The sequence below is a fragment of the Ranitomeya variabilis genome, chromosome 2, assembly GCF_051348905.1.
Source record: "Ranitomeya variabilis isolate aRanVar5 chromosome 2, aRanVar5.hap1, whole genome shotgun sequence".
NCBI classification, from domain to species: Eukaryota; Metazoa; Chordata; class Amphibia; order Anura; family Dendrobatidae; genus Ranitomeya; species Ranitomeya variabilis.
Window position 1 is genome coordinate 336279623 of NC_135233.1, and position 144179 is coordinate 336423801.

The 144179-nt window shown below is 43.2% G+C and overlaps 1 protein-coding gene across 5 annotated transcripts; it reads left to right on the top strand.

The window, feature by feature from the left end:
• The first annotated feature begins 9781 nt into the window (after nt 1-9781).
• Nucleotides 9782-98061, top strand: KLHL13 (kelch like family member 13). Of its 5 annotated transcripts, none has more exons than XM_077285370.1 (8): nt 9782-9977; nt 10058-10139; nt 50769-50910; nt 57554-57686; nt 66285-66481; nt 72477-73272; nt 89434-89547; nt 92993-98061. In XM_077285370.1, the coding sequence occupies exons 2-8, from the start codon at nt 10084-10086 to the stop codon at nt 93478-93480; spliced, it is 1926 nt and encodes a 641-aa protein (XP_077141485.1). In that variant the 5' UTR covers nt 9782-9977; nt 10058-10083; the 3' UTR covers nt 93481-98061. The 5 variants fall into 5 exon arrangements, with proteins under 5 accessions (XP_077141485.1, XP_077141484.1, XP_077141483.1 ...); XM_077285369.1 differs by having other exon boundaries at nt 10061-10139; XM_077285368.1 differs by lacking the exon at nt 9782-9977 and adding an exon at nt 29817-29929 and having other exon boundaries at nt 10123-10139.
• Nucleotides 98062-144179: the final 46118 nt, after the last annotated feature.

Consider the following 144179-nt stretch of genomic DNA (forward strand, 5'->3'; position numbering starts at 1 on the left):
TTGGCCAGCTGTACTGTTATGGACCTGGTGGTTAGGTGCACCTGGAATGACCTGATGGTTAAACTAGAAGACAGGACAAGCTCTGGGAAGTGGGAACTCTGCTGACCGCAAATCCTAATACCTAACACACACTAGAAATAGCTGTGGAGCGTACCTAACTCTCCCTAGACGCCTCTTCACAGCCTAAGAGCTAACTACCCCTGAAGATAGGAAAATAAGCCTTACCTTGCCTCAGAGAAATTCCCCCAAAGGTAAAGGCAGCCCCCCACATATATTAACTGTGAGTTAAGAGGAAAGTCACAAACACAGGGATGAAACAGGTTTCAGCAAAGGAGGCCAGACTTACTAGATAGACTGAAGATAGGAAAGGGATCTATGCGGTCAGCACAAAAAACTACAAAAAGCCACGCAGAGTGTGCAAAAAGACCCCTGCACCGACTCACGGTGCGGAGGTGCCACTCTGCAACCCAGAGCTTCCAGCTAGCAAGGCAATATCATGTTAGCAAGCTGGACTAGAACTTAGCAAGCACTAAGAAACATATTCAGTACACAATGAACAGCAAATGAACTAGCAGGGACTTAGCTTTTGCTGGAGTAGACAGGTCATCAGAAAGATCCAAGAGAGATCTGAACCAGTACTAATACATTGACAGCTGGTATGGAGTAACGATCTGAGTGGAGTTAAATAGAGAAGCCAGCCTAGCCGCAAACGAGGGCAGCTGAGGAAGCAACCTCAGAACCAGCATTTCCACTCACAGCCACCAGAGGGAGTCCACGGACAGAAATCGCCGAAGTACCATTCATGACCACAGGAGGGAGCTCGAGAACGGAATTCACAACAACACTGTATACTATGTACAGAGCTCGAGTGTATACTGGCACTTATGATATTAATAGAGTGGGTTTTTATTAATGATCAGTATTGTAGTATTCGGTCACTATGTGGTGGTAATATGTGGTCTGGTCACGGTGTGGTGGTAATTGCTTCTTGTATGTGGTGGTAACATGTGGTCTGGTCATGGTGTGACAGTATTTGTTCCTTGTATGTAGTATTATTATTTTAAAAAATGTGTGAGACACATTCCCTTAAGGAAAGTCTCAAGGGGGCCCAAACATTTTGCCAGTATGTTGCCCTGAAATTCCTAGTGGCAGCCCTGGTTGTAACCATCGATACCTAAGCTACTGCCATGCCCTACACATGGGGCAAGCAACATAGCGAATCAGAAGAACTATGCTACATTTCTAATTGGAGGTATGCTAATATTATTATTGTTACATCTACTATATTTTGGGACAGGATCTTGAAGATGGGAATACCGCTTTACAGCACCTGTAGGGGCAGGGCCGTATTTAGAGTTTGTGCTGCCCTAGGCACTTTTAGTGCTGCCTCCCCCTTTGGTAAGTATTAGTCTTAGGCGAACTGAAGACCGCGCACACGAGGTAGATTTAAGGTGGTTTATTGAAGCCTACGCGTTTCAAGAGCTATCTTGCTCTCTTCTTCAGGGCATATAGTACAAAACACAAATATGGGGTATATTTATACAAAAAGGAAGGGGAGGGGCCCCAAGGCCCTTGTACTATGATACATAAACACCTAATAAAACACATATTTAATAACATATAAAAACATTATTCTTTATTATTTATAACCTAGGAACATTAATTAATATAAATAAAAAATAAATTTAAAATATAAAATTTAAAAATGTAAATAGGCCCTGAAAAAAAAAAAAAAATAAGTAACCTACTGTGGGTGTTCGAACCAGGGAACTCTGTATAGAATTATATTGTTTAAGCTATTCTAGTCCTTGCGCCACAGAATACTGGTAAGTTCCTTATCAATTTCTCTTGTGGAGATGAAAAAATCTAAAATGTTCTTATGGGCAAAAAAGCAAAATATTGCAAAAAGAACAATATATGCCGTTATAAATTACTTAAAAAAATTACATGGTGTTATATTTATTATAAATTATATATAGTTATAAAAATATTAAAATTGTTACAACATGAGTGGTACTAGAACCATCCCATGGGACACAAAGAAAAATTGTTATTTGGAGTGAGGCTTAATGATAGGAACCACACTTCAATTAGAGAATTGATTTAGTCACAATAGGTCTGATATTACATTTAGCCCTTCAGGCTCCAGAGAATTCAAGGTATATATCCAAAAAACCTCTTTCTTATTAAGTGACTGTGTGCGATTAGGGACATGTGCAGGAACGTGATCAATGGGGTGAACATGAAATAGTGAAGGATTGCTGTTATGTGAAATGCTGAAGTGTTTGGAAAGACCATGTTTGAGATAACCTATTTTAATGTTGTGTCGATGAGAATTCATACGGAGGTGCAGTGGTTGTGTTGTCCTACCAACATTCCAGCACCGTCTCCTGTCTAGAAAACGTCTGATCCTGCAGACAGTCGGATCCAAAATTTCTATACCACCAGACACTATTATTACCCAGGATTACTCAGAGGAAGATACCAATCTTATGAAGAAATTGTTTCACAACTTGGAGGAGAACATTAAAGAAGAAATACATCAAAGTCTGGATGCAAGGTTTCTTGATATTTATATAGATGAACATTTATGTCCACGGGGATTACGTATAGACCTCAGATGTCCGTTCCCCACGGACAAAGATTTAAATAATGAATGGAGCACAATATTATCTGATTGTATGCATAGAATTTTAGGCTGCCTATATAAAAAAAGAACCTTCCTTGCTGAACAAGCAACCATGAGGGTGCAGAAAATCAGCAATGAACTATTAAGGTTTAATAATCATCCTTTATATAGAAATATTAATTCTAGTATCTCTACGAATGTAACCAAAATTGAACATGATGCTATTATCAGGAAGTCTAAAAAACTGACCAGAGACCGAATTGATTTTGGTCTCATTTTGAGTGAACCTACTCATAGTGAGGGTGAAAGTATGGAGGTTACGCCTGCCGTATTAACCCCTTCATTGGTTAATAATCATACACGCACCTTTGTTAATAGTAACAAATATTCTCAAAGGGGAACCCATTCAGGGAATGCAAAAAATTATAGTAGGAATAATAATAATAATAAAAATCTGGGAAGCAGTAATGATCACACTGTAGATCTAAACAAAATTATTGACAGTAATATTGAAAAATTTGAGAAATCTGCTGAGAACAAAATTTCTAAACCCTTACCTGAATCAGCTGAATTAGTGTTAAAAAACAGAAGGGAGTCAGCTTCCTTCACATTACCGCTTTTTGACCCAGAGATAAAAACTGCTGATGCTAATGATGTATGTAAAAATGATATTGATGAGAATCTATTAAATCTGTCCATTCACGAAGTTTCAATATCAGAAGAACCTTTGATTTATTTAGACGATGTAACCATTAACATTGGTAATAATAATAATAATGTTAGTACAAATCTAATACATAAGACATCTGACACCACCCCAGCTGCAACTGCCCCTATCAAGTGTACACCTGTCATCATTGACAATTCAGGAGCAGGATGTTCAGCAGCTGTCCCTTTTCTTCCAAGGGTTGATAACTCAATTCCTTCTACCTCCATTTCCTCCCTTGATATAAATAGTACTACCATTTCTAAAACTATCCCTCATTTTTTTCACAAGGCTCAATTAAAAAGAAAAGTAAATATAGAGGGTCAAGAGGAAAAGGGAAGGAAAAAAGGCAAAAACGATCCTCAATAACACCTAACAATGTCTTTAACCTCTCCTCTTTGGCACTGACCACAAACGATTTAACTCTTTTATCTAGAGGTCTCTCATACTGCCCTAATTCAGGTAGTAAGAATCTTGAAGTATTTCTTGATGTGCACAGCTTTGTGAGAAAACTCACTCTAAAGAGACATTATGAAAATAAAAAACATGTCCATAATACTAGTGACTATGAAGGACTTTCTAATACACCTGAAACCACAGGGTTACATTTGGATGTTAAAAGAAAAAGCAAATTTTACCCGATAGACAGCAAGGGTCCTCATTTGGAAACATTCTCCAATCTATTACTAAAAAAAATTAATAATATTGAAAAAAATTCCAAGGCAAAACCGCAAAAAAGTGGGAATTTAACACCAGGTGAGAAAGCTTCTCTTTCAAAACTTAAAAATAACATGGAGATAGTCATCAAAACTGCAGATAAGGGTGGTGGTATAGTGGTGCAGAACCGAGGTGACTATATCAAAGAAGCCTATAACATTTTGTCTGACCATGAGTTCTATTCCAAAATAATCAATGAACCTTTTTCTGAAATGCAAAAAGTTTACAATTCCATGATTAAGGAAGCCTTTGACAGTGGGGTCTTAAATGAGAATGAGTACAAGTATCTTACTATAATAAATCCAAGTGTACCATTTATGTATCATATTCCCAAAATTCACAAGAGTCTTAAAAATCCCCCTGGTCGCCCCATTATCTCGGGTATTGGTTCCCTAACTTCAAATCTATCCAGTTATATAGATAGCATCATGCAGTTACATGTTACCCAATTGAGGAGCTACATTAAGGATTCTGCACATGCAATTAAACTCATTAGAAATATAAAATGGAAAGATAGTTATATATTTGTTACAGTTGATGTGTGCTCCCTATATACAAATATCAAACATGAAATTGGACTTGCAAGTATGAAATCATTTATGGATACAGATCCGAGATTATTGGATAAACAAAAACAGTTTTTAATGTCAGGAATGGAGTTCATTTTAAAAAATAATTATTTTACTTTTTTGGGTGAACTGTACCACCAGACACGTGGTGCAGCGATGGGATCTCGGGTAGCGCCTACATATGCTAATTTATTTATGGGTCACTTTGAGAATTCTTTTATCTATAATAGTGGTTTTATTGATTGCATTGTTTTTTATGGACGTTATATTGATGATCTTGTTTTTATTTGGGACACAACTTTTAAACCTCCAGAATATTTAATGTCAGAGCTCAATAACAACCCCTGGGGTCTTGAGTTTACTTCTGTTTTTAACAAAACTGCCATTGACTATCTAGATGTGACATTTTTCATTGTGGATGGAAAGATTCATACAAAAAACGTTTTTAAAAAAGTAGATAGTAACAGCTATGTCCATTACAATAGCAACCATCTTGACAAATGGCTCTGTAACATTCCAAAAAGCCAGTTTATGCGTATTAGGAAAAATTGTTCTTCTGATAGTGATTTTAAGGACCAATCTGAGATTTTAAAAAATAAGTTTTTAGCACAAAAATACCCCAGAGAGTTGGTGAATAGAGCACTTGAGCATGTTTATAAAAATTTCAATCAAGATTTGTTACTAAAAAAAGAAAAAGCTGACCCTGCAGCCAGCCCAGAAGAATACACCTGCAGTTTTGTAACCACATTCAGCACAGACCACAAATTCATTAAAAAATCCATCAATGAGTTGTGGCACATAGTAAGGGCTGTCCCACACGTCCAGATAATTCCGGTACCGGAATAAATCGGTACCGGAGTTATCCGTGTCCGTGTGCCTGGGAACTCACGGAGGCCATACCTGCGGCACACGTGTGCCGCCCGTATGGCAAGTGGGTACCACACGGAGCGTGTGGTACCCACTCTGCATGGTGCTGAAGCTGCGATTCATATCCTCTCTGCAGTAACGTTTGCTGCAGAGAAAATATGAAGAATAGTGTTAAAAATAAAGATTTAGGTGTCCGCCGCCCCCCCACCCCCTGTGCGCCCCCCCGCTGGTCAGAAAATACTTACCCGGGTCCCCCGTCGGCTGTCGCTCCTTCTTGGTCTTGCCGCGGCTTCTCCTGCATGCGGTCACGTGGGCCCGATCATTTACAGTCATGAATATGTGGCTCCACCTCCCATAGGGGCGGAGCCGACTATTCATGATTGTAATTGATCGGCCCCACGTGACCGCATACAGTAGGAGGCGCGGCCAGACCAGGAAGGAGCGACAGCCGACGGGGGACCCGGATAAGTATTTTCTGACCAGCGGGGGGGCGCACAGGGGGTGGGGGGGCGGCGGACACCTAAATCTTTATTTTTAACACTATTCTTCATATTTTCTCTATAGCAAACGCTGCTACAGGGAAGATATGAATACCGGCTTCAGCACCATGTGGGGGGGACAGCGCTTACTGTAGCGCTGTCTCCGGCACGCCACACGGACCCCAGACGGAGAATGTCCGTGTGAGGTGCGTGTTTTACGCGGACCCATTGACTCTATTGGGTCCGTGTAAAACGTGCGCTCCCACGAACACTGACATGTCTCCGTGTTTGGCACACGGAGACACGGTCCGCACACGGTCCGCAAAAAATCAATGACATCTGAACAGATGCATTGATTTTTATGGGTCTACGTGTGTCAGTGTCTCCGGTACGTGAGGAAACTGTCACCTCACGTACCGGAGCCACTGACGTGTGAAACCGGCCTAAGAGAGGATAAGATACTAGGTAAGCTGGTGCCGCAACATCCTAAAATTATTTTTAGGAGAGCACCCAGCTTGAAAAATAAATTGGCACCTAGCAGACTCCCTGATATTTTAAAAAAATCACCTTCTTTACTAAAACCAGGTATATTCAAATGCTCTCACAAGAAATGTTTGTGCTGTGGTATCATAGCACATACCAGTACAGCATTTAAACACTCCTCTTTTCCTCACCCTTTTCCAATCAGTCACCATTTCACCTGCATCACCTCCTATGTTATTTATATTATTACTTGTCCATGCAACAAGATATATGTTGGTAGGACAACACAACCACTTCACCTCCGTATGAATTCTCACCGACACAACATTAAAATAGGTTATCTCAAACATGGTCTTTCCAAACACTTCAGCATCTCACATAATAGTAATCCTTCACTATTTCATGTTCACCCCATTGATCACGTTCCTGCACATGTCCCTAATCGCACACAGTCACTTAATAAGAAAGAGGTTTTTTGGATATATACCTTGAATTCTCTGGAGCCTGAAGGGCTAAATGTAATATCAGACCTATTGTGACTGAATAAATTCTCTAATTGAAGTGTGGTTCCTATCATTAAGCCTCACTCCAAATAACAATTTTTCTTTGTGTCCCATGGGATGGTTCTAGTACCACTCATGTTGTAACAATTTTAATATTTTTATAACTATATATAATTTATAATAAATATAACACCATGTAATTTTTTTAAGTAATTTATAACGGCATATATTGTTCTTTTTGCAATATTTTGCTTTTTTGCCCATAAGAACATTTTAGATTTTTTCATCTCCACAAGAGAAATTGATAAGGAACTTACCAGTATTCTGTGGCGCAAGGACTAGAATAGCTTAAACAATATAATTCTATACAGAGTTCCCTGGTTCGAACACCCACAGTAGGTTACTTATTTTATTTTTTTTTTTTTTCAGGGCCTATTTACATTTTTAAATTTTATATTTTAAATTTATTTTTTATTTATATTAATTAATGTTCCTAGGTTATAAATAATAAAGAATAATGTTTGTATATGTTATTAAATATGTGTTTTATTAGGTGTTTATGTATCATAGTACAAGGGCCTTGGGGCCCCTCCCCTTCCTTTTTGTATAAATATACCCCATATTTGTGTTTTGTACTATATGCCCTGAAGAAGAGAGCAAGATAGCTCTTGAAATGCGTAGGCTTCAATAAACCACCTTAAATCTACCTCGTGTGCGCGGTCTTCAGTTCGCCTAAGACTATTACCTCCAGCATCCCTTTGGATTCTTGTGGAGACCTGCTGCTACGATTATGCCTTCTTGGGAGTTGTGACCCAGGTTCACAACACCAATAGGTGAGCACATTCCCTACAAAGGACTGTATGTGTGTTTTTTAAACAGTGTGACACATTGGGGGCGCCTTGTCTTTTCTCCTTTGGTAAGTATGACACTATCGGCAGTGACTTTGGCAAAAATCGCTGATGTGAAAGTAGCCTTTTGCAGCAGATCAGGCAGTTTTTCCGCATCTGCCGCGTAACGGATCACTTATGGCAACACTGCGTTCGGCCTCATTCATTTCCTATGGGATTTGTGGACATTTGCAGCACTTGCCGCGATCCGGCAAATGCGGTATCACACCTCGCAACTTTTGAATAAGGGAAAGAGGGATAAAGTTTGCGTGCGCCGTGGCAAATTTTAGGCCACGCCTCTGACCACACCACACCCGTTTCACAACTAGTCACACCCATATCCACGCCCCAACCACACCCATTTAGTACTGCTGATCACACTGTTTCATAAACAATTATAAACAAAAAACAAATATATGGCCACACAGTGCTCCATACTGTATAACGACCCCACATGGTGCTCAATACTGTATAATGGCCACACATGATGATGCTCCATACTGTATAATGGCCCCACATGATGCTCCATACTGTATAATGGCCCCACATGATGCTCCATACTGTATAATGGCCACACATGATGCTCCATACTGTATAATGGCTCCACATGATGCTCAGTACTGTATAATGGCCACACATGATGCTCCATACAGTATAATGGCTCCACATGATGCTCAGTACTGTATAATGGCCACACATGATGCTCCATACAGTATAATGGCCCCACATGATGCTCCATACTGTATAATGGCCACACATGATGCTCCATACTGTATAATGGCCACACATGATGCTCCATACTGCATAATGGCCCCACATGATGCTCAATACTGTATAATGGCCACACATGATGCTCCATACTGTATAATGGCCACACATGATGCTCCATACTGCATAATGGTCCCCTCCCTCCCATCTTGTATGCATGGCTCATCTCCCCCCCTCCCATCTTGTATGCATGGGTCATCTCCCCCCTTCCATCTTGTATGCATGGCTTACACAGGACGAGCTGCCGGCGCTGAGACCATGCATCGCTGGAGTAGGGTGAGTATGACGTCTTCAAGGAGGCAGGCGGGCAGGCGGCCGGCCCGGGAGGTGACCCCGGACTTTAATTAAAAAAACAGAAAAAACTTTGCAAAGGTGCCGCCCCCCCAGCATCGTCCCGCCCTAGGCACGTGCCCTCAAGTGCCTAGTGGCAAATACGGCCGATTCAACCAATGATGGTAATTGTACAATGCACTATTACAGTGGATTGTACAGGCGAACACAGGATGAAGAAAAAAAAACAACTAAAAAACATAAAAAAGTTCACATCATCCTTTTTCTAGAATGTCACAAACTTCTAAAGAACAAGAAGCGATGACGCATCTGACATTGCTGTGTGGGACTGTCCAACTACACAGGATACTTATCCCATAGAATAAAAATTGTTAATAAGCGTTATTTTTAGTTTTGCCTCCCCAAAAAATGAAATAAAAAGTGCTGAGAAAGTTATACTGACCCCAAAATGATAACAATAAAAATGATAACTCCTACTGAAAGAAAAAATAAGTGAAAAACTCTATTAACCAAAAAAAAGCTCAGGGGAAAGGCCAGGGAAAGTGTATGGAAGAAGAGGGTCCCGGGAGCAGAGCCCCTCAGTGCACAGACACGCTGCAGTCTGCAGGGAGGCGCACCACGTGACGTCCACGCTCCCTCTCAGCGCTCTCCTCTTCTGCCGCCAGCAGATCCCAGGCTGCTAATTTTAGCTCACTTCTTACTTCCTATCAGCTGCTTCCAGCTTCGGCTCACTCGGGTCAGCCAATCACCAACTCAGCTTTCCCCGTAGCTCCGCCTCTTTCTAACCTCCCACCAATCAGCAGCCCGGCCCCCGGCCCTGATGGAGCTGCAGCTCAGTAGTAAGCCCCGCCCCCTCCCGCTGTCCCCGGACACTGAACCTGTTCGTTATTGTTGTTATTGCTGGAGCGGGGTGTGGTGACGTCACCGGGCCTGTTCTGCTCGGCGGCGCGCAGACACCAGTGCGGGAGCGCGCAGGAGCGTCCCGCCCCGGCCGGACAGTTTCTGCAGTGACGGCTGAATAACTTTTCTGAGGCAGTCTGTACCGAGCTGCGACCGGGAGGCGGCGGCGAGCTGTCCGGTATGAAGTTGTAGCGGAGAGGGGAGGTGACTGGGCCGTGGCTCGGGGCGGCTCGGCTCTGACAGTTTTGTTTCTGTTAGCAGAGCCAGTGTGCTGTCAGGAAGACATGGAGTACCCTGTGCCCCGGGGGGAGCTGCTGCCGGCGGCGGGGCTGCTGGACAGGTAAGGGGCAGCCGCTCAAGGACGGGACGGAGGCTGTGCGGTAGCGGGACTACAACTCCCAGCATGCTCCGCAGCGGGGGAGGACCGGCTGCTTTCTGTTCCTCCTCAGGACCTTGTGTCACTGTGAGGAGTCACCGGAGTACGTGGTGATCAATGGTGTCCTGTGTGGTACTACGTGCCGGTATGTGGCAGTGTGACCCCGATAGTGTAGGGCAATGCGTGCTGGTATATGGCAGTGTGACCCCGATAGTGTAGGGCAATGCGTGCTGGTATATGGGAGTGTGACCCCGATAATGTAGGGCAATGCGTGCTGGTATATGGCAGTGTGACCCCGATAGTGTAGGGCAATGCGTGCCGGCATATGGGAGTGTGACCCCGATAGTGTAGGGCAATGCGTGCTGGCATATGGGAGTGTGACCCCGATAATGTAGGGCAATGCGTGCCGGCATATGGCAGTGTGACCCCGATAATATAGGGCAATGCGTGCTGGTATATGGGAGTGTGACCCCGATAGTGTAGGGCAATGCGTGCCGGCATATGGGAGTGTGACCCCGATAATATAGGGCAATGCGTGCTGGTATATGGGAGTGTGACCCCGATAGTGTAGGGCAATGCGTGCCGGCATATGGGAGTGTGACCCCGATAATATAGGGCAATGCGTGCTGGTATATGGGAGTGTGACCCCGATAGTGTAGGGCAATGCGTGCTGGTATATGGGAGTGTGACCCCGATAGTGTAGGGCAATGCGTGCTGTCATATGGGAGTGTGACCCCGATAGTGTAGGGCAATGCGTGCTGGTATATGGGAGTGTGACCCCGATAGTGTAGGGCAATGCGTGCCGGCATATGGGAGTGTGACCCCGATAATATAGGGCAATGCGTGCTGGTATATGGGAGTGTGACCCCGATAGTGTAGGGCAATGCGTGCTGTCATATGGGAGTGTGACCCCGATAGTGTAGGGCAATGCGTGCTGGCATATGGGAGTGTGACCCCGATAGTGTAGGGCAATGCGTGCTGTCATATGGGAGTGTGACCCCGATAGTGTAGGGCAATGCGTGCTGGCATATGGGAGTGTGACCCCGATAGTGTAGGGCAATGCTTGCTGGCATATGGGAGTGTGACCCCGAGAATGTAGGGCAAATGCTTGCCGGCATATGGGAGTGTGACCCTGAGAATGTAGGGCAATGCGTGCCGGCATATGGGAGTGTGAGCGTGTGGCCCTGCGTGTCGCCGTGTGGCCCTGCGTGTCGCCGTGTGGCCCTGCGTGTCGCCGTGTGGCCCTGCGTGTCGCCGTATGGCGCTGCGTGACACCAGGTAATCCTGTATGATTGCATGTGTCACTGTGACACTATATGGCAGTATGTGCCAGCACATGACACTGTGTGACTCTACATGACACTGTGTGTGATATTAGGTAATCCTGTATGGCAGTATGTGACAATATTTGACACTATATGACAGCATGTTTCCCCGATACTATATGGCATTGTGTGACGTTTTACACTATATGGCAGTATGGGACAGTGTCCTATACTGCCATAGAGTATTATACAATGTGTTACTATTTGAGAGTATGTGATACTATATGGCTGTACGTGACACTGGGTTTATACTATATGGCAGTATGTCACACTTATAACACTGGAACACTATATAGTGTAATGTGATTCTGTAACATATGGCAGTATGTGACATTGTAATGCTATATGGCAGTGTGTGACACATCATAATACTGTATGGCGGCAGGTAATACTATGTGTTTGGACTCCTTGAGGTGCCCTTGATCATCAGTCTGATCTCCGATCATAATGCAACGGATTGGCCGTGTATCTCCCGACCCCAAGTGTGACTCTACGGCAGTATGCCACACTGTGTCGTACTCTACGGCGGTATGCCTCACTGTGTCGTACTCTACGGCGGTATGCCTCACTGTGTCGTACTCTACGGCGGTATGCCTCACTGTGTCGTACTCTACGGCGGTATGCCTCACTGTGTCGTGCTCTACGGCGGTATGCCTCACTGTGTCGTGCTCTACGGCGGTATGCCGCACTGTGTCGTGCTCTACGGCGGTATGCCGCACTGTGTCGTGCTCTACGGCGGTATGCCGCACTGTGTCGTGCTCTACGGCGGTATGCCGCACTGTGTCGTGCTCTACGGCGGTATGCCGCACTGTGTCGTGCTCTACGGCGGTATGCCGCACTGTGTCGTGCTCTACGGCGGTATGCCGCACTGTGTCGTGCTCTACGGCGGTATGCCGCACTGTGTCGTGCTCTACGGCGGTATGCCGCACTGTGTCGTGCTCTACGGCGGTATGCCGCACTGTGTCGTGCTCTACGGCGGTATGCCGCACTGTGTCGTGCTCTACGGCGGTATGCCGCACTGTGTCGTGCTCTACGGCGGTATGCCGCACTGTGTCGTGCTCTACGGCGGTATGCCGCACTGTGTCGTGCTCTACGGCGGTATGCCGCACTGTGTCGTGCTCTACGGCGGTATGCCGCACTGTGTCGTGCTCTACGGCGGTATGCCGCACTGTGTCGTGCTCTACGGCGGTATGCCGCACTGTGTCGTGCTCTACGGCGGTATGCCGCACTGTGTCGTGCTCTACGGCGGTAACAGTATGTGAGACCTGATGACACGAAGATACAGTCCATGTGTGATCTGACACTTGTGCACTTCATAGATGTCACTTATTATTTCAGTGGTCTTCTTATAGGGCGATCTAGAGAGTTATGGATAATATAATGGACATGATCATTTGATGTGTGTAGTCTGCCCGCCAACGTTGTGAGGTAGGCACCACAAGCACCCTAAAAGTCCATGCCCCCTAAGGTATGTTTGCGTGTGTAAAGCGCCTACAAATCACCTGCGTTAACTTTCAAACAACCGTAGGTTTTTCCAATGGAGTTTCCACCCAGAAACATCGGCATGTACCCACGAGCAGATCAGCAAAATTGCATACAGCTCATCTGGGTGTAATCTTGTGGATGTTTAAAGAGCAAATTCAGGAGCTCAGTCTTTGATTTCTTTCAGCAGTGTATGAGGCCTTAAGGTACCGTCACACTAAACGATATCGCTAGCGATCCGTGACGTTGCAGCGTCCTGGCTAGCGATATGGTTGTGTTTGACACGCAGCAGCGATCAGGATCCTGCTGTGATATCGCTGGTCGTTGATTAAAGTTCAGAACTTTATTTGGTCGTCAGATCGCCGTGTATCGTTGTGTTTGACAGCAAAAGCAACGATACCAGCAATGTTTTACAATGGTAACCAGGGTAAATATCGGGTTACTAAGCGCAGGGCCGCGCTTAGTAACCCGATGTTTACCCTGGTTACCAGTGTAAAATGTAAAAAAACAAACAGTACATACTCACCTTCGCGTCCCCCGCTGTCCGCTTCCTGCACTGACTGAGCGCCGGCCGTAAAGTGAAAGCACAGCACAGCGGTGACGTCACCGCTCTGCTGTTAGGGCCGGCACTCAGTCAGTGCAGGAAGCGGATGCCGGGGGACGCGAAGGTGAGTATGTACTGTTTGTTTTTTTACATTTTACACTGGTAACCAGGGTAAACATCGGGTTACTAAGCGCAGCCCTGCTCTTAGCAACCCGATGTTTACCCTGGTTACCCAGGGACCTCGGCATCGAATTCCACCCAAAGACACAAAATGCTGCAGATTTCTAAATCTGCATTGCCACAACTTGTACATATGATTTGTAAAATTCATATTCATAGCTAAATATTTAGAATTGAGAGTCCTCAGTGGTTGATACTTTTTGGGAATTAGATTCTCCTTTTTGCATGTAGATAGGAAAAAAATGTCGCTGTCCATTTGTGCACGTTTCTTCAGAAGTGGTTTTAGTTCCATAAAGATGCGGTACATTCTGGTATCCTCCATTTTGATACAGGAAAGAAATATATCTTGGTACCGTGTTAGCCAGTAGATAGAAAAATATTTAGGACTCTCAATTCTAAATATTTTTCTATCTACTGGCTAACACGGTACCAAGATATATTTCTTTCCTGTATATTCATAGCTGACACTCTATTTTCCTGCATAACAATATGAGTTAAAATTCTGCAGCTCCGTGTGCATTTATGTAAAGGGAGGGGGTTCACACAAACAGGCAGATTTTAATGTGGATTTAAGGCCCCCATACACTTTAGCTAAAAGTCGTCCGCACCTGCCAATGTGTATGGAGGCCTGGCGACTCTCTCCCCAGCACAGATGATTTTGGGAAAGAGAAGGATCCTTTTGTTTCAGTGGTGAGAAGTCTGGGAACATAAGAGCACTTGGCTGAGCAGAGCCTTCCTGTGTATGGGGGAGTCAGGAGAGGGGGTCATGGGGTCTTTAGGTCTGGAAAGATTACTTTATGTGGCTGCCTGTAGATGTTAAATAGTTGGTGGACCCTTGTTTAACTTTTGCTGGTAGGGACGAAGCCAAGGCAGACATTTCTAGACTCATTTTTTAAGTGAATCTGCCTGTGTACAGATAATGTTTTTTTTCTAGGTATAATTAGTTTTTGTTCCCATTATTGCCCGGTGTAAAAATAACAAAATTAACTGTACTCACCCACAGCAGTTCCGGCACTGCCTCTCCGCCTCTGCCCCTGGTCTTCGTTGACAGGCTGCAATGGTGATGCACGCTGCCGTCATGACATCACCCCTGCAGCCTGTCAACAAAGACCAGGGACAGTGCTGGTCATCTGGTGGGTGAGCACAGTTCATTTTGTTATTCTTACGCTCCTTGGGTTTCTGGCTGATATTTTTCATCTTTAGGGTAAGTGCACACTAGGGGTTTTTTTTTCCTGCAGCAATATCTGATCTCTTGGTAGGAAAGAAACTTCAGAAAAAGGCATGTGTTCCTTGTATTTTTGTCAGCGTTTTTTATGCGTTTTTCTGCGGCGGTTTTGGCATGCTAGATTTGTCTCTTGCATGATGATAAAGTTTAGTGTTGAAAGAAGTTCTATTCCATAGCATCAGGTTTGGCACAAATAATGCAGCAAAACCTGATACCTGTGTTTTTAGTGTGGTTTTTTCACCACCAATTCAAGTCTGGGTGAAAAACGCTGAAAGAAGTGACACGCTCTATGCCCAAAAAACCATACAAAGCACAAAATACTGATGACAAAACCAATATGTGTGCATGAGATTTCTGAAATCTCATAGGCTTTGCTGGTACTGTAAAATTCAGCTGAAAATTAGCATAAAAAGCATTAATAGTGTGAACTTAGTCTTACTGATACATTGTAGCACATCATCTGGACAGGACAGATGTGTGTAATTTACAGAAAAACAGTATGGGTACACTTGTATGTTGCTTGGACTGTTTGTTTATGGAAGTTCACAAGAATGCACTTCTGTAAAATATATAAGTAATATCATGCCTATTTTCCCCAGAAATGATTGTAGTGTTACTTTCTGCTAGACTTAAATATTGCGGAAAACTTCGTGCTTGTAATGAACATCTCTCTGAGGGTCAGGACTCTGCCATGAGATTGTGCTGGACCTGAATGGCGCTGTATGTCCACAGTCCAGTCCACTCTGACATATAACCTTGGTCTGGGCACGGCATGCCTCTAATTCCTTTTTTTCCTATTTATGAACTGCAAGAGACTTGTGAATATTGCTTCCTCTCTTCCCACAGAGGTGACAATTGTATTGTATGTGGCTGCTATGTGACAGGTGGGGACTACTTCACTTTTGGAGAACTTGGAGGAGCAGACTGTTGTTGGTTTAGTATTACGGATATATCGTCAGATCTGGAAGATTTCTATGGCTCAGGTTGTCGTGTACTTGCTGTTCACTGGGGAATAACGCCCAGGCGCTCATGTGGGTTCACACGTCTGTGCTGTTGAATAGTGACTCTATAAGGTGCTGGGATGTGGAGATTTTGTGCCCTACAATGAAACATGGTACAAATTCAACAGAAAAATTCTCTGAATTTGGAGGCATACGCGGGTACAGTTGAGCCTCTTACAGATGTCCACCACTCAAAAAAACCACGTATCGTATATGGTCTATTTTCTACAGGTGGAGTCAATAGACATCTTACGCCCCATAGTAGTACATGTCTGAGTCTTCTGATGGAACTATATCTGGAAATATTCCTGGCCTACAGCACTGACTAAAATAAATTTGGGCTCAAGACCTATCTGCACAGAGCCTTAAAGGGATTGTCCACTAATTAGTTTAAGAATTAGCCCATGATGGCCTAAGATGGGAAAAATATCTGGACCTTCCTGCTCCTCTGTATGACTATTGGTGTTCTCCATTGGTCTCCTGACTCTTCCTCTTCTGGTGTGCAGTATAGAGTGATGGGTACAGTCAGTTAGTGCTACTGATTGACTGCAGTGGGTCATGTTGCATCTGAAACTGAAGAAACCTTTCCTGGCTCTTTCTCCATGACTGCTGCAGGCAATCAGAGGCTATATCAGTCACGTGATGCCCCCTGATAAGAGGAAGCTAGGAGACCATTGGAAGACCCTGGAGCGGCTTAGTACAGTAGGCGACCTTGTGTATTTTTTTTATGATCGCTCTGCCACGGGCCCATTATTAAATGAAATAAAAGTGATTAAACACATCAATGCCCCCTTACAAGACTAGATGTTGGGGACCACCGGTTAGGATAGGGTTGGATTTGCGCTTCCTTTACAAATATCCATGATTGTTGGCTGCGGCTCTTAGTGTAGTGCACTTAGTCTTGCTGGGGCTGAAGCTTTAGGCTTTTCCGTTTTTGCAAAACCTTGTCCTTTGCAATACTTTTCTTGTTTGTAAGCCAGGCTAGCATTGTGGTTAAAGCTCTTAAGAAGTTGGCTGTTTCCTTTCTCGAGACATTAACTGAAATAGGAACTCTTTCATGTCATAGGTTCTGTGTCCTTCAAATGCTTCATATGCTGCTTTCTCATTCAAATCTGGAAAAAAGAAGACTGCTCCGTCCCGCGCGGCCGAGGGATCATAGTCTGAGTGCTGAATGACTTCATCATGAGAAAATGTCATTAGTCGAGTTCCAACTAGACCTTTGAAATATTATCACCACTTTCACATGATACTGTGCAGACAGCAGCTTTCTTTATGGTTATATTACATTTGTGACGTTCCATACGTCCCAGAAGACATGTAACTAACTCCTCTCCGCCTTTTGATATGCACAGACATGTTTGGAGACCCGCTGCAGGTTAGGTGCTTCATAATGAAGCGGTGGTCCGGAGCCTGAGCAGGTGGGACACACCTGACACTTTTTATATCGGCATGACCATGTGACAAGAAAGTGCAGACAGGGCGGAAAAAATAGCTGGACCTTTCCATGTTGGGTATGTGAAGTCAGAAAGTTATGATGGGTATAATGGGGTATTTCATTGAATGCAGCGTATCATCTGGTGAGCGAATATACTCGTTGCTCGGGTTTTCCAGAGCATGTTCGGGTGATCTCCGAGTATTTGTTAGTGCTCGGAGATTTAGTTTTCATCACGGCAGCTGAATGATTTACAGCTATTAGCCAGGCTGAGGACATGTGGGGGTTGCCTGGTTGCTAGGGAATCCCCACATGTAATCAAGCTGGCTAGTAGCTGTAAATCATCCAGCTGCGGCGAAAAAACGTAATCTCCGAGCACTAAAAAATACTCTGGAAATTTCGAGTAACAATTATATTCGCTCATCACGAATTGTTGGTTCTCAGCTGAAACGCCTTCGATTGCTCTGATCACGAGTACGGTCCTTATATACCATTATACTCAAGCAGTATTGCGTGTGCCCAACATTTGCTCCATTTATTTTCTACTGGTCTGCCGGACAAAGTCACATTCAGCTCCTCTGCTGTCCCTTAGCGAATGAATGGAAGAAGTAGTTGCCTGTGCACACGTCTGCTCTATTTTAACAGCAATAAAAGTGCTTCATTCTGGCTATCTGTGGGGTCCCTGTAGTCAGACCCCCCCCATGATCTCTTGTGAATAGGTGATATTTTTTTTCCAATTGGAACACCCCTTAAAGAAAAGAGAACATATCAGGTGCTGTATATCCATATACACCGATCATCTTACTTACTATTTTTCTCTACTGCGCTACTGAAATATGCTCTTTTTTTTTTTTTGGTTGGCTTCCCGAGTGCTTTTTTTGTTGTTGATGTTTTGTATTGTTTTTTTTTTTCTTTTTTTTAACTGTTGTTTTCTGGACTTTTTTTTCCATTCCATTAAACAATGAAGAAACCACTATCAAAAATTCCCAGGCGTCTTCTGAAATTTCCCATTGACTTCCATTATAAAGTGTAGAGCGTCTTTCCAGCAGATAACACCTGAAGAGTGGTCGGCTCCCGTCTATTAACCTCTTGGCATCGCTAGAAACCTGATGCGGCTAGCAGACCCTCAGAAGTCTGAACATATGAACAACAAGTGCTTTTCTCATAGAAATGCATATATTCATTATTTTGAGCATTTAGTTGGCGCTTTCTCAAGCAGTTTTCCGAATCCACCTGAAAACTACATTGCGTGCACAGCGTAGCGGTTTTGCCACTCTTTTTTTTTTTTCCTGGCAGTGTGTTTTAATGCAAGTACCACCAAAAGCACACAATTTTTTTTTCCCCTGACTGGATTGGATAACTGCAGTGTCTTTGAAATGTGCAGCATGTCAATTATTTGTGTTTTTTATCGCGACTTTGCTGAATAAAACTAACTTAATTAAACAAGTACCGTAGACAAATCACACAAGTAATCCGCACTAAATAAACGCAGCAAAAAAACACCCAAAACACTGAAAAAAAAAACGGGTGTTATGAATGCAGATCTTTTACTGCTAGTTTTGGCTGCTGAAAAAATGTAGCAAAAAGGCAATGTGTGAATATGGCTTAATACTGTTTTACTGTTTTGCATACTTTAGATTTGATGATTATTTACTGGAAATGTTACTTTTCTATGATGTGGTCCATTCTTGTCTTTAGAAATGATCTCCCGTATGTGTATATCTGGACTAATTCAGCTTTAATTGTGGATTAAATGTGTTTGTCACGGTCCCGTGGGGCCGGACTGTGACATGGTCAGCATACCCGTGTGTGTCCTTGTCACTTTACTTTCTCTTCCTGTTCTTCACACCATTAATAACCTCTCCGCTCATTTCCAGATCTCCTCTTTCATCACCGCAGCTGGCTCAGACCTCTGTTTCTGCCTGAGCCAAGTTTATCCTTCTGTTTTTTTTTGTTCCTCATAAAAGCACAGGAAAACTAAATATACTCAACGTCGCTTTAGTGCCTTTCTTGATTGTCAGATGAAAACATTAGATATTGAAGTTTTCCAAGTGCTACTTTTGGCCAGCTTTTGCCTATTGTTTGTAGGTGTGTTGTACTCTCCATTTATATTGCATAGTGCTGATGACTGCAATCTAGATGTTACCTGACTTGTTTATTTTGCTGGTGGCACATTTATGTTTTCAGGCTGTGTTTTGTGCAGTATCTGTCAGTGCTGACTGATTGTTTGTCCCTGCTGTATTAGATTATACACATAAGGATTTGCATCAGCAATTTATTGGTGACCTAAAGGGACGGCATAATTTATCCTCCACATTGCTTCTCATTTCAGTCCAATGGAAGCTCAAGAGTGACTGGTGTGAACAAAGGCTTACAGCTGAGCAACACTGCCTTGCTGACCTATGGCTAAAATATTAAAATATATTTCTACTGTAATAATTGGGGGGTACCCCTTAGATCCCAAGTGTTTACTGCATAGCGACACTCTGCCAGACGTCTGTGTGACCAGTCAGCCCTGGCTTCACTCTTCCCTCTTTGTGGACAGTTCTAGACATCTGGAGGAAATGAGCTTCTGCCTTCTTACTTCCTTCCTCCGGATATCAGTTACATTCATGAGAGAGGAGAGTGAAGCCAGCGCTGATTGACCTCAGGGATCACATGACAAAACAATGTCACGCAAGCCCCGAGAGCCAGTGCTGACACCACTGGAGCTACACTGGCACTAAAATTGAGTATAAGTATTACTAGTTTACTGGCGATTCAGAAGAGATTGTCCAATTGTGGACAACGCCTTTAATGTCATTCATAATGTGCACAAATGAGAAACAAACTGAACTCATTTTGAGGGGATAATAAAACTAACAAAGCTAAAATAATGTGGTTGCATAAGTGTGAACACCCTCTTATAATTGGGGGTATGTGATTGTGTTCAGAATTAGCCAATCACATTTAAACTCGTGTAACATAGTAGTCAATACATTGCTGCCATCATTTACAGCGATTGATTAACTCCATATAAAGTTTAGCTGCTGTAGTAGGATTTTTCTGACCTTTTCTTAGTACATTATACAGCAGTAGCCATGGTCTGTAAACGGCTTACAACACAGCAAAAGGATCTCATTGTTGAAAGTTATGTCGGGTGATGGGTTCAAAAATAATTCCAAGACATTAGATATACCATGGAACACTGTGATGTCATCAAGAAGTGGCTTAATTTTGACACAACAGTGACATCTCTGAAAAATTGATAAAAAGATAAGAGGCCTACAATAACGTTTAAAGAAGGTGCACGCTGTACTTGGTGTCTACTGCATGTGTCAACAATCTCCTGTATTTTGCAAGTGTCATGCATGTGGGGTAAGGTGACAAGATGAAAGCCTTTTCTGACAAATAAAGCCATTCAAGTCCGGATATCTTTTGCTGAAACCTACATCAAATCTGTCAAAAGCATGGGGGAAAACCTGTTATTGTCTACTATGGCCAAAATGTTCAGCCTCGATTTTAATGTCATCTGGTATGTTTGGCACAAAGCCAACACTGCACATTAGCAAAAAAAAATCACCATACCCACCGTGAAGCATGGTGAAGGCATCATTATGGTTTCGGGCTGTTTATCGGCAACTGAATCAGGTTTTAGTCAAGGAGGAGGGAATTATGAACAGTTCAAAATATCTAAAAATAGAAAAAGTGTAAATTTATCTCACCACTTATGTGTTAAAAAAAAAGAAAGTGAAAAGGCAGCACAAAAGTAGTTACAGGGTGCACAAGCTTCCCAGGCATGTACCAGTCCTAATATATCAAAAATTGGAAGCAGCACACCATAGTAGTCAATTCACGTGCAGTTTAATTGCCCATCTGGCGATGTTTTGGTCCCAAAGAAAAGGGGACTTTGGGACCGAAATGTCGCCAGATGGGCAATTAAACTGCACATGAATTGACTACTATGGTGTGCTGCTTCCAATTTTTGATACACTTCTGTGTTTGAGAAGTATTACAGAAGACTTCCAGGGTAGACAATCTGTGGTATGGTTGTGGTGCATGAAGTATGCACTGGTCTTGTTTTCAGGTAGAATAGCTCTCAATGGTCGAAAAAGGAGATGTTCTCCAGCACCAAGGGAAAGTAGTTAAAACTTGGCCTTTTAATCATGTAGCATAATAAAATTAGGAGCATGTGCACATATTAGAAAGCGAACCCATAATCCTTTCTTTCTTCAAGTAGAATAAGCCTTAATAATAGCCCCGCACTGTGCATAATACATAACACAGTGCGGGGCGGGGATTCAGTAACAGGGTGGCCGCACTGCCCGCACAGGCGCAGTCAGGCACCCTGCATCTGAGCTATGACGGCCAATGAACACTGCGCCTGCCCCAGGCAGGCACGCACGCACAGTGAAGGTGCCGGATTTAAGAAGAACAGCGCGCAGGGGGCGGCGACCATCGCCCCAGAAGAGATGAGTGACGGCAGTTGGGCGCTTCACAGAGGAGGCTTCAGACCTGCCTCCAGGTACAAAGACAGGTATTTAGGGAAAATTATAAAACGCTTTATTGAGGGAATAACAGAAGCAAAAACTAAAAGAGCCACCTTGTTAGACTGCAGCATTACTGCTGCACAAGGTGGCTCTTTTAGTTTATAACGGCTGGAGGGGGTGACAGTGGCCCTTTAAATCCAGTCATAAATCTGTGGGTTGACCTGAAGAGGGTGCTGTACACAGGTTGCCCTCACAATAGGACGGATTTGAGGTACTACTGCAAGAAAGAGTGAGAAAAGATTGCCATTTCTGGACGTGGCATTCTGATAGACCCCTACCCAAAAATAATCTTAATTGTCCAGATTATTGGTGACATTAAGGAGTCAGACGGCGGCATACCTCAGGCGAGTATTGCAGTGCAATGATCGTACTTGCCGTCAGCTCTCACGACCTGAGTGTGACAGTATATACCTCTATGTAGCTGTCACGCTCGGCTCGGGAGTATCGACGGCCAGTCTGAAGCATTGTGTTGCGATCCTCGTTATACAGCGGTCTCTTACCTGAAGGTGGGAAAAAAATTCAGACGTGACTTTTTTTTTAATCTGACAAAACCTTATGGCTGTTTTTTTGTTTTGTTTTTTTTAACAAGGGTGTGTAGACTTTATATCTGCTGTGTATATTAGCGGAGTTTCTTTGGATATTAGCAAGGCCAGTCAGAAACATTCCTGACAATGTCAGCCCATTGATTGACTATACAGCCACCTGTTGTTTCTATGTACTCGGCGGCATGAGCTCAGTAGACAAGAAGCCTGTGGGATTATGTGTAATATAAGGGTGACCGTAGTACAAGTGGAACCTATATTAGGGCAGGACCCGGGACCAAAGAGCGCTACTGTTCTGACCCAGATTCTGAATTGCAGGTTACAGCCTATAACTAAGGGTAACGTTTACATGCGATGACTTAATGTGTACTATTATTTTTTCTATTTTTACTTGGGATATAAAATTGTTTGCTTAGGAAGAAACTACTAAGTACAGTCATGTCAGAAATCTGCTTCCGTAGGTAGCTGATTTTACATCATTCCACAAAATAAGCCAAGGGGCTGCTAGACCTTTATACATAATCCTCGAGGTGCTGTTATCCGACAGCCTGTCCTGAATTGCCTAAAACATGTCTGTTGTCTTCCAGCTCCATTGAATAGAATAGGGTGAAGTTGCAATACCGTATACAACCTGTGGACAGGAGTGGTGCTGTTTTAGTACAAGTGCCAGCCATGCTTCTCCTATAATTCCCTTTAAGCTGCCAATTCCCTAGTCTGTCAGACCCCAGAGGAGCCTGTGCAATGTTTAGTCCTTTTGTTTTTCCCATTCCACATTTGGCTCAAATAATTAATCAAAAACTGCTTAGACATTTTTCCCCAAAATAATGCTGTGTGTGAAACTGCCCTTTTTGAAGTTTTGTGTATTCAGAAGATGAGAGCCACCTATATAGCGCATGTTCTTCCCTCCTGTTGACAGTTTCCTATGCTGGTTGTAGCGGACACAAAGCGGCGTAGCTCAGGATAATGGACTGACATCATCCTGGCTCATTTGTGTGTCTCCTAGTCATTTTATCCTGTGACCTGCACTCATGCTGGATCAAGGTATTTGAGCTTTGGTCTCCTCTAGGTGGCGCTTTAAGCTGAATGAAATAATACTACTCGCTGCACATCTCCTTCCTGCGATTAGCCAATGTATCACAGGGGTCTCTGGCAAGAAATGTGTGTGTTATCTGGTGCACAAGGGTGTGTTCACATTGATGTTTTTTTTTTAGACAGCCAACAATTGTGCATTTTTCATGCAGAAGACTCTTTAGGAAATCCTTCCTTTTTGTCTTAGGCTACTTTCACACTTGCGTTTTTCAGCTTCTGTCACAATCCGTCGATTTTTGAGAATGCAGGATCCTGCAAAAAAATTTGTAGGATCATGCATTTTCCCATATACCTGTATTAGCGACGGATGGCCATCCGTTTCATCCGTCGTGCACTGGATCCGTTGGAAAATAGCGGTCTGTCGTGCGGAGAAAACGTTCAGAGGAACGTTTTTTTCTGCACGTCGGAAAATCGGTCAGTGACGCATCTGCGCTGCCCGTCGTTGGCTATAATGGAAGCCTGTGGATGCAGGATCCGTCTCTGACCGTCACACACAGGAATCCAGCGACGGATCCTGTTTTTCCCCTCTGAGCATGCCCGGAAGGATTTTCACATCCGTGAAAAAGTCTCCCTCTCCCCCTCCCCCTCTCCCTCTCTCCCGGAATTTGTGGACGACGCATCCGTCATTACACTGGATGCGTCACACACATTTTTCCCTATTTTCGTGACGTCCGTCGATATGACATTTTGCTGCACAACGACGTACAGCTTAAAACGCAAGTGTGGAAGTAGCCTAACGCATGTTTTTAAACTTCAGTGATAAAACTGCTGTTGATATTTGTAGCAAAATTTCTGACAAAATGCCTAGAAAGACATGTTTTGAGCCTTCACATTGACTGTCTTGTATGGCACATTATAGAGCGTCTTCATAGCAGAAGCCTCCCGAATATTGGTTAGGTCGCTGATTTTAACTTGAAGCGCCAAAGCCTGAATAGATGCACAGCAAGTCGTCTTTTGAGTGTTGTTACCACTTTTTTAAGCAGCTTTTACAGCAGATCCATTTCAATCTTGCCTGAACGAAAACCTCATGTGACCATACCCTGAGCCTGATTATCAGCATTAGGGGCCGTGTACATGACCCCATAACTTGGATGAGTGCTTTCCATGGTTTTGATGAATGGTGCTCATCCCTATGTTGTTCTATTGGGCTGTGCACATGTCATTTTTTTTTTCCTCCAGACTCCATCTCTGCAAAAATTGGATCAAACTCTGATCAGAGTGCGATTAGCATAATCGGACCGATTTTCTCGGATGTAGAGAAAAAGGTCTTCTGCAGCTGCCCTTACCGCTGCTTACACTTCAGTTGCTTTGTCCATAAAATGTTTGTGCTCTTACCTTGACTATAACTTCTCTGTTTCTGTATGCGATGGACTGGCCTTTTGAGGATGAGAACCTTTAGCTAACTTTCCACTTGCCTTACAAATATGGGTACTTTACACTTCATCTATTGTTTTTGCAACATATACTAGAAGCGCATACAGTTCTGTCCCTATTATTCCATAGGCAGCTGTTCTTTAAAGAAAAAGGTAAAGATCGTGCTGCAGCTCCAAGCAGGTGATTTCTTACCCCATTGCTGGATTTACAGCTGTACTGCTCGGTGTGTAATGTCCTCCATGCTGCTGCTTCTGTCTATGTGTACCGTTTATGGGCGATACCATAGCAGCCAGTCTCCACTCACTAACTCAGAGACAAGTGAAAGTTAGAGCCTGCAGAGGAGAAAACTGGTGAAAAATGTAGGATACCAGTTATATGATGGTCAGAAATTGTGCTAATCCTCTTCTACACACATATTACTCTGAGTTACCTGAAACCAGATGTATATTGATGCACCACAATCCTAAAATTACCAACAAAATACACTCTATCACTAGAAATGAAAACCATTTGAGATTTGCTCCTGTTTGAAGAAAAACAAAATCTATCCACCACTTTTAGATCTTCGCTAAAGAAGCTGGCTGTATCTATGTGATAATTATGGACCACACGTTAAAGGGGTTTTCCACTGCTCGTATATTGAAGATCTATCTTTTGGACAAGTCATCGGTATCAGACTGGGTGTTGTCCGACACCAGGAAAATTGCAAAGGGGAACGGGATAGTTGATAAAGTGAGACAATAAGCCTATCTAAACATAGCACACTTAAAAAAGAGAAGGGTAGATATTAATGGCATCTTCCGGGATAGTGCATTCCAGAAAACTGGCGCAGCATGAGAGAAGTCTTGGAGATGGAAATGGGAGGTTCGAATTATGGAGGATGTCGGTTTTAGATCGCTTGCAGAATGGCGGGCATGGGTCGGGTGATAGACAGATGAGGGAGGAGATGGGTGTTGCAGAACTGTGTAGAGCTTTGAAGGTAAGATCGATAAGTATATATTGTACTCTGTAGCAGATGGGCAACTAGTGCAATGACTGGCACAAAGTTAAAGGCGTTGGTGTAGTGACTGGACAGAAATACGACCCTGGCTAGTGTATTCAAGACAGATTGGAGAGGAGAAAGATTGGTAAGAGGGAGATACCTATGGCATGGGTGTATCTACTAGCAGAACAGTGGATTAGACAGACAGTGGATTTTCCCCTTCACACACATCTCTTTGTGGGACACAGGCCCCCATATTATTCATATTATGGTTATTCCTATGTCTTTGGCCAACTTTAGGTTGCTCCATGAGCTTACACAACATGGGACCATTTGGCTGATATTTGACATTATGCAAGAAAGTTGTGTGTTGGGGGGGGGGGGGGTCCTATTTCATCCGAAAAAGCACATGTTAGTTATTGGACCGTCCCCTGTTTTAGTGTAGACTCGCCACTCATTACTGTCTACAAACATACAGCTCCAGCTAGGTGAAAGTCAACCATTTTTGTGATCTACTTGTGCTTTTTTTCATTGATTGTCAGATTTTCTTTAGGGCTTTGTGGTATAGATCCCAAGAGCCGATGTACCTAAAATGTGACGTCTGTGAGAGTTGACCACCATTGCTATACTTTGATGCTGCGGGGGCAAAATTGCCTCTGCAAGCAGAGTGATGGAGCGTGCCAGCAGCCTGGTATTTTGGAGCAGCCACACAGATATGCCACTGGGAAGCATCAGTGAGATGGGAGACAGAGGAGGGATGCAGAAGATACAGAAAGAGAATGACTCAAGGCTCCCCATAGGTCAGGTGGTTGGAGGTTGTTAGCTTAGCTACGTATTTATACCTCTCCCTGAAGTTATTGCAAATATCCTGCACAAAAATATGCAACTTTTTATCTGCACATTTTGAAAAAAATGTATTGACTTTTGGTTGAATAGAAGAACCTGTCAGATCAACTGTTTTCTACTTTGTGTCTGCATTGTGTTTGTACCTGGTGATGGATCCCTGTTTGGTTTGTGAATCTATCATGCTTCGCCCTCTCAGACATGGCACTAGTCCTATGCCAGTGTAGACTTTTTGCCCAGATTTAAAGGAAACCTGTCAGGAAATCCATTGTGCGTGAAGCACAAGTAGCATGAATCTAAAACTGGCTCTGTTGTTTCAGCTGTGTATATTTTACTCTCGCCGTGGCTTTTCAGACCAAACTTTAAAATTTGGTTGGGCACAATGTCCCCAATTCATCAAGATCTGCAACATTCATCAATTGGGCAAGGTGTGACTTCACGCCTCAGCTCCGCACATTTTAGCAGAACTTTGCGAAACTGACTTGAACAAGTTGCAAACTTTTAGTGTAATCTGAAGTTGCGACTAACGAAAGTGTTTAAAGCCAGGTGGCTGGCAAGAACACTTTGATGCATCGTTACCTATGTATCTTGGATGATTAATCTGAAGCATGTGTCTGGCAACTTCTCCATGACCAGCTCCTGAAGACTGACAGGTTTCTCCCAAAGTGTGTGTATAGAGGGAGATCTGTCAGTCTAGGGGAGTTGGGCACGGAGGAGCCGCCAGAGACCGGCATCTGACTGGTCATATGAGACATGGTCCTAAGCCGAATTGTCAAAAAGTGTTTACTCCGAAATGCTGCGTTTCCCAGTAAATGATACATATCTGTAGTGACACATCTCAATCACCATCTCCTCAGGTTGCCTTTACATTTGTGTCTGTGGCTTTCTGACCCTGATACTAAAAACTGCTGCAGAGGCTTCTTCTGAAACCTATGTAGGAGTGGGTGCCATCTTGGCAGGAGCGGGCTGTATCGGTATATTCTTTGCCTCTGATTTGGTACCACACAGGCACTTTTTCCATTATTTTCCCTACTGGGCTTCTAATATGTGGGTTTATGCGTTTGCTATTTGCATCTGACTTTGCATACCATTTACCATGCTTCCATGGTGCATTATTTGCTTGTCCTCTCCTTGCCTTTCGCGTTGTGTAACTCGTTTTTACATTTGCATTTTGACTCTTGTATTTTAATTTTTTTTTTGCTGTAAGTAAAGTTTTGTTATAATAATGTACACTTTTTTGATGGTTGGACATTTTTCTTGTGATTTGTAGTTACAATTGAGTTACTACACTATTACTGTTTCCGCGCTAATCCTAGTGTTACCAGATTTATTACATTGTAGAGGTTTATGGTACCTGCCTGGTCGATCAAGATTGTGCTCAAACCTCTCTCTTTTTTTAGTCTTTGTTTTTAACGACAGCCAGATTAGTTGAGACTTTGGATCTCTCAGGTGCCCTATTATTAATATTTTTCTGTATTTCTTTTTTTTGTACTGAGCATTGTTATTGCAGTAGTGTAATCTCCTGCAGTATTGTACACACGGCCCTATACTGCTTATTATACGATCTGTATTCTCTTTTTGTCTATTGTATACAGATGTGGAAGAACGTGGCGGCACATAGCAATGACAAGCCGATACAGAGTGGAGATAGATACTTTGTAGTATTTCCTTTAGTATAACCATAAGGCTAATGGCTTGTAGAGCCCCCCTGATATGGATACGGCCATGATAACATACACAGCCCCTTTTGTGATAAACACACCGTATTGGTGTTGCAGGGCACACAGTCAGCAGGGGGCTTTTGTAATGGATCCGGTGCTCTTTTGTCTGACGATTAGCTGGTGCACACCATCCCTTTCTGTCGAGTTGCCTGAATCGCTTCTTTATCTGCTGCCCCCATTTGAGATCTCGCCGCCATCAGTCAGCAGCCCCTGGAGGTCAGACAGAGCCGGGAGCTGCGGAGTGGCCCCCCAGATGGACACCTGCATGCCTGGCTTCCCTGTCACTACTTTAGGCAATTTGTGATCTGTACAGGGGGGAGGGCTGAGCATTGAATCAGATTGTTGATAACGTCCCCACAAGGACTGCTATTAAGAGCACGCTTCTCTACTGCAGAAGACAGAGCTATCCCTGATCCTACAGCATGTTAGCCGGCCAGGACGTTTCTCTTCCAGAATGTGGCCACAGACTAGGGAAATGAGCGCGCCCTCACAGCCGTGCACCATGCAGACACGTCCAGCCCTTCATCTTTGCCATTTTCCGTCCCAGTGAAGGATTAAAAGGACTGCTTGATGCATCTTTTTATTTTTTTGATGGTGTGATTTCTCTTCCCCGTCCATTATGGCAATCTCGCAATGTGTGACCAGAGCTTGCTCCACAGGAAGATAGGCTGCTGAATTTAGCCACTGATCACCCACTAGCCCTGGCCTAAGGCTATGCTGAGATTTCTATCCCATTTGTATTGTTGCAGCTCAAAGGACGAGTGTTCAGAGGATGACAAGTGTATTCTGAGTAGGTATGTTTTGTTTCATGCAAATCCCCCCCCCCCCCCCCCAATCCCTCTTCTTTCCCACCCTCCGTATTGGATAGATATCAAGCTTTTAGAGCCGTGGGTGCTTGATTAAAGTGCTGCAGTGTCCTTAGCCGAATTCCATTACAATCAAGTTTTTATTTGCGTTAGATCTTATTTTAGCGGCTTTATAATAAGGCTGCATTGTACTGCTGTGTGCAGTGCGGGGTTTACTTTTTTTTTTTTTTTCACTCCTCACTCTTCCTTTCTCCCATCTCCTTTACTAACCCACTGCAGTCAACGCTTCTCTAACGAGGTGGCACTATTGTTGAGGTAGAGCAATAGACTCATCGGATCGCTTTAGGGGACAGGAGGATTTAAAAGGCAATGCCTGGCGACCCTATTTTTACAGATTGGAAGCATCGGTCTGAGGGCATTGGCAGAGTCATTTGCTTGTGTGCAGAGCATCGTCATCATCAGCAGCAGCAGGAACAGCAGCAGCATCCTCTGCCATGTCAGTAGTGTGTTGGATGGAAGTCCTAGTCGGTAGTCTGTTATGGAAACGCTGTTTACTGTTATTGTAGTACCGTGGTGACAACATGCCATTGAAATGGAAAACCAGCTCTCCTGCTATCTGGAAATTCCCCGTTCCCGTGCTTAAAACATCCAGGTCATCGCTGCTTTCTCCAGCATACATGTAAGTGAGAGACACGAGGAAACCTCTAAGGTGGGCTTTTATTTAAGAGAATACCCTCTGGACAAAAATGCAGCAGCGGTATTCTGCATTTCAAAGAAAGGAAAAAAAAAATCCAAGGAGAGAAAAGTTCTTCCTGTCTGTAATCTATTATTCAGATCACCATAGTTAATTATTGAGATTACATATATCACTGCAAAAAAAAAATAAAAATCTTTGTCATTATTGGGTATTCTACATTGAACAAAGGTCCATCCTTAAGCTTAGTGATCTTTTGTAAGTTTCCCTGAACGACGACCATTGGTGTTTTCAGCCCTAAACCCACTGTGGTTTTATCTTTTTTTGTGTTTGGGGAGGGGGTGACCAAACCATACCTGCCATTGTCCAACCGATGATGTGTCCAGTTTGTGTGCCGTGCCAAATAAACCTTCATAAATCATGTGCACCCATGATTTATAAGACGTGACCAGGTTTGCTGCCTCCTATGCCTTTTCTCAGTCCTATGTAATGCAGAGCATGTGTATGTTTTGTACATGCAATTTAATATTGTTTCTGTTTTTTGTCTTTGCCTGTCGTGCCCTTTATGAATAGCTTTTTTTTTACGCCTGTATAAAGTATTACTTGTCTTTATTACCGTACTTAGTTTATTCAAATATCAAGTTCGATAGTGTGTGCTTTTCACTAATATTTTAGTAATGATTTTGGAATCTTGAACTTGTCATAATATATATTATTTATGTCTTGTGTAACTCTTTGGTCTGTGCTCAGTCTGTTGTCCCTTTCACTTCAAAAGTAAAATTATATAATGGGTGTAATGATCCATAAGGACACCCCACCATATCACAGCTGCGATTCCTGGTCTGGCTGCTGGTCTTGTGACCCCAGCGATCGCCATCACAGGTATATATTCGTTCTGGTCACGAGACCCACAGTCTGGCCACAACATACAGCCGTGATACGGATGGGCCAATACAGCAACTATATGGTTGAATATGACCCTAAATAAGGGTCCTTCTATCCAAAATCTTCACCCTTTTTAAAACTCTGCAAAAAAAAAAAAAAAAAACACCCTTAATATTCCGTGATGACTGCAGTTAACCTTAAGATTACGTGTTGGAGGTGGTTTAATAACTCTAGGGGGTAAGAAAAAAAATTACATTTGATTCCAGGCAATGGAAATCCTTGGAAAACATTAGTGACCCCCAGCTGTACAGCGTTGGGACTGTCAAACAGCTCCTCATATCTCCGCTTCCTTGACCCCTGTAAGTGTGATAGAAGGGGAGTGAAATATTAGGGTTAATGGCAGTCACACTTAAGTTATTAAACATTTTTGCTATTTGTTTCATAATGGTGATATACGGCGGTGTCACCTCCTTTTATACAGTGCTGTTCCCTCTATGACCTGTTCATGAAATCTCCTTAGTGTATATTATATACTTGCTACCTGTTTTTTTCTTTATTTTATTTTATACCCCCTCATCAAGACAAAGGAGGAAGCAAAATGCAGATGTTTAGTTTAGCAGGGGTTAAAAATGGAAGACTCCCAACAATGGAGCTCTTTTTTGTTAGACAATGTACAATGAGGGCTTTGTCACCTGTCTTCCGCCTAAGATTAACGCGTCCCACGTTTTATAGCAGATTGGCTTATTAACCCTTTCTCTGGCCTTAAGGACTCCCCTGATCCTTTGACTTGTGCGATGGACGTGAACTAGACCCTCCTGTACTATGGACTTCTCCAGACTATTTGCTCCGATGGGTTCAGAGACCTCCTCCTTTACCAGGAGACGACGACAGCTTACATGCTTTACCTCCCGAGTTTACGTAGGACTTAGTAATAGACTTGGACTCCGTATTATTGACAGGGCAGGATATCTGAGGCACGAGCACCTAATTTATTTTGCTGGTACATGTTTTAGGAAACATCTTAAGACCTCGTCACGTAGATGGAGCAGCCCGGTATCTCGTAGTATCTGTGCATAGCTCTTAAATGTATGAAAAAGCCGCATATTTGTGGTTGGGGACTACAAGAGTATTAGTCAAGACGAGGTGACTACGGCAAGGATGTCGTCAGTTTGTAGGGTGGGCGTTGTGGTCAGCCACTACTGGAATGACTGCAATACTTAAAATGTATCTCTGATCGGACTCATCCTAAATGTACATGGTGTAAAATAAGAGGGACAGTTTTGCGAGTCCACAACCCATGGATACATTTTTGTGTAGAGCTTTCCTGATTCATTCTTCATCTGTTCTTCTAATGTTGCTAATGGGTTTTAGTGCTTTTTTTTTTTTATTCTTCACTTTTATTTTACAGGTAATTGAATGTTTTTTATCGAGCACCCCTGTGTGTGCGTCTAAGTATCTTGTGTGGCCATGACCTGGTTTTGGTGATGAGATTCAGCTTGGGGCCATGAACATTATTTTTTTTTTTTGTTTCTTGTCCTTATGACCCATTTTTCTTTTGGTCTTGGTGTGTGTAGATCTTCATAGTGTTATAGATAAGACTACGCGATCTGATGCTGGATGTCTCCGTGTCCTATGTATGTGATGAGTCTTTATGACTAGCAAGTGTTGTCTGATACTTGATGTATCCTATATCCAGCAGTCTTCTCAGTGTGAAGTCGGCCATGGGCATTTTCTAGTTAATACACCTTGTGAAAGGTCCTGACAGGTAAAGGTTTATATAAGGAGCTCAATGTCGCTCCTCCGTCTCATCACCTCATTTATGTACCTGCTTTTTGTAGAATAAAGTGGACTTCTTCCTTCTTTCTACATTGGGGTTACACTTGGTCCAGCATGAAGCCATATAAAAATAACCTCTTTCTACCAGCAGAGACAGAAGGGTCTTGGATAAGTGGCACCGTGCAGTTATCTGATTGCAGGAGATGAATGGCATAACGTTTTTGCTGCTATTTATGAGTAGGAAGAAAGTTTTGATTACATTTCAAGACAGTAAAACTCTGGGAACTGAAATTCATTGCTCCAGTTTTGCAATAGTGATTGATCTACAGCTCTAGTGAAATCCTAATTCATGTTGATGATACTTTGATTTGGTAGCGTACTTTATATTTAGTCGTCTTTCATGGACACGTAGGTCACTGGTTCTGATATGTAAGTGAAAGCTACTCTATACATGGCCATTTTTTACCTATTGTTCTCTTTGTTATGATCCTTCCTTTTGGTTGTTTGCCATTCACTTGTCTAAATAAGAGCTTTGCCGCTGATATGTGGTTGTTTTTTTCTTTCTTTCTTTTTGTCTTCTGATTTTATTGCTGAATTGATTCTTTTGTTGAAGTTTTGGGATGCCCGAGCAAAAAGAGGGTACCGTATATACTCAAGTATAAGCCGACCCGAGTATAAGCCGACCCCCCCCTAATTTTTCCACAAAAAAACTGGGAAAACTTAATGACTCGAGTATAAGCCTAGGGTGGAAAATGCAGCAGCTACCGGTAAATTTCAAAAGTAAAAATAGATACCAATAAAAGTAAAATTAATTGAGACATCAGTAGGTTAAGTGTTTTTGAATCCATATTGAACCAGGAGGTGGAGCCGCATATTCATTACTGTAATGAGCGGGACCATGTGACTGCTCAGTACAGGAAGAATATGCAGCGCTGAAAGAAGCAGGGACGCGCAGGGACCGCGCCAGCCGTAGGTGAGTATAATTAGACAGCCCCCGCCCCCCCCTCCCCTGCTGACCCCAGGGTATGACTCGAGTATAAGCCGAGAGGGGGACTTTCAGCCCCCAAAAATGGGCTGAAAATCTCGGCTTATACTCGAGTATATACGGTAATCATGTAACAAAAATAAAAAATAAAAGGGTCACTTATCCTGGGTCTTGCAATTCAACTTGCACCAAGTCTATCAGCCACATCGGTGGTCTGAGAGCCACCTGATACCTGACAGCATATACAGCTTTTATTATGCCGGTCTGGCTCGATGTCACCATTGCAGTGTGACGTTGTGCCAAGTCAGCTAATCGGAAAAAGAGCTTTGGGTGCCATAGAGTAAGAAGTGATTTCTAGGACAACGATTACTGACAAGACGATGGATAGAATCCTTCAGATCAGTTTGCTCCAACTGTAGTCACTATTCAAAAATTGATGTACAAAAAAAGCGATAATCCTATATTAAAGGGAGTCTCAGCAGGTTTTAGCTATGTCATCTGAAAGCACCATGATATAGGGGCAGAGAACCTGATTCCAGATAGAATCCCTGTTTTATCTGTCGTAGCAGTGCTCTGAATGCCGAGCGGTGTATAACCCCGCCCTCATCAATGATTGGCAGCTTGCTGACAGTGTACACAGGAAGCTGCCAATCAGTGATGTAGGCGGGGTATATAGATTCAGTGGACCACTTACTCCTGCAGTAATAAGTGATAATCTTCTGCTAATAAAACACTGATTGTATTGAAACTACAGCAAGCTGCTGAGCAAGTGATACATCGCTGGAATCAGGCTCTCTGCCCCCACAGTATGCTGCTCTCAGATTATATATACAAAAGAACAATTGGTAAAAGGAGAAAAAAAAACAATCTTCTCAAATGACAAATCCAACTTCTTCACTAGGTGTATATCCTCAAAAGCAAGTGAGTCAGTACAAATAGTACCTTTATTGAAAGTTGATTAAAATATCATAAATAAGCCGCTGCAAACCCACAAAGGTTAAGACAACCCTTGACAACAAAATATGAGACGTTGGTAGGGACAATATTGACCCAAGGTGAGTAGAGTGTTGGGATCTTTTGTTTAGGATACTAAACGGACAGGGGTCGGTCCTAGTAGAGGTGGTCCGTGTAGCGAAAGGCACACCTCAGAGAAGAAGCTAATCTAAATTGAATCCCCACTAGTAATACTAATCAATTAGTCTCAAAGGAATAAGAAAAAAGAACAACCTCACCCATTTAGGAGGTTCAGCGCAGTTATGGCATATAGACTCTTGTCGTGATGACTCCTGTTCCTTATTCTTGTTGGAACTAACCCTAAGAGAGCCCTATCGGCTTCCTCATAGATTGTAAGCTTGCGAGCAGGGCCCTCATTCCTCTTGGTATCTGTTTTGATCTATGTGTGTTTATTGTTTTACTGTAATGTCCAAGTCCCCTCTATAATGTAAAGTGCTGCGAAATATGTTGGAGCTATAGAAATAAAATTTATTATTATTGCCTACCTGGTCAGTCCCAAAACTCTGACCAGGTCAGTCCACAGCTATACCCACTTCTAAATAATAGATCCCACCACTCTACTCACCTTTTGGATCAATTTTGTCCTTATCTGCGTGCCTTACATTTTTGTTAAGGGTTGTTTTTTACCTTTTGAGGGTTTGCAGCTGCTTATATATAATCTTTTAATTAACTTTCAATAAAGATTATGCTCTGAGATTAAATGGCAAAAAAGTTGGTGGCAGATTCCCTTTTAAAAGGACTCTCATTACAGTATAACTGTACAACCACATACATGCTCTCGATGCTTCATGGCGGGGCCAATTATTTTACTGCACCTTCCCACCCGCTAGTTTTCCATCTATCTCCGCCCTTCTTTGGCTCTATAAAGCTAGAGCGGTCAATCAAATAAGGAAGGGTGTAGAGAAAAAAGGACAACAGGCCAGTGGGGAGGTGTATATAAATGACTGGCCACGCCATGAAGCACCGAGCGGCAGGACTTGGTATGAACAGTCATTCTGTGCTGATAGTCCCTTTAAATTGCTACTTTATGAGACAGAGGTGCTTAAAGGGAACCTGTCACCCTGTTTTTTCAGTATGAGATAAAAATACCATTAAATAGGGCCTGAGCTGTGCTGGACAATAGTGTATTTTGTGTACCCTGATTCTCCACCTATGCTGCCGAAATACCTTACCAAAGTCGCCGTTTTCGCCTGTCAATCAAGGTGGTCTGGTCAAATGGGCGTGGTGAAATCACTTCTTCTCCCCCAGATCTTGCTTATCTTTCCGTTGGTGGCGTAGTGGTTTGCGCATGCCCAACAGCGGAATGCACTGCGCAGCTGAAGAAAAAGCGCAATCTGCGCTATTCACCGCTTTATCGCTGGCGGCGGCCATCTTCCTGAGGCCGCGTGTGCGCAGATGGAGCGCTCTGCTGCCCGGGGCTTCAGGAAAATGGCCGCGGGATGCCGCGCGTGCGCAGATGGAGATCGCGGCGGCCATTTTCCTGAAGCCGATATGCGAACCCGGCTTCAGGAAAATGGCCGCCGCGATCTCCACCTGCGCACGCGCGGCATCCCGCGGCCATTTTCCTGAAGCCCCGGGCAGCAGAGCGCTCCATCTGCGCACGCGCGGCCTCAGGAAGATGGCCGCCGCCAGCGATAAAGCGGTGAATAGCGCAGATCGCGCTCTTTTCTTCAGCTGCGCAGTGCATTCCGCTGTTGGGCATGCGCAAACCACTACGCCACCAACGGAAAGATAAGCAATATCTGGGGGAGAAGAAGCGATTTCACCACGCCCATTTGACCAGACCACCTTGATTGACAGGCGAAAACGGCGACTTTGGTAAGGTATTTCGGCAGCATAGGTGGGGAATCAGGGTCCACAAAATACACTATTGTCCAGCACAGCTCAGGCCCTATTTAACGGTATTTTTATCTCGTACTGAAAAAACGGGGTGACAGGTTCCCTTTAATTAGTGTGGATTTTCTGTGTTTTGTGTGAAGATTTTACATACTGATGTGGATGCATAAAACTCGCAACGTAGCACAGTACCAGTTACGATAATGAGATTTCAAAAATCTCATCTGCACATTGTGTCAATTTTCCCACATGTAAATTGGCCTGCAGTGCGGATTTTAAAATCTGCAAAATGTAAATTCTTTGTGCGGAATTGTAGACTTCACCCTTTGCAATTTGTTAGGTAAAATGAAGAGACCACTGCAAAATGTTCAGTTTGTCTGATTTTTCTCTTTCTAGGTATATTTTTGAGTAAATTGTTCTTTTATTCTATAAACTACTGACAACATGTCTCCAAAGTTCCAAGCAATACATTTTGTATTTATTTTCTGAAAATGAGAAATGGTCAAAGTAAGAAAAAAATGCATTGCTTGCAGAACTCAAATAATGCAAAAGAAAACAAGTTCATAATCATTTAGAAACACTACTAATGTTTTAACTCAGGAAGAGTTCAGAAATCAATATTTTGTGGAGTAATCATGATTTTTAATCACAGTTTTATGCGTCTTGGCATGCTTTCCACCAGTCTTTCACACTGCTTTTGGCATTATGCCACTTCTGGTACAAAAATGTAAGCAGTTCTTCTTTGTTTTATGGCTTGTGACTATCCATCGTCCTCTTTATTACATTCCAGTGGTTTTTAATGGGGTTCAGGTCTGGAGATTGGGCTGGCCATGACAGGGATTTGATGTGGTGGTCCTTCATCCACACCTTGATTGACCTAGCTGTGTGGCATGGCGCATTGTCCTGCTGGAAAAACCAGTCCTCGGAGTTGGGGAATATTGCCTGAGCAAATCTAGTAAAGCTAGAAAAAAGCCTTTCATTAATGAGAAGCAAAGGAGAGCCAGGCTGAAGTTTGCCAAAGACCATAAGGATTGGACCATAGACGACTGGAGTAAGGTAATCTTCTCCGTTGAGCCTAATTTTCAGCTTTGCCCAACACCTGGTCATCTAATGGTTAGACGGAGACCTGGAGAAGCGTACAAGCCACAGTGCCTTGCGCCCACTGTGAAATTTGGTGGAGGATCGGTGATGTTCTGGGGATGCTTCAGCAAGGCTGGAATTGGGCAGGTTAATCTTTGCGAAGGACGTATGAATCAAACCGCCTACAAGGTTACCTGGAAAAACAGTGGATTCCTTCTACTCAGGCAATGTTCCCCAACTCTGAAAACTGTTTTTTCCAGCAGGACAATGCGCCATGCCACCCAGCTAGGTCAATCAAGGTGTGGATGAAGGACCACCACATTAAATCCCTGTCATGGCTAGCCCAATCTGCAGACCTGAACCCCATTGAAAACCTCTGGAATATAACCAAGAGGACGATGGATAATCACAAGCCATCTAACAAAGAAGAACCGCTTACATTTTTGTACCAAGAGTGGCATAAGGTCACCCAGAAGCAGTGTGCAAGACTGGTGGAAAGCATGCCAAGACACATGAAAGCTGTGATTAAATATCATGGTTATTCCACAAAATATTGATTTCTGAACTGAACTCTTCCTGAGTTAAAACATTAGTATTGTTTCTAAATGATTATGAACTTTTTTTTGCATTATTTGAGGTCTGTAAGCAATGCATTTTTTTGTTATTTTGACCATTTCTCATTTTCAGAAAATAAATACAAAAGTTATTGCTTGGAATGTCGGAGACATGTTGTCAGTAGTTTATAGAATAAAAGAACAATTTACATTTTACTCAAAAATATACCTATAAAGAGAAAAATCAGACAAACTGAACATTTTGCAATGGTCTCTTCATTTTTGCCAGAGCTGTATGATCATTCCTGGCTACAAATGGCTATAGCACCAGATACATTGTGGCTATAAGTTTTGTATGAAAGCCTTGTCTTGTATTGTAAGTAAAGAGGCTGAGAAGATCTGAGCAGGCGCTCCTCCTCCTGTACCTGGATGGCTTTGGGATCAGAGGAGGAGTGCTAATGTGATTTTTGTGCATTTTATGACCACTCTTATCAGCCAGAGAACATAACCGATCCTTAGTGTAAAATCCACTCTCTTCTCTGGGAATACCTGTTGCACACAATTGTTCCTAGAGGACATCTAATGTATTTCTAATCAGTCCAGCAGATTTCTGTCAGAAATGACATTTTAACTTACTGGCTGTCGCCATAGGCTGATTTCACGTTTGTGGTCAGGAGGGCTGCGGATGGCAGCGTACTTTCATAGTTACATAGTTATTAAGGTTGAAGGAAGACTTTAAGTCCATCTAGTTCAACCCATAGCCTAACCTAACATGCCCTAACATGTTGATCCAGGGGAAGGCAAAAAAAACCCATGTGGCAAACAGTAAGCTCCACCATGGGGAAAAAAATTCCTTCCCGACCCCACATACGGCAATCAGACTAGTTCCCTGGATCAACGCCTTATCAAGGAATCTAATATATATACCCTGTAACATTATACTTTTCCAGAAAGGTATCCAGTCCCCTCTTAAATTTAAGTAATGAATCACACATTACAACATCATACGGCAGAGAGTTCCATAGTCTCACTGCTCTTACAGTAAAGAATCCGCGTCTGTTATTATGCTTAAACCTTTTTTCCTCCAGACGTAGAGGATGCCCCCTTGTCCCGGTCACCGGTCTATGATTAAAAAGAGCATCAGAAAGGTCTTTGTACTGTCCCCTCATATATTTATACATTAACATAAGATCACCCCTTAGCCTTCGTTTTTCCAAACTAAATAGCCCCAAGTGTAATAACCTATCTTGGTATTGCAGACCCCCCAGTCCTCTAATAACCTTGGTCGCTCTTCTCTGCACCCGCTCTAGTTCAGCTATGTCTTTCTTATACACCGGAGACCAGAACTGTGCACAGTATTCTAAGTGTGGTCGAACTAGTGACTTGTATAGAGGTAAAATTATGTTCTCCTCATGAGCATCTATGCCTCTTTTAATGCATCCCATTATTTTATTTGCCTTAGTGCAGCTGCCTGACACTGGCCACTGAATATGAGTTTGTCATCCACCCATACACCCAGGTCTTTTTCATTGACGGTTTTGCCCAGAATTTTAGAATTAAGCACATAGTTATACATCTTATTACTTCTACCCAAGTGCATGACCTTACATTTATCTCCATTAAAGCTCATTTGCCATTTATCAGCCCAAGCTTCTAGTTTACACAAATCATCCTGTAATATAAAATTGTCCTCCTCTGTATTGATTACCCTGCAGAGTTTAGTGTCATCTGCAAATATTGAAATTCTACTCTGAATGCCCCCTACAAGGTCATTAATAAATATGTTAAAAAGAAGAGGGCCCAATACTGACCCCTGTGGTACCCCACTACTAACCGCGACCCAGTCCGAGTGTACGCCATTAATAACCACCCTTTGTTTCCTATCCCTGAGCCAGCTCTCAACCCACTTGCACATATTTTCCCCTATCCCCATTATTCTCATTTTATGTATCAACCTTTTGTGTGGCACCATATCAAAAGCTTTTGAAAAGTCCATATACACTACATCTACTGGGTTCCCTTGGTCCAGTCCGGAACTTACCTCTTCATAGAAGCTGATCAAATTAGTCTGACATGAACGGTCCCTAGTAAACCCGTGCTGATACTGGGTCATGAGGTTATTCCTCTTCAGATACTCCAGTATAGCATCCCTTAGAATGCCCTCCAGGATTTTACCCACAGTAGAGGTTAAGCTTACAGGCCTATAATTTCCGAGTTCAGTTTTTGTCCCCTTTTTGAATATTGGCACCACATTTGCTATACGCCAGTCCTGTGGTACAGACCCTGTTATTATGGACTCTTTAAAGATTAAAAATAATGGTCTATCAATGACTGTACTTAATTCCTGCAGTACTCGGAGGTGTATCCCATCCGGGCCCGGAGATTTGTCAATTTTAGTGATTTTTAGACGCCGCCGTACTTCCTGCTGGGTTAAGCAGGTAACATTTAATTGGGAATTTTTATCACTAGTCATATTGGCTGCCATGAGATTTTCTTTTGTAAATACTGATTGAAAAAAAGTCATTTAGCATATTGGCTTTTTCCTCATCCTCATCCACCATTTCCCCCAGACTATTTTTAAGGGGGCCAACACTATCATATTTTAGTTTCTTACTATTTATGTAGTTAAAGAATATTTTGGGGTTATTTTTGCTCTCTCTAGCAATGAGTCTCTCTGTCTCAATCTTTGCTGCCTTGATTTGCTTTTTACAGAATTTATTTAATTTTTTGTATTTATTTAATGCCTCCTCACTACCTACTTCCTTTAATTCTCTAAATGCTTTCTTTTTGTCACTTATTGCGCCCCTTACAGCTTAATTTAGCCATATTGGTTTCCTCCTATTTCTAGTATGTTTATTCCCATACGGTATATACTGTGCACAGGTCCTATCCAGGATGCTAATAAACGTCTCCCTTCTTCCTCCTTGAAGCTCCACGTACCCTCCGTTTACTCTGCATGCGTCCTGCGTACCTATCTTTAACATTGGGTACGCAGGGACGTGCGTTGTATGCGGATGCGTCCGCATGCGGCGATTTGACGTGTGTGGCGACCGCACGGAAACGCAAAATTTTGTTTGTTTTTATGCAGTTCATTGAATGGTAAAAAGTGACCAGTCAATGTGATCCTCTAGGTCAGTACAATTATGCCAAAACAGAACTTTACATAACTTTTTTTATTTTTTCGCTTAAATGTAAAAAAAAAAAATTAGGTTGGTGTCGCTAAATTTTTTTTTTTTTTTTACTACTAATGTTTTTATTTTTCTTGAGATGGTGCTGTGTGGGGTCTTACTTTTTGCGTGACCACCTGACTCTTTCTTTGATACCATTTTGGTGTTCGTTCATATGATGTTTTGATCACTATTTATTCTATTTTTGTGGACAGGTTTGGTGGGATACAGTCACTGTGTAACATGTGCCGTCCTCATATTTTGTATCTTTTTTTTCCTTTTTTTCTAAAATAGCTTTTCTTGTCTCCACAGTTTGGGCAATTTTTGTAAAAATGTCCAGACATAATCCTAAGTGGCATGTATGCACTCTACATCTTAAACTTCTATTTGTATTCGGTTTTGTGCATCTAAATGTCTACTTGGATCAGTCTTGTTCACAAACATTTTATGCTCACCTCCCCCTAAAATAAACTTTGTAACAAAATTTCATAAAGACGTGAGCGTGTTTAAAATTAGGAGTTGCATTTTAGCAGTGTGCAAGGTGTCTGCTTTTAGAAAATATATGGGTATCGGGTTTTATTTTATAATTTGATTTCTATTGTATTTTGTAGGTGTCAAAAGTGGGCAAAACGTCTAGTAACCCAAGGGAAATAAATCTAAAGTATGCCCATAAAGATCTGGTGGCTTGAATTTCAACTCCCAACTTTTGTTCTTTGTGAGATAAGCTGATGGCAGGGATGTCTGGCAGAGGCTTTTTTTTCTCTCCCTATTGGCAGCACATGAACATTCAGATAAGCTGAGCGTGCACTTGTATCGGGGGACCTTGGCTCGGCCGACAGCTATCGCATGTGTATGGCGAACTTTAGAAAGTCGTCTGTCAGCCTGGTCTTGGCCAACAAACTGTTTTTGAATGTACATATTTTTACTAAAGGTATCCTATGGATGCTTAGTCACGATTATTGTTAATATGTGGACAATAAAAGTACCCTAATTCCATACTGTTATCAATATTTGCCATAGCGGATTGCAGGGAAATACTACACAAAAAAAAAAAACCCATGTCCAGCAACATGCGCACCCCCGCAGAAACCTTGCACACCTAGACACCCACACACTCTCGGACTCCATCCTACCACTGGCATCCATATCCTCCACGACACAGACCGTGCCACTGCTTTCTACAATGCCACTCTCTCGCATCAGCTATTGACACGGTTGCCCCTCTCGTTCATGGCAGAGTGCGACATATCAATAGACAACCCTGGCACAATAACACCACTAAAAAGCTCCGGCAAGTGTCCAGGGTTGCAGAGCGGCTTTGGAAGAAAACGCGCAAGATGACTTCACTGCATTCAAACAGCCAACACTCGCTTTTAAATCCGCTCTCACCTCTGCTAAACAGACCTACTTCACAACCCTCGTATCTTCCCTATCCTACAACCCCAAACAGTTATTCAAAACCTTTAACTCCCTCCTCCGCCACCCACTGCCCCCTCCAACCTCCCTCATCTCTGCTGAGGACTTTGCCACACACTTTAAAAATAAGATCGACCAAACAAGGCAAGTCTTCATTGTTCAACCACCACAACCCCTTTGTATACCAGACCAATGCCCAAACCCCATAACCTCCCTATCCAACATCACTGAAGGGGGCTTAACTGTCTCCTCTCCAAATCTCACCTCACCACCTCCATGCTCGACCCCATCCCATCCCACCCCACCTCCTCCCCAACCTCACCACCACTCTTATCCCATCCTTAACCCACCTCTTCAACCTATCACTAACTTGATCCAACTGCTATGTCCAGCTATCACCCAATATCGCTGCTCCCATTCGCTTCCAAACTCCTGGAGCAGCACGTCCACGATGAACTTTCCTCCCACCTCTCATCTAACTCGCTCTTTGACAATCTACAATCTGGTTTCTGCCCCCATCACTCAACTGGGACTGCCCTGACCAAAATTACTAATGACCTACTTACGGCCAAAGCTAACGGAAAATACTCTGTACTCCTCCTTCTAGACCTGTCCTCTGCTTTCGACACAGTTGACCACTGCCTCTTACAACAGATCCTCTCCTCTTTTGGCATCAAAGACCTCGCCCTATCTTGGATCTTCTCATACCTTTCCAACCGCACATTCAGTGTCTCCCACTCCCACACTACCTCCTCATCCCACCCTCTGTTGGAGTCCCCCAAGGCTCTGTTCTAGGACCCCTACTCTTCTCAATCTATACACTTGGCCTGGGACAACTCATAAAGTCCTATGGATTCCAGTACCACCTTTATGCCAATGACACTGAGATCTGCTTTTCTGGCCCAGACGTCACCTCTCTGCTCTCCAGAATCCCAGAGTGTCTATCAGCCATATCCTCCTTTTTCTCCTCTCGCTTCCTCAAACTCAATGTGGACAAATCTGAACTCATCATCTTTCCTCCATATCCTAGATCTTCCTTCCCTGGCCTATCTATCACTATTAACGACATCACGCTTCCCCCGTAACGGAAGTATGCTGCCTCAGAGTAACCCTTGACTCTGCCCTATCCTTCAAACCGCACATCCAAGCTCTTTCCACCTCCTGTCGCCTCCAGCTCAAAATTATCTCCAGAATCTGTCCTTTCCTCAACTGTCAATCTACTAAAATGCTTGTGCATGTCCTCATCATCTCCCGCCTTGACTACTGCAACATCCTTTTTTGTGGCCTTCCTGCTAACACCCTTGAACCTCTCCAGTCCATCCTTAACTCTGCTGCCCGACTAATCTCTCTCCTCGCTACTCCCCCGCTTCCCCCCTCTGCAAATCTCTTCACTGGCTCCCATTCCCTCAGTGTATACAGTTCAAATTACTTATACTAACCTACAAAGCCATCCATAACTTGTCTCCTCCATATATCTCTGAACTAATCTCGAGTCCCGATATCTTCCCTCATGTAATCTCCGGTCCTTCCAAGATCTCCTTCTCTCCTCCACACTTATTCGCTCCTCACCCAACCGGCTCCAAGACTTCTCCCGAATATCCCCCATCTTCTGGAATTCTTTGCCCCGAAACGTCAGACTGTCAACCACATTCGGTGCCTTCAGACGGAACCTGAAAACCCACCGTTCAGGAAAGCCTACAGCCTGCACTGACCCCGCTGCGTCCCCACCCCTACCGAAGCTACCGCCTCACCAACATCGGAGCTCCTGCAACCCTCAACCTATTGTCTCCTTTCCCACCATCCTGTAGAATGTAAGCCCGCAAGGGCAGGGTCCTCACCCCTCTGTATCAGTCTGTAATTGTTAGTTTACTTACTGTAAGTGATATCTGTAATTTGTATATAACCCCTTCTCATGTACAGCACCATGGAATCAATGGTGCTATATAAATAAATAATATGTATGGGTAATTCTGATTGTACTATTATAACCAAGACTTTCTTTTGGTCAGATGCTAAATTAACAAGATTTTGGGGTAATCTGATTTTAGATTAAAGAGATTACACTGCTACTGTATTCTCCCTGATGGGAAAAGGAGAAACAAATAGTAAAGCTTTACATCTGTTGTATCCATTATGGACTCTAGTTCACAAGAAGGGTTTGTTGTTCGTTTAATTTTGTTTTAAGGTGGAAAGAGCGAATGTGACTTTTCAATGGCAATCCATGCCAGAAATACCGTACATGTCTTTTGGTTTACAAGGTTTTTGCTTCTGACCTATTTGATATGATCTGTAAAGCACATCTGATGAAAATCTTCTTTAGAATGATTGTATAGGATGAGCTGCACTCATAGAATGTATGTTTCCTTGTTTCAGAGAGGATTATACAGTAGCATGTAAAAGTTTGGGCACCCCTGGTCAAAATTACTGTTGTCATGAACAGTTAAGCAAGTTGAAGATAAAATGATATCTAAAAAGCCCAAAGTTAAAGATGATGCATTTCCTTTTGAATTAAATTAAATTATTTTAATTCTAGTTGAGGGCTTTTCATTTATTCTTCCTTGAAAAATTCTTTCCGTTCTGTGATATTCCTGAGTCGTCTTGCATGTCCTGCTATTTTGAGGTCTAGCTACAGATTTTCAATGATCAGATCAGGGGACTGTGAGGGGCATTTGAAAATCTTCCGCTTGCACCTTTTTGAGGTAGGCTATTGTGGATTTTTACGTGTGTTTAGTATCATTATTAGTGATGAGCGAGTATGCTCGTTACTCGAGTTTCTACGAGCATTCTCGTGTGGTTTCAGAGTATTTGGATGTGCTTGGAGATTTAGTTTCTGTCTCTGTAGCTGCATGATTTGCGGCTGCTAGACAGCCTGAATACATGTGGGGATTCCCTAACAGGCAACCCCCACATGCATTCAAGCTGTCTAGCAGCCGCAAATCATGCAGCTGAGGAGACAAACTAAATCTCAAAAGCACATCCAAATACTCGGAGATCACCCGAGCATACTCGGCAAATCACGAGTATACTTGCTCATCACTAATCATTGTCCATTTGTAGAAGCCATCCTCTTTTCTTTCTCACCTTTTTTTTTTTATAGATGTTATGTTTGTATCAAGATCTTGAATTTCATTGAATCCATTTTTCCCTCTACCCGTGGAACGTTATACACTTTACAGATAATTCCATTGAGGTATCGGTGACATTCTGTCTTTTTATTGTTTCCTTAACATCCTTGGTCTTCTACATCTATCCCAGACCACCATCTCCACTTTTTCCATCGAGGTCTTGCTTCAGCAGAATATAACACGCACAAATCTTTGGCTTATTGTTTTTAACCATCTGTAAATAAACTGCTTCGTGCCCTACATTGTTAATAATTCAACCCCTTATTGCCGTAAATCAGTTTTGTGCACCCCTCAGCTAATCCTACACCCCCTTATACGTTAATACACTTAAAGCACCCACTTCCAAAAGTCATGTTGCCATTGCAATGTCTTATTTTCAGCCCCATGCAAAATGTATAGTCTTTTTGCACACGCATAAAATAATTATGTCCCTCTTTTGTGCTCACATACAATAATGTCCCTTGTACAATAATAAGTAGTTGCCGTTTGTGCCTTCATACAGTAATTCCCCCTCCTAAAATAATAATGCCCACCCCATACAAGGGTAAAGACCCTCTTTCTGCCTCCATTTAAGGGAATTTTTCACATGATTCATGCTGGGCACATAAATCAGAGCCTTGCTCTCACAATTGATTGCAGCCATATATATTTTTCTTATGAAAATATTTGACAGTCCTTCCAGGGACTATAGTAATAGATGTCACTAGTCCGGTGCCACCCCCGGCCGGCTTCTTTCACACCACTCTAGATGATTGACAGGTCTCTTCTATAGTGAGAGACCTGACAATGACCTGGAGGGGTGCTGGGAAAAGCCCAGACGAGTCTTGTTTATTTCTATGGTCCATGACCAGATCTTCTCACTTCCTGGTTACATACCTGGCTGCAGTCGTGTAGCCAGGCTCTGATTCATGCTACCCAAGGTTTGGCCAACACAATCGCATGACTGTTTCTCTTTAATGATGTCCTTCATGCTCCTATTTTCAATAAAATATAAATCAGACTCCGCTTTCCAACTCCCACATGAACCAGCCAGATCCTTCCTCTTCTCCCTGCGGCTGGGCTTCGGCAGTGATGATGCCGCCATTGTGCTGACTGTTATCCTTCACACATTGTTGGACCCTTGTAGGTCGCAGGCCTTAAAGACTAAGCATTATTTTAATTTTTATTTAATAAATCAGATATACACATAAGATATATTTCAAAGTTGCTTATCTTTTATCTGTATTTTTGGTTTATGACATAAAAATTAAAGTGACAGTTACGCTTTAAGCAGCCTGCCACTTTCCAAAGTAAACACAAGCTGTACATGTAACCTGTCTCCTGTTCTCACAGCTTGATTTATCTTACAGAACAGATAACCTGACCTTTCTTCTGGTGTTATTTTACATTGCACTTCATGATAAAATGTACATTCTCTCCTTACTTCGTATATCAGGGGGTCCAGCTTTATGGTTCTTTGCAGAGTAGATGTCCTCAAGAACCCTCCCCCAAAATGGGCATTTGCTTGTGTTAAGTGTTCACTTTCTTGCAAAACCTCATCTCTGTCCAAGATAAGCATGAAACTTGATTCATTTCATTTTCTTTTATCAGCTTCGGCAATTTTATTTTCTTTTAATTATGTACAAAGTGGTGCGGAGACCTGGCTTTGCTGCCGGAGCAAAAAACATTTCTAAAAGATTGTGTGGGTCCTGTTTGAGTGTGATGGGTGCTCGATTCTGCCCCTTTGCCATTATATTTTCTTCTGCCAAATTCCTTGATGTTACCTTGCTAATTCAATCAGCAGACTGCAAGCTGTTGTAATAGGCCATATCTGTAGAGGTTGTCCAAGTATAGACGTGTCAATGTATTTCTCACGAGTTTATACTTTCGACCCTGAAAAGATAGAACTATCTGTACTGTCCTTTGTACAAGTCTTAATTGCTTCTAGTCTTTATAATGGCTGATGGTTGTGACTATTTTTCTCTTTATGCATCTCACCATTTATTTGTAAACTTATTTTATTACTTCATCTAAAGTGTCAAAGGCAAAGAGTTTTGGAACTTTTTGTATAAACTTGGATTAAACTGGTATGTATATGTATCTGGGACATGTATCTATATACAATACTTATGCCTGTTTTTTATGTTTTCTGTTTTGTTTTTTTCGTAAAACCCCATTGTGTGCTGCTCAGCTATGTTTTGTTCTGTAAACCCATTTATCTGAGCATCTTTACGTGCTAAGGAAGTAAACACTTCCTGAACACCTTCTTTCTGGTTTTACACAAGTTTCCGCAAAGATAAGTCGGTGAGATGCTGCAGTGTGACATTTTAGTTTTCTGGCTTCTCTTTATAAGTTTCGTTGAATCGTGGGCTCCGGACCCTTCTGCTTTTGATTACAAGGTAAGATGCCAGCGAAGACTGGAGTACTGTTCTTGTGTGCCTAGGTTTTGATTGAGGCTGCAATGGAGATGTATTTCAGTTTGAGGACAATTGATGGGTGAAATGCTCTATATGCAAATGGGGAAATGGTTTATTCCCACTCATCTATGTCCAAATCTATCGCATGTGTGGCCATAAATGGGGATATTTCTCATACATGATCAGTCTTTTTTGTGTGTGCGCACAACTAAGGCAATGTTTGTTCCATTTTTTTTTTTTTAAATCTTTTTTGTTTTTGGTATACTTGACACTCCTATACATCTTACAAAGCTGAGCATTCACCCAGCCGCTATTCTTCCCAATCTTCTGAGTGTGGTTGAGGTTGAACGTTATCTAAGGGAACCTGTCACCCCCAAAATGGAAGGTGAGCTAAGCCCACCAGCATCAGGGGCTTATCTACAGCATTCTGTATATAACCTACTGAATGTAGAATGTGAGCCCCAATGGGGACAGCGATGACATCTGTAAAGCGCTGAGGAATATGTTGGCTATACGTTCAAGCAAAACAACAAGAATAATTTAATACAATAAATTAATATTTTAGGATTTGTGATAATTTTAGGGTTTATATTTTGGATTTGTGATACCGTAAATCTCAGTGTACAGATTTTGTGTTCTGCCAGCCTTGAAGGATGTGTATTGAAGAATATGAAATGAAAAAACTGGGGTTAACACTGCGGATAAAGTGAGACCTTGCCAGCAATAATAATTGTTCTTACTTTATTGATTTATATTGTATTGAAAGCTTATAAGTGGATTCTAGTTATTGGTAGTTTTACAAGTATAGTGATTCAAACATGTTGGAAATATTTTTTTCTGCCTTTTTGTTACTTTTTGTGAAAAACTTAACTTCTCTATAATCACTATATTGTGAATTTAAATCTCTCTTATCAACTATGTGACTACTGAATTTTTTTTATTTCGTTCAAGTAATGTCTTTTTTTATAATTGTATTTATACTTCATTTTCTTTTTCTAAATTTGTAACAATGTTTCATATGGAATAAAAATTTGGATCGCATTGAAGTGAGCTGCAACAAAGCCGCTTTAAAAAAATAAAATAAAAATAAATAATAAAAAAAATAATAATTAAAAAAAAAATAAAATAAAATATATACAGACACATACAGACACATACAGACACAGACACACACAGACACACGAATTTTTATTCATCTTTTACTTTTTATTTTCCGGCAGTTTCTTTATCGGCATTTCCCATACGGCTCTAATAAGATCGAACAATAAAGGACTATATTGGGGATGCTGCTACATACCTGTGAGGCGGCGAAACATTTACCCAAGTTTAATAAGTTCAAGGTTTTAATAACCTTCGTTATGAAGCAATACAATGCCTATCTCTTCCTGCATCACACATACAGTAAAAGTTGGTCTCGAAAGTCGTCGACGGTTGACATCATCGTTATCTGTTTTCATGTAATAAGTGAGGACACCTCATGTAGGTTTTTTGTTTAACTTGTAGACTTATCTGTACTTAGTCTTCCATGTCTACAGAGTATGAAGGAAACTAATATCATTGTGTTTTTTTACAAATTTACCATTCATCAATATATTGGATACAATTACAAGTACTGACTGGCATTGACCATTTTGCCTGAATGAACCTCTGGCATTTATTTCTTACAGCTTTCTGCAAGTTTTGGGTTTTACTTGTACGATTATTTCATACTCCTCCACCAAGTGTTTGTATTTTAAGAATATTCTACTCCTACGTGTTTCAGATCCAAGCATCACTTTATTAGGACATTCGCTAGCTGTTCAAGAACCCTACATTATTGTATTATTTTTTTTTTTTTCTCCTTTGACTACCGTATTTTATGTTGGACTTGCTGTCCAGTAGGTGAAGTCCACTTTGGGTTGTTCTTTAAGGTAGTCACTAGGTAAACATCTGTGTATCCTGACCATTTCAGTGGGACCAGACCACCATCTAATGCTTATTAAAGTATCCCGACTCTAACCCCATCATAAATATCAGGGAAATTAAGTTTTGGTTTGGCTGATTTTTAACATGCCCGATACTTTTTTTTTTTTTTTTTTCCTCTCAAGGCTGAAAAGCCTAAGATGTCTGACAATGGCTTACTCTCTTCTGCTGTTTTCATAGGCATGCTCTGCTGTAATGGGAGGGCGGGTTAGTAATAGCAGTTGGCCGAAAAACCTTTTGAAGGTGTATATCCACCATTTGATCTTCTGACGCGGGAGTCGTTCATTATCATGAAATGGCCCCAACCCATAACATTTCCACAATGTTACCTTACAGGTATCTACTGGGTTCTTCTGCTGAAAAATTGCTAGAAGGAAGGAGTCAATTAATAAATGTATTGACATCCCATATTAATGTGTCCAAATATGACTCTAATAATATGTCCCCCGACTCCTCATGTTTATTCATATTGTGGTTGGTTGACTATATAACTACTACACCCTTTCCCCCCAATTCTTCCCCAAAGCTCCATGTTTCTTTGTGTGTGTGTATAATATATATAATATTCAGTACAATGTTCTATGTTATTTCTGCTGAACGATTTAGTCTGGTTCCAATTGTATTTCAGATCTTTGGTGGAAGAGGAGGACCCTCACTTGAAAGTTGCTCTCGGGAGCACCGATATGGGTGTGTCTGCTCATCTCCAGTCCTCCAAGACGGGCACCACTCGCTTCTTCACCAGCAATACTCATAGTTCAGTGGTGTTACAGGTACGGCAGAGAAAGTGTTCACAGATTGAGTCTTTAACTCATGGTTGTATAGATTTACCCACCTATTTTAATATTTCAGAACTATTCATCTAAGACCTAATTAATTTAGTTAATAATCTGTCACTAATGAGACCTGATAAGTGTCATAAACACTCATTATCGTTTTTTCCTGGGTCATTACAAACAGAACAAATGTAAAAATAAATTGCCGTATATACTCGAGTATAAGCCGAGATTTTCAGCCCACTCTTTTGGGCTGAAAGTAACCCTCTCGGCTTATACTCGAGTCATACCCAGGGGTCGGCAGGGGAGCGGAGCTGTGTGATAATGCTCACCTGCTCCTGGCGCGGTCCCTGCACGTCTTTTCCCCAGCGCTGGCAGCTTCTTCCTGTAGTGAGTGGTCACATAGTACCGCTCATTACAGTAATGAATATGGACCCCACTCCCATAGGGGTGGAGCCACATATTCATTACTGCAATGAGCGGTACCGTGTGACTGCTCACTACAGGAAGAAGCTGCTGGCGCCGGGGAACAAGGGACCGCGCCAGGAGCAGGTGAGTATAGTGCGCGATATTCACCTGCTCCCCTTTGGCGCCGCTGCGTCCTCTGCAGTGACGCTCAGGTCAGAGGGCACGATGACGCGATTAGTGCGCGCCGCCCTCTGCCTGAACGTTAGTGCAGAGGACGGGAAGACACAGCGGCGGTGGAACGGGGAGCAGGTGAATATAGCAAGTGCCGGGGACCGGAGAGGTATTTTTTAAATTTTTTTAATCGCAGCAACAGCATACGGGGCAAATGTCTGTATGGAGCATCTTATGGGGCCATGTGCAGCATTATATGGGGCAAATATCTGTATGGGGCATCTTATGGGGCCATGTGCAGCATTATATGGGGCAATTACGGTATCTGTATGGAGCATCTTATGGGGCCATGTGCAGCATTATATGGGGCAAATGTCTGTATGGGGCCATGTGCAGCATTATATGGGGCAAATATCTGTATGGAGCATCTTATGGGGCCATGTGCAGCATTATGTGGGGCAAATATCTGTATGGGGCATATTATGGGGCCATGTGCAGCGTTATATGGGGCAAATATCTGTATGGAGCATCTTATGGGGCCATGTGCAGCATTATATGGGGCAAATATCTGTATGGAGCATCTTATGGGGCCATGTGCAGCATTATATGGGGCAAATATCTGTATGGAGCATCTTATGGGGCCATGTGCAGCGTTATATGGGGCAAATATCTGTATGGAGCATCTTATGGGGCCATGTGCAGCTTTATATGGGGCAATTATCTGTATGGAGCATCTTATGGGGCCATGTGCAGCATTATATGGGGCAAATATCTGTATGGGGCTATGTGCAGCATCATATGGGGCAAATATCTCTATGGAGCATCTTATGGGGCCATAATCCACATTTGTGGAGTATTATATGGGGCAAATGTCTGTATGGAGCATCTTAAGGGGTCATAATCAACATTTGTGCAGCATTGTATGGGGCATATTTTAATATGGAGCATCTTATGGAGCCTATCATAAACTGTATGGAGCATTATATGGGGCTTATTTTGTATGGAGCATCTTATGGGGCCATGTGCAGCATTATATGGGGCAATTATCTTTATGGAGCATCTTATGGGGCCACGTGCAGCATTATATGGGACAAATATCTGTATGGGGCCACGTGCAGCATTATATGGGGCAAATATCTGTATGGAGCATCTTATGGGGCCATAATCAGCATTTGTGCAGCATTATATGGGGCAAATGTGTCTATGGAGCATCTTATGGGGCCATAAACGGCATTTATGCAGCATTGTATGGGGCAAATGTCTGTATAGAGCATCTTATGGGGTCATAATCAACATTTGTGCAGCATTATATGGGGCATATTTTGTATGGAGCATCTTGTTGAGCCATCATAAACTGTATGGAGCATTATATGAGGCTCCTGATGCAATATGGATATTCAAAAACACTTAACCTACTGATGTCTCAATTAATTTTACTTTTACTAGTATCTATTTTTATTTTTGAAATTTACCAGTAGCTGCTGCATTTTCCACCCTAGGCTTATACTCGAATCATTAAGTTTTCCCAGTTTTTTTTGTGGCAAAATTAGGCGGTCGGCTTATACTCGGGTCTGCTTATACTCAAGTATATACGGTATTTTTTTTTTCTGACTTTTTTCAACCAGCTTATTTGTCAACTTTGTATAGACTGGAACATAATGAGCAGAGTCGTCTCGTAATTTTTCCTTGTACAGCTGCAGGCCTAGATACGGTTCTGTATGCATCTACCCCGTCTTTCTCTCATATTTCTTCATATTTCTTCCAGGAGACGGCATTAGTCTGTTCTTGCTCGGTCAGTGAACTCTTCTTATCGCACTTACCACAGAGCACGCAGCGTCTCATATCTATACACGCGATATAGGAAGAAAGTGAGAGACTCTAATGTGAATAGGAGTTTTCAAAAAAAAAAAAGTATGCAATATTTGAAAAAAGGTTTCTCTTCTACATACGTAAATATTTTTGATAAAAGTAAAATTAAAAAACGTGATACAGTGCAGTTAAGTCCTTGAGCATTTTTATAGCCGTGCCTCATAGGCATCCTGTTCAGCACACAATAGTGAGTCATGCCAGCTCCTCGTGATGTTTGTTCATTTATTTTCTAGCTTTGTTTTTTTGCAAGAAATGAAAGTATTTGCCACTGTGAGAATTGTGGAAATACTCATAGGCATTGCTAAAAGGGGCTTAACATGTCGGCTGATACTGTGCTTGTGGCCACAGTGCGCTACGTCAGTGAGGTGGAAGTGACCCACTACTGAGATGCAGATGTCACTGTGGGAGCCATATCCCAGGGAGAAAAAAGGAATTTTGTTTTTATTTTTTTAATGAAAATTGTCAGTACATTCCCTTCTCCTAAATAAATAAATCTACAGATGTATAGAAGAGTTTTTTTTTTTTTAGCTTGTGCTAACTGTAATGCAGATATGAAATTATTTTGCTCATCTGCCAATTTATATTGAACATTTATGCATGTGTGTTAGAAAGTGACAAAATAGGAAACAGCAATCATTTAATAACGAATTGATGTATTCTTATTCATATCTACTCTATTAAAGTGAAACAACTTTTAATATTGGGCTACATTCAGGCTCCTGTGTAGATCACTTTCCTCCAAAAATATAGCTGATTATGTAGTTGAAGGGCTGCATTGGGTAGCCTGAATCACTTCAAGACCAGGCACATTTTCAGGTTTTTTAATACATGCTATTTGAAGATCCAAACAACCCCCAAAAATACTACTCTTGTAAATAATTTTTGCATCTTTTTTTCCATCATAATTGGGGCTTAATTTTTAATTTTCATATTTCTCTTATTTATTTTTGCCAATATTGGCCAGTGTCAGTGGAAAAATAAAATGTGTCCGTATTTAACTTTTAAAAATAAATAAATAACCAGAAAGGATTACTAAAAATGCAATGCTAGTAACAGTGATTTGGATTGACTGTTGTTGTGGGTTTTTATTTTTTTTTATTTTTTTATTTCCCACTTTTTATTTATGGATTTGTTTCCTTTATTTCATATATTGTGACACCCATAGGATAATAAAAGACCTTTGGGATAAATTAAACATTTAAATCCTTTTTATTTATTTTTTTTAATTCCTGATTTCACCTGTAACTGGGGCTGGTATATCTGTCCCAGTTATGAAAGAAATTCATCCACCCGGATGAACAGAGCTAACTGGGACTGAGAAGCTCCTGCTCTCCCTACACCCAGCAATCACATGACCTCAGGGTCCAAGGAGGATGCATTGTCAGTGCTTCCTATTACTTTATACACAGCGCTTGATTTTTATGTTTACTCCTTCAAAGATCATAATAACAATAGCTAGATAAGTATTAATTTCGCTACTACAAAAAGTTTATGTATAGCTCAAGCCTTAAGAGTTGCTCAGCCACCACAGCAAGGTTTGAAGTGCCCATTGATTGATTAATGTACGGCTATATTTAATTATGTCAGCTGGGGTAGTATCTGAATCAACCATGGCAAAAAAGGGGACTGACTTGGCCCATATAGTGAGTGGACCTGATTTTATACTTGCCGGAAAAGACACTTAATCCCAATCTTTGAAGACTGACACCACTTTTGTAGTATGAATTAGGATGCATTTGTCAGCTGCACTATACCATGCCTCCTCTCCATTATGCACCTTACACTTGAAAAGGTTGATGGAGCTGGCATACAAATTCCAAAAGCTGTCTTACTAGTTTCACACATCAGTTTTTTTTTTTTTTTTCAGGCTAAATCCGGCTAATTTTTTAAAAAACGGATCCGACGTAAATTGTTGAAAACTGATGCACCAGAGAGAGAGACCAGAACGGAAAATCTGCATGATTTGTATGGAAAATGCTTTGAAAACCGGATCTGGGCGCCGGATTCATTGTTTCACACATCCGTTTCATGTGTTTTTGGCCGATTCCGTCAGTGTGCGTTTTTTTCCGCCGAACAAAAAAAGTTGCAGTGGACGTTTTCTCCGTCCGCCAGAAACGACTATTTGGACGGATCTGGAAAAAAATAGATGAAACGTCTGGCCATCAGGTGCCTGAAACACAAAGCCTGATGTGTGAAAGTAGCCTTATTTTTGTGCGTCAACAAGTTGCGCAGAAATTCTGTGAAACTTTGAAATGATGAACAAAAATTCAAGGGGTATTCTCATGTTATTACATTACTTTAATTAGATAGTAAGTCAAGTTCAACTTTGCTTATTTTATATTATTTCAATCCAGGGTGGATTGATTTAAATCACGCCGATTTAAATCATGATTTAAATCACGATTTAAATCAAAAGATTTTTTTCTATTTAAATCGGATCGATTTAAATCATGATTTTAATCATGATTTAAATCACTGATTTAAATCAAAAGGTTTTTTTTTAATATAAATCACGATTAAAATGAGAAGTGAGAGCAGTGCGCATGTGCGCCCATAGTTACACGGACGAAACTAGGGGCAACGATCTAACGCCAGGGTGAGGGGGGGACCCCAAAGTAAGTAAAAATCTTTTTTGTTTTACTATATGGCAATAGGTAGGTGTTTAAAAGCAGCATGTCTTAATTGTATAAACTATTATTAGCCTCCACATTTTGTTCATACTGCCCCTTTAATTCCACACTTCTAGCTTGGTTTCACTTTTGGTTTAGTTTCTTTTTCCATTCAGTTGACATGCCCAAACTTGTTGGATAGTCAGCATCCTACAGAAACCTCTGGAAGAGCATGGCATTGTGAATGTTACACATATACAGCCTTTATTCTACTGAGTTAAACAACTCAGCTTTATCTCATGATGGAAGAACCTTTGGATGGTAAAATATTTTCCTCAAAAAGCAGTTTATTGAAAAAAATCCGATTTAAATCAAAAAAATCCGATTTTTTTGATTTTTTTAAAAAAACATTGATTTTTATCCACCCTGTTTCAATCTGCTATTATTCTTCTACAGTGACAGCTTTTATCTTTTATAGTGTACAGCTGTTTTCCATGGAGTCCGGCTTCTAATGCCTGGAGAATGTGCAGATGTTGCATATCAGGAGGGGGCTTAACTCTTAACATCCTAGTCTGCTCTCTCCAGCACATTGAGTTCTATACAACAGCTAGCTTCTCACCTTCTGAAGAGATGTAGCTATAAATCACCAGCCCCTGAGCTTTCACAATAGGTCTTCAATTGACAGCTGTTGCTGTCCTTAGCTCTGTGCTGGTTCATATTCTCTGTTATCTTTGTGTGATAGCAATATACACTCATGGTGAAACCACTGACTGCTGAATGTGTTCTAGCAGAGCTTGTGCCAAGCTTTACAGATCTGCTACTCAACAGAGCTGTCACTCAAGGAGGAGAGCCCGCCCTGCTAGAAACTAGGAAGGAGGCTGTAGGGAGATTGCAGAACTCTGAGCTGCTCAAGAGACCACCTGAGAATACACCTTTAATCTGGGCCTAGGTCTAAAATTCTAATATGCAGTGGATTTCAAGCCCAGTAAAGTTAAAAAAAAAACAAAAAAAAACCAAGCTCATTTGACTTGTTGCTGATACCCAACAAAACTAGCAGAACCTCCAAGCAGAAATGTTAATCAAAGTGAATTACATAATGGACGCCATGTGTCTAGATATCTAGGTTCTTTGTAGATTCAGCTACATTCACTATTGGATCAGGCATTTGAGTGGTTTTTCAACAGCATTTTATTTTCTTAAAACAGAAGAAAATCCAGCTCAACGAACTTGTGACCAAAGTTCTTTCTTTATTCACCAAAAGTGCTCAGCAAAGCGTAAAATGGGATCAGCGGCGTTGTAAGGTACATGATATGTGACATCGACGCGTTTCAGGTCACATCATGATTACGTTGAGCTTGATTTTCTTCTGTTTTGTGATTGCTCTGCGCCTTGACCAAGCGTTTCCTGTGCTTCGAACGCCTAAAGATGTCAATTACGGTGAGCTGGACTTGTATTTCATCTTATTTTCTTGCCTTGTTTGATCTGTTGATAATATGTATAGCTACCGAAGGAAAAAGAAAGCAATTATTATATGGTCTAGGTGACATGTAGATTTTTCACTTTCTTTGTTTTCTTCATAACAGGGATTTGACCAGTTACGAATAGAAGGCTTGCTTTGTGATGTTACGCTAGTGCCTGGTGATGGGGATGAAATCTTTCCAGTTCACCGAGCTATGATGGCATCCTCAAGTGATTACTTCAAAGCCATGTTTACAGGTGATATATCATAGTGTGCCATCAGCTGTGCAAATGGTGGGAAATGTATAACCAATCCCAATTATAATGATTATTGAGCAGTTACAGGGGCAATGGCAGCCTGTGTTGATTTCCATATATATATATATAAAAAAAAAATAGGTTAGGTGAGCGACAGATATATGAATGTGCCGTGTTCCATAAAGCAACATCCATACATTTATTATGCACAAATATCTATTTTTATGCTTCCTAAGAAGAAGTTTACCTCTCTGGTATGGCAATCGTTGAGGGACTGTGGCATGCCACAACTTTTTTTTTTTTTGTAGAAGTCAAAGAAAATAACCTCTTTCTGAAATTTGGCATATAGAGGACTAGTATCATCATGTGTACAAGACCTAGATGAGAAGTAAGAAACATTGGGAACACAAGCTTGCAATATCCTATATATTGGAAACCCCCAAATGTGATACCATTTTAAAAATCGCACCCACCCAACATATTGAAAATTGCTTTCAGGTAGTTTATAAACCCTTCAGGTGCTTTTCAGGAATTAATGCAAAGTGGCATAACAGGAATGAACGTTTGTTTTTACCACCTAAATTTTGCTAACTTCTGAAGAGGTCACTATAGCCGGCAGACTCTAAGGCCATTATTTGGCCATGAACTGCCATGCCAAACATCAGGACCACATAATCAAGATCTCAGGGTGCCAATGGGGTTAAAGAGGAAGTCCCCACACTATTTTTAATCATCTAGATGCCGTAGTCACTATTGCCAGCAGCATTTAAGGGGTTAAATGACCATAGCCGGTGCCAACACTGATCTTGGCTGATGCAGCAAGTTGTCGGCTGTAGTGTACAGCTGGTAGCTACAGAATGGTCACCCGTCGGGGGATGCTAGTATCTTATTTCGCAGGTCAGTAAAAAGACATATTGGTGGTCACTAAGGGGTTAAACTTCTTTACTCCCTTATCTTTCACAGAATTTTTACCACTGTTGAAATGCACCACCAACGCCTCACTGTGCTCACATCCATTGTATTGTAAATCTCCAGCAAGCGTCAATGGGTGCAGTTTTATTCTGGCATAGAGGAATTCAATGATACACTTCTGTTTCGTACGCGCACCAATGTCAGACACCATTTTGGTACACTTCCCCCTCATGTGCTATCTGTTGGTCATTAACAAAATTAACAGGATATTAGCAGTGAGGTTCAACTTTTACTGAAACGTGACCAACATCTGGCTGAGACTTTGTAGGTTAATACAATAACATACACTACTCAAAAAAATAAAGAGAACACTTAAACAACACAACGTAACTCCAAGTCAATCACACTTCTGTGAAATCAACCTGTCCAGTTATGAAGCAACACCGATTGTGCAAGAAGGAACATGAAGAGCAGTGTCCGAGACCTGCAAAACGACCTCCAGCAGCCCACTAACATCCATGTGTCTGCTCAAACTGTCAGAAACAGACTCCATGAGGGTGGTATGAGGGCCTGACGTACCAGCTGGGTATTTTGCTTACATCCCAACACTGTGCAGGGCGATTGACATTTGCCAGAGAACACCAGGATTGGCATATTAGACATTGGCGCCCTGTGCTCTTCACGGACGAGAGTATGTTCACACTGAGCGCATGTGACTGAGTCTGGAGACGCCGTGGAGAACGTTCTGCCTGCAGCATCCTCCACCATGCCCGATTTAGCAGTGGGTCAGTAATGGTGTGGGGAGGCATTTCTTTGGAGGGCCGCACATCCCTCCATGTGCTCGCCAGAGGTACCCTGAATGCCATTGGGCATCAGGATGAGATCCCCAGACCCACTGTGAAACCCATTGTGAGACCATCTGCTGGTGCAGTGGGCCCTGGGCTCCTTCTGATGCATGACAACTACAGACGGTCCAGCAGTTGACTTGCTTTAATTCAGGTCTGGGAGGAGATCCTTCAGGATAACATCTGCAACCTCACCCGGAGCATACCCAGCCATTGTATGGAGGTCATACATGCACGTGGAGGCCACACACACTACTGAGCATCATTTCCTTGTCCAGAGGCTTTTCCACTGAAGTTGGATCAGCCTGTAATTTGATTTTCCACTTTGATTTTGACTATCATTCCAAAGCCAGACCTCCATTGGATATTAATTTTGATTGACATTAATTATTTTTGTTTTATTGTTCTCAACACATTCTACTACATAATGAATAAAGATTTGCAACTGGAATATTTAATTCAGTGATATCTAGGATGTGATATTTTAGTGTTCTCTTTATTTTTTGTGCAGTGTATGAGGCATTACTTTTAGTGCAATCCTCATAAATCCATGTCTGCTTTTTTTGCAGGTGTGTAAAATAGGGTTTCAAATTAGCCACAATAATTAAGCAGCATGAGCTTTTTTCTTAATTAGGCAAAAGTTTCACTTTCTCCCCTCTATAAGAACACAGATAAAAAAATAAAAAAAAACTTTACTATTAACCCCTTAATCCCATGACGTACTATCCCGTCGAGGTGACCTGGGACTTAATTCCTAGTGACGGGATCGTAAGTCATATGCGATTGGTCGCGCTCACAGGGGGAGCGCGGCCGGGTGTCAGCTGACTATCGCAGCTGGCATCCGGCACTGTGATCAAAGATGATTGCAGTGTTTCAGCGGTATAGGGAAGCATCGTGCAGGGAGGGGGCTCCCTGCGTGCTTCCCTGACACTCTTGGAGTAACGCGATGTTATCCAATATGGCCGCGGGGCTGCTTCCGGGTCATGCAGGTAGGTGGCTTGCAAGCGTCCCTGCAGTGCCTGTCAGATCGCTGATCTGACACAGTGCTCTGCAAAGTGTCAGATCAGCGATCTGACCCTATAACATGATGCCCCCCTCTAGGGAAATGTTATAAAGTAAAAAAATATATATATATTCCTACGAAAAAAAAAAAAGAAAAATTCCTAAATAAAGGAAAAAAATATATATTGTTCCCATAAATACATTTCTTTAAAAACAAAAACAATAAAAGTACATATATTTAGTATCGCCGCGTCCGTAGCGACCCGACCTATAAAACTGTCCCACTATTTAACCTCTTCAGTGATCACCGTAAAAAAGAAGCAGAAAACAACGCTTTATCATACCGCCGAACAAAAAGTGGAATAACACGCGATCAAAAAGACAGATATAAATAACCATGGTACCGCTGAAAACGTCATCTTGTTCCGCAAAAAATGACTCCCCATACAGCATCATCAGTGAAAAAATAAAAAAGTTATAGTCCTCAGAATAAAGCGATGCAAAAATAATTATTTTTTCTATAAAATAGTTTTTATCGTATAAAAGCGCCAAAACATTAAAAAATTTATATAAATGAGATATCGTTGTAATCGTACTGACCCGAAGAATAAAACTGCTTTATCAATTTTACCAAACATGAAACGGTATAAACGCACCCCCCAAAAAGAAATTCATGAATAGCTGGTTTTTGGTCATTTTGCCTTACAAAAATCAGAATTAAAAGCGATCAAAAAAGTCACATGCCCGAAAATGGTACCAATAAAAACGTCAACTCGTCCCGCAAAAAACAAGACCTTACATGACTCTGTGGACCAAAATATAGAAAAATTATAGGTCTCAAAATGTGGAGACGCAAAAACTATTTTTTGCAATAAAAAGCGTCTTTTAGTGTGTGACGGCTGCCAATCACAAAAATCCGCTAAAAAACCTGCTATAAAAGTAAATCAACCCCCCCGTCATGACCCCCTTAGTTAGGGAAAATGATAAAATAAAAAAAATGTATTTATTTCCATTTTCCCATTAGGGTTAGGGTTGGAGCTAGGGTTGGGGCTAGGGCTATCGTTAGGGTTAGGGTTGGGGATAGGGTTGAGGTTAGGGTTGGGGCAAGGGCTACAGTTAGGGTTGGGGCTAAAGTTAGGGTTAGGGTTGGTGCTAAAGTTAGGGTTTGGATTACATTTACGGTTGGAATTAGGGGTTAGGGGTGTGTCAGGGTTAGGGGTGTGGTTAGGGTTATGGTTGGGATTAGGGTTGGGGTGTGTTGGAGTTAGGGGTGTGGTTAGGGTTTGGATTAGGGTTAGGGGTGTGTTGGGGTTAGGGGTGTGGTTAGGGTTATGGGTAGAGTTGGGATTAGGATTAGGGGTGTGTTTGGGTTAGGGTTTCAGTTAGAATTGGGGGCTTCCACTGTTTAGGCACATCAAGGGCTCTCCAAATGCGACATGGCGTCCGATCTCAATTCCAGCCAATTAAACGTTGAAGAAGTAAAACAGTGCTCCTTCCCTTCCGAGCTCTCCCGTGCGCCCAAGCAGGGGTTTACCCTAACATATGGGGTATCAGCGTACTCAGGACAAATTGGACAACTTTTGGGGTCCAATTTCTCTTGGTACCCTTGGGAAAATAAAAAATTTGGGGGCTAAAAAACCATTTTTTGTGGGAAAAAAAATATTTTTTATTTTCATGGCTCTGCATTATAAACTGTAGTGAAACACTTGGGGGTTCAAAGTTCTCGCAACACATCTAGATAAGTTCCTTGGTGGGTCTAGTTTCCAATATGGGGTCACTTGTGGGGGGTTTCTACTGTTAGGTACATCAGGGGCTCTGTTGTGAATTCTGTTGTGGGTTCTGCTCTTGGGCTCCCTCCGGTGGTTATAAGTGGTAGTGCTGCTGTTTGTCCTTCACAACAGTCATCAGCTGCTTCCACTTTGGACGGGGCTATTTAGTCTGGCTCCTTCCTTTATTGAGTGCCAGTTGCCCATTGTTTTCTAGGGATCCACATCTCTGCTTGGTTTCTCCTTCTGGATTGTCCAAATCATCAAAGATAAGTCCTGGCTCTGTTTTTGCAGTCCACATGCGGTGGACTTAATAGTTCTGTGAATTGCTATGTTTTTTCTTGTCCAGCTTTGTCTGTGTTAAGATTTACTCAGCCAAGTTGGAAGCTCTGGAGTCGCAGAGTTACCCTCCATGCCTTTAGTTAGGTGTGGAGATTTTTGTATTCTCTGTGGTGGATTTGGTAGTATTTTTTATACTGACCGCACAGTACTCTTTCCTGTCTTTTCTTTCTAGGTAGCGTGGCCTCCTTTGCTAAATTCTGTTTTCAGTCTGCGTTTGTAATTTCCCTCTCCTCACAGTCAATATTTGTGGGGGGCTGCCTTTCCTTTGGGAACTTTCTCTGAGGCAAGATAGTATTCCTGTTTCTTTCTTTAGGTGTAATTAGTCCTCCGGTCGTGACGAGGTGTCTAGGGAGTGACAGGAACATCCCACGGCTACTTCTAGTTGATGTTTTAAGTTCAGGGTCTGCGGTCAGTATAGAGGCCACCTACTCCAGAGCTCGTCCATGCTGCTCCTAGGCCACCAGTTCATAACAGGGCTCTGCAAATGCAATGTGACGCCTGCAGACCAATCCATCTAAGTCTGCATTCCAAACGGTGCTCCTTCCCTTCCGAGCTCTGCCATGCGCCCAAACGGTGGTTCCCCCCCACATATGGGGTATCAGCGTACTCAGGACAAATTGGACAACAACTTTTGGGGTCCAATTTCTTCTCTTACCCTTGGGAAAATAAAAAATTGGGGGTGAAAAGATCATTTTTGTGAAAAAATATGATTTATTTTTTTTTACGGCTCTACATTATAAACTTCTGTGAAGTACTTGGTGGGTCAAAGTGCGCACCACACATCTGGATAAGTTCCTTAAGGGGTCTACTTTCCAAAATGGTGTCACTTGTGGGGGGTTTCAATGTTTAGGCACATCAGGGGTTCTCCAAACGCAACATGGCGTCCCATCTCAATTCCAGTTAATTTTGCATTTAAAAGTCAAACGGCGCTCCTTCCCTTCCGAGTTCTCCCGTGCGCCCAAACAGTGGTTTACCCCCACATATGGGGTATCGGCGTACTCAGGACAAATTGGACAACAACTTTGGGAGTCCATTTTCTCCTGTTACCCTTGGTAAAATAAAACAAATTGGAGCTGAAGTAAATATTTTGTGAAAAAAAAGTTAAATGTTCATTTTTTTTTTTAAGCATTCCAAAAATTCCTGTGAAACACCTGAAGGGTTAATAAACTTCTTGAATGTGATTTTGAGCACCTTGAGGGGTGCAGTTTTTAGAATGGTGTCACACTAGGTTATTTTCTATCATATAGACCCCTCAAAATGACTTCAAATGTGATGTGGTCCCTAAAAAAAAAATGGTGTTGTAAAAATGAGAAATTGCTGGTCAACTTTTAACCCTTATAACTCCCTTACAAAAATAAATTTTGGTTCCAAAATTGTGCTGATGTAAAGTAGACATGTTGGAAATGTTACTTATTAAGTATTTTGTGTGACGTACCTCTGATTTAAGGGCATAAAAATTAAAAGTTGGAAAATTGCAAAATTTTCGCCAAATTTCCGTTTTTTCACAAATAAACGCAGGTAATATCAAATCTTACCACTATCATGAAGTACAATATGTCACGAGAAAACAATGTCAGAATCATCAGGATCCCTTGAAGCATTCCAGAGTTATAACCTCATAAAGGGACAGTGGTCAGAATTGTAAAAATTGGCTCGGTCATTAACGAGCATTCTACCCTTGGGGGTTAAGGGGTTAAAGAATCACTCCTCCTCCCATCAAAATTTTTATCTTCTTAATATATTGCAGTTATCATATTATATAGCACTATGTACTTACAATTGCTCATTTTTCTTTTCTACCCAGCTAATTCTTCTCTTCTCTATTAGGTTTGACATATGATTAAAAACTGACTAGCTGAATCCTTCGAAGTCTCTTGTCACTGCATGAGTCATGAGTCACTGCAAAAGTCCTGGGAAGGGGGAGGAGGGAGCTGGGTCAGGAGACGAAGAGGGGAATGATTTCTACAGGGAAAAGAGACTTCCTCTTTCTACATAGAGAAAAGATAAGAATTAACTGGGTAGAAATGCAAAATGAGCAATTGTAAGTGCACAGTGCTGTATAATATGATTGCAAAATATTGAGAAGATAAAAATGTTGATGGGCGGAGGAGTGATTCTTTAAATCTGACCCGGTCATTTTAACCACTTTCTGACCTTGGACGGGATAGTACGTCCAAAGTCAGAACCCCCACTTTGATGCGGGCTCCGGCGGTACATGTCAGCTGTTTGGAATCGTGATCCACCCGCCGCTATTAACTTGTTAAATGCCGCTCTCAAACGTTGACAGCAGCATTTAACAGGCGCTCCCAGCCATCGTGCTGCAAATGATCATGTGACGGGGGTCAGCGATGCGTCAGCATAGTAACCAGAGGTCTCCTTGAGACCTCTATGGTTGCTGATGCCGGCTTGCTGTGAGCGCCACCCTGTGGTCGGCGCTCATAGCAAGCCTGTAATTCAGCTACATAGGAGCAATCTGATGAAGGGTCCTATGTAGCTGAGCCGATCGAGTTGTGCCAGCTTCTAACCTCCCATGGAGGCTATTGAAGCATGGCAAAAGTAAAAAAAAATTTTTTTAAAAAATGTGAAAAAATAAAAAAATATATAAAAGTTTAAATCACCCCCCCCTTTCGCCCCATTCAAAATAAAACAAGAAAAAAAAAATCGAACCTACACATATTTGGTATCGCCTCGTTCAGAATTGCCCGATCTATCAGTAAAAAAAAAAGGATTAACCTGATCGCTATAGGGCGTAGCGAGAAAAAAATTAGAAAAGCGAAAAGTACGTTTATTTTGTCGCTACGACATTGCATTAAAATGCAATAATGGGCGATCAAAAGAACATATTTGCACCAAAATGGCATCATTAAAAGCGTCAGCTCGGCACACACAAAATAAGCCCTCAACCGACCCCAGATCATGAAAAATGGAGACGCTACGGGTATCGGAAAATGACGCTTTTTTTTTTTTTTTTTTTTTTTTTTTTTTTTTTTTTAAGCAAAGTTTGGATTTTTTTTTCACCACCTAGATAAAAGAGAACCTAGACATGTTTGGTGTCTATGAACTCGTAATGACCTGGAGAATCATAATGACAGGACAGATTTAGCATTTAGTGAACCTAGCAAAAAACCCAAACAAAGAACAAGTGTGGGATTGCACTTTTTTTGCAGTTTCACCGCACTTGGAATTTTTTTCCCGTTTTCTAGTACACGACATGGTAAAATCAATGATGTCGTTCAAAAGTACAACTCGTCCCAGAAAAAATAAGCCCTCACATGGCCAAATTGATGGAAAATTTAAAAAAGTTATGGCTCTGGGAAGGAGAGGAGTGAAAAACGAACACGGAAAAACGAAAAATCCCAAGGTCATGAAGGGGTTAAATTTAGTAACGGAGTTGATAACTTTTTTGCGTTCTTGTACACTTTCACACTGTTTTACTTCTGTGCTTTTATAGGGACAAATGTCTGAACGCCTATAATGTAATTTACTAGGTTGTTCGTTGTCGGTGCATAAAACAAAATTCCTTATTTTTCACATGCAAACAGTGAATGCAATTTATGTGGAAGAACTTTCCATGTAACGTGTAAGCCTTGAATAATTAAAAGTATGATTTAGTTTTGCACCCTATGTGCATTCAGGTGTCGACTGTGAACAAAGGCTTTTAATGGACTGTGTTTTCTATAACTGGTGCAAATCTTAAAGATAATTAAAATGTAGTCTGATTTCTTGTCTAGGTGGAATGAAGGAACAAGACTTAATGTGCATTAAATTACATGGCGTGAACAAAATTGGATTAAAGAAAATTATTGATTTCATTTACACTGCAAAACTTTCCCTGAATATGGATAATCTTCAAGACACACTGGAAGCTGCAAGCTTTTTACAGATACTGCCGGTGCTGGACTTCTGTAAAGTATTTCTTATATCTGGGGTAAGGCCAAAGAACTAGACTCTAACTTCCGATCTTAGTATTCATCTGTTTTATGAGTTTTCTTATGGCTTATTAAGACATCCGATCTTCATGTACAAGCTCTGTCTTTCATTGATAGCGCTCGTACCTATTACAGTGTATAGGGCTGTTCACATGTCTTTTATTTATTTATTTTTTTTTTTTTGCTCACCGAGTGGTTTGCAAAAAAAATCACAAAGATATAACAGATTTTGATCCGAGTCATGGATCAAACTCGTCAATGCAGGTCCATTGGTCCAGGAAAAAAGTCGGACAACACTTGGATGCCATGTGTGTACTGTCCGTTTTTTACGGACTGTTTGATTGGAGTAGCTCGAACAACGTGATGAACCTGACGCTGACAAATGAATACAGACCAAACTCGGAAGAAAATCCTGACGAAAAACATTTCCATGCGTAAGAGAAATATCACTGATGTCTGAATGATCTGTAAGTGATCTAAATAGATCCTTTTTAATATGAATTCTTAAACACAAACAGCATCTTTTAGACATTGCCATACCCGTTGGCAATGTCTAAATACGCTTCAGAAAAATGCCAGTATTGTGTTTTCCTGAAGCAATTTTTCTGACTTCTTTAGCAGCTTTGCTGCTGGCGATATTTATTTTTATTTTTTTAAATTGTATATATTTTATAGTGACCGGCCTGAAGAATGGATCCATCACTTCTTTACTCTGCTTTGGAAATGACTTGCAGTGGACATGTTTGTTATTTTTTTTTAAGTTTTTATTTTTTTACTCCATCTTTAGGCTGGTTCCAGTCAGAATCTGCCTGAAAAGACGACATGTGCACATACCCTTATGCACATTTCTCCGTGCCCCTTCTCTTTTTTTTTTTTGTTCTGCCTTTGTAAACCTAAGTTGCCACGATGAGTATGTGATGAGTTTTTGTGATTTTGACGTAATGATGTTAAATAGATTTTAAATAGATGTTAAATAGATTTCTTGCATTTTTCACAAATCTGCAACATTGAAATCTCATCAAATGCTCATCTTGGGAACGTAGCGTAAGAGTCCGATCAAATGGCCATATTCTGCATCTGTCTCACACCTTAGAAATCTTTTGGCCCATGTCCTACCTCTGGAGTGCACGCTGCGCAGGACCATGCGCGCACCATTGCCATGTGCATTTGCTCTATGGCTTTGCTTACCTCACTTTTTTCTCCTTTGTCTCTTTTTAGCATATATGCCAGAAACTGTTCATGATGTATACTGTATACAGAGTCCGTCATGGTATCCCCCTCATCTGTAGGCTAGAGTGGCATCTATTTACCTGATACCATTTCTCTTTTAATAGCTTTTTATGGTGTATCCATTATTGGATTCATACTGTATAAAGACTCAGGACAGTCACATCCACAAATTGCAGACATGACTGATACCGTCCGCTCGTCTGCATAATGGTAAACTGCAAAAGCGAAGTTTGCCAGGCTCGTGCATGCTGTGATTATTTCTCCCATTGATCATCGGTCTCTGAGAAGTTGCTCGTGTGCATTAGAGTGTGGATTATTATCGGGTCAGTGTGCCGTCCATTCAACTCATGGACAGCACCTCTTAAAAGGATCCCATTATAATCTGGCATTGGCGCCCTAAGGACATATTTAGTGTTAAAGTCAGGAATCCCTACGTAAAAGCTGAACAAAAAAATGTGATGTTGCCTAAGCTGTCATCTGGCATTCATTCATGATGCCGTAAGTCCTATCATATAGGGTTGTTCCATGAGACACTTATGGTATCATGTCCCACGCCTATCTCCAGGATGGGGGTCACTCCAGACTTGTGCCCGATCTGAAGTGACGGGAGAGGTGACGGCACACGCGCCAGCGCTCCATTCATTGCTATGTGAGTTCCATATACAGCCCCATGCACTTGCTGTGACACTGCCCTTTTAGTAGGACCCTGTTTTAATACTGTGAGTATGTAATCTATGGGAGAAATAGAATTATGGCACGTTATTTTTCACATTCATATAACTGACTTTTTCAACAAAGTGAGCATATGTGCAGCCTACATATCTGCGTCATCGTACAAAATACAACAAAGGTTGCCAACCTTGGATAATTTTAGATGCGCAATGGTACAGAACACACTACTAATCTCACATCAGAAGTTTTATATTTCTTTTAAACATCAATAATAAATGGTATTCCTTCATCATTAGAATAAAGGGATGGTAATGTTTCCTGGATCGGCAGCATCCAATATGTTGTCTATTCCTGCAGCCCAGCCATAGCTCAGCCCAATTCCTTGGCTCTGATTAGTGCCGTTCCCTGGGGTCAGACCCCACACTGATCATTTATTTTGCAAATGGGCCTTTAATGTTACATCACATAATATCATAGTTTTACAAAAATGTATAAATTATATTTTTGATTAAAATTAGAGCCTGCCCATCTCTCATGTGCAGACGTTGCTTTTTTACGCAGCGTTTTTCCTACCAACACATCAGGGTTTGCAGTAACATTTTCTGCTGCAAATCCCAAATCTGTGCACACATCCTGAATATTGCCTGTCCTCTGTATATGGGCTAAACCTAAAGTGTTATTCTAGTCGGGGATCATCCAGACGTCCATTATTTTCTCATATGAGATAAGTGGTCCGAGTTTCTCATCCATTTTTTTTATCAGAGTCATCATTGCTTGGTCTGTGTGTAAATTTTCACCATCAGAGTTTGGTCCGAGGTTCATCAGCTTTTTTCAAAAGAGAAACAAAAATACAATTTCTCTATCTTTTCATATTTAGCTTTCTGCGAAAAATCGCATCTGAGTGCTGTCTGATGGTTTTTTTTTTTTTTTTCACGCACTGATGGACTTACTTGGCCATTTTTGAGCAGACTTTTGGATCCAAGAATAACACTGATGGCACTAGTACCCAAAAAACGAACGTGTGAACGAGCCCTCAGTCTGAAGTAAAGCTTGTGTTAGCGTTTGGCCTGAGAATAGATCCTATACTATAGGGATTAATTTTCTCTCTGACAGGTTAATTTTCCGAAGGCTTCCCCTGTGGAGGATGTGCAGTTTGATCGCATTTACTCCACTGTGGCGCCTTCTCAGTAATGGCGGGAGCGAGATTTTTAATAGAAGCTTGTCATATTGGATACAATTTTCCATACATTAATTTCTCGATAGCTGTAATTTGTCTTTATAAGGCGTTGCAGTCCAGTCATAATTTTGCCGGACTCTGGGCTATTCCTATTCCTTATAGATTTCTCTTCTCACACACCAGGGCATTTTACTGCATCATATATCTTTATACCATGGACCAAAATTTCAGGTCATAATTTGCAAACATTATTGCTCTGATTTTTTTTTTTTTTTTATGTTTGTGTGTGCAGGGAATGCCTCTTGTCCAAGTATTTAATTTACTTGAACCCTCACACTGACCAAAGTAGCAATTATGGGGAATTACTATGCGCTTTCCAAATAGTGGCTCAAAACTTAGGAGTATAAAGTGATGGGAGCCCCCTAATGAGTAGCCCCTTCATGTGGCTATTCCCATCTGAGATATTTATGGCATATACAGCTCCCACCTTTGAGTGGAGAGCTCCCGGTGCATGTGTATTTCTTTCCCTTAAAGGGGTTGTCCAGTCAAAATAAGTTATCCCTTGTTATCAGTCCTGTTTATTTGAAAACATTGAGCTGCAGTACCAGGTGCAGCCATACTTGGATGTATGTCGCTGTGACTAGACAAACAATGAAGCTTCATCCTGCTGATTGGGGAGGTTCACAGGTGTCCCAACCCTATCAAACAAAAGGTTTTTGTTTTGCTTTTTTTTTTCCATACTAGGAGAACCCCTTTTAGAGCTGTGGCTAGCCGCTCACTTCCTCCTGATTACCCATACATCTGAAGGCAGAGACAGTGACACCAGCGCTCATTGCATGTTCAATTATATCCATTTTGACCCTCGGAGGCAGCCATTACCCATTTTTTTCGTTCTTTACAAGCCGAGACATACAAAAGCTCAGACATCTGTCTAACGTAGACAGCCAATATTATAGCTGCAAGATGATCCTCACACCCAGCACATGGCTACAGAGAATACAGCAAATACATGAAGAATACTGTACAATCTGCACCATCCTATATAATCAAGCAGAGAGCTATAATTAAAGGTGTTATTTAACTCCTTAGTGACCGAGCCAATTTTGACCTTAATGACCAAACCAATTTTTACAATTCTGACCAGTGTCACTTTGAGGTTATAGCACTGGAACGCTTCAATCGATCCCACTGATTCTGAGATTCGTGACATATTGTACTTTATGATAGTGGTAAAATAGGACTTGCGCTTATTTATGAGAAAAAAATGGAAATTTGGCAAAAATTTTGAAATTTTCAAACTTTTAATTTTTGTTCCCTTAGGCCTCTTTCACACTTCAGTTGTTTGGCGTCAGTCTAAATCCGCCATTTTCCTCAAAAAACGGATCTGTTTTTTTTTCGACGGATCCGTTTTTTCCCCATAGACTTGCATTAGCGACGGATTGTGACGGATGGTCGTCCGTTCCATCCGTCATGCGACGGATCCGTCAAAATTTGGCGGACGTCATCTAGACATTGACGGTCATTGCAACGTTTTTTGTCTGCGTTGAAATGGCGGATCGCGACGGATCCGTCGCGTCCGTCATTTCATAGAATGGCCGCCTATGGGCGACGGATCCGTCCCGACCGTCATTTCGGCGGATCCGTCGCCCCAATCCGTTTTTTCAATTTTTTTCAATTGCGCATGCTCCAAAAAGTATATACAACCCCCGAGTAACGGATCCGTAAAAAAAAACTGATCCGTTACATCCGTTTTTTCAACTATTGTGACTGATCCGTCGATCCGTCATTATGTCGGAAGTGACTGACGCCAAAAAACTGAAGTGTGAAAGAAGCCTTAAATCAGAGAGTCATATCATACAAAATAGTTAATAAATAACATTTCCCACATGTCAGCTTTACATCAGCGCACTTTTAGAAAAAAAATTTTCTTTGTTAGGACGTTATAAGGGTTAAAAGTTGACCAGTGATTTCTCATTTTTCCAACAAAACTTAAAAAAAACATTTTTTTAGGGACCACCTCACATTTGAAGTGAGTTCGGATGGTCAATATAACAGAAAATATTCAAAAGTGATGCCACTCTAAAAACTGCACCCCTCAAGGTGCACAAAACCAAATTCATTAAGTTTATTAACCCTTCATGTGCTTCTCGAAAACTAAAACAATGTGGAATGGAAAAATTAACATTTAACTTTTTTCATGAAAAATTTACTTTAGACCCAAACTTTTTTTTTTATTTTCACAAGGGTATCAGAAGAAAATGGACCACAAAATTTGTTTTGCAGATCTTTGTGGGCGCACTGCTCATGCGCCTGCCATTTTCTTCCACGAATATAACGCAGAGGACTGGGGGACGGAGCACATGGGTCTGGGGATGGCAGAGGTATAGGGTGGGCTCGGGGGACCCCATTTCTCTCTCCTCTGGTATGCTAGATCATATCAGAGGAAAGACTTGTTGCTGTTTGACGTGTCGAACAGCTACGAGACATGCTGTCGCTGGGACTTGAACCTAGTTTTCCACAGCGCGAAGCCACTCTAAGCACTCGAGCATGCTCGGATAACGCCTTATCTGACCACTCTCACTCATCACTAACTAGTTCTTGCCTCGCAATTCTCTATATCCAGTCACAAGGGCAGAATACAGCTAGGTTGCATTGACTTGGTGCTGGTATTTGGAAGCCCATAAATTGCTCCTGTGCGGACAGTAATGAAGATGAATGTGTTCTTGTTTCTCTTGTCAATAGATGTTATTTTGATACTCTAAAAATATACGTCACTGGTAAAGTGCTTTCCAAAAACTGGCAGACAATGAGCGAAAAAAATGCAGACAGAGTGCAAACAAAAATGTAAAAAAAAATAATAATTACTTTACACATTTGTCTTCTGTCTGTCTAAATATGCACTTTATGTGTTACAGGTCACTCTGGAGAACTGTGTTGAGGTTGGCCGCATCGCGAACACTTACAATCTCACTGAAGTCGATAAATATGTCAATAACTTTATCCTGAAAAATTTCCCACCCTTATTAACTACAGGAGAGTTTGTGAAGCTCCCGTTTGATCGTCTCGCCTTCGTGCTTTCTAGTAATAGCCTTAAGCAGTGTTCCGAGCTTGAACTGTTCAAGGCGGCCTGTCGCTGGTTACGTTACGAAGACTCACGTATGGATTATGCTGCAAAACTAATGAAGAACATCCGATTCCCTCTTATGACACCACAAGACCTTATCAATCACGTCCAGACGGTTGACTTCATGAGAACTGACAACACGTGTGTAAATTTACTTTTGGAAGCTAGCAATTACCAAATGATGCCATACATGCAGCCGGTTATGCAGTCGGAAAGAACTGCCATTCGCTCAGACAACACTCATTTGGTGACACTGGGGGGAGTTTTAAGACAACAGCTGGTGGTCAGCAAAGAACTGAGGATGTACGACGAAAAGGCCCATGAGTGGAAATCTTTGGCTCCAATGGATGCTCCCCGGTACCAGCATGGAATAGCAGTCATTGGGAATTTTCTCTACGTGGTTGGTGGCCAAAGCAATTATGACACAAAGGGAAAAACTGCTGTGGACACGGTTTTCAGATTCGATCCTCGCTACAATAAATGGATGCAAGTGGCATCGCTAAACGAGAAGCGTACCTTTTTCCACCTAAGTGCCCTCAAAGGTCATCTGTATGCAGTTGGTGGTCGAAATGCAGCCGGTGAACTTGGTGAGACATTTTTGATTTTAGTTTATTCTCTGCTCTTTTTACATCTGGGAGTTAATAATGGAAGCTATAACGTTGTACTGGATCAGTCTTATGATAGATCATACAGCGCCAGTTCACCCGATTATCTTCTGAAGGGATCTTTTGGGCTTTGTGCAATTAGAGCAGCGCATAGAGTATTTTATTTATTTTAACGTCAAGTGTCAAAGCCAGAATGTAACTTACACTGAAATGCCAAAATGCAAATGTTTTATAGCCTAACGACAATGAAATTATTTTGATGCAATGTTTTGTACAGACTTTATAAAGTTCTCTGATTTATTTATTTATTTTACTCACTTATATATAGTGCCATTAATTCCACAACGCTTTACATATATTATAGGCACTGTCCCCATTGGGGCTCCCAATCTAAAATCCCTATCAGTATGTGTTTGGAATGTGGGAGGAAACTGGAGAACCCGGAGGAAACCCACGCAAACACGGAAAGAACATACAAACTCCTTGCAGATGTTGTCCTTTGTGGTATTTGAACCCAGGACCCCAGCGCGGCAAGGCTGCAGTGCTAACCACTGAGCCACCGTGCTGCAAATTTATGAGTAACATATTAGGGCAAGAGATGGACGGACCCCTGGATGTTCGGGTCCTGCAGGTTTGGCCGAACAGTTTAAAAAAAAAAAAAAAAAAGTTTGGGTACCAGAACCGAAACCCAGACCCAATTTGCTTGAATGGCGTGGTAGAACATCCTGTGTTTGCCACGCTGTCATGTCCATGACAGTGCAGTAAACACTGCCACTGATTGGCAGTAAAATCATTGCTGCCGGTCAAATTACAGCATGAGATCACAGCTGTGATTAGGAGTAAAAAGTTTACCTCTGGTCACTGGCATCTGCTGGTGGGACTACAGCTCCAATCAGCCTCTGCCTGCTGCCGCTAATAACAGCGAGAGCAGACGGCGACTGATGGAAGTATTCATCAGCCAGTACCTGCGCTCTAAATAAATAATAAAAAAGGGCGTGGGTCCCCCTATATTTTTGATAACCAGCAAGGCAAAACTGACGGCTGCGGGCTGCAACCCTCAGCTGTCAGCTTTAGCAAGGTTGGTTATCAAGAATAGAAGGGTCCCCACACTATTTTTTTAAATTATTTAAATAAATAATAATATCCATGGAATCTTACCAGCCTGAGAATACCAGTCCCCTGTTGTCTGCTTTAACTTGACTGGTTGTCAAAAATGTTTTTTTAATTGTTTATTTAGTGTTCAGGCGTCGGCTGATGTTGCGGTTATTAGAGGCAGCAGGTATAGGCTGATTGGAGCAGTATTCCCATCAGCCGACGTCAGTGACCGGAGGTAAACTTTTTACCTCCAATCACAGCTGTGCGCTCATGCTGTTATTTGATCTTGTGGAAACTGCAGCTCTCTGACTGTCGGTAATGATTTTATCGCCTATTAAGAGGCAGTATTTGCTGTGCTGTCATGCACATGACTGTGCGAGAAACACCTGGTGCCCGGGGGGCCGAACCCGAACAGTAACATGGACTTCCTGGTGAAGCTTGTGTTCAGTATCCATGCCCGAGCAGTAGGTATTCGGTACGGACACCAAACTTTACTGTTCGCGTCCTCCCATCTCTAATTAGGTCCTGACAGCCAGTTAAACTCCTTTTGAAGTCTGAGTATTTTTATAATGTCTTAGCTGATGGGTGGTAGCCCAGAGCAGTGTGCTGGTGGTGACAGATTTGAGAACATGGCTGCCACTCGGTGGATCATCGAGTGGCTACAGCTTTATGAGAATGGGGAGGCTTGCTATGCCGGTGCTGTTAAGAGACATTGAGAGTAACTGCACCGACTGCTCTTCTTCTGCCGCCATTCATTACATAAGTCATAGTGGTCACATTCTTTCACCAAAGAGAAGCAGAAGCAGCCCCAGGTTACGATTGTCCGTGGTCTTGAGATTCTGTGACTAGAACACTATTTGATGGATTCCTGTGCTGTGACGGATAGTGGTCGTGGGGTGTGAAATGTTATCTGGGCTCTTGGGGCGGGAAGCGTTTTGCCATACAGATCCTATATTCTGTGCTTCAGGTTATCGTTTTGTGTTCACATTTAGGTTACATTTGCTGTGACTGTGATACTGGTAGTGGTCTCGGGGCGGGCAGTGTTGTGTGGGGTCTTGGGGCAGGCACTGCTCTGTGGTGGCTTCTGGGCAGGCACCAGTGTTCAGGGAACTTGAGACAGACACTGCCATGCAATTCCTGTATCCTATGCTTCAGGTTCTCATTTTGTGTTCATATTTAGGTTACATTTCTGCCTCTGAGAGAGTGGTCTCGGGGAGAGCCGTGTTGTGCTGGGTCTCGGGGTGGGCAGTGTTATGCAGGGTATTGGGGGCTGGCAGTGTCGTGTTCTGCCTCGGGCCATGCAGTGTGTTATGCTGGGATCCCGGGGCAGCCACCTCTGTGCGGGGGTCTTGGGGAAGGCACTGCCATTCAGATCCTGTATATTATGCTTCAGGGTATCGTTTTGTGTTTATATTTAGTTTACATGGGGATATAAAATCTTGGTAAATTTTGGTAAAATTGTTTTGGAATGTTTGCAGTTGTCAATTTGGCAGACACCAAAATTTAGATTGGTGGTTAAATCGCCGAACACACACAATTGATTTTGTTGTGCTGTTGAGATAATGTTAAGTTGTACATTTGGGATTTTGGCCATAAAGTGGTCACCCATGGGAATTCATACTTCAAGATGATTTTAAGCGACAATTTCAGCTCATTGAATCTTGCACATTATTGAAGAACATAATAGGGGCTAACCACAGTCTCAGTGGGAATTACCAACAAATCGAGATAAATCGTGGCCATCCAATCTGTCACATATCGTTCTGATCCATTCACTATTCATATGGGTTAATAGAGGTTATTGTACATGGATGTCACACTTGAATATATTACTCCAAGGCCGGATTCGGATCAGTCATACTTTTTCATGCGTTACTTACATTCCACTTCATGAAAGTATAGGTTTGTTCACGCCGTTATGTCATCAGTTTGCTGTAACCGGAAAAGTGACATTTGATTTGTTACTCACATCCTGTACAATGCGTCCATAGATGTTTGTGTATATTTAGGTACCGTAGGTTGATGCCATGTTTCCTTCCTACTGGCACAGAAACACAGAAGTGTTTGGGGCCTTATCGTACCCCCACATGTTGATTCCTTACAGTACACGGTGTCCAAGGCTCCGATACATGGAGCTGAAAGAGTTCTCCATGCGTCCATTACTTTTATGCTTAGTACGGGCATACTTTGTAGCCATAAGGCCCGGCTTGACCCCACCTCTAATGTCAGCATATATAGGGACATAGTTTGGGTAATTTCATATGATCAACAGCACAGTAGATATGGGATTACCAACCAATGTAAACTATCAAAAGGACATAGAGAGATGCATAACATTATTATTTTCAGGGCTGGAGATTATATATCGTCAATATGGGTCTTCTTCCAATAAAAGCCATTAATAGCCGGCCATGAAACTTGTCTTTCGATGACTTCTTTGAAGTTGTAGCACCTGAGAAGTCGGCAGATTGCGGCTGGGGGGTGTAGTGCTCGGTGCGCACCTGCTTATTGATTTACGGGCCGTTGTCGGAGCGAGCACATTGCTTCATTCTTCATTATCCCCTGCAGCTATAACAAAGCTAGAATAAAAAAAAGGCTTCAAAAGCAAAAAGCAACGTCCTGTTCTGAAATGATTTAGGAAAAAAAAAAATCTCCTGGCAAATAATGTATTACAGTTTGTCGTTTTCACACACCCAGGGGTTTTCATTACTATTCATGGGTACACGGAGTTCTCCTAAAATATTCAATGTCGTTTGCCATTGGAGATGTCTGGGACTGTAGTTAGTGAAACGTTTGATCGCTGGGCCCCATAAACAACCCGCGGCTCATTCCCTGTGGGCTAGTGAGGTCAGAGATATGGCAAGTAATGGCACACTTCCTGCATTTATCAGTAGTTACAGAGAATAAGAGGTGTGTAAGATCACATAGCACAGACGACTAGGTCTTGTGAACGGGGCTTAAATATCGATGGCCTATTCTGGAGATAGCTGTGAGCAGCTCTCGGCTTGTTTCCAACAATCTCTGAATGGAGGTAGACTGCTACCCCATACACAATACTGAGAAGGACATTTTCCAATATAATGCTTTACAAAAAGCTATTAATTCTCCTTCTGGAGAAACAGCTAGTATTTTTTTTAATTTTTTTTTTAAAGGGTTTCTCCAAGATGTAAAGTTATCAGCTATCCACAGGATCAGTGATAACTTGCAGATCGGTAGGAACCTCCCCTCCACTGATCTCGAAAATGGTTCTTTGAAATGCCCAGTGGCATCATATAACCGCCACGTCTTCATTCATTCTTTAGGGAAGTGCTGGAGATAGTGGAGTACCGCGTTCGTGATGACTTTATATGTTGGGAGTAACCCTTTAAAGGGCAGTCTGTCAGCAGGTTTTTGCTACTTAATCTGAGAGCGGTATTATGTAGGGGCACAGAGCCCGATTCTAGGAAGAAGACACGTGCTCAGCAGCTTGCTGTAGTTTCAATATAATAAGTGTCTTATCAGCAGGAAATTATAATTAGAGGACTAGGTGTCTTGTGCAAACCAGTCAGGCTAATTTGTGTAAACCCATCCCCCAATTATTAGCAGCTTTCGGACAATGTACAGTGTAAATAACAAAAGACTGACTGGCACTTCCAAATCAGAAAACTGGTGTGAACAGGTGCGAACCAAGAGTAGCTATCTCTATACAGTGGGGCAAAAAAATATTTAGTCAGTCAGCAATAGTGCAAGTTCCACCACTTAAAAAGATGAGAGGCATCTGTAATTTACATCATAGGTAGACCTCAACTATGGGAGACAAACTGAGAAAAAAAAATCCAGAAAATCACATTGTCTGTTTTTTTTATCATTTTATTTGCATATTCTGGTGGAAAATAAGTATTTGGTCAGAAACAAAATTTCATCTCAATACTTTGTAATATATCCTTTGTTGGCAATGACAGAGGTCAAACGCTTTCTGTAAGTCTTCACAAGGTTGCCACACACTGTTGTTGGTATGTTGGCCCATTCCTCCATGCAGATCTCCTCTAGAGCAGTGATGTTTTTGGCTTTTCGCTTGGCAACACGGACTTTCAACTCCCTCCAAAGGTTTTCTATAGGGTTGAGATCTGGAGACTGGCTAGGCCACTCCAGGACCTTGAAATGCTTCTTATGAAGCCACTCCTTCGTTGCCCTGGCGGTGTGCTTTGGATCATTGTCATGTTGAAAGACCCAGCCACGTTTCATCTTCAATGCCCTTGCTGATGGAAGGAGGTTTGCACTCAAAATCTCACGATACATGGCCCCATTCATTCTTTCATGTACCCGGATCAGTCGTCCTGGCCCCTTTGCAGAGAAACAGCCCCAAAGCATGATGTTTCCACCACCATGCTTTACAGTAGGTATGGTGTTGGATGGATGCAACTCAGTATTCTTTTTCCTCCAAACACGACAAGTTGTGTTTCTACCAAACAGTTCCAGTTTGGTTTCATCAGACCATAGGACATTCTCCCCAAACTCCTCTGGATCATCCAAATGCTCTCTAGCAAACTTCAGACGGGCCCGGACATGTACTGGCTTAAGCAGTGGGACACGTCTGGCACTGCAGGATCTGAGTCCATGGTGGCGTAGTGTTACTTATGGTAGGCCTTGTTACATTGGTCCCAACTTTCTGCAGTTCATTCACTAGGTCCCCCCGCGTGGTTCTGGGATTTTTGATCACCGTTCTTGTGATCATTCTGACCCCACGGGGTGGGATTTTGCATGGAGCCCCAGATCGAGGGAGATTATCAGTGGTCTTGTATGTCTTCTATTTTCTAATTATTGCTCCCACTGTTGATTTCTTCACTCCAAGCTGGTTGGCTATTGCAGATTCAGTCTTCCCAGCCTGGTGCAGGGCTACAATTTTGTTTCTGGTGTCCTTTGAAAGCTCTTTGGTCTTCACCATAGTGGAGTTTGGAGTCAGACTGTTTGAGGGTGTGCACAGGTGTCTTTTTATACTGATAACAAGTTTAAACAGGTGCCATTACTACAGGTAATGAGTGGAGGAAAGAGGAGACTCTTAAAGAAGAAGTTACAGGTCTGTGAGAGCCAGAAATCTTGATTGTTTGTTTCTGACCAAATACTTATTTTCCACCATAATATGCAAATAAAATGATAAAAAAACAGACAATGTGATTTTCTGGATTTTTGTTTCTCAGTTTGTCTCCCATAGTTGAGGTCTACCTATGATGTAAATTACAGACGCCTCTCATCTTTTTAAGTGGTGGAACTTGCACTATTGCTGACTGACTAAATACTTTTTTGCCCCACTGTATATAACAAAAAATAAAAGTTGCACTCTGTAGTGCTAAAGCATGGAAACATGAAATATGAATAGCAATACTGCTCTAGATCATAAGAAAAAATGGAGATACTTGGCACATAAATTGTCCAGATCATGCATGCCCAGCAACCAACGACAAGGCTATTTCCGGTTTGTAGCCACAGTAGCCTAGGTATCCATGGTTACATACACATATATAGTGACAGCTGTTAGTGTTTATAACCATGGCTACCTAAGCTGCTACAATGCCCTGCACACTGGATTAACAATATGGCGAATCAGAAGAACTGTACTATATTTCTAATTGGAGGTACGCGATAATATTTGTATTACTCCTACTACATATTGGGATAGGAATACACTTTTAATCTCAGGCACATTTTGTAGATCATGACTAGGATTTGTCCAGACCTGCATTAAACAATCTGCCTAAAATGACACTCTCGTTATGTGAAGTCAGCGGCGCTGTAATTTCTCCTGCAGCTTTAGGCTAGGCACATCTGCTTTAGAGGCTGTCGCAGTGGTGGAAAAAGTGTATTATGCAGTGTTATTTTTTTCCCTGTAAAGTGATAGATGTCATTACAGAACCTGACATTCCCCAGTGTAACAAAATGGTGTTTGCTGGGTATCGTTGGTGTCTGTAATATCGCTGATCTGACACTTTTGGTTTTCTGTCCCGATGACAGAACAGAGACACTGTAACGATAACGCAGATGTGAACCCCGCATTCTGACCTGAATAATAGCTACATACTACCACAGCGCCCCTAGTGGACAAATAGAACTTTTTTTTTTACATGTAGTGGATAAGAGAGGATGAGACAAATGCACTGTGAAATACTTTTAGAATAATCTTTACATGATTTATAATTTCTTTATAGACTTAGGCTCTTTATTTCTTTAACCAGGTAGTCAGTTTGATTGAACCATAATCATAACCTAACCGGCAAACTCGCAGTCTTGGGCTCATATTTGCACAGGACATTCCTTTATTCTCTATATCCAGTCACTCGCTCATGTTACCTGCATCTTAAAAACATCCTCAGAATCCGACCTTTTCTCTTTTTTGGTAACTGCAAAAACTCTTACTGACACTCTTATTCATTCTCGTCTGGACTGCTGCAACTCTCTTCACTGATCAGTCTCCCTCTAACTAAACTTTCTCGTCTCGAGTCCATCCTGAATGCGGCTGCCAGGGTCGTATTTCTGTCCAACCTCTTTACCCATGCCTCCACCTTGTGCCAGTCATTGCACTGGTTACCCATTCACTACAGAATACAATAGAAACTTATCTCTCACCCACAAAACTCTCCACAGTTCTACACCACCCTACACCTCAGCTCTCATTTCTATCTTATCACACTACCCATGCCCTCCCTTCTGCAACTGAGCCAAGACCAACTTCCTCCATAGTCTGATCTTTGCAGCTCCGTTTCCAAGAATTCTCTTGTGCTGCGCCAGTTTCCTGGAATGCACTACCCCAAACGGTCTGGCCAATACCGAAAATCAATGTTTAAGTGTGCATTAAATACACATCTCTTTAGACAAGCCTATTACCTCGACTCATGAACCTAACTCTCCCCTGTTCCCTTGTAAATGTTAATCATAATCTGTTCCCTCCTATTCACCTGTCTCCACATCGTCTATGCACATACCAGCTGATGACCGGATCTTGAAGTTATAAAAGAAAATCCTTATGGCTGGACCGTACATAATGAGCACGTTCTACCGATCGTGTCCCCCCTATTTCTTTGTAGATTGTAGCTTGCGAGCCGCAGGACCCTCACTCCTCCTGTATCTGGTGAGCTGTGTGTTACTTGGTATTGTCTTATTGCCTGTACATGTCCCTGCTTAATTGTAAAGTGCTGCCGAGTATGTTGGTGCTATATAAATATTATTACATTATTATTAATCATCATTAGAGAATGATTATTGGCTTCATAATCTGGCCAAGATGTTACCGAACCGCCAAAATTTTGACACTTTGACATTTTTGAAATGATCCCTTTCGACCACTGTAATGGTTGCCTATCCGTGTCCAGCTTAATAGCCTATAATGTCCCTTTTATTAACTTTGTGAATGGCTGGTTCCAGGCGGCAGTAATGCGGCTGCTTCCTTTTCCCGACCAATTGTATTTTATGTGCTAGTGTATGATTTTCTATACATAACTCTAGAGTATTTTGGGAAAAAAATCACAATTGTTATATAACCAGAATCGTGCATGCTAAGAGCAGGTCACTCCTACAGCCGCACAACATACGAAATAACACACTGATCTGCACACAGAACCAGTCACTGCCACAAGTTACAGACTTGACTGGTCCTATAATATAGGAGCTAGTCTGAACTTGGGGACCCCCCCATACACCTTAGAAAGAAGTCGCCTGGCTTCCCCACACGGCCGAGCGCTCCTGTATTCTCTACGTCACTGCCAGACTTGTTTGGCGGTGACTTATCCCAGATAGAACAAAAGGATTGGCAGTCTGAAATCAGACATGTTGGATCCTTAACAATCAACTCCCCGAAACTCTCGAAAGGACCCAAGAACTTTGATGGGTTCGGTTCGGCCATCGTTGGTCTGCATATGGGGGGCATTAGCCTTGTGATGCATTTATACAAGTAGATAATCGCCGTTCCCAATTAACTGTCCATGTAAATGCGCCGGCGATCACCCGAAGAATGAGCAAAACACTCGTTCATCAAGTCATCAGATCTTTTTGCAAAAAAAAGATGATTGCTAGCAGCATGTGTAAATTGGGCACATGGTGCCGAGAACATGTAGGATACATAGACTATCAGTGCCTGTTAAGGTACATTGGAGGCCGAAATCAGCACATTCACTAAATTCATCGTCAATTGCCATTCACCAGAGATTTTCCTGGATAATTAGTTAATTGAAGAATAGTGTTGAGCATTCCGATACTGCAAGTATCGGGTATCGGCCGATACTTGCTGTATCGGAATTCCGATACCGAGATCCGATATTTTTGTGGTATCGGGTATCGGTATCGAAACAACATTAATGTAAAAATGTGTAAAAGAAAGAATTAAAATAAAAAATATTGCTATACTCACCTCTCCGACGCAGCCTGCACCTTACCGAGGGAAGCGGCAGCGTTCTTTGTTTAAAATTTGCGCTTTTCTTTCCTTTACTGAAGTCCCGGCTTGTGATTGGTCGTGTGCCGACCATGTGGCCGGGACGCAACCAATCACAGCAAGCCGTGACGTAATTTCAGGTCCTTCAGGATTTTAAAATTACGTTCCGGCGTTGTGATTGGTTGCGTCGCAGTCACATGGGCAACGCAACCAATCACAGCAAGCCGTGACGTAATTTCAGGTCCTTAAGGATTTTAAAATTACGTCCCGGCTTTGTGATTGGTTGCGTCGCAGTCACATGGGAGACGCAACCAATCACAAGCCGTGACGTCACGGGAGGCTGGACACGCGCGCATTTTAAAATGGGCGCGTGTCCAGCCTCCCGTGACGTCCCGGCTTGTGATTGGTTGCGTCGCGGTCAACCAATCACAAGCCGGGAGGCTGGACACGCGCGCATTTTAAAATTTTAAAATGCGCGCGTGTCCAGCCTCCCGTGACGTCACGGCTTGTGATTGGTTGCGTCTCCCATGTGACTGCGACGCAACCAATCACAAAGCCGGGACGTAATTTTAAAATCCTTAAGGACCTGAAATTACGTCACGGCTTGCTGTGATTGGTTGCGTTGCCCATGTGACTGCGACGCAACCAATCACAACGCCGGAACGTAATTTTAAAATCCTGAAGGACCTGAAATTACGTCACGGCTTGCTGTGATTGGTTGCGTCCCGGCCACATGGTCGGCACGCGACCAATCACAAGCCGGGACTTCAGTAAAGGAAAGAAAAGCGCGAATTTTAAACAAAGAACGCTGCCGCTTCCCTCGGTAAGGTGCAGGCTGCGTCGGAGAGGTGAGTATAGCAATATTTTTTATTTTAATTCTTTCTTTTACACATTAATATGGTTCCCAGGGCCTGAAGGAGAGTTTCCTCTCCTTCAGACCCTGGGAACCATCAGGAATACCGTCCGATACATGAGTCCCATTGACTTGTATTGGTATCGGGTATCGGATTGGATCCGATACTTTGCCGGTATCGGCCGATACTTTCCGATACCGATACTTTCAAGTATCGGACGGTATCGCTCAACACTATTGAAGAACATTTTACTGGTTTCTCTGCTTTTTTTTTTAATTTTGCTTTTACAATTTGATTATTTTTTCTAACCTTTTATAGGCCAATATAATCAGATCCTTTGTGAACTATGTTTCCCCTTAAGTCATTTTTTTATTTTTTTTTGACTAGTTCTATTTTAAGTGGTTCTCCAGGACTCTTGAAGACTGTTGCTCTCTAGAGCCTGCGGATCTGATAATAAAACTAAGCCCCATAGGTCAGTAAACGGAATACCAGACAGATTTGCTAGCAGCCTTCTAAATCAAGCTCATAAAATGTGGAGTTTCTTTATAGCTTGTGAGGTCTTTCAAAGCCACTTTATTTCTTGGGGATTTCTTTATTGCCATGTCACTTGTTGAGATGTATTCTATCAAGTCTCCATGTATCATACATTTAGCCTGACACTGCGGAGCCAACAGGGCTCCATTCGTCATATTCATTTGTCTGGCTGAGATTGTTGTATTTGTGTCTAAGTGAATGTAAATGAGCGCATTGCCACTCCTATCGATATACTTACTACTCATGTGGTTACGGTAGTATACATTATGTAGACACGTAAACCGTGTTGGTTCAGCTATTGCTTTACAACAACCACATGGACATAAGATACCTCAGTCAGATTATGACCTGATCGATCACCAGTGCTGTAGGCATGCTCCACAGCCTGTGCAGGGGTCACTGTGCAGAGAAGGGGGAAGAGCAAAATTGTGCTCATTATCCATTTTCAGGGATGTGTATGGGGCGATGCCTTTTATTGTAATCCTATCAGTGATGATGCTGAGATGATTCCTGAAAAGTCATCTCTACATCTCTACAAAACAGAAAGTGGCCCATGTTGACATAACATTGGAACAATATGTTTGTGTGTATGTCAAACGTATCCCTGGGGCTCCATTCCTCCCATGTATATGTTACCATAACTTTTTCCCCACATTTTTCTGAATTTCTTCAAATTACAATAAACATGTTCTTTGTATAGTAGGTGAATTCGGATTCAAAATCATTTACATAGTACCAGTTTTTTCTGCATGAATTGCTGCATATGTGCATTGCAATACAGATAAAAAAAAACATTTACATGCCACCATTGCAATCACATTTCAATGCAGATTGGCAAGATGTGTGTAATATAAAGGAGCACTTTCCACACTGCATGCAACCTATACAAAATGTCATTATAATAATGCAATCATTCTTATTATACAGCCTGTCATGGGTCTAGAATGACAGATTATATAATTTGCTCCTCTTATCTGTATGCCCTCAAGGACATTTTTTTATTATATTGAAAGGATGAAATATCTAAGCATTAAAGCTAAGAATGTGGTCATTCGCTTGTATGAACGATTCCACCTGCACTAACATGAGACACTGAATTGTCGGTTCAGGGCAAGTAATTTTCCAATCATGACGTCTACTTGTAATTTTGGCCAACTCAATTTCTAACCAGACAGATCTGTGGCAGACTAGTCTGACGTCGACCATAGGATAATTTTTAAAACATGATCAGCTAAGATGGCCAAAATCGTCCATTTACTTTTACATTGATTGTATATAGTGTACTGTATGTTGTCTATATGAAAATATTTTTGCCCCATTTCTGATTTCCTTTTCTTTTACACATTTGTCACACTTAAATGTTTCAGATCACCAAACACATTTAAATATTATACAAAGAAAACACAAGTAATCACAAAATGCAGTTTATAAATGAAGGTCTTCATTATTGAGGGAAAAAGAAATCCAAACCTACAGGGCCCTGTGTGAAAAGGTATTGCCCCCTAAACCGAATAACTGGTTGGGCCACCCTTAGCAGCAACAACTGCAATCAAATGTTTGCGATAACTGGCTATAAGTCTTTTACAACGCTCTGGAGGAATTTTGGCCACTCATCTATGCAGAATGTGTTGTAATTAAGCCACACTGAATCAAATTGCTTATCTATGGCTGTTAGTCCCCACTAGTGGCCAACCCCTTTAATCATTAGGCCATTCATTGTTTGTTAACCAATAAATTAACATTTTGATTGAAATGTCAATTTTCATTAGTGTGTATGGCTGCCTTTCTCTTGTCGGCATACATAGTACTGAAAACCTCTCGATGGCAAATTCTGAAATCATATTTGTATCTTTTTAAGCAATATTTTTTTTATTCATACAGCACTTTGCTTAATCGAGTCGGAACAAGTTGTGGGTGCCAAAATGAAGCACAGTGGTAGACACAACTGCTATGTGTATGAGCTGGCACAGCGTGCGGCCTTCTCTGCTGCCTCCAGTTTGCTCCTTTTGTTAAGTTGCTTTATTGCAGAATCCTCTTTCTCATAACATTTTCTGTTACATGACAAAATATTTAGAGTTTATAATAATTTAAAAAAAAAAAGGCAGATCTATTAAAAAGCTCCAAATTTATCACTGTGGTTCATTCTAGATACAATTATGCCATCTTTGTACTGTTTATTTGGTTTACACACCTATTACTTTGCTTAGGCTACTTTCACTCTAGCGTCGTGCACTGCACGTCGCTATGCGTCGTTTTGTAGAAAAAACGCATCCTGCAAAAGTGCTTGCAGGATGCGTTTTTTCTCCATTGACTTGCATTAGCGACGCATTGCCACACGTCGCAACCATCGTGCGACGGTTGCGTCAGACCGTCGCCACCAAAAACGTTGCATGTAACGTTTTTTGGTGCGGAGTGTCCAGCATTTCCGACCGCGCATGCGCGGCCGGAACTCCGCCCCCTCCTCCCCGCACCTCACAATGGGGCAGCGGATGCGTTGAAAAACAGCATCCCCTGCCCCCGTTGTGCGGCGCTTCCACAGTATGCGTCGGTGCGCCGCAACGTCGCATTGCGACAGGCAGTGCACGACGCTAATGTGAAAGTAGCCTTACATTGTGTTAGTTATGTATGTCAAAAGTCATGTCCTTTAAAATTGTGGTGCATATTTGGCACACATTGTTGCATATTTGTTCATGCCCCTTTCCAAAGAAGCCACCCTCATTTTCTTATCAGTGGATAAGCAGAAACCACATAAATATGGTGCAAATTATGCCTGGATTCATCTTTTATCTAGATATTTCATTATGGGTCCCGCGATGTCTCAGCACTTAGATCACTTTTCTCTGAAAGTGGTGGGCAGCTTCTTCTCATCGACGTTGGACATTCTGAGAGGAGGAAAACCACCTGGGGGCGCTATGACAAGTATATAATAGCATTGTTATATTGGTGACTAACAGAGATGAGCGAACCCGAATTTATAAGTTTGGGGTTCGTACCGGTGCTAATCGCCAAACACACACTTCTCTCTGAAGTCCATTGCAATGTTCACAGTTCCAGGGGAAGGTCAGGAGGAGAGAGAGAATATTTTCCAGATCAAAAGTTCGTGTCCGCATTGTTTTCAATGGGGTTCGGGTTTGGGTACAGTTCTGGTACCTGAACCGAACTTTGGAGTAAAGTTCTGGCTAGGTACCAGTCCGCTCATCCCTAGTGACTAATCAATAACATATTCCTATTTACTGATCATTCTGCTCCTTGTCCTCAGTGTCTTCTATAATGCAGACCGGTTTAGTGATTCCCCACTGGTGCCATGTTATTGTGTTGCTTTTCTGTTGATGTCCAAAAGTTTTTCCTGCTTGGCTAGGATAAAGGAATAAAAACTGTCCAATAAAATACAAACTAATTTCTCATCCTTACATTAATTCCTATTAGAAAATGCACTATTATATAAATACAGTAATTTTTTATTCCATTTATTTTTTAAAGCATTTTTTATTTTTTTTCAGTTCTCCATATCACTATTTAAAAATTAAATAAAAAAAAATGGAATTTTTAGACTAGCCATTAAGCTTCATACTATTCTATTTCCTGTTTTATATTGAAGACTTTTCAGACAAGTCATTATCATCACCGACACGATTACAATGACAGATAACACCTCTAAGCACAGCTGATAACACCGGACCCACCAATCCCAATAGGCGCTGTTACCCCTTTGCTCCTTCCCTGCACAGTGACCTTTGTTATATTGAGAGCATGCTATTTATTAGGGTCTGACATAGCTATGTTCAGAAATTGTGGTTTTTGGCTGCTTTGTAATGCAAATTAAAAGCATCTTTTTTCAGTATTGGCAAATTTGAGATTTCAGAAATCTCATGCACACTTTTTTTTCCCATTCCTTTCACTGTTTTTTGCGGAGGTTTTTTTCCAACTATAAAAAGCAATGAAGTGCAAAAACGCAATGCTGTTTACTCTGCCTTTTTGGGTCCATAAAGCTAACTTTAAGTGTCCACTATAGACTAAGCACACATGTAACCTGCACCCGAAAAAACACTTAAAAATGGGTCATTTAATTGCAGCGTTTTACTGTCAAGAGAGCAGGTTTTTGCTGCAAGGAAACAAAAGGCAGTGAAAATGCTACATGTGAAAATAGACCTAGTCTGTTGCTGCTAATTTCCATTTGTGCCATGGGAAGTATGAGTCTATGGTCAGGCCTGATTGGTCAGTGTAAAAATTGTAAGACTTTTATACATTATCTTTGTTTATCAAACCTGAGTATGTTTATTTTTGACACATTTCCCTTTAATATGAGTTGCCCCTTTCCGGAATGCCATCTCTTACATGGAACAGAGCGCTCTCTAGAGGAACCAACATGACCTTGAGATACACAGATAGATCATTGGATTCAATTGCCACCATGTGGTGCTCAATTTCCATCGTGCTGGAGCTGCAGCAAGTTGCCACTTTACACATCAAGCACCGCCCATTGCTGGGGTATAGGTGGTCAATAGTTTATTTTGAGGTAACCCTTCTGACAAAGTTGCATTGTAAAGACTGAGCTAATGACCGGGTGTTGAATGTTAACATACCTGATCTTTTTTTTTTCTCCAAAATGATCTATTGGGAAAGAGCCAGTCCCAACATACAGTCCCAATGGTCCCACCATTAAAATATTTTTTTATTTATGGCTTTTTGGTATTTAGCAGGTATAAGAAATGTTATGGTAAATATTTATACCTTGCTTTATTATTTAGACAATTCTACCTATATATCTATGATAATTTTGTATTTTAGTATTCAGCTTTATAAGTGTTATTCATAAAAGCAATAACACAGGGCGTTGTATCATATATAGAGGTGTCTGTGTGTTAAACATTCCTTTGTTTCTGAAAGTATAGTAAGCTGGCTAGAACCAGTTTGAAAGGAATTTGACAAAAAACATAATTTACTATTTTGTTATCCCCAGCTTAAATATCTTCTGCCATAGGTAATGTGATGTAAGAAGCCATTCCCACTTCTCCTTATCTTTGCGGTTATAATAAAAACTTGTGACTGGGCATCTGAGAGTCAGACACGTCTGTACACTAACAGACACTGGTTGTTTGCCCTTGTCTCCGATCGATCGACTCCGATTTGATCAAAACTGGCAAACGTGTGAAGCCTTTTGAGTTTTTCCTAAAACTTTACATATAGGTTTCCACATCAGAAATGTTTTTGTCTTGTGCTATAAATATGACTTGTCATCTTTTTTGTGTTACATTTATTTAGCTACCGTGGAATGTTATAATCCCAGAACAAACGAATGGAACTATGTCGCAAAAATGAGTGAGCCACATTATGGCCACGCGGGGACTGTATTCGGTGGACTCATGTACATTTCAGGTAAATAGACTACATGTTTTCTTTTTATTGCCATCTCTTCTTTACTGTAGCCATTCCAGCAGCTTGATTCCAGCCTCCCTCCTGTGGCAATATGGGGGAAGCAGTAGTTTGGCACTTTGCTGATATCTGTAATTAGATCATAGTAAGTATAAGTGGATGGATTGGGCACCCTTCGCTGGTGACATTATTCACATTATCTGCCTTCTTTAAGGTTTCACCCACCTTCTGTCTTCAGGAGCTCACCACTCTGCTCCCTCCCAGCTTCCTTTATTTTTAGGATGTGGGTGCGTTCCTGAAGAAGGACAGTTTGGGCCAGTGCAATGGCTGCATCGCTGGCCTGAATGGTGCGTTGTCCCACACTGCTTGCAGATTGAGATTGGTCTCTGCAGCATCAGCCGAGCACATACATAAACAATAAATCTGGCTTAATCCAACGATCTGGCCAACTTCTCTGTTTTAGAGCCATGCTTGCAAAGCTATACAGTTATACGTGCCTTGCAGACCAGCCGCCGCTCATAATTGCAAAAGTTATCTGTAACTTAGGCAACAAGCCGTAAACTATAGAAATAAATATCCCTCCATTCTTGAGTGGAGAGTCTTTTGTTTTTTTTTTAATAAGAGATAAATTGCCAAGTTTGTTATAGAAAGATGCTTTTACAAGAACCGTTGTTTTACCCATTTAAGAACCTGAGCTTCATTCTGCTAAGACTTCCTTATCAGTGGCCTATAGCCTGTACACAACGCTGTCTGGTGTGATATTTCCTTACGGTTGCACAGTCACTCAGTTTGGTTTCTTTAGATTTCCTAGAAATCAGAAGGAATTATTGTATCAAAACAAAATTGCTGCTCTCCAAAAAGGCCAGGGTTTATTTCCAGGAGGAAATAGATTAAAGAAACACTGGAGGAGCAGGTTAATGTCGCCCTGATTGCCTCTCCTAAGTATATGAGAAGTGCACGGTATAAACCACCTGGAGCTCGGCATTAATAGCCCCATATTTCCTTCTCACTGTCACAAACTGCAGCACTGTCTACCATTCATCAGAATATGCTGATATTGCAGCCGCAGCATTAAGATATTTATCTACAAATCCAAAGAGGAACAATGCCGATTATTTGGACAGAAGCCTATTATTCACTCACAACCTCTGGGTAAAGCCTCCAGCGCAAAGTGATAAATTAGATTAAATCCAAAGACTTTCCTTTTTTCCCCTGAAACAATGTCGATGCCTCACTTTAATTTTTTTTTTTTTTTTTTACAAAGCCCGTGTAAGTTGTCCCGCTGAAAGGCTCATCACAAGAAGAATATTCATTTCACAAGGAAGAAGTCAATAGACCGCAGCTGCAGCTCCACTGGCCGCCTCGCAGCGAGATGGCTGCCCTTCCTGTGATCAGCGCTCCCTTCCTGAAAGCGCGTGAACAGGATTTCTGTTCTGCATTTAGTGCACGCTGCCGTATATTCTCATGTTAATTGTTCCATCCCTGGAAAACAGACACACACTGAATGACTTCCTTTATGCAGAGATACACTTGCTGAAAGCAGGATAACTTTCCCTTTTGTCTGTAGGAGTTTCAGCTCCCCCTTTCTCTCGCAGCATGCGTTTCATTTTTATTTTTCTCCTCCCATCCTTTCCTTCTAGTTCTGACCATTTATAAGCCAGTCGCAGATCAGTTACATGAAAGCATTAATTATCTGTAAAATAGAACTGTAAACTGGGTAGAATAAGCCAGGAATAGACTCCTAACAATGAGATCCTGTTACTGGTGGCTGCAGTGATGCACTCGGCTGATCGTCACCCGAGGAGGGAAAGAATGAGTTGCTAGGTGCACATTAAATACTTGTGCACATAATTATGGGTGAAAAAAAGCATTTCAGTTACATAACAAGATTATTTTTTCTACTTTTCACCATTTGTTGTGCAAGAAACACGAAACTGATGCATATTATTTTATTTTTTTTTATTTATTATTATTGGAGCATGTACTCATGGAATGGTCTGCTGTGTATTCTATGGTGAGAACAGTTAGAACCTTGAAATAATGTTAAATCATTTCACTTTAAGTATTTGGTTCTGATCTCCAGTTACAGCTTCCAAATCCTATTTAGAGCTGTAGTTTGTTTTCTACATGTTAGCCCTGAACAAGAGGGCCCCATCTAGTCTGATAAACACAGGACCCACCTCTCAGACCCTGAGCCATCTGAAAACACAATAAGGGTATGTGCACACGCTGCGGGCTGGTGTGCGGATTTTTCCGCACTGATTTTGATAAATCCGCAGGGCAAAAACTGCGTTTTTCCTGCGGATTTTCTGCTGATTTTCCGCGATTTTTGTGCGGATTCTGCGGTTTTACACCTGCTGTTTTTTAATATGGAGCAGGTGTAAAACCGCTGCGGATTCCGCACAAAGAATTGACATGCTGCGGAAAATAAACCGCAGCGTACGGCTTTTTCCACAGCATGTGCACAGCAGTTTTTGTTTTCCATAGGTTTACATGGTACTGTACACCGCATGGAAAACTGCTGCAGATCCGCAGCGTCAAAAACACTGTGGATCCGCAGTAAAAACCGCAACGTGTGCACATACCCTTAACAAATGACGGATCTCAAGTGTGCAGTGTTTCATGGTTAGGAATCTGCTGTTGCCTGTCTGAGCATTACGTGACTACATGTATGCACTTTGCATACTGGTGGTTACTTGCTCAGCAGCTTCTTATCTGCTTCTCTCAATTGAGAGAATCTGGAAAAGTTGCTTATTGACACCTCACTGCCAGTATGTAAATATCACAGAAAACAGCGTAATTCTGACAGTTTTCATATTACACAGCGTCTGAGTTCACCATTCTTCTGTCACGTTGAGCAACTTAAAAAAATGTATGTACAGCACAGAAAACTCCTTTTATGCTCTGGCTACACAACAACTTTGGCCACGATGCCAGCAACACATCCAAGGTTCGCTTATTGGCTATGCTACATCCGGGAACAATACAAGTAAATGGGGTTGCATTGCGACCCCAAAGGCACTGAGACTGCGACAAGCAAATCGCAAGAACCTTGTCAGGTTTTGTTGAGACTTGCTTTATCGCTGTCTTCTTGTGGTCGCACCACGACCCCATTCACTTGTACTGCACGGAAATGTAGCAACAGCACCAAGCAAACATTGGCGTTTTCGTGTATCCATAATGTAAAGTAATGTGTAAGATATGCTTAGGTTTAGTGTGACCAGCAAAGAAGTACTGATCTGAGTACACTGGGTTGGTGCACAGCAGTGTGGCTGTGTAGTATGGACTGCGCTTACTGGGGAGGCAACCATGCTGCTGAGGATGAGTCAGAAATACCGCGAGTTCTTATCTGGACTCTGTTCATACTTTGCAAAATAGTAAAAAAAAAATCTGTACTGATTATATGGCATGTGGTGATATGAACTAACACTGTCAATCATTTCGACAGGTGGAATCACTCACGACACCTTCCAGAAAGAACTGATGTGTTTTGATCCCGACACCGACAAATGGACTCAGAAAGCGCCCATGACTACAGTACGAGGTCTTCACTGCATGTGCACGGTCGGAGACAAACTTTACGTCATTGGTGGAAACCATTTCAGAGGAACTAGTGACTACGACGATGTCCTCAGCTGTGAATATTACTCTCCATCTTTGGACCTGTGGACTCCAATTGCCGCAATGCTACGGGGACAAAGTGACGTTGGGGTAGCGGTTTTCGAAAATAAAATTTATGTGGTTGGCGGATACTCTTGGAACAATAGATGTATGGTAGAAATCGTCCAGAAATACGACCCTGAAAAAGACGAATGGCACAAAGTTTTTGATCTACCAGAATCCCTTGGGGGCATCAGAGCTTGTACTCTTACAGTTTTTCCACCGGAAGACAACAGCGGTTCACCATCTCGGGAATCTCCTCTCTCAGCACCTTGAAGACAGATATTGTAATATCTTTGCACTGCATCAAGAGGGATTTTTTTTTTCTTCCACCATTTCCTTGAGATGGTATCAAATACGTTTGGCCAACCGGATTTGGCAAATCCTCTTCTGTAAAGAATTTTTTGTACTGTTCATTTGGCATTGGTTATTTAACGTGAATATCAAAATGGTTTATTTAATATGGCCAAATGTTTAAAAAATAATCAAATGGTTCTATTAGGTACGTATGCAATGCTGGCTATGGGATACTGAGGTTTATAAAGTCCTGGGCTTTAATAGGACGGTCCATTTCAAGCTACCTTATCTTTACAGAGCCCTATCTCTAGTTAAACTGATTATATAAATGTTATTGTCTTCGCAATCAAACTTTTTGAATATTTATTGAAGTTCTTAAGGAGGTGTCCTCTTTCACAAAACTTTTGCCCATCTGCTCAGTTTAATAAAAAAAAAAAAAAAACCTGCACTATCCTTCCCCTTCCCCAGGTCTAGTGCAACCTCTTCGACACCACTTTTGCGTTTGCTGCACTGGTGACCTCACATCAATGGCATCACTTAGCTCGGCAGCACTGCTGCTGTGGATGGCATATGCCACTGAACTTGGTGACTAACTGCAGCGCTTGCGTCGTGATGTCACTTCTGTAGCCTAACCGAGACCAGGACAATGTAGGGTATGCTGCACTGGATCGCTGAAGCCAAATAGAGACCGGCGCAACATCGGAGAAAAGTGTGGTTCTTTTTTTTTTTTTTATTGTCAACTGAGCTGTAAGATGAAAACTTTCTGAAAGGGGAGAACCCCTTAAGTGTCCTTTTAAAGGGCTAGTAGTGGCTTTTCATGGATGACTTTGATGTACATCAATTTAAAATACAATTGCCCTCTATAGCACTAATATAAGGAAAGTCTAAGTTATCTTAGATTTTCCCTTGTGGAACAGTTTTTTTTTTTAGTTAAGGGTAGTCCTAAGTTGCAACGTTTATCAATTTGTGGCAAAGATTGAGGCTTTGGTGGTATCTGTCTTATCACAGTGACTTATATTCAGCACGATAATGTCACTAAATGTGAGGTGAGCCTTACTATACAACTCTGTGGTTCCAATTGGAGCTTCATCCGTGGTGCCAAAGGTAGGATGAGATGCCTTCAGAGAAAATCAGGGAAGCCTTATTTTTTGCCGTAAGTGTATGGCTCCACATAACGTATAAATAAAGCTGAAGTTGGTACAACAGGATAAGTCTACGTTCACATTAGCGTTCGGCGCCGCAGCATCGGGCGCTGCAGCGTCGCCGCATGCGTCATGCGTTGTGCTGCGTTTTGCGACGCATGCGTTTTTTTGGCCGCAAGCGTTGGGCGCAGAGAACGCAGCAAGTTGCATTTTTTTTGCGTCCAACTTTCGTCGAAAAAGGACGCATGCGTCGCAAAACGCAGCGTTTTAGCGTGCGTTTTGTTGCGTTTTTGTTTGCGTTGTGCGTTGCGTCGCCGACGCAGCGGCGCACAACGCAAATGTGAACGTAGCCTTAACTACTAGAAAACTTTCACATTCGAATGCCCGAACAAAGGGAAATGATTAAAATTAATATTCCCTTTTTTTTTTCTTCTCCAAGATTCTGGTAAAATCTATCACGCAAAACCATATTTTAGTGGATTTTGAAGCTAGCTAAACACATATATTATTTTAAACCATTTGTTTTATATAATTAACCTTGTTTGGAATGGATTGAGGAAAAATATAGTTCTAGTCCTTTTCGCTAAAAGAAATATTTCATCAAAGATTACATATGTGAACCCAAGCTGACGTCCCTTCTACACATCAGCCTTGGGATGCGTTCAGTTGGCCATTTAAATAAAGTAGGCCGCAAAAATTACGGATGTGATTGGCTCCGATTGCAGCTTTGAATAGCAGATGGACACAGGAGATTTAATTAAATGCACTTGTCTAAACCTTTAAAGGGAAGCTATCATCCGAAAATGACCTATTTTTAAATCAGGTTTTTGTGTTAAATATATATTTTTTAAATTTTGGCAATTTTTATTTTTTAATCTGAATCACAATCTGCATTAAAAATGGAAAAGTAGAGATCTGTCATTTTTTACACTGGCCACTTGGACATTTTTAAACTATTTCCTGTTTCAGTTAACAACACATGTACATTAGTCACAATGATCAGTCTCTGACTGTATTGAAGTGTCTAATGAGTGTGTGCAAAGGTTTGAACAAGGTCATCTGTGATCTCACCTATTGTTATTGTTGGATCAGGTGTTATCAACTGGGCATAGAGGAGTTGCAGGTCATTGTAATCGAGCCTCTGATGAAAAGGAGTCTGCCGAAAACTCTTCCTGATAGAACTGGAAGTAGAAGTGTAACATAACCCCAGTGGCCACTATGAAATTTGCTTATTTTTATTTCATTCTAATAAAGATCACGATATAAAAAAATGCTAAGATTTGTTAAGAAAACATGTAACAGAAAAATATAATTTAAACCATACTCCATTTTCTGATGAAGGCTTCCCTTGAAGTTGGACATCATTGCTGCATGCTGCCATCAGTTGGTGTGAAAAACCGCTGGCGTGAGCTGGGACATGGTTATTGACCATTGAGGACACTGACAGTTATCTGAATCCAGCCTTAGTTGTACATTGGCAATTCCAGATAGACCGCATGACTAAAGAGGGAGGATTAAAGTCGCCCTCAGGTGACAGTCTGAAAATATAGCTTCAAAGACTTCCAATCCACATTAAAAATATTACTCCCCTTGAGCCTTGGGATAAGGGAATCACTTGATTTTTATTCCCCCCCCACAACCTTCTTCTGCATAGGGTGGTGCGAAGGTGGAACACCAAAGCCTCTAATAATCATTTTTCAGTAGGTCTTCTATATAGACCATTCGGACACATACAAATATTGAGCGAAAAGCCAAAGTAAATCTCTAGTTAAAGGGGTTGTCTCATGAAGAGAACCCCTATTCGTAGATCATAGGGCAAAACATTAAGGAAGACCCCCATAATTGGTACAAGCGTCTTTTCTGGTATTCTTGAGACATCCTTGTGTTACATAGTCATACATCTGTATGGCCGTCAAGAAATTTTACAATTCCTGGCTGGCTTTTCTTGTCCCCATAGAATTATATGGGTTGTCAGCTAAATAGGGATGAGGGACCCTTTTTGATTTGATTTTTCTCTCGTGAGGTTTGGAAATTGACTTTAAAGTGGCATTCTTTAGAAAACTAATTTATAAACTCCTGCTAAAGTGGATTAAAATATGATATGAGTAATAGCAGGAAATGTAGTCTCCACTGATTTTTCTTTATCTCCCTAAAGCAAGGAAGTACATCCATATGACTGCTGCAGCCAATCGCTGACTTGAGCGATATTAGAAAGTACGTGGTAGTATGTGATTGGCTGTAGTGGTCACGTGCCTGTATAGTACGTCGTCACAGTCTAGCATCACCAGAGTGTTGTGGACGAACCCGCGGGGTATTGAGTATTGCTTTATCTTGTTTTCTGCTGTTCGACAAATTTTAGGAAATCCACTTCTAGAAATTATGAATTATCAGAGATAGGTCCTCCACTCGACACTCCTATCATTTAGCCAGGGTGAATTATGGCTACAAAGAGTATCCCTTATTCTGCGCATTACACAGAACATTGATTTCAGTTAATGCCTTTCAGTTCTTCATTTCTCCTGTGGAGGCGCTGTAGAGGAAATAAACACTTTATTCATTGGTCCCCATAGAAGAACATCTAATTGCTAGGGGTCAAGGCTCTGATCTGCCTCCAAAACGGTCAACTCTTGTGAGAAGAAACCATCTGCTTCTATTCGAGCCTGCTTAGTTCCAAATAGTGACCTAAAGTATATTAAAATCTACAAACGGTAACTTTTTTTTGTTTCCTGTTTTGAGACAAAGTATGGACCAGGGGTCGCTTTGCTGTTGACATTGGTCGAGCCTTGTTTTATCGCTAATATTTAGTGATAGGCTGTTTTCCCTGTCTGTTGCCAAATGCTAATGAAATTCCTCCTATTCCCTGGTGCTGCTACTGGCTCTTTAAATGGTGTCTCCACTTTTGAATGTGCTGCATAAAATATATGATATTTTCTAATTAAAAAAAAGCAACAGCTCTTCTAATATAGCATTTGTGGGGTTATTAGTGAAGAGCGTACTTGTTCATTACTTGAGTTTGACGAGGGTGCTTGGGTACGCACAGTATCGCGGGTACTCGAGTGACCTGTTCAAGTCCTCGCGGCTGCATATTCCGGAGCTGCTAGACAGCCACAAAGAGTGGCTGACAAACCTGGGCTATCCCTTCTAAGCATGCATCCACGGGGACTCTTAACAGTAACTCGAGCACCCGCGATACTCGGTGCATAACCGGAGCACCCTAACCAAACTTGACTAACATAACTTGTGCTCATCACTAGTTATTAGATCAGATTAGTATTTGTTCCTCTATAATATACCATTGAGGAGCAGATCACACCCTGCGGGATCTGTAAGGAATGTGAAATTCATCGCTCCTGCCTTTTTGTTAAAACGTGTTGTCCAGGAATAAAACTTGCATCTTTTTAGAGTTGAGCAAAAAAGATTTGTACTATCCAGGTGCGGTGTCCCTTCCTTTGTGGTAGGTTTACCAGTCTTCACTGCTGTGCACCGTTTCACCCTGGGCACCTCTGCCACTCGCTAATCCAGCAACGTTCTGGTGATGGGAGACCTAGTAAACGCCAGAGCCGCCCGTGATGACAGGTGTACAAGTGAAGACTTCCTTGGTCCTGGTGCCGCGGAGGACCGGACTGGACTCCGGACCAGGGCAGGTGCCATTCTTTATGCTAAATTCTAGCACCGTGATTTTCTAATTAGTCTGGTATTCCATCGCTGCTTTATTGTAATAGATAAGGCTAAGCTACAATACCAGTCTGTCTTTCTGAAAAAAATCCTTTATTTTTATCTTTTTTTTTATTATTATTAAAATCTCAAAAAACCCTTTATTGCTATATTAGAGAACTGATATATGGGTATGAAGTGGTATAAAAGTACCTCGAAAGGTTGATATAGACGCTTCTTCTCCAGTCCTAGATTAATATATTGGAAACGGCTACAAATGTCTCCTATATGTCTCTATCGTTTAGTTTTTTTTTTTTTAATAAACTGGACATCGGTACTAATATTGATTGGACAGAAATGCATATGTTATCCAGGGACATGAATAAATTCCTATGATTGGGAAGTATTTGAAGCCTGTGTTGAAATAAGCGAGCCAAGGGCTTGTTACATTTTAAGGTACAAATTAATTTATGTGACCAAGAGGCTATGCCTCGTCAATACCTCCTCTGCTCTGACATCTGAATACGTTACATATTAATTTCTCCATTGTACGGTTATTTAGCACAAGATGCAGCCAGGACGGGAGCTGCCTTTTCCTTCTCCGATTGACTCTCATGTTTTATCTTTATTTGTTCAATAAAAAAAACAACTTTTTCCTGCAATAATTGAGCGTGAGATCATTCATTAATACAGCAATATTATATTCTGATGCCTCGCCGTTGCCTGGATACATCCTCCCCTGTTTGTGGGTTAGCAAGCTCTATTTGCTAGGAAACCAAAGCACAAATGGGTACAGTGACCTACATTCCTCATGCTTTCTTTTTTTGTGTGTGTGCTGTATTAAGCTTGCCAAACACTGCAGACTGCAGTAGAAAGCGTGAGGATTGTTAGAGCAGCAGTCGGCTTTTTCCTTCTTTCTGTTCCTCCTTTCTTGGCTGCTTCATTTTATTTAATAGAAAAACTGTAAGTTTGCCCACTGACAAAGACATGAACAGTCTATAATTTTAAGGGTAAGTTAATTTTAACATTTAGGGATAGAATATCAAAAATAAAATCGCATTGAATAAATTATATAAATTTACTTGCATTTTGCAGTGAGAAATAAGTATTTGATCAATCTGGCAAAGAAGACTTTTTACTTGGTGGCAAAACCCTTTTTGGCAAGCACAGCATTCAGATTTTTTTTGTAGTTGATGAGGTTTGCGCACATGTTAGGAGGAATTTTGGTCCACTCCTCTTTGCAGATCAGCTCTAAATCATTATGATTTTAAGGCTGTCACTTGGCAACGCGGAGCTTCAACTCCCTCCATACGTTTTCTATGGGATTCAGGTCTGGAGACTGGCTAGGCCACTCCATGACCTTAATTTGCTTCTTTTTGAGCCACTCCTTTGCCTTGGCAGTATGTTTTAGGTCATTATCTTGCTGGAAGACCCAGCCACAACCCATTTTTTATGTCCTGGCCAAGGGAAGGAGGTTGTCACTCCAGGATTTTACTGTACATGGCTCCATCCATTCTCCCATTGATGCAGTGAAGTACCGTAGTCCTGTGCCCTTAGCAGAGAAACACCCCCAAAACATAATGTTTCTACCTCCATGCTTGACAGGTGGGGATGGTGTGCTTTGGGTCATAGGCAGCATTTCTCTTCCTCCAAACACGGCGAGTTGAGTTAATGCCAAAGACCTCAATTTTTGTCTCATCTGACCACAGTACCTTCTCCCAATAACTCAGAATCATCCAGGTGTTCATTGGCAAACTTCAGATTGGCCTGCACATGTGCCTTCTTGAGCAGGGGGACCATGGGGGCACTTCAGGATTTTAAACATTTACGGTGTATTGTGTTACCAATGGTTTTCTTGGTGACGGTGGTCCTAGCTGCCTTAAGATCATTAACAAGTTCTACCCGTGTAATTTTAGGCTGATCTGTCACCTTCCTCATGATCAAGGATACCCTACGAGGTGAGATTTTGCCTGGTGCCCTAGATCGATGTCGATTGACAGTCATTTTGTAATTCTTCCATTGTCTTACTATTGCACCAACAGTTGTCTCCTTCTCATCCAGCGTCTTACTTATGGTTTTGTAGCCCATTCCAGCTTTGTGCAGGTCTATAATCTTGTCCCTGCGAGGTGATATTTTGCATGGTGCCCTAGATCGATGCCGATTGACAGTCATTTTGTATTTCTTCCATTGTCTTACTATTGCACCAACATTGTCTCCTTCTCACCCAGTGTCTTATGGTTTTGTAGCACATTCCAGCTTTGTGCAGGTCTATGATCTTGTCCCTGACATCATTAGTAAGCTCTTTGGTCTTGCCCATGTTGTAGAAGGTTAGAGTCTTATGGAGTCTGTGGATTGGAGTCTTTTATAAAGGTGACTATGTAAGACAGCTGTCTTTAATGCAGGTAATGAGTTGATTACGAGCGTCTAACTGTAGGAGCCAGAACTCTTAATGGTTGGTAGGGGATCACATACTTATTTCTCATTGCAAAATATAAATTTGTACAATGTGATTTTTGGATTTTATTTTTGCTATTCTATTTCTCAATGTTAAAATTATCCTACCCTTTAAAATTATAGACTGTTCATGTCTTTGTCAGTGGGCAAACTTACAAAATCAGCAAGGTGTCAAATACTTATTTCTCCCACTGTGTGTGATGCAGTGCAAATGTTTTATAATACTTTCCAATCGCTGTCTTCACCAGTTTCCAGCTCTGCTCCTCTTCTGCCCTACTTGATTTAAAGCAGAGTTTTATCTGTAGAGCAGAAGGTGCTTTCTCAGTGTAGCTCTGTGGCACCTTGTTTTGGTTCCCATAGATTTACAACATTAGAAAAGAATTGGTGAAAATTGACAAAGATGAAGGGCAGTCACGTGAACCAGAAGAGGACCTGAGCTGCGCTGGAAACTGTGGAAAATGTCGATTGGTAAGCATTTTAAGTCACTTTAACTACATTACATAAGAAGGGTTTAGGTAAAAAATAAAATATTGAGATGACTTAAAAAAATGAAATTAGATATTCTCCTTCCACAATCCCCGCAGCTCCCATTCCTGCACTTATTCGGCCTCTGTTGGTCTAGACTTCCTGGCCCAATACTTGACACAGTCATCTGCTGATAATTTTCTGTCAGCTGATCCCTTACCTGATGAATGCTTTGTTTCAACTACTATTTCAATTAAGAAAAAATTGCTCAAAAACCATTGGGCAACTGGATTTATTCTTCATGCTTTGTGAACAGCACACGCCTTCATCACTACCAATCCCTCACATAGTAAACGCCTGATCCAAGGATTGACCGGGAAGAATAACGTGCAGCCGTCCACTAACAAAGGTGAGTGTGAATATACATTGTCACACTGCGATCACTGCCATGTCCAACCAACTGTAGTGTGTTCAGGACCAGCAAGCCCGGATCACTAGGGAACGTGCAGGCTTTGGAGTAGGAGCTAAGGATGAATATTATTTCTTTATTTTTTTTTTTTTTTTAATGCTAACTGAAACATTTGATTTTATTTTTCTCTTAAAATTCCTTTAAACGGTCACAATCTTTTTAATAAACGTTGCATAATAGTACAAGCAAATAAGAACATTTTTAATATATCAGAGAAATCTGCTTCTTTTACCCTTCGCCACGACAGCACCCCACATGAGAGAGAGGGATCTGCCCATAGGAACAGGAAACCTACAGAATAAAAGGAGGCGGTCCCCGCTCCTCAGTTTAGGTTTCCTGTTCCTATAGGAATCCGAAGTACCTACAGTCCAAGAGGATTCCTGGGCCATGCACCCGCCTGCGTCGGTCTCTGTGGGAATGGCAGGGGCTGCGGTTCCAGAAGCAGCGGCGGGGGAGCCCCTGCTTGCAGCCTCCCCCCTCGTCTGGCCAGCCATCCATGGTCCGGGTCCGGTCACCGATGGTCCGCCCGGCTCCATGAGGACTCGCGCGCAGCAGCGGCCGGCTTAATATCCACAGCCGCCACATGGTAAGAGAGAGCGGCGCGTCTAACCCGGAAGTCGCTGGAGCACTTGCGGGTTGGGTCCAGGGAGGCAGGAGATTCGGCGCCAGTTTTAAAAGAGCAGTGCTGACGTCGGACCGGTGTGTATGAGATGGCTTCACCGGCTGACGAAGCACACCTGCCTGCAGCAGAGCAGTGCTCTCCCAGCAAGGCGAGAAGTGCTAGAAGCAGCACTAAAAGTGGTGGTCGACCTCCAGAAAAGAGATCTACCACCAAACAGAAGGATCACTTGCCAAAAAAATCCGCCTCCAGAACCGGTAGCTGTCAGCTTCACTGGGTGAGTTTTTAAAAGAGCCTCTTCCTATATGCTGATATATGTTCCTCCTGTATCCCCTTCCTCTAGACTAAGAAAAGGACACAAGTCCAAGCACAAGGAATGTGCCTTATGTGCGCAGCCCCTCCCGGATTCTTATACTAAAAGGTTATGCTCAGAATGTATCATGCTAACCTTACGGCAGGAGAATATAATGACTCCATCTGATGTTAGAGCCATAATCCGGGAAAAAATGCAGGGTTTGGCGCATACAAGTAGCACCAGTACCTGCCAACCAAGCAGGTCCCGATCTCCAGCAAGCTCAGAATCAGAGGATGTACATAGATCCTCGGACGAATCTGGATTCCAGCTGAGTTCATCCGAGAATGAAGGGGGGCTTTGTCTACCTAACAGCAGTGTAGACAACTTGGTAAAATCTGTCAGGAGCACAATGGGGTGCCCAGACGAGAAAGGGAAGAAATCAGCCCAAGACATCATGTTTGCGGGGTTAAGACAGAAAAAACGTAGATCCTTCCCCGTCATACCCACTATCAAAGAGATAATTAAAAAAGAATGGGATATGCAAAATACAAGAGGTTTCCTACCATCATCCTCTAAGAAAGAGGTGTCAAACTGCATTCCTCGAGGGCCTCAAACCATGAGTGTTTTCAAGATTTCCTTAGCATTGCACAAGGTGCTGGAATCATTCTGTGCAGGTGATTAAATTATCACCTGTGCAATACAAGGAAATCCTGTAAACATGACCTGTTTGCGGCCCTCGAGGAATGCAGTTTGACACCTCTGCTCTAAGAGACGCTATCCCTTCAGCGATGAGAAACTAAATTCCTGGTCAAAGGTGCCAAAGGTTGATGCCGCAGTCGCTTCCACGTCTAAACAATCGGTCCTACCGGTTGAGGATTCGGGCATCCTGACAGACCAGTTAGACCGTAAAGCAGAAGACTTACTAAAAAGGTCGTGGGAGGCTAACACGGGGGCATTCAGGCCAGCTGTCTCTAGTACCTGCACTGCAAGGTCACTACTAGTGTGGATGGAACAGTTGGAGGAACAAATTAGAGGTAGAACTTCGAGAGAGTCAATCTTGCCGAAAATCCCTCTAATTAAAGAAGCGATAGCATTCCTGGCAGATGCCTCTGTGGATTCTCTACGCCTGGCAGCCAGATCAGCCGGCCTAGTAAACACAGCCCGGTGAGCACTCTGGTTGAAAAACTGGAAAGGGGACGCACAGACAAAAGCAAAACTTTGTGTGATCTCCTGCCAGGGTGAGTTCCTTTTTGGGAAAACGTTGGGCGAACTCCTGAATAAAGCGGGAGAAAGAAAGAAAGGCTTCCCTAATCAATCTCTTCCATCTTACAGGAGAGCCTTCAGAAGACACCCCTTTACCAGAAACAAACCGTTCGAACAAAGGGAGCGATGGGAGACGAAAGATCCAAAACAAAAAGGTGCTTTGTTTAGCGGATCCTATAATCCAAAGCGTGAATACCGCTAACCATGAAGTGGGTGGCAGATTAAAATTTTTCTTTCCCAAATGGGAACAAATAACATCTAGCCAATGGATTCTGGACATTATACAATACGGTCTAAAATTGGAGTTTGATCGAATCCCTTGGGATTCTTTTATAGTAACATCACCAAAAGGACGAGAGCAACAAAGGGCTCTGGAATCGAAGATCCTATCTCTTCTATCTAAAAAAAAGTCCTAATAGAGGTTCCCCAGGATCAAGAAGGAAGAGGGTTCTATTCCCCTTTATTCTTGATCAATGAACCAGATGGTTCATTCAGAACTATCATAAATCTCAAAAAATTAAATTCCTTTTTGCGTAATCATACTTTTAAAATGGAATCCATTAGTTCTACCATCAAACTTTTGTTCCCTAGATGTGTCATGGACGGGATAGACCTAAAAGATGCCTACTATCATCTTCCCATACATGCCGAACATCAGCAGTACCGAAGGGTAGCAGTAATCCTGGCAGGACAGGTTCGTCACTTTCAATACGTAGCAATGCCATTTGGGCTTTCTATGGCTCCCCGCATCTTTACAAAAGTGATATTAGAAGTGATGGCTCATCTACGCCAACGGGACACTTTGATAATACCCTACCTAGATGATTTTCTAGTAGTAGGAAATTCTATACGTCAATGTAAAATTCGATTATCTAATACGATCTCGTCCTTACAGGAGTTAGGTTGGATCGTCAACTTCGAAAAGTCCAGGCTGAATCCAGAAACCGTTCAAACATTTCTAGGAATCCAGCTAGACTCCGTAAGTCAGAAATGCTTCCTCCCACAGTCAAAAAGAGTGACTATACAATCAAAAGTGTCAGAGGCAATGGACAAACCACACATAACACTAAGGAAAGCTATGTCCTTACTGGGATCACTATCCTCGTGTATCCGGGCTGTGCCGTGGGCACAATTTCATACCCGTCAATTACAGTATGAAGTATTGTCGGCTCAGGGAAAAGGATATCTTCTAAAGATGTCATAGAATCCCTATCCTGGTGGCTAGATATGGAGCACCTTTCAAAGGGTGTACCATGGATAATAGACCCTTCTAAGATAATTACTACCGACGCCAGCCCTATGGGGTGGGGTGCACATATGGAGGATAGTCTGGCCCAAGATACTTGGGACCAGGCAGAATTAACATGTTCTTCCAATTGGAAAGAGTTAAGAGCGGTAGAATATGCCTTAAATCATTTTCTTCCACAGATTCAAGGAGCACATGTAAGGGTTTTCTCGGACAATTCCACCACAGTGGCATATGTGAACCGTCAAGGTGGTACAAGGTCAGGAAGTCTGATGTGATGACCATAGCAGCAGACATCTTCCAGCTAGCAGAGACTCAACTCGCATCCCTAACAGCCCTACACATCAGAGGTGTAGAAAACATCAAAGCAGACTACCTCAGTCGAAACATGTTACGCCAAGGGGAATGCTTAAACAGAACCATATTCAAAATTATAGCAAGATCATGGGGTATACCACAGATAGATCTGTTTGCCACAAGAGTCAACAGACAAGTAAAAAGGTTCGCTTCCCTGAACTTCATGGATCATCCAGACATGTTAGACTCTCTCCACCATCCTTGGAAGTTCAAACTGGCATACACCTTTTTTCTGATGTCTTTGATTCCACTAGCGATCAGGAAAATCAGAAGGGAACAAGCAAGAGTAATCCTCATTGCACCCTTTTGGCCAAAAAGACCATGGTTCTCTTGTCTCCAGACCATGCGTCTATGCGACCCATGGATTCTTCCATCAGACAAGGAGCTGCTGTTCCAGGGCCCCTTTTTCCACCCGCAAGTGAAAGGTCTTCACTTGACGGTGTGGAATTTGAGAGGCAACTATTAAGATCAAGGGGGTTTTCAGTGGAACTAGTAAACACCCTTTTACTAAGTAGAAAAAGATCTACCACCCTAATATATAGTAGGGTATGGAATAAATTCTTAAATTTCTATACAGTACCGTTCACTAAGCAAGTTCCGGTGACACCTATTCTAGAGTTCTTACAAAAAGGCCGAGAATTAGGGTTATCGGTAAATACCTTAAGAGTTCAGGTCTCGGCATTAGGAGCCCTATATGGATGCAATATAGCAGCTAATAGGTGGATCTCCAGATTTATAAAGTCTTGTGAACATAGTAAACCGGTCCATATTCCCCGTCTACCTCCGTGGGATTTAAATCTAGTACTGGAGGCCTTAACCAGCTCCCCATTTGAGCCACTAGATTCCATACCTTTAAATGTCCTAACATATAAAGTAGCCCTATTGGTAGCCCTAACCTCAGCTAGAAGGGTTAGCGACATCCAGGCCCTATCAGTAGACCCACCTTTCTTACTAATATTTCAAGATCGGGTAGTCCTAAAACCAGACTCCTCATACCTCCCTAAGGTGGCATCCACCTACCACAGTTCACAGGAAATTTTTCTCCCTTCCTTTTTTGATTCTCCTGTAACTCCAGAACAACATAAGTTCCACACCTTAGATGTCAGAAGAGCCATCCTGACCTATATAGAAAGGTCTCAGACATGGAGGCAGAGTAGGGCACTGTTTGTTTGTCTCCTTTCAGGGACACAAGAAAGGACATGGGGTCACAAGAGCTACCATATCTCGGTGGATCAGAGAAGCTATCTGCTTGGCCTATACATCAAAGGGCGAGATTCCTCCAGTGGGGATAAAAGCACATTCAACACGAGCCATGGCTTCCTCCTGGGCGGAACAAGCAGATGTACCAATTCATTTAATATGTAAGGCCGCAACCTGGTCTACACCTTCTACCTTTTACAACCATTATAGACTTGATCTATCTACATCTTCTGACCTGACCTTTGGTAGAGCTGTTCTCAGTACAGCAATCCCACCCAGATAATGATTCTCTGAAAATCTCTCATGTGGGGTGCTGTCGTGGCGAAGGGTAAAAAGCCGGATTACTTACCAGTAATGCTCTTTTAATGAGTCCACGACAGCACCCATTTACAACCCTCCCTGATTATGCACAGTTTCTTTCTTTTAAGCTCACAAATAATGGTTGTATAGAGTTTAAGACATTTGTGTTGCTGAATAAGAGTTAATACTAAAGCTTTTGCGGTTCCCTTTTTATACTCTATAAACTAAACTGAGGAGGAGAGGGGACCGCCTCCTTTTATTCTGTAGGTTTCCTGTCCCTATGGGCGGATCCCTCTCTCTCATGTGGGGTGCTGTCGTGGACTCATTAAAAGAGCATTACCGGTAAGTAATCCGGCTTTTTCTCACCACACACCCCACCTCCTGAAATACCTTTTCCCTCTGAAATTGCCAAAATGGCCAAAACAGCATAGGCTTCTAGTTTCGTGAGGGATCAGTTTACAACTGCTTCGATGGAAAGTGGTTAAATTAGTAAAAAAAAAATTAAAAAAAGGGGTTATTTTCTCTTTGGCCGGGATCACACACAGCGAGATACGGCTGAGTCTCTCAGGTTAAAACCAAGCTCTGGCACTCCAGAGCGGAGCGAGCGACAGCATAGCAATACATGGAGCCGCACGCTCCGCTCTGGAGTGCCGGTGCAAGAGCTTGTTTTTAATCTGCGAGACTCTGCTGTATCTCGCTGTGTGTGGCTCCGCCCTTTTGCAGATACACATCAGTCCATTCTGTAAATTATGTTTACGAACTGCCCACTGATCATTTTCCAACACTTCTTGGTCCCTTGCTGGTCTCTACTTCGCACTAAAACCATGACGTCAAAAGTGTCAGGAATCATCCTTGATTGTTGAGGTATCGCTGTTTTTTTTTTTTTTTTTTTCTTTTATGCTATTCGGCCATTAAAAAATAATAAAATAAAATAAAAATATTTGAAATGGACAACCCCTCATCGACCCCTAATAATTTCTGCAGTCCTGTTCATTAATACATAAATACCCAATGTACCATATGTAGTTGATGTTGCTAAGATAAAGCTATCCTTCCCTGTTCTTTAGACAGGAGTCATTTATTTGTTCAGTTAATAAATTCCTGTGATCACAGCAGCATCAGCAGTTATTCAAGCAAGAAGTGGTCTCTGAAGTGTGAGGAGAGGAGTATATGTGTAGTGTAAGTAAGTTAGTGGGCTGTAGAAGCAAAGATCAGGGCATGGCGCCGTATTTTCAGCTCAGGAAAATATTTACAAAGGTACTGGACATCGAGATCTAAAAGCAACATGACGTTTTTACTTTTCACTAGGTACATTTTTACATCATGTTGAACATTTGTGTTGAAATGTAATCAGATTTTTGTACACATTTTATTATTTTGCAGTCCCTTCAGGTTAGTTAATGCTTGCCTTCACTTCTCTTTAAACAAGTCATTTATTTAGTTACTACATTCCTGTGATCAGGGGCGCCGCTATCATGAGACAAGTTGAGCCCTTTGCTTCAGGCGGCAGTCCTCACTGAAAGACAGGGGGCGGCAGAGCGGCGGTCAGAACACCTGGTGCCAACTCCATAATCCCTGACATTTGCTGTCACTAGTGCGGTGCGTGCGCCCCTGCACGCAACCCACGGTGTGCAATATCAGCCGGTCATCCCTGCACCCGCAGAGCAGCACACCACATATTGGCTGCTCTGTGCAAACAGGACCTGTGATGAAGTCACAGGAGGGGAGGAGTCAGGTCACATGATCGGGACCTCCATGGATGCAGGACTCTGCTGTAATGGTTGCCATGGTAAGTGTGTATGAGGTGTATGGAGCGGAGCCGAGTGTGTACGAGGGGTATGGAGCGGAGCCGAATGTGTACGAGGTGTATGGAGCGGAGCCGAGTGTGTACGAGGTGTATGGAGCGGAGCCGAATGTGTATGAGGTGTATGGAGCGGAGCCGAGTGTGTACGAGGTGTATGGAGCGGAGCCGGGTGTGTACGATGTGTATGGAGCGAGCCGGGTATGTATTCAGTGTACGGAGCGGAGCCGGGTGTGTACGAGGTGTATGGAGCAGAGCCGCGTGAGTACAGAGTGGAGCCTTGTGTGCAAGGTGTACGGAGTGCAGCCGCGTGTGTAGGAGTAACTGGCCATTATACAGTGTGGAGCATCATGTGTGGCCATTATACAGTATGGAGCACTGTGTGGCCATTATACAGTATATAGCATCATGTGTGGCCATTATACAGTATGGAACACTGTGTGGCCATTATACAGTATGGAGCATCATGTGTGGCCACTATACAGTATGGAGCACTGTGTGGCCATTATACAGTATGGAGCATCATGTGTGGCCATTATACAGTATGGAGCACTGTGTGGGCATTATACAGTATGGAGCATCATGTGTGGCCACTATACAGTATGGAGCACTGTGTGGCCATTATACAGTATGGAGCATCATGTGTGGCCATTATACAGTATGGAGCACTGTGTGGGCATTATACAGTATGGAGCATCATGTGTGACCATTATACAGTATGGAGCACTGTGTGGCCATTATACAGTATGGAGCATCATGTGTGGCCATTATACAGTATGGAGCACTGTGTGGGCATTATACAGTAGGGAGCATCATGTGTGGCCATTATACAGTGTGGAGCATCATGTGTGGCCATTATACAGTGTGGAGCATCATGTGTGGCCATTATACAGTATGGAGCATCATGTGTGGCCATTATACAGTATGGAGCACTGTGTGGCCATTATACAGTATGGAGCATCATGTGTGGCCATTATACAGTATGGAGCACTGTGTGGCCATTATACAGTATGGAGCATCATGTGGGGCTCATTATACTGTATGGAGCAATATATGGGGCTCATTATTCTGTAAGGAGCACTGTGGTGCCCAGAATACCCTATGGAGGACTATGCTGTCTGATTTATGACCTATTGTAGAATGTGCAATAGTTATCATTCATGTAATGAATGGGGGGGACTGTATATGAGATGGGAGCCCTATAGGGGGCTGTACTGTATATGTGTTTGGGGGGGGGCGCCGTTTTGAAGTTCGCCTCAGGCAGCGGTGTGGCTAGGTTCACCCCTACCTGTGATCACAGCAGCCTCAGCAGCTAACCAAGAAAGAAGGAAATGTAATTAGATATTTGTACATATTTTATTATTTTGCAGTCCCTTCAGATTAGTTAATGCTTGCCTTCACTTCTCCTTAAACTAGTCATTTATTTAGTTAATACATTCCCGACCCCCCCCCCCCCCCGTGAAGCTAAAGACCGTTTTAATGGGCTCCAAATATAAAAACCCATAAGAATTGTTACACTTTAATAATCCACTACGTCCTGTGTAATCGCACAGACGCTAATTACAATATCATACACCCATATATCAATTAACATCTTTGAATTTTCTCGTTTATAGCTTCCAGACAGCAAAAAGATTTTTTTTTTAAACCAATCAAAGAAAACAAGCTGAAAGTAACATATGAATAAATAGTAGAATTACTGAATATATTTACTTTTTTATATTTTTTTTTTATTTCAATATTTTCTGAGGCTTTTTATTGCAGTCTCCACCCTGGAAGCTGCTGATGTTGCTCAGACTGTGAAAGGTTTAGTTTGTTCTCCTGTCCCAGTACCACCTATATCTCCTTGCTTAGACCGCCATTCTGCTCCTATTGGACTGCAAAATGAAAAACAATACAACTGAAAACCTTCAAGCCATACCTGGAAGGGAAAAATAAAGAAAAATAAATGGAACATAATCGGATGCCAGTAGATAACTGGTCAAAGATTATTTTAATCCTAGATGTTGTCTCGTAATGGCTACAGTGTGAATGGACACCTACACATTGCCCTTGTACCTACAGGTGTTTTGGACAGCCATAGACTGGATAATTACATCCATTAATCTGTCATTTAACTTATGAGTTATATGGATTCATGTGACATTGCATACAGCATATCGATTCTTAGACAGGCTCCTGTCCATGAAATGAAGTTGTCCGTTACACTATTTCCATACTTGAAGGGGTGTTCTCAAGTTAAAAAGTTATCTCCTATTCACAGGATAGGTGATCTAAAGGACTAATGTTCTGAAAAGCCCCAACTGAATGGAGAGGAGGTTGACCATTCACGCTGCCTCTCCGCTCATTCTAATAGTGCTGAAGATCAGCGTGGCGTGCATTCGGCAATCTCTGGTCCTCCTATAAAGAGTGAATGGGGCAGTAGTGCGAATGATGGACCTCTGCTCCATTCAGCCTGGGCTTTTCAGAGCCCCAGGTTCTCGGGATCGCTGGTGGCCAAGGTGGTCAGGCCCCCCGGCGATTGGACAGTTATCCCTTATCTTACAGATAAAGGATAACTTTTAAGCTTGAGAACACCCTTTTAATTCTGTGTGGTATACTGACTTATACTTAGCCAGTGGAAACCCAAAAGACCCCATGTTCTTGGCCTCTGTCTGATGTAACCTTATGTATACTTTTAGTATGCAGTTTGTCCTCCATTACAGCTATAACCGCTTCTGCTCTTCTGGGAAGGATTTTTACAAGAGTTTGGAGGTGTCTGTGGAAATTTTGGCCTATTTGTCCAGAACAGGATTTGTGAGATCAGACTGACATTGGAGGAGAGGCTTGTTCATGCCAAAGGTGTTGGATGGAGATCAGATCTTGGTGGCCGGTCATGTTGTTCCACACCAATCTCGCCCAACCATATCTTTATGGACCTTGCTTTTGCACTGGACTTAGTCATGCTGGCACAGAAAAGAACCTTTCACAAATTGTTCCTGCAAAGTTGGAACAGGGTTCTAAATTCTTCTTCTTTTCAATACCACCGTTTTTTGAGAGTTCTTTTGAACCAGCCATTCTTTTACAAATGTTAGTAAAGGCAGACAGCATGCTTGGGGGCTGGATCTTGTACACCTAAGGCAATGGGACTGAACGAAAAACCCAAATTCAATGATTAAGATGCGTCCTGATACTTTTGCCCATATAGTGTAGATTGCGAACCCCATTGATGCTGGAGCATTTTCTATTCTGAGCTACAGAATATGCTCGCGCCATGCAAATTTGTTAAGAACACTTGGTAACAACTAATTAGTAAAATGATTGTAATTTACCATTATTAAGGATAATTGTATTCAATCTGAGTATACCATGGCACCAGCACTAATAAACCCTGCATACTAAATCTAATGACTGTGCGCGGCGCAGGTCGTGAACTGTCACCTTTTAAGTACGTTTTTACTTGTAAAGTTGTAAGTTTTCTGAAATTCCCATCCATTCTATATAATTCAATCTATAGCTTTTATGGGTCTCTAATCAAGAAGTCTCTTTCATGCTGCGCTTTGAAATGCTACTCACCTCAAGGAAACCTCCAGCTTTTCTCCTTGGGGTCTTACCCCTAGAGGTGGAGAGCCAGATTCTGCTCAAGATGTCTCCATCTCTTCATAGTTTATTTATTTGTAGCTAGAAATGCGGATATCGTGTGAAACATGGAATAAAACATCCCTTTTCTTAAATTGTGACGGAGAAGAGGTAAGGATGTGATAAGTCACCGGTAGTGTTGAGCATTCCGATACCGCAAGTATCGGGTATCGGCCGATACTTGCGGGTATCGGAATTCCGATACCGAGATCCGATACTTTTGTGGTATCGGGTATCGGTATCGAAACAACATTAATGTAAAAATGTGTAAAAGAGAGAATTAAAATAAAAAATATTGCTATACTCACCTCTCCGACGCAGCCTGCACCTTAGGGAAGCGGCAGCGTTCTTTGTTTAAAATTTGCGCTTTTCTTTCCTTACGTGAAGTCCCGGCTTGTGATTGGTCGCATGCCGCCCATGTGGCGGCGACGCAACCAATCACAGCAAGCCGTGACGTAATTTCAGGTCATTCAGTATTTTAAAATTACGCTCCGGCTTTGTGATTGGTTGCGTCGCAGTCACATGGGCGACGCAACCAATCACAGCAAGCCGTGACGTAATTTCAGGTCCTTAAGGATTTTAAAATTACGTCCCGGCTTTGTGATTGGTTGCGTTGCAGTCACATGGGCGACGCAACCAATCACAAGCCGTGACGTCACGGGAGGCTGGACACGCGCGCATTTTAAAATGGGCGCGTGTCCAGCCTCCCGTGACGTCCCGGCTTGTGATTGGTTGCGGCGCGGTCAACCAATCACAAGCCGGGAAGCCATTTTAAAATGCGCGCGTGTCCAGCCTCCCGGCTTGTGATTGGTTGACCGCGACGCAACCAATCACAAGCCGGGACGTCACGGGAGGCTGGACACGCGCCCATTTTAAAATGCGCGCGTGTCCAGCCTCCCGTGACGTCACGGCTTGTGATTGGTTGCGTCGCCCATGTGACTGCGACGCACCAATCACAAAGCCGGGACGTAATTTTAAAATCCTTAAGGACCTGAAATTACGTCACGGCTTGCTGTGATTGGTTGCGTCGCCGCCACATGGGCGGCATGCGACCAATCACAAGCCGGGACTTCACGTAAGGAAAGAAAAGCGCGAATTTTAAACAAAGAACGCTGCCGCTTCCCTCGGTAAGGTGCAGGCTGCGTCGGAGAGGTGAGTATAGCAATATTTTTTATTTTAATTCTTTCTTTTACACATTAATATGGATCCCAGGGCCTGAAGGAGAGTTTCCTCTCCTTCAGACCCTGAGAACCATCAGGAATACCGTCCGATACTTGAGTCCCATTGACTTGTATTGGTATCGGGTATCGGTATCGGATTGGATCCGATACTTTGCCGGTATCGGCCGATACTTTCCGATACCGATACTTTCAAGTATCGGACGGTATCGCTCAACACTAGTCACCGGTACATGGAATTGTCACCAGAGCCGTGTTCCAGATGGCATCGTGCTTAGATTCTCGTGTGGGGCTACATTCAGACATTCATTTCTTGTTCTCCTTCCATGTTCTATTCATTTTATTTTATTGACTATTTTTAAAAACTATCTGAACTTTTGCTATCCATTCACTCTTAACAGATCCGCTAAAAATGAAAGAAAACTGAAGTAGAAAGTTTTGTCTTGGTATTCCTTTTTTGTTTTTGTTCTTTAACTGATCCCCATAAACTTTAATGGTCAGGTCTGATCCTAAAAACAGATGAGATTGAGACTTGCTTTGAGTCTCGGGGATGGGACACATGGAATCTTTTATACAATGGATGTTTGTATGGATCAATGAACCTATGGATCCGGGTGTTTAGCGTTTAAATAAAAATAAATAAATTGTGCACAATGGATGCTTTTTTGCTACCCCATCTGAAAGCCGTGTAATATAGAGACGCAGACTCTGATTTCAGCGATCTGTCACTTATTTGGCTGCTTGTTTGTAGTTTTAAGAAAATATTCATTTTATCTGCTGTAGATCTAGCAGTTCTCTGTATAACCACGCCCACATCATTGATTGGCAGCTTTCTGTGTACACTGTGCATAGGCAGAAAGCTGCCAATCAATGGTGGGGTTATACAAAGCTCATGAATATGGAGGACTACATGGCAGCTGGTTTCCTAGTCCTCTAGTGATAAAATCACTGTTTGATGAGCAGGAAATAATCAAAACTGCAGCAAACAGCCCAGTAAGTGACACATCCCTGGAATTAGGGTTTCTGTCTCTACGTTATGTTTCTCTCAGATTAGGTGGCAAAGACATACTGATAGATTCCCTTTAAGTCCAGCTCTGCTAAATCACAACTTTTTTTTTTTTAATAATAAAGCATAAAATGTAAGTTGTTTTTTTTGCTTTGATACTTTTTCTTTGTATTGTTTCCTTTATTCTTCATAAACATTCAAAAAGAAATCAGATAATTTGCATGAGTGACTCTCTTAGAAAACCCATCTGTGCTACTACACCCATATCAAACGTTTAATGGTATGATTAGTTTGTAGCCAAACTTGACTCGGATCTTTGGAGTCAACATGAAAAGCACAACTTCAAAACTTGTCATTTAAACTAATCTTTAATCCATCTGCATCTGTAGTGAATCCAAAAGTAAAAACAAACCAGGCTGTATGCACTTTTCTGCACAACCTGTCATCACAGAATGTCGGTCACCGCGGTGCAGGATCAGGTATGCTGCATATAGTTACATTAGGATGCACAATAATTGAGTTATAAAATATTGTAAATTTAATAAACAATTTTAACATTTTTGGTAAAAATGATTGTAGTGCCTGTCAACAACACTAGGTGGAGCCAGGGAACTTATGGCATACTATTACTGTACCTTGTTACGGATTACAATGTATGAATTGGCTCCCAGGCTCCCTCTAGTGGTGGCTATAGGTAGGCAGAATTTTATCAGTGAACTCTGCAGATAATTTGTTGAATAGAAGAGCAATGTGTAAGCGCACATTCACACATTCAAAAAACTTAACCTAGGATAAAAGCAAAAGGAGAAAATACCCTGTTAAAAATAAATAAATAGTAATATTACATGTAAATAACATAATGTACTTAGTTGACACTGTTTTGACTAAAATAAAAAGCATAAAAGTCATCCCACCGCAACTAGGTGTATCCAATCAGGATGGTCCTATCTCTAATGTAAAACCTCTGTGATAGCAGGCCCCAATAGATGGGGACTAGTGTTGAGCGATACCTTCCGATATCCAAAAGTATCGGTATTGGATTGGATCGGCCGATATTCAAAAAATATCGGATATCGCCGATACCAATACCCGATACCAATGCAAGTCAATGGGACCAATATATCGGAATTAAAATAAACCCTTTCTTTCCTTGGAGGTTCATTCTACATGAAGGAAAACAACTAAGAATAATGTAGGATGTATTGGGGGAGGTGGAGGAGACATTAAAGGCATAGAGGTTTAGCCCAATCAAATGGAATAGCAGGAATTAATTTTATTTTTTTTTAAGACGTTTTCGGAGTTACAAAGATATTGACTGTTAAGATTTTTTATATTTTGTCAGATATTGATGTTTCACTAATTCCATGCTCTTCACCTTCTTTTTTTACTTCGACACTTTCTTCTTCATCATCCTCAGCAGCAGCATCTTTTACATCAACTTCTTCACCTTATTCATCTTCTTCACCTTCTTCCTATTATTCTTTTTTGTTTCATTCTTCATATTCTTTTTATTAAACTATTATTCTTCTTCCTATTCTACTTCTTCATCATATTCTTATGTGACAGGCATTCCTGTAGTTGTTATCTATAAAAGTTTGAAGATTACACCTTCCGTTCTGCCTGTCACAAAAGAGTTACAACAGGATTTGTCCGCGTTCAGTTTGGCCTGCAGCAGCAGGCTTTCTCCAGGGGCACCACGAGGAGGAACGAACTCACCCCCATACACTGCTTAGTCGTCTTCTGCTTATAATTTAGATAATATCTTTTGCTCAGATTTTTTGTCTTATGCTTAATGTTCTTCTGCTCTTTGTTCTGCAGCTTCTTGTTCTTCTGCTTCTCGGTCTTCAGGGTCGTCGTCTCCAGGGTCGTCGTCATCTTCGGGGTGGTCTCCAGGGTTGTCATCTCTGGGGTCGTCAGGGTTGTCGTCTTTAGGGTCTTGAACTTGGAAATGTAGCGGAAGGTACAAGAAGGCTGAGGAAATGCCAAGAACCAGCTGACGGTACTGGAACCCGGATTGCTACCCGAAGGTCCAAGAGCCAATGGAACTACCGAGGACCAGCTGACGGTACTGGAACCCGGTTACTAAGCAGGAGGTACCCGTGCCAGAAAGCACTACCAAGGACCACCTGACGTTGGTGGAACTTGGATACCCAGTAGGAGGCACCTAAGCCAAAGGCTCTGCCAGAACCAGCTGATGGTACTGGAACCAGGATGGGGAGCAGAAGGTATAAGAGCCAAAGACACTGCCGAGAACCAGCTGACGGTACTGGAACCCGGATGGCTACCCGAAGGTACAAGAGCCAATGGAACTACCGAGGACCAGCAGACGTTACTGGAACCCGGTTACTAAGCAGGAGGTACCCATGCCAGAAATCACTACCAAGGACCACCAGACATCTCGGGCAGCGCTAACTGCGCAGAGCCAAGTGATAACATAACAGCGCAGGCTCCGGGACAGATTCAAACAACGCTGAGGAGGCGGCGCCCGGTGCCAAGGGGGGTAGGAATGACGGCTGTGCTGCGTCTCATTAAGAAGGAAAGTCCCACCTCCGGGATGGTTTGAAGGTACGAGGGGACACATTTTATAAGTGTTAACTTCAGCGTGTGCAAGGAGAATAACTAAAAGAGCCACCTTGTCCAAATGCAGCATTAGTGCTGCACAAGATGGCTCTTCTAGTTACAAACGCCTGGGGTGATGGACAGGTTCCCTTTAATTTCTGTTGTGTCAGCGTGGAGGTCGCAGGACACATTGTCGGATACACAGCAGGGGAGCAGCTGACGTTACTGAACCCCAATAACAGGAGTGAGTGTTTTTCTCTGTGCAGATGGCACTTCAGAGCAGCAACTGGTGGTGTTGGAGCCCAGGGAATGCAGGAGAAGCAGAGTGTAGGCCGAGGCCTGCACTCGAGGCAGTTTAATATAATATCTGTTGTAGTGTCAGCGTGGCGGTCGCAGGACACATTGCCGGATACACAGCTGGGGATCAGCTGACATTACTGAAACCCAATAACACGGCAGCAAGTGTTGACTGTGCAAACAGCACTTCTGGGCAACAACTGGCAGTGTTGGAGCCCAGGGATTACATGAGAAACACAGTGTAGGCCGAGGTCTAATTTGAGCAAGTTTCAAATCTGTAGTAGTGTGAATGTGGAGGGAGCAGGCGAAATTGCTGCACACACAGCAGGGGAGCAGCTGGCATTACTGAACACCAATAACAGAGGAGCAACTGTTGACTGTGCAGACAGCACTTCCGAGCAGCAACTGGCGGTGTTGGAGCCCAAGGACAGCAGGAGGAGCAGACTTGAGTGATTGCCGCACACACAGCAGGGGAGCAGTTGGCGTTACTGAACCCCAATAACAGAGGAGCAACTGTTGACTGTGCAGACAGCACTTCCGAGCAGCAACTGGCAGTGTTGGAGCCCAAGGACAGCAGGAGGAGCAGACTTGAGTGATTGCCGCACACACAGCAGCGGAGCAGCTGGCGTTACTGAACCCCAATAACAGAGGAGCAACTGTTGACTGTGCAGACAGCACTTCCGGGCAGCAACTGGCGGTGTTGGAGCCCAGGGAATGCAGGAGAAGCGGAGTATAGGCCAAGGCCTGCACTCGAGGCAGTTTAATATCTGTTGTAGTGTCAGCATGGCGGTCGCAGGACACATTGCCGGATACACAGCTGGGGATCAGCTGACGTTACTGAAACCCAATAACACGGCAGCAAGTGTTGACTGTGCAAACAGCACTTCCGAGCAGCAACTGGCAGTGTTGGAGCCCAGGGAATGCAGGAGAAGCAGAGTGTAGGCTGAGGCCTAATTGGAGCAAGTTGAAAGGGAACCTTTAACCCCCCCCCAGGCGTTTGTAACTGAAAGAGCCACCTTGTGCAGCACTAATGCTGCAAAAGGAAAAGGTGGCTCTTTTAATTATGCTCCTTGCAAACACAGAACTAAACACTTATAAAATGTGTCCCCTGATACCGTGAAACCGTCCCGGAGGTGGGACTTTCCTTCGTAATGACACGCAACACAGCCATCATTCCTACCCCCTTGGCGCCGGGCACCGCCTCCTTAGCATTGTTTGAATCTGTCCCATAGCCTGCGCTTTTATGTTAAACCTTGGTCATGCGCAGTTAGCGCTGCTTATCTTCTGACATCATTTGCTGTCAGGCTGACTGCGCCTGTGCGGCCGCGTTGTCCGAGATCCCGCCTCGCAGTGTCTTCTGATTTAATCACACTGCGGGCCTGGGATTCATGGGCATGCACAGTGCATATCTTCGCCTCTCACTCATCTCCGTCCGGCTTCTTCAGACTGTGCGGCGTCACGGCGGTGGCATGCAATTAGGGATCAGCTGACGGTGCACAGTCTGAAGAAGGCAGAGGGAGATGAGTGAGAGCCTGAGGTGAAGATATGCACTGCGCATGCCCATGAATCCCAGCCCCGCATTGTGAATAAATCAGAAGACACTTCGAGGCGGGATCTGGGTCAGCGCAGACGCACAGGCGCAGTCATCCTGACACCAAATGATGTCAGAAGATGGGCAGCGTTAACTGCGCATGTCCAAGGTTTAACATAACAGCGCAGGCTCTGGGACAGATTCAAACAACACTAAGGAGGCGGCGCCTGGTGCCAAGGGGGTAGGAATGACGGCTGTGTTGCGACTAGTGTTGAGCATTCCGATGCTGCAAGTATCGGGTATCGGCCGATACTTGCTGTATCGGAATTCCGATACCGGGATTCCGATACTCTTGTGGTATCGGGTATCGGAACAACATTAATGTTAAAATGTGTAAAATAGAGAATTAAAATAAAAAATATCGCTATACTCACCTGTCCGACGCAGCCGGGACCTCAGCGCAGGAACCGGCAGCGTTGTTTGTTTAAAATTCCCGCTTTTACATGGTTACGCGAAGTCCCGGCTTGTGATTGGTCAGGGCGGCCATGTTGCCGGGCCGCGGACTAATCACAGCAAGCCGTGACGAAAATACGTCACGGCTTGCTGTGATTGGTCCGCGTCCCGGCAACATGGCCGCCATTAACCAATCACAAGCCGTGACGTCACGGGAGGCTGGAAACGCGCTCATTTTAAAAAGGGCGCGTGTCCAGCCTCCCGTGACGTCACGGCTTGTGATTGGTTGCGTCGCGGTCAACCAATCACAAGCCGGGAGGCTGGACACGCGCCCATTTCAAAATGAGCGCGTCCAGCCTCCCGGCTTGTGATTGGTTGATCGCGGCGCAACCAATCACAAGCCGTGACGTCACGGGAGGCTGGACACGCGCCCATTTCAAAATGAGCGCGTCCAGCCTCCCGGCTTGTGATTGGTTGATCGCGGCGCAACCAATCACAAGCCGTGACGTCACGGGAGGCTGGACACGCGCCCATTTCAAAATGAGCACGTCCAGCCTCCCGGCTTGTGATTGGTTGATCGCGGCGCAACCAATCACAAGCCGTGACGTCACGGGAGGCTGGACACGCGCCCATTTCAAAATGAGCGCGTCCAGCCTCCCGGCTTGTGATTGGTTGATCGCGGCGCAACCAATCACAAGCCGTGACGTCACGGGAGGCTGGACACGCGCCCATTTTAAAATGAGCGCGTGTCCAGCCTCCCGTGACGTCCCGGCTTGTGATTGGTCAGGGCGGCCATATTGCCGGGACGCGGACCAATCACAGCAAGCCGTGACGTAATTTCGTCACGGCTTGCTGTGATTGGTCCGCGTCCCGGCAACATGGCCGACCTGACCAATCACAAGCCGGGAATTCACGTAACCAAGTAATAGCGCGATTTTTAAACAAACAACGCTGCCGGTTCCCTCGCTGAAGTCCCGGCTGCGTCGGACAGGTGAGTATAGCGATATTTTTTATTTTAATTCTTTCTTTTACACATTTATATGGTTCCCAGGGCCTGAAGGAGAGTTTCCTCTCCTTCAGACCCTGGGAACCATCAGGGATACCGTCCGATACATGAGTCCCATTGACTTGTATTGGTATCGGGTATCGGTATCGGATTGGATTCCGATACTGTGACGGTATCGGCCGATACTTTCCGATACCGATACTTTCAAGTATCGGACGGTATCGCTCAACACTAGTTGCGACTCATTACCAAGGAAAGTCCCACCTCCAGGACGGTTTCACGGTATGAGGGGACACATTTTATAAGTGTTAAGTTCAGCGTGTGCAAGGAGCATAACTAAAAGAGCCACCTTTTCCTTGGGCATCATTACTGCTGCACAAGGTGGCTCTTTTAGTAACAAACGCCTGGGGGGGACAGGTTTCCTTAAATTTCAGTTGTTGTGTTAGTGTGGCAGTCGCAGGACACATTGCCGGATACACAGCTGGGGATCAGCTGACGTTACTGAAACCCAATAACACTGGGTTATGTGTTTTGACTGTGCAGACGGTACTTCTGAGCAGCAACTGGCGGTGTTGGAGCCCAGGGATTACAGTTCAGGTGGTAGAAACATGAATGCAACAGGAGACCTGGATACTGTAGACAACAAATTTATTTAAACTGGAAGAGGAGTGGCAAATTCCTGCGAGATCCAGGTCTTGTTCATTTTCAGAAAAGTAAGCTGGTCAACGTTATCGGAGGATAGTCGCATGCGACAGTCTGTTAGTGCACCACCTGCGGCACTAAAGACGCGTTCCGATAATGCACTAGCAGCAGGGCAAGCCAGCACCTCCAATGCATACTGGCTAAGCTCTGGCCATGTATCCAGCTTAGAGATCCAAAAGTTGAAGGGGGAAGAGCTGTCTGGGAGTACATGGAGAGGGCAAGACATGTAGTCTGTCACCATCCGACGGAAACGTTGCCTCCTGCTGACTGGAGCCGTCTGTGATGGTGTAGACATTTGTGGCGGGCACACAAAACCTTGCCACAGTTGGGCCATACTGGTCTTGCCTTGTGCCGAGGCACAGCTTCTGCTCCCTCTTTGTGCAGAGCTTCCTCCACTGCCTCGACGCACTGAGCTGCTTTGTAAAGCACTAGCAGCACTGCTTTCGATTGGACTGGAGAAGATGATGGACTGCACCAGTATGTCTTGGTACTCCCGCATTTTACGCTCCCGATTCAATGGTGTAATGAGGCTTTGAAAGTTGTCCCGGTAGCGAGGATCTAGGAGGGTGTACACCCAATAATCAGCCTTGTTGAGAATGTGGGTGATGCGGTGGTCGTTTCTCAGGCACTGCAGCATGAAATCAGCCATGTGCTGCAGACTGCCAACTGGCCAAGAAACGCTGTCCCCTGCTTGAGGTGTGATCTCTGCCTGCTGTGCATCACCCCACCTTCGCTGTACACACTGACTACTGGAGAATTGTGTAACTCCCTCCTCTGGACAGATGTCTTCCTCCTCCATTGACTCCTCTTCATCCTCCTCACAAAGTGTCCCCTGCCTAGGCCTTTGTGAGGAACCACGTTGTGCTGACTGTCCAGAAGCAGATGGAATTGGTGACTCCTCATCCTCCACCTCTTCCACAACATCATCCCTTAGCGCTTGCAGTGTTCTTTCAAGCAGGCAGATAAGGGGGACAGTCATGATGACTAGTGCATCATCTGCACTCGCCATCCGCGTGGAATCATCGGAGGCACAGAAAACCTGACAGACGTCCTTCATAGTGGCCCACTCAGTGGTTGTGAAGTCTGAACGGCGTGCAGTGCGACTTCTTTGCGCCTGATGCAGCTGGTACTCCATTACTGCTGGCTGCTGCTCACACAACTGCTCCAACATATGTAACATGGAATTCCACCTGGTGGGTAGGTCACATATGATGCGATGTTCCGGAAGGCGGAATCGGTGCTGCAATGCGCGATCTTGCCATGCTGTAATGCCGCAAGTGAGCACACTGTAGGCGGACCTTGTGCAGCAGTGCATCATGATCCGGATAGTCCCTCAAAAAACTCTGCGCGACCAAGTTGAGCACATGTGCCATACATGGGATGTGAGTGAGGTTGCCTAGGCCCAGAGCTGCCACCAGTTTTCAGCCATTGTCACTCACTACCATGCCTGGCTGGAGATTCGCTGGCACAAACCACATGTCGCTCTCCTGCTTGATGGCATTCCAGAGCTCCTGAGCTGTGTGGCTTCGATTCCCCAAAGAAATTAATTTCAATACGGCCTGTTGACGTTTGGCCATGGCTGTGCTCATATCGGTCGTAACAGGTAAACGTTCACGGGTCCATGTGGAGGTGGACTGTGACGGCTCCTGCAGCGCTGATTCAGAGGAACTTGAGTATGAGGAGGAGTCAATGTGTACAGACTGGATTCCTGCAATCCTTGGAGTTGGCAGAACACGTCCTGCGCCACTTGCATGATCTGTACCCGGCTCCACAACATTTACACAATGGGCAGTGAGGGTAAGGTATCGCCCCTGTCCGTGGTGACTGGCCACGCATCGGTGGTGAGGTGGACCTTGCTACTGACGGCGTTCAGTAGCGCATGTTTAATGTTTCTCTCCACATGCTTTTGCAGGGCAGGGACGGCTTGAGTGCTGAAATAAAAGCGGCTGGGCGCATTGTATTGTGGGACTGCTAATGCCGTCAAGTTACGGAAGGTGTCAGTCTCCACCAGCCTGAATGACAGCATTTCAAGGGACAGTAGTTTTGCAATGCCAGCATTCAGGGCCTGTGCTCGGGGGTGGTTTGCCGAGAATGGCCGCCTTTTCTCCCATGCCTGTGCTACCGATGGCTGTAGACTGGCCTGGGAGTGTGAGGATGACTGGAAACGTGGTGCTGTGGGTGGAATTACACTGGGTTTCTGGACTACAGTGCCAGAGGTTCTTCCATGGCAATCCTGTGAGGAAGCCAAACCAGCTGTGTGTGAGCTGGAGGAAGAGGCAACAACACGAGCTGAAGAGGTGGTAGGTGCCACTGTAGGTTGGCCTAGGTCTTCAGTGTGTTTTTGTAACTCCACTGCGTGCTTGGTCCGCACATGTTTCCACAAATTTGTGGTATTGAGGTTGCTGACACTTTTCCCTCTTTTGACTTTCTGATGAAACACCTTGCATTTGACTAAGCAAATGTCATCTGCAACTGTGTCAAAAAAGGACCAGGCACTTCAAGTCTTGGGAGAGCGCCCGTTTTGGCTTTTGGAAGAGGCATGCTCCTAATGGGTGCCGAAGTGGAGGCTACAGGCACCGCAGTCTTCCCCTCCCTCTCCCTCTTTTTTATGCTGTTTGGGGAATCTCTTCCTCAGAGCTGCTCCCACCACCTTCCTGTACCTCACGCCATGATGGGTCAAGGACCTCATCATCTACACTACCCTCTTCCACCAACTGCTTCTCCTTGGTAGTCTCGGCAGCACATTACGCCCTGGAAAGTGGCACCTGAGTCTCATCATCAGATGCGTACTAAGGTGTGCTGACCGGAGGCACTGGCCCACCCGTCTCTTCAGAGTCAGAGAGACAAAGCTGTTGGGCATCACAGCATACTGCCTCTTCTTCCATTTCTCCAATGCTGCTTGGCTGGCCCCCTCTTTCCAAGCCAAGAGATTCAGAGAACAGAAGTAGAGATGGCTCCTGTCCTGGGCTCTCTGACTGCCTGGGCAATTTGGCAGATGGTGAAGAGACAGATGGGTGCTCTTCAGTGCTCTGTGCCTGAGAGGATGTGGCACTAATTGAAGTCGATGCGTTAGCTGCCATCCATCCGACAACGGCTTCAATTTGTTCGTGCCACAGCAGCGAGGCATGGTGAGCTCCTACAAAGCTGTGCATGAAGGACTGTTCCCTGCTAAAACTGGGGGATGATGAGTCACAGGTGCCCACAGCAGGCACAGAATCCCCACGTCCTCTCCCTGCTCCACCTCCACGCCCATGCCCATGTGCCTTACTCCCTGCCTTCTTCATCTTGGTAGACTGATAAAGATAGGCAGAAAAGTACTAATGGCTTAGTGTGCTTATTCCTGAACAGCTGCTAACAGTTATAAGGAACACTAATTTTATCAAGTGTGGACTAGACTTTAATATGAGCTAATGTGGCCTACACAACTCTAAAGTGGAGTGTTTGGTGAACTTTATAAACTTTTGTTTTTTCTGCAGAACAGACTACAGAGTGAGCTGCACTCACACAGAGACCATGCAGACAGCCATAAACGGCGCTGCAAGGCCATAAAAAGCTCCTCTATGTAATCCTATATAGTGTTTCTCCACAATCTAGCAGGATACGGATGGAAAGCCACTAATAGGATAAATTTGAAAAAATATGCAGCAGGCTGCACTAATTGAGAAACGGACAATGGAACGGTATGAGGCAGTGGCGCACCCTGAGCTGACTACAACCGGCTGTTGTGGCAGAACAGACTACAGAGTGAGCTGCACTCACACAGAGACCATGCAGACAGCCGTAAACGGTGCTGCAAGCCCAAAAAAGCTCGTCTATGTAATCCTATATAGTGTTTTTCCACAATCTAGCTGGATACGGATGGAAAGCCACTAATAGGATAAATTTGAAAAAATGTGCAGCAGGCTGCACTAATTAAAAAACGGACAATGGAACGGCATGAGGCAGTGACGCACCCTGAGCTGACTACAACCAGCGGTGGCCGCAGACCAGACTACAGAGTGAGCTGCACTCACACAGACACCTTGCAGACAGCTGTGAACAGTGCTGCAAGGCAAAAACAAGGTTCTCACACAGCGGTTGCTAAATTAGCCTGGGTAAAGCACAATGAAGCAAATCGCTGTCTCAAATCTGGCCCTCAGTCAGAACACAGCGTCCTGTCCCTAACTGAATTCACAGCAGAGTGAAAACAAAATGGCGGCGGCGACTTTTATAGTGCATCATGACATCATTTCAGCAGCCAATCACATCCATGCCAGTAGTTACATGCCTACCATGCAGAGCAGGATGTGCCCACACTTCTAAGGATTCCTCATTGGCTGAATTATGGCTCTTTGAATTATGGGAACTTACGATTCCGGTATCCGATATACTGAAAGTATCGGAACTCGGTATAGGAATTCCGATACCGCAAATATCGGCTGATACCCGATACTTGCGGTATCGGAATGCTCAACACTAATGGGGACAGAGCCGGACCCAGGCATATGACTGCTTAACCACCTGCCCATAGAAAGCTATATAGATAAGATGCACAGCCCAAAAAGCGGAGCAATGCCCCTGCATGTACAAACAGGACCGGAACACGTTATTTTGGTGACCTAGGCGGATGAAGCTGATGATGCTTTCTCCCCCACCCCACCCTGATGAATTATCAGCATCCAAGTAAAGGAATGAGTCAGAGACTAAGGTAAAAGGACACCAAAAGTACCCCCCTTTTTAAGAAAAAAATACTGGCAAAAGTAAAAAAAAAAGTGATGTACTTTAGAGGTGAGGCTCAGCAGAGAGTGCATTTTCAAAGTTATATATGGAATCAGTCATTGTTTGTGGACCATTTACCCAGTTGTCATGAATCCCCAATGGCTAGGGATAGCACAGGACAAGCAAAATATAACAAATATCGGACGAGCTCTAGGGTGATGGAACCTGGGCTGACCGCTGCCCTACGCCTGACAAACGCAACTAGAGATAGCCAGGGAGCGTGCCTACGTTGGTTCTAGACGCCACGCACCAGCCTAAGAGCTAACTAGTACTGCAGAGAAAACAAGACCTCACTTGCCTCCAGAGGAATTAACCCCAAAGGTATAGTTGCCCCCCACATGTATTGACGGTGAAATGAGAGGAAGGCACACACATAGAGATGATGTATATAGCTTTAGCAAATAGAGGCCCGCTGAAAACTAGAAAGCAGAATGATACAAAAGGGGACTGAGCGGTCAGCAAAAAACCCTAATCAAAAAAACCATCCTGAGATTACAAGAACCCATGTGCCAACTCATGGCACATGGGGAGAACCTCAGTCCACTAGAGCAACCAGCTAGCATAGAGACATTCTAAGCAAGCTGGACCAAAAACCAAACAACTGAAAATCAGCACTTAGCTTATCCTGAAAGATCTGGGAGCAGGTAGGCAGGAACCAAACAGAGCACATCTGAACACATTGATAGCCGGCAAGGGAAATGACAGAAAGGCCAGGTAAAATAGGAAACACCCAGCCTCTGATGGACAGGTGGAAACCAAAGGCCGCAACCCACCAAAGTCACCCAGTACCAGCAGCAACCACCAGAGGGAGCCCACCAACAGAATCCACAACAGTACCCCCCCCTAGAGGAGGGGTCACCGAACCCTCACGAGAACCCCCAGGGCGATCAGGGTGAGCTCTATGGAAGGCGCGGACCAAATCAGTCGCGTGAACATCGGAGGCGACCACCCAGGAATTATCCTCCTGACCATAACCCTTCCATTTAACCAAATACTGGAGTTTGCGTCTGGAAACACGAGAATCCAAGATCTTTTCAACAACATACTCCAATTCTCCCTCCACCAGCACCGGAGCAGGAGGCTCGACCGAAGGAACAACGGGCACCTCATACCTCCGCAACAACGACCGATGGAACACATTATGAATAGCAAACAATGCTGGGAGATCCAAACGAAAAGATACAGGGTTAAGAATCTCCGAGATCCTATAAGGACCGATGAACCGAGGCTTGAACTTAGGAGAAGAGACCTTCATAGGGACAAAACGAGAAGACAACCACACCAAGTCCCCAACAAGAAGTCGGGGACCCACGCGGCGACGGCGATTAGCAAACTGCTGAGTCTTCTCCTGAGATAACTTCAAATTGTCCACCACCTGATTCCAAATCTGATGTAGCCTGTCCACCACCACGTCCACTCCAGGACAATCCGAAGATTCCCCCTGACCAGAGGAAAAACGAGGATGAAACCCCGAATTACAAAAAAAAGGAGAGACCAACGTGGCAGAACTAGCCCGATTATTAAGAGCAAATTCGGCCAGTGGCAAAAAAGCAACCCAGTCATCCTGATCAGCAGAAACAAAACACCTCAAATAAGTTTCCAAGGTCTGATTAGTTCGCTCCGTCTGGCCATTCGTCTGAGGATGGAATGCAGACGAGAAAGACAAATCAATGCCCATCTTGGCACAAAACGTCCGCCAAAATCTAGACACAAACTGGGATCCCCTGTCAGAAACGATATTCTCCGGAATCCCATGCAAACGAACCACGTTCTGAAAAAACAAAGGAACCAACTCAGAGGAGGAGGGTAACTTAGGCAAGGGCACCAAATGAACCATCTTAGAAAAGCGGTCACACACAACCCAGATAACGGACATTTTCTGTGAAACCGGGAGATCAGAAATAAAATCCATGGAAATGTGCGTCCAAGGCCTCTTCGGGATGGGCAAAGATAACAACAACCCACTAGCCCGTGAACAGCAAGGCTTAGCTCGAGCACACACTTCACAAGACTGCACAAAGGTACGCACATCCCTAGACAAGGAAGGCCACCAAAAAGACCTGGCCACCAAATCTCTTGTACCAAATATTCCAGGATGACCAGCCAACACAGAAGAATGGACCTCGGAGATGACTCTACTGGTCCAATCATCCGGAACAAACAGTCTTTCTGGTGGACATCGATCCGGTTTATCCACCTGAAACTCCTGCAATGCGCGTCGCAAGTCTGGGGATACGGCGGACAATATTACCCCATCCCTAAGGATACCAGCAGGCCCAGTGTCTCCAGGAGAGTCAGGCACAAAACTCCTGGAAAGAGCATCTGCCTTCACATTCTTTGAACCTGACAGGTATGAAACCACGAAATTGAAACGAGAAAAAAATAATGACCAACGAGCCTGTCTAGGATTCAAACGCCTGGCAGACTCAAGGTAAATGAGATTCTTGTGATCAGTCAAGACCACCACACGATGTTTAGCACCCTCAAGCCAATGACGCCACTCCTCAAATGCCCACTTCATGGCCAAAAGCTCCCGATTACCCACATCATAATTGCGCTCGGCGGGCGAGAATTTTCTAGAGAAGAAAGCACATGGCTTCGTCACCGAGCCATTAGAACTTCTCTGTGACAAAACCGCCCCCGCTCCAATCTCGGAAGCATCAACCTCCACCTGAAAAGGAAGTGAAACATCTGGTTGACACAACACAGGAGCAGAAGAAAACCGGCGCTTAAGTTCCCGAAAGGCCTCCACGGCCGCAGGAGACCAATCAGTAACATCAGCACCCTTTTTAGTCAAATCAGTCAAAGGTTTAACAATACTGGAAAAATTAGCAATGAACCGACGATAAAAATTAGCAAACCCCAAGAACTTCTGAAGGCTCTTAACAGATGTAGGTTGTGTCCAGTCACAAATAGCCTGAACCTTAACGGGATCCATCTCAATAGTAGAAGGAGAAAAAATGTACCCCAAAAAAGAAATCTTCTGGACTCCGAAGAGACACTTTGAGCCCTTCACAAACAGAGAATTGGCCCGCAAAACCTGAAACACCTTCCTGACCTGTAGAACATGAGACTCCCAGTCATCAGAAAACACCAAAATATCATCCAAATACACAATCATAAACTTATCCAGATATTCACGGAAAATATTGTGCATAAAGGACTGAAAGACTGACGGAGCATTGGAGAGTCCAAAAGGCATTACCAAATACTCAAAATGGCCCTCAGGCGTATTAAATGCGGTTTTCCACTCATCACCCTGTTTTATCCGCACCAGATTATACGCACCACGAAGATCTATTTTAGTGAACCACCTAGCCCCCTTAATGCGAGCAAACAAATCAGTAAATAATGGCAATGGATACTGGTATTTGACTGTAATCTTATTCAGAAGGCGATAATCTATACAAGGCCTCAGGGAACCATCTTTTTTTGCCACGAAAAAAAAACCTGCTCCCAGAGGGGACGAAGATGGACGAATATGTCCCTTTTCCAAGGACTCCTTAATATAATTCTGCATAGCAGTATGCTCTGGCAGTGACAGATTAAATAAACGACCCTTAGGGAACTTACTGCCAGGAATCAATTCTATAGCACAGTCACACTCTCTATGAGGAGGGAGCGAATTGAGCTTAGGCTCCTCAAAAACATCCTTATAATCTGACAAAAACGCAGGGATCTCCGAAGGAGTCGATGAAGCGATAGAAATCGGAGGTGCATCATCATGAACCCCCTGACATCCCCAGCTTAGCACAGACATTGTTTTCCAGTCCAGGACAGGATTATGAGTTTGTAACCATGGCAGACCAAGCACTAGTACATCATGTAAATTATACAGTACAAGGAAACGAATCACCTCCTGATGAACAGGAGTCATGCGCATGGTCACTTGTGTCCAATACTGCGGTTTATTCATAGCCAATGGTGTAGAATCAATTCCCTTCAGAGGAATAGGAACTTCCAGAGGCTCTAGACTAAAACCGCAGCGTTTAGCAAATGACCAATCCATAAGACTCAGGGCAGCGCCTGAATCCACATAGGCATCGACGGAAATGGAAGACAGTGAAAAAATCAGAGTCACAGACAAAATGAACTTAGACTGCAGAGTATCAATGGCAAAAGATTTATCAACCCTTTTTGTGCGTTTAGAGCATGCTGATATAACATGAGCTGAATCACCACAATAAAAACACAAACCATTTTTCCGCCTATAATTTTGCCGTTCACTTCTGGACTGAATTCTATCACATTGCATAGTCTCAGGTGCCTGTTCAGAAGACACCGCCAACTGGTGCACGGGTTTGCGCTCCCGTAAACGCCGATCAATCTGAATGGCCATAGCCATAGACTCATTCAGACCTGTAGGCGCAGGGAACCCCACCATAATATCCTTAATGGCCTCAGAAAGACCATTTCTGAAGTTTGCAGCCAGGGCGCACTCATTCCACTGAGTAAGCACCGACCATTTCCAAAATTTCTGACAATATATTTCCGCTTCATCATGCCCCTGAGAGAGGGCTAATAAAGCCTTTTCAGCCTGAATCTCTAGGTTAGGTTCCTCATAGAGCAATCCCAATGCCAGAAAAAACGCATCCACACTGAGCAACGCAGGATCCCCTGGTGCCAATGCAAATGCCCAATTCTGAGGGTCGCCCCGTAGGAACGATATAACAATCTTGACCTGTTGAGCAGGGTCTCCAGAGGAGCGAGATTTCAAAGAGAGAAACAATTTACAATTGTTCCTGAAATTCAGGAAGGTAGATCTATCTCCAGAAAAAAACTCTGGAATAGGAATTCTAGGTTCAGACATGGGAGTGTGAACAACGAAATCCTGTATGTTTTGAACCTTTGCCGCGAGATTACTCAGGCTGGAAGCCAAACTCTGGACATCCATGATAAACAGCTAAGATCAGAGCCATTCAAGGGTTAAGAGGAGGTAAGAAGCAGCTAGACAGCAATTAAGGGCTAGGCAGCAAAACTCTGAAGGAAAAAAAAAAAAAAATTTTCCTTGAACACTTCTTTTCCTCCTGCTTCAGCCCAACCAATTAACACTTTGTGGGCCGGCTATACTGTCATGAATCCCCAATGGCTAGGGATAGCACAGGACAAGCAAAATATAACAAATATCGGACGAGCTCTAGGGTGATGGAACCTGGGCTGACCGCTGCCCTACGCCTGACAAACGCAACTAGAGATAGCCAGGGAGCGTGCCTACGTTGGTTCTAGACGCCACGCACCAGCCTAAGAGCTAACTAGTACTGCAGAGAAAACAAGACCTCACTTGCCTCCAGAGGAATTAACCCCAAGGGTATAGTTGCCCCCCACATGTATTGACGGTGAAATGAGAGGAAGGCACACACATAGAGATGATGTATATAGCTTTAGCAAATAGAGGCCCGCTGAAAACTAGAAAGCAGAATGATACAAAAGGGGACTGAGCGGTCAGCAAAAAACCCTAATCAAAAAAAACATCCTGAGATTACAAGAACCCATGTGCCAACTCATGGCACATGGGGAGAACCTCAGTCCACTAGAGCAACCAGCTAGCATAGAGACATTCTAAGCAAGCTGGACCAAAAACCAAACAACTGAAAATCAGCACTTAGCTTATCCTGAAAGATCTGGGAGCAGGTAGGCAGGAACCAAACAGAGCACATCTGAACACATTGATAGCCGGCAAGGGAAATGACAGAAAGGCCAGGTAAAATAGGAAACACCCAGCCTCTGATGGACAGGTGGAAACCAAAGGCCGCAACCCACCAAAGTCACCCAGTACCAGCAGCAACCACCAGAGGGAGCCCACCAACAGAATCCACAACACCCAGTACAAGGGATAAATAGTGATATTCATCCCTGATGTCCTGTATTTTATATGTCAGACCCAAGGATGGTCTTGGAAGCTAATATGAATAATGGGGGCTGTTTGCTTTCAATGAAAGTGTCCATCATTTGGTGGATGCCCCGATGGAAAATAAACATCCCCCATTGTAGATAAACTCATACGGATACATGATTGTATGACTATGAGTGACAGATCTCATACCATGAGGCAGCTCAGAGCAGAATAAAAGGCTTCTTATGTGGATTCAAACCATGTGGTCTGACTGCTTTGTTGGGTCAGCTATGATTTCATAAGGGTAATATGGACTTCCTGTATGTCCTAGCCACACACCATTAATAAAGCCAGTAGAAAGCAGATAGCAAAGCAGTGTTTGGTCTTTGATCTGATGACGCCAGAACCGCCACTCTAAGACGGTCTAGAAAGGAGTTATGATCTTTCATGGGTTTTGGAGTTTGCAGCTGCAGAGGCAAGATGAGTGGATTTAGGTTCAGACCAGAGGGCAGGAGGGGAGTGACCCAAAGGGGATAAATGCTAGTGTATGGCGGCCATGTGGTCTCTATCTCTGTGATGAGTGCGGTCCACTGTGTAAGTTGGAGTCACGTTGAATAACATGCTGAGAAATGACCAAGAAGACAGTTTGCAGCCCATGCCACATGTGGCCCACCGCACCCATGATCTACCATCACCCGGTATTTGACATATTCTGCTTATATCTTTTGTCCTACCACTATCTGTATTTGCATATCTGATCATTGTATATATGTAATTATCGTGTGTATAATGCATTGTCTAGCGTGCCCTTAAGGCGATTAAATATATAATTTAACATTGGGCTGATCTTTTACCTCAATCCACAAATCCACACATCCATTTCTCGGTTTAACTTTCCATGCTACTGGTGCTGGTTTCTGGCCCAATATAATCCAATTTGCAGACCGGGCTTTTTTCTAATGAGGTACTTGTGGCAGTCTTACCAGGCTGGCAGCACTTTATTTCACTGGTGCTAATGAAAGGGGCCTCTCAGCTTGTCAGGGTTGTGAGCGAGTGTTGTGCCATTTCAGTGACTGCGTGGGCTTTATCCTCTCACTGTCCGTGCCTCCCTGGACCTGTGTGAACAGGGGGAGTGTGTGTGTGTGTGTGTGTGTGTGTGTGTGTGTGTGTGTGTGTGTGTAAAACTGCGCCAAGCTGACCTTACATGTCCCCAAAGAGTGCGGAACGTCACTTTGGTTTAAGTGAGGAGACCATACCACGTTATCTTGCTGATGTAATAGTGATGTCACACAGGGTGGCAAGGTGCAAGTTTGTCATATGTGGTGGGAGCAGAGGGATTCTGTGTGATCTCTCTGGTGTTCTCCTTCACACCCATCGTTGTATAGATGTCCCCCAGCCTGGTATACATGGCCCACCATCCTGGAATCGATTGCCCCACATCAGGCTGCACACATAAAAAAAGATTCTACTCCGCTCACTTGCAGCGTGGCATCCTGTTCTGATACCGGCAGCTGACTTGAGCATGTAAGCAGTGCCCACATCAGCTTCCAGAATATTCACTGCAGTGAATATTAATCTTCCTTAATAGCGGACACACGTGATCAACCAGCCACTACAGGAAGCTGGTGGCTGTGGCTAACACGTGTGCCCGCTATTGGGGAAAATGAATATTCACTGCTCTCCACTCTCAAAGTCCTGCCCAGCTTTCGGCATCAATGCATTGAGGTGGGCGGGACTATAGACGTGAGGAGCAGTGAATATTCATTGTCTAATAGCAGACACAGGTGTTAGCTGCAGTGGCCATCTCCTGCTTTCTGGGATCCTGCTCCTCTGCTGCCCCTCCGCTTACTCTCCCCCTTCCTCCACCACAGCCACAGCTGGACTATCTTATAGTCTGCAAAATATGGAGTGTATTGGGGTAGCACCCTAGGCGAGACAGAAGGTAGTTTCCTAGGTGGGTACCTACCCAACCTACCCCCTCATCCATGCCCTGTGTACAAAGTACAAAAAACTAAAACAAGACAAAAAGAAATGAGAATGGAACACATGTTGGTAAGTTATTGGATAATGTCAAGTGCAATGTACATTGATAAAGAAAAGAAAGTTTCTGCTCCTAAAATACTGGCAGAATGCTGATGAAAAGAAACAGACAGTTAAAGTTATAGAGCATGAAAATTGAGACAGTTCCTGTGCATGTTAGGCTACTTTCACACTAGCGTTGTGTGACGGACGTCGCAGTACGTCGTTTTGGAGAAAAAACGCATCCTGCAAAGTTGCCCGCAGGATGCATTTTTTCTCCATAGACTTTCATTAGCGACGCATTGCGACAGATTGCCACACGTCGCATCCATCGTGCGATGGATGCGTCGTGTTTTGGCGGACTGTCGGCACAAAAAATGTTCCATGTAACTTTTTATGTGCATCGCATCCGCCATTTTCGTCCGCGCATGCGCCACTGAAACTCCACCCCCTCCTCCCCGGACATTACAATGGGGCAGCGGATGCGTTAAAAAACTGCATCCGCTGCCCCCTTGTGCTTTTATTTCACAACGTGCGTCGGGACGACGCATGGCGACGGCCCCGTACCGACACTAGTGTTAAAGTAGCCTAAGTCTGGTAGGTGCAGCTAAACCAGATTTGACTTTTTCATTCACATTTCATTTCACTATTTCATCTGTTGAAGTTCTCTTGGACTTAAAGGGAACATCAGTATTGTAAGTCTGGAAAACCCCTTTAAAGTAACCTTTGTTGATGGAATCAAAATTAGGGTTGAGCGAAACGGATCGGACAAATTAAAAAATCGCCGACTTTCGGCAAAGTCAGGTTTCATGAAACCCGATCCTAGTGTGGGATTGGCCATGCGGTCGGCGATCTCCGAGCCAAAGTCGCGTTTCATATGACGCTTTCACCGCCATTTTTTAGCCAATGAAGGAGGACGCAGAGTGTGGGCAGCGTGATGACATAGGTCTCAGTCCCCACCATCTTAGAGAAGGGCATGACAGTGATTGGCTTGCTTTCTGCGGAGTCACAGGAGGTATAAAGGGGCGTGCACGCCAACTGCCATCTTACTTCTGCCGATCTTAGCATAGGGAGAGGTTGCTGCAGCTTCATCAGAATAAGGGATATGGTTAGGGAGGGAAGATTAACCCCCAAACCGCTTGTGCTGTAGCGATTTCCACTGTCCAACACCACTGTTTTTTTTGCAGGGACAGTGGAGGCTATATTTTTGTGCATCAGTTCTGTAGCTTATTAGGCTGCCTTATAAGGCTCCCTGATAGCTGCATTGCTCTTTGCACGGTGCTGTGCAAACCAACTGCTTTTTTAAAAGCAAAAATCCTGTTGCTCCTTTCTGCACAGTTATCTTGTTTATTTGTCCACACTGCACTTTTGTGTGCAGCAGTCCTTTTTGTTGCTGCCATACTCGTCCTGAGATCATTGTAGGGTGATTGAAATTGTACTACAGTCCTTGTATTTTTTCATATATCTTCCAGCCACTTTCTGCCACTTACATTGTGTTGTTTTATACACTGGGCCTGAGTTTTTGTTCAGTCTCCCCCCAAAAAAGGGAGATTGAAATTCTCACAAAGTGGATATACTACAGTCCTGTTAGTTTGTCGTATATCAGCCAGCCACTTTCTGCCACTTACATTGTGTTGTTTTATACACTGGGCCTGAGTTTTGGTTCAGTCTCCCCAACAAAAAATGGAGATTCAAATTCTCAGCAAGTTTATATACACCTTCTACCTTGTTTTACAGTACCATATAACGGTTGTTATTTTGGTTAGATTTTCCAAAAAATGAGGAAGTTTGGTGGAAGAGCCCGTGGGCAGTCGTTGCCAGCTGGTACTGATGGTGGTGGTGCATCTGGTGGTAGTGGCAAAAGCACAATAGCACCTAAGGCTGGAGGTGTTGAGCCAGCGTCATCGTCAGGCTACACAAGGCCTCGAAGGCTCCCTTATCTGGGAGTAGGAAAACAGCTTTTAAAGCCGGAGCAGCTGGAAAAAGTTTTGGCTTTCCTTGCTGACTCAGCCTCTAGCTCTTTCGCCTCCTCTTCAGAAAGTTCCAAATATAAAAGCAGCGAGTCGTCAGTGGATGCTCCCGGTCAGGGACAAGACATTTCCTTGTGTCCTTCACCCAAACCAAAAGTGAAGGATGCGTCAGGCGCCACTACAGGTTACTCCATGGAGCTCTTTACACATACCGTGCCTGGGTTAGAAAGGGAAATTAACTGCCCACTACAAGGTGAATCGGACATGGAGTGCACTGATGCACAGCCACAGCTAGATTATTATGCTGTTCCAATGACTCAGATCACTACATTGCCCTCGCAGTGTACGGAGCCAGAATCTGACCCTGATGAGACTATGGTGCCCCGTCCCGAACGCTATAGCACCTTACACGGTGACACAGAGGAAAGTGCACATGACATTGAAGAGGAGGTGATAGATGACCCAGTTGTTGACCCAGATTGGCAGCCATTGGGGGAAGAGGGTGCCGCTGCCAGTAGCTCAGAAGCGGAGGAGGATGATCCGCAGCAGCCATCTACATAGCAACAGCTGTCATCTGGCAGGCCCGTATCAGGCCAAAAACGTGTGTCAAAAACAAAAACAGTTTTAGGACAGCGTGGCCATCCGGTGAAAGTAGCACAGCGTGCAATGCCTGAAAAGGTATTCGATAGTAGGAAGAGTCCAGTGTGGCAATTTTTTAAACAAGAACCGAATGATCAGTCAAAAGTAGTGTTGAGCGATACCGTCCGATACTTGAAAGTATCGGTATCGGAAAGTATCGGCCGATACCGGCAAAGTATCGGATCTAATCCGATACCGATACCCGATACCAATACAAGTCAATGGGACACCAAGTATCGGACGGTATCCTGTATGGTTCCCAGGGTCTGAAGGAGAGGAAACTCTCCTTCAGGCCCTGGGATCCATATCAATGTGTAAAAGAAAGAATTAAAATAAAAAATAGGGATATACTCACCCTCCGACGCAGCCTGGACTTTACCGCCGTAACCGGGAGCCGTTGTACCTAAGAATGCGCGCTTGAAGGGCCTTAGATGAGGTCACTGCGCTCTGATTGGTCCGTAGGGGTCGCATGACCGCTACGTGACCAATCACAAAGCAGTGACGTCACCTAAGGTCTTTCAAGCGATTGAAATACCTTAGAAGACGTCCGCAGCTTCTGATTGGTCGCGTAGCGGTCGCGTGACCGCTACGCAACCAATCACAAAGCAGTGACGTCTTCTAAGGTATTTCAAGCGTTTGAAAGACCTTAGGTGACGTCACTGCTTTGTGATTGGTCGCGTAGCGGTCACGCGACCGCTACGGACCAATCAGAGCGCAGTAACCTCATCTAAGGCCCTTCAAGCGCGCATTCTTAGGTACAACGGCTCCCGGTTACGGCGGTAAAGTCCAGGAGCCGCCGGAGAGGTGAGTATATCCCTATTTTTTATTTTAATTCTTTATTTTACACATTGATATTAATCCCGATACCGATTCCCGATACCACAAAAGTATCGGATCTCGGTATCGGAATTCCGATACCCGCAAGTATCGGCCGATACCCGATACTTGCGGTATCGGAATGCTCAACACTAGTCAAAAGTTATCTGTAAGAAATGCTCAAAGACCTTTAGCAGAGGGAAGAATGTCCAAAATTTAAATACAACGTGCATGCGTAGACATTTAACCAGCATGCACTTGCAAGCCTGGACTAACTACCAAACGTCACGTACCGTTGGTGCACCTGCTCAGAATGAAGGTAGTCAGCAACGCTACATTGCTTCCCTCACTGTAAGCCCACCGGTTAGGACACCACCGGCAGCAAATGTGGAGGTATCGTCGCAAGGCCAAAGCAGTCAAGGAATCACAAGGTTATTGGTAGGAAACACTGTATGTAGGCCAACATCAAGAATACCATCACCAAGCCTCTCCCAATCTGCCATGTCCACCACCACCACCACCACCGTTAGTTCCACCATATGCAGCTCTCCAGTCAAGCTCACCCTACAAGAGACTCTCGTTAGAAAAAGAAAGTACTCATCCTCTCATCCGCGTACACAGGGTTTGAACGCCCACATTGCTATACTAATCTTGTTAGAGATGATACCCTACCGGTTGGTTGAAAGCGAAGGTTTCAAAGACCTGATGGCCTACGCAGTACCACGCTATGACCTACTCAGTCGGCACTTCTTTGCGAGAAAAGCCATCCCAGCCCTCCACCAGCATGTCAAAGACCGCATTGTCCATGCACTGAGGCAATCAGTCAGTGGAAAGGTGCACCTCACAACAGATCCATGGACCAGTAGGCATGGCCAGGGACGTTAATTGTCCATCACGGTGCACTGGGTTAATGTGGCGGATGCAGGGTCCACAGGGGACAGCCATAGTGGGACAGTTCTGCCTAGCCCATGGTCTAGGAAACAGTTGGCTGTAGGCGTTCGCCACCCCCCCTCCTCCTCCTCCTCCTCCAGAAGCGAAAGCTCATCCACAGAGCACTCCATCCACAGCTGCCAGTGTTGCACACGAGGTGTCCCATTATCGAACAGCTAGTGGTAAGCGTCAGCAGGCTGTGTTACAAATGAAGTGTTTGGATGACAACAGACACACCGCGGAAGTACTGGCCGAGTACTTGCAGCAAGAAACTCAGTCATGGCTGGGCAATGTACATCTTGAGGCAGGCAAGGTAGTCAGTGATAACGGAAGGAATTTTATGGCTGCCATAGCCCTTTCAGAACTGAAACACATACCTTGCCTGGCTCACACCTTGAACCTGGTAGTGCAGTGCTTCCTGAAAAATTATCTGGGGTTACCAGCCCTGCTCCTGAAGGTGCAAAGACTTTGCTCGAACATCCGCCGGTCGCCCGTACACTCCAGCCGTATGCTGAATCATCAGCGATCACTGAATCTTCCCCAGCACCGCCTAATAATCGACCTTGCAACAAGGTGGAACTCCACACTGCACATGGTTTAGAGGCTGTGCGAACAGAGGCGTGCTGTAATTTATTTGTGGGAGGATACACATACAAGGGCAGGCACTTGGATGGCAGACATGGAGTTGTCTGGTGTGCAGTGGTCGAAGCTCCAAGACCTCTGTCAAGTCCTTCAGTGTTTTGAGGAATGCACACGGCTGGTAAGTGCAGACGACGCCATCATAAGTATGAGCATCCCACTAATGCGTCTGCTGATGCAAAGTTTGACGCACATTAAGGAGCAGGCGTCTGCAGCCGAGGAGGGGGGAAGCCTTGATGACAATCAGCCATTGCCTGCTCAGGGAACTGTCCTGGATGAGGTGGCGGATGAAGAGGAGGAGGAGGAGGAGGAGGATGGGGATGAATATTTATGGGAGGAGGATGCTTCTCAGGGGGCAATAGAAACTGGTGGCGTTGCAAGGTCAGGTACTGGGTTTTTGCAGGACACAAATGATGTTGATTTGCAAGAAAGTGCTCCTCAACCCAGCACAAGCAGTGAATTGACACCTGGAACATTGGCCCACATGGCTGAGTATGCCTTGCATATCCTAAAAAGGGACCCCCGCATTATGAAAATGATGACCGATGACGATTACTGGTTGGCCTGCCTCCTGAATCCACGATATAAAGGAAAATTACAAAATATCATACCACATGAGAACTTTGAGCAAATATTGGCTAATGGCTACCAAACAAGCAACTCTTGTAGACCGTTTGGTTCAGGCATTCCCAGCACACAGCGGCGGTGATGGTTCTCACAAGAGCCGTAGGGGGCAACATGGCAGAGGTGTTAGAGGTGCACAAATCCGAAGTGGCGTTGGACAGAGGGGTTTTATGACCAGGTTGTGGAGTGATTTCGCAATGACCGCTGACACGACAGGTACTGCTGCATCGATTCAAAGTGACAGGAGACAGCATTTCTCCAGTATGGTTACAAACTACTTTTCCTCCCTTATCGATGTTCTCCCTCACAGGTCATTCCCCTTTGATTACTGGGCATCTAAAATAGACACCTGGCCTGAATTGGCAGAATATGCATTACAGGAGCTCGCTTGCCCTGCTGCTAGTGTGCTATCAGAAAGAGTCTTCAGTGCTGCTGGTTCAATACTGACCGAAAAAAGGACACGTCTGGCTACCTGAAATGTTGATGATCTAACCTTCATTAAAATGAACCAATCATGGATTTCAAATTATTTGGCCCCACCTTCCCCTGCTGACATGTAGCTTGCCTGAAAAATGTCTTGCTTTTGGCCTCCTCTTACTGACTGCTCCAATTCCTCCATTTGCAGCTGCTGAATGTCCACCATAGGCCATTTTTATACCTCCCTAAATGGGCTGACTCCCCCCACAGGGCCGTGGTCACCATCTGGCGCAAGCACCCATGTGAGTGCCGTTTGCCTGGACAGGTAGGTGTGCCCACTCATGGGCGGTGGCACTGGCACAGGGTCCCTCATAGTACAGTTAAGTGTCTCTGACGGTGGTGGTGCACAACCAACGTCAGACACACCGTCGTAATATGAGGGGCCCTGTGCCCGTACCGCCACCCACGAGAGAGTGTTCCCCCCAGCTCAAACAGTGCTCTACCACTTGCAATACTTACCTCTCTCTGTTCCACCACTGTGTAGTCTGGGCTGTTAAATCCTTCAATGGCACTGCCAATACAAATTTGTTGAAATGATAGATGATAGTTAAAATATACAGGGGCCCTGGCCTCCATTTAGATCAGTTAATACTTTGCGCCTACTACCACTGTCTGCTACTCAGTAGAGGAGCCCACCCCTGTACCTAGCTATGCCACCTGTTTATTTATGAACAATTTTTTGGCAGACATTTAGCCCACTTTATTATTTGGGCCTACTAACTGTGTCTGCCGCTCATTACAGTTGTCCTCCTCTGAACAAAGCAATGCCACCTGTTTAGTCCTGTTACCACATTTGAACTGCATTTAGCTCACTTTATTATTTGGGCCTTCTAACTGTGTCTGCCGCTCATTACAGTTGTCCTCCACTGAACAAAGCAATGCCGCCTGTTTAGTCCTGCTACCACATGTGAACTGCATTTAGCCCACTTTATTATTGGGGCCTACTAACTGTGTCTTCCACTCATTACAGTTGTCCTCCACTGAACAAAGCAATGCCGCCTGTTTAGTCCTGTTACCACATTTGAACTGCATTTAGCCTACTTTATTATTTGGGCCTACTAACTGTGTCTGCCGGTCATTACAGTTGTCCTCCACTGAACAAATCAATGCCGCCTGTTTAGTCCTGTTACCACATGTGAACTGCCTTTAGCCAACTTTATTATTTGGGCCTACTAACTGTGTCTTCCACTCATTACAGTTGTCCTCCACTGAACAAAGCAATACCGCCTGTTTAGTCCTGTTACCACATGTAAACTGCATTTAGCCCACTTTATTATTTGGGCCTACTAACTGTGTCTGCCGCTTATTACAGTTGTCCTCCACTGAACAAAGCAATGCCGCCTGTTTAGTCCTGTTACCAATTTTGAACTGCATTTAGCCTACTTTACTATTTGGGCCTACTAACTGTGTCTGCCACTCATTACAGTTGTCCTCCACTGAACAAAGCAATGCCGCCTGTTTAGTCCTGTTACCAATTTTGAACTGCATTTAGGCTACTTTATTATTTGGGCCTACTAACTGTGTCTGCCACTGATTACAGTGGTCCACCGCTGAACAAAGCAATGCCGCCTGTTTAGTCCTGTTACCAATTTTGAACTGCATTTAGCCTACTTTATTATTTGGAACAAACAACGAAAAAAACCGAAACAAAGTCCAAGATATAATATAAATTACAATATTTATTAAAATATATATAGTATGATGTAACAGTGGGAAAAATACCATAAAAGGAACATCACCAGGGACATATATAAATGGCAACACTCAAATTAAATAAGTATAACACGTAGTGTGATGATAACATATATATATGCCTATACCCATAGGTAATGGAAATATATAGCGGTCAAAAAAATAATAATAATAGTAAATAAGAAATCAATAATAATGATAAAGTGCATGTGCAGACTATAATAAATTCGTGGCTAAGGAGAGAACAAAAAAAACCCAAAAAACTAATATTGGTGCGAACTATTAATGCTGGAACTAGAAGGTATATCACATAGTAGTCATAGTGACATAGTCATAATGACCTTAGAAACATGGATTGCCCAGCAAAGAGACAAGAAAAATGCCCCAAGAAACAAAGTATAAACAAAGTATAAACATCAAAGTGAGGATCAAAAGAAAGCCACCTGGTATTACCTGCTGCTAAGCCAAATGGGATGAGTTTCGGCGTCTGCCTAACTGTGTCTGCCACTCATTACAGTTGTCCTCCACTGAACAAAGCAATGCCGCCTGTTTAGTCCTGTTACCAATTTTGAACTGCATTTAGGCTACTTTATTATTTGGGCCTAGTAACTGTGTCTGCCACTTATTACATTTGTCCTCTGCTGAACAAAGCAATGCCACCTGTTTAGTCCTGTTAGCAATTTTGAACTGCATTTAGCCTACTTTATTATTTGGGCCTACTAACTGTGTCTGCCACTCATTACAGTTGTCCTCTGCTGAACAAAGCAATGCCGCCTGTTTAGTCCTGTTACCACATTTGAACTGCATTTAGCCCACTTTATTATTTGAGCCTATATCTGTGTTTCCTCCTCATCCTGCCCATTGCCCAGCCACTGTTAGATAAGTCTGCTTGTACATTGACCCAGACCACTACATTCCCCTTGCACTCTACACAGCCAGAATCTGACCCTGCTGAAAGTCAGGTTCCCCTTCCCGCATACTATACCACCTTACACGGGGACAAAGAGGAAGGTGCAGATGAAAGTGCAGGTTCCTTCATCAGGTGGGGGCATACTCGTTGGCGACATCACTGGCAAAGGGCCCCTCATAGTACGCAAAAGTGTCTCTGCCGGTGGGAGGCACCACCCGCCGTCAAACACACCGCCGTACTATGAGGGGCCCTGTGCCAGTGCCAATGCCAACGAGTGGGCCCCTCCTGCTTGCTCAGGATCACAGCACTTGCAAAGTTGAAATACTTACCTCTCCCTGCTCCACCGCCGTGACGTATTCCGCGTTTCCTGGGCCCACGAAAATCTTGAGCCAGCCCTACCCCCCCAGAACTTTAGCCAAATGACCCCCAGTTTTCAATGCCTAACTATTATTATAAAGTAAATTAAGATTGACAAGCTTCAGTAATAAGAATTGATGTTTTTGGCATTAAAATAGGCACTGTAGGTGTTTTCCTGTCCTCCACTCACTGCCGACTTTGATTCCCCATTGACTTGCATTGGGTTTCGTGTTTCAGTTGGCCCCCGACTTTTCGCAATAATCGGACGTTTTCGTGAAACCCGACTCGATCCGAAAAAAGTAAAAGTCGCTCAACTCTAATCAAAATTTTTAACAGTATCCAAAGTGGAGAACTTTAACCACAATTTTGTTTTGGGAAAGAGAGAGAAGCTATACAGAGCTCGCTGTCAGAATGAGTTTTTTTCCCCCCATTTTTTTTCACTTTTAAACTTCAAGGTAATTTTTTTTCTATCAAATATAATGCTGAAATGTGAACAGTTACCTACATACCAAAAAGAGAAAAACACAAGAATAACCTCACCATGAAGTTTAATGGGTGGTTAATGGATTCCTAGTTAAATCCCTGTTCACAGAGAAATCCATATTTCTGTAGTTGTGATGGCTATAGAAGAAATGGAGTTGTTAGTGGAACAATTATTCATCTACCTGTGCTAATTTTTTACCATGGCAACCTGCTCATGGGCTGAAAATAAACTGATTTTAAGCAAGATAAAAAGCGTGTGAATTGGAAAGAAATTCAATGCAATTAATTACTAGCGAAAACTCTCAGTTCTTAAAAAAAACAAAAAAAAAAAAACCTAAGTTGACGAATGGGTCTAGTACATTTAAATAAACTCTCCGAGAAAGAATTGACAAGTGTTAAAGGGATTATTAATACTTAAATATTTAGTTTTAAAATTGTAAATTTTATTATTATTAACCATTTTCAAGTTTTTGATTTTTTAAAAGAAGTTTCAGAGATGGACACCCTTTATAAGCTTTTGTTTCCTCCTTAAACACATTAAGGCTTTTGCAGGCTAGTGTATAAAATCTCCATATAATTACCTTTATATTGCAACCAGAAAAATGTACACTAACAATGAAACTAGGAATTAACTGCTAAGATATTATATTTCCAGGTATATTATGTAAGTAACAAAATGAATCCCTGCTCTGCTCTATGAACAATTTCATATTGAGAAATGCAGAACCTTTTTTCGATTAGGTTGGTAGAAGTTGCTCTTGGAGGAGGTTTAGATCCCATTCTTTATTCATCGCATTGTTCTTAGGCAAAATTGTGAGTGAGCCCCTCTATGGCCGGGGTCACACTTGCGTGTTCAATGTGAGAAACTCTCATCAATACCCGGCACTGCCGCCGGCAGTTTGGACCGGAGCATTCA

Bases quoted from the DNA above. Each gene is read 5' to 3' on its own strand.
- KLHL13 (XM_077285368.1), top strand. From the start codon at position 29,832: ATGCCATTGAAATGGAAAACCAGCTCTCCTGCTATCTGGAAATTCCCC. The intron at 57,687-66,284 runs GTGATATATCAT...TTTCTTGTCTAG, and splicing joins CTTCAAAGCCATGTTTACAG to GTGGAATGAAGGAACAAGAC. The intron at 66,482-72,476 runs GTAAGGCCAAAG...TATGTGTTACAG, and splicing joins AAGTATTTCTTATATCTGGG to GTCACTCTGGAGAACTGTGT.